This window comes from Gobio gobio (assembly GCF_949357685.1).
Source record: "Gobio gobio genome assembly, chromosome: 3".
NCBI lineage: Eukaryota > Metazoa > Chordata > Actinopteri > Cypriniformes > Gobionidae > Gobio > Gobio gobio.
Window position 1 is genome coordinate 22,457,314 of NC_137099.1, and position 144,179 is coordinate 22,601,492.

General features: G+C 37.5%; 4 protein-coding genes across 7 annotated transcripts; 2 read left to right on the forward strand and 2 right to left on the reverse strand.

The window, feature by feature from the left end:
- Positions 1–10,999: 10,999 nt before the first annotated feature.
- On the reverse strand, positions 11,000–22,348 carry lap3 (leucine aminopeptidase 3). 3 transcript variants are annotated; one of them, XM_079813380.1, is made up of 14 exons: positions 22,176–22,348; positions 21,424–21,524; positions 21,198–21,313; positions 21,039–21,093; positions 20,847–20,952; positions 18,478–18,637; positions 18,157–18,321; positions 17,355–17,513; positions 17,151–17,275; positions 16,980–17,068; positions 16,061–16,163; positions 15,168–15,247; positions 14,912–15,024; positions 11,000–11,798 (listed from the first exon to the last, which is right to left on the reverse strand). In XM_079813380.1, the coding sequence occupies exons 2-14, from the start codon at positions 21,517–21,519 to the stop codon at positions 11,612–11,614; spliced, it is 1,554 nt and encodes a 517-aa protein (XP_079669506.1). In that variant the 5' UTR covers positions 21,520–21,524; positions 22,176–22,348; the 3' UTR covers positions 11,000–11,611. The 3 variants fall into 3 exon arrangements, with proteins under 3 accessions (XP_079669506.1, XP_079669505.1, XP_079669507.1); XM_079813379.1 differs by lacking the exon at positions 22,176–22,348 and having other exon boundaries at positions 21,424–21,615; XM_079813381.1 differs by lacking the exon at positions 22,176–22,348 and having other exon boundaries at positions 11,116–11,798; positions 18,157–18,318; positions 21,424–21,599.
- Positions 22,296–71,875, forward strand: clockb (clock circadian regulator b). 2 transcript variants are annotated; one of them, XM_079813376.1, is made up of 21 exons: positions 22,296–22,736; positions 23,371–23,480; positions 26,716–26,775; positions 29,115–29,263; positions 30,588–30,679; positions 30,861–30,950; positions 31,057–31,174; positions 31,333–31,446; positions 31,743–31,861; positions 32,015–32,097; positions 32,195–32,301; positions 32,389–32,536; positions 36,327–36,402; positions 37,142–37,283; positions 38,864–38,955; positions 39,062–39,178; positions 42,475–42,621; positions 42,710–42,937; positions 46,567–46,676; positions 48,089–48,356; positions 71,462–71,875. In XM_079813376.1, exons 2-21 carry the CDS (start codon positions 23,464–23,466, stop codon positions 71,465–71,467), a joined length of 2,283 nt encoding a protein of 760 aa, XP_079669502.1. In that variant the 5' UTR covers positions 22,296–22,736; positions 23,371–23,463; the 3' UTR covers positions 71,468–71,875. The 2 variants fall into 2 exon arrangements, with proteins under 2 accessions (XP_079669502.1, XP_079669501.1); XM_079813375.1 differs by lacking the exon at positions 71,462–71,875 and adding an exon at positions 54,849–57,254.
- On the reverse strand, positions 57,416–74,217 carry kitb (KIT proto-oncogene, receptor tyrosine kinase b). Its single transcript, XM_079813367.1, has 21 exons — positions 74,072–74,217; positions 71,409–71,678; positions 70,679–70,963; positions 69,253–69,392; positions 68,996–69,164; positions 68,581–68,767; positions 66,470–66,585; positions 66,258–66,372; positions 65,511–65,695; positions 63,648–63,754; positions 63,414–63,540; positions 63,001–63,105; positions 62,602–62,712; positions 60,583–60,721; positions 60,411–60,472; positions 60,214–60,314; positions 59,916–60,038; positions 59,372–59,483; positions 59,161–59,260; positions 58,966–59,071; positions 57,416–58,875 (listed from the first exon to the last, which is right to left on the reverse strand). The coding sequence occupies exons 1-21, from the start codon at positions 74,124–74,126 to the stop codon at positions 58,717–58,719; spliced, it is 2,874 nt and encodes a 957-aa protein (XP_079669493.1). The 5' UTR covers positions 74,127–74,217; the 3' UTR covers positions 57,416–58,716.
- An 11,074-nt stretch (positions 74,218–85,291) lies between these two features.
- On the forward strand, positions 85,292–86,928 carry clrn2 (clarin 2; the record flags this gene model as incomplete). The annotated part of the gene is made up of 3 exons (XM_079811888.1): positions 85,292–85,544; positions 86,338–86,517; positions 86,660–86,928. The coding sequence occupies 3 exons, from the start codon at positions 85,292–85,294 to the stop codon at positions 86,926–86,928; spliced, it is 702 nt and encodes a 233-aa protein (XP_079668014.1).
- Between the last annotated feature and the right edge of the window lie 57,251 nt (positions 86,929–144,179).

Below are 144,179 nucleotides of genomic sequence, written 5' to 3' on the forward strand. Positions count from 1 at the left end.
AATTTATATGTGTCGGTCTGTGTCTACAACAGTTAGTACCGGGAAATGTTTCTCACCGGGCTGGTCCGAGCAACCTGTTCCTGTGTGTGTATGTGTGTGTGAGTCTCAGAAACTCACCAAACCAGAATCCTTCCAGGCTCTCGGATTGGAAACGCTATCCTCCCTCAACCTGGAGACAGGCCAGAACAGCATTCCACATACACACACACACACATACACACACCTTACAAATATCAGAGCTCACCATCCCATTAGGTTTCACTGATTTATGCAATACAGGCCTCAAAGTGTCACAAAGATGAACACGCACTCTCTGTTTCTCATAGACCTCTGGGAACGTTTGAAAAAAGAAAAAAAATGAATGACTCCATCTCCCAAATAACCATTTGACCCAGTTCACTGACCTCTAGCTTTTGTGCGTATTCCGAATCATGACTTCATGAAATGCGGTCATACAGACACATCATGTCACGTACACATATTAATCAATACATTTGTTATAAATACATTTAACTTAAATTGGTAGTTTATCCATCAACTGAAATTCTAATTTCTCGTTAAAAACTCGCAGGTAACACTTTTTTTGGTTACACTTTATTTTAAGATGTCTGTGTTACTTTGTAGTTATACATTTAAGTACTGAGTAATAATAATTTACGCATTTATTAGGTTTAGGGATATTTGCATGTAATTATACATAATTTACTGTTATTACTATAGTAACTACATGTAATATGCGTAACAAGGACACTAAAATAAAAGTGTTACCCTTTATTTTAATGTGATGTAGTACTTATTATAGTAATAACTATAAATTATGAATAATTAAAAGCAGCAACTAACCCTAAATCAAAACCCTTTCTTAACCCTTTATAGTTCAAGTAGTTAAGTTACATTAATAAATAACGAAAGATCAATGGTTTTGTACTCATGAAACATTCTTCAAAATATCTTCTTTTATATTCCACAGAAGACGGTCAGTGGTACAGGATTGGAACGACATGAGAATTTTCATTCATTCATTAAAGTGTGTTATTAATTGTCTTCCCAAATGGTTCATCTAGTCACTGATTGTAACGTTTCACCAAATCATTGATTCCTTGACAAATGAAAAATGAATGAACCAACCCCCATGTGTGAAATACAAGTCTCTGAGAAGAGTTCTATTTATTCTCACACACAGAAAAAAGCCTTTCATACAATCAATGCATTCAACACACCTTTTTCTTTCTCAATAGACAGACAATGCAGAGAGAAAACAAGAGAGAGAGAGAGAGAGAGATCGGAAACACTTCCTCAATGTTGGACATGACAAAGGCTTGCAGGTGAATTACACATAAGCAAAAGCAGTAGGAGTGGACAAAATTACATTCTTCATCTCTGGTTGCAGAGTCACTCTGCACTACAGTGACATAGCAAATTCAACATGAACTAAACCAGGGGAGTCATTTTTTTAAGGCATGTTTTTTTTTTTTTTTTTTTTTAGGGAACACTATAGTGACATAAATTGCTAAGCTTTTAATTAAAAGGTAAACGAAACCATGTGGTAGGGTCAGTATGTTTTAATGAGCAGTTTTTGTTCTGAGTTACTGGGTGGATTTGAGACTCTGACCGTTAGAATGTTAATCTGTTTAAAACCAATCACACTCCTGCCTGAAGAGGGGGGATACAATCACACTCTTTCTCCCACACATACATTCACCATGCAACTCAAAAACATACACACAATGGGTCATTTGCAGGCCCAAAACATACATAAACCACCCCCTCAACCCAAAACACATACACACAGCCAGAGGAAACATTTATTGCTCTGCTTTAGCCTATGAAGCTTTCGTTTAAGTTTGCAATTCAAGTTTGAGGTTGGTCAAATGTTTGAATGTTTCTATAAGAAGTTCTTACCAAGGCAGCATTCATTTGATTAAAAATACAGTACACACAGCATTATATATGCTGATTTGGTAGAAGCATATTTCTAATCACAGTTGAAAAAAGGTTTGTGATGCTTAATATTTTTGTGAAAACCAGGATAAAAAAATGTCAGGATTCTTTGATGAACAGAAGGTTCATATAGGAACTGAATCGATCAACAATATAAATGTATTTAAGGTCTGTTTGATCAACTTTAAAGGGTTAGTTCACCCAAAAATGAAAATTCTGTTATTAATTAATCACCCTCATGTCGTTCCAAACCTGTAAGTCATTCGTTCAACTTCAGAAAACAAATTAAAATATTTTTTATGAAATCTGAGAGCTGTCTGACCTGAGCTGTAGACAGCAATTTACCACTTTCAAGGCACAGAAAGGTAACGTTAAAACAGTCCATTTGACTACAGTGGTTCAACCTTAATTTTATGAAGCGACTTTAAAAAAAAGCGACTTTATTCAACAATTTCTTCTAGTCTAACATAGTGTAAACAATGCAAAACTTTTTACCACTTTGTGTGACTTTTGCTAAAGTGGGAAAGTTTGTGGTAAGCATAGAGCTGATATCCACATCACAAATCATTGGAAACATGTTAATTTGTGTTTTGATCATTTTTCAGCCGCTGTTCTGCTGTAGAACTTGGACACAACTGGAGTCACATGGACTATTTTAACATTCTCTGTACTACCTTTCTGGACCTTGAAAGTGTTAATTACATTGCTGTCTATGGAGGGGTCAGAAAGCTCTCGGATGTCATCAAAAATATCTTCATTTGTGTTCCAAAGATGAACAAAGGTCTTACAGGTTTGGAACGACATGAGGGTGAGTAATGACAGAATTTTCATTTTTGGGTGAACTACTCCTTCGATGCATCCTTGTTGAAGTATTCATTTCTTTAAAAATAACTTTTGAGCTTGTCAATTTGGTCGCTGATGTTTTCTCCTAAAATTCCTTAGGAGAAATTAAAATGATTATAATTTGGTTTTGGAAGAATTTGATGAGAAATGTTCATACTGAAATCAAGAGTTCATACTGAATTCTCTAACTTTTGATTGCAGAAATGTGTGTCTTGGTGTAACTGAGCAAGTTTATGACATTGCTGAGATCTTATGTGAGATTACTTGTTCTCAAATGACAAATCTAAAAAGCAGGAGACTTTAGCAAAAGTCTGAATTTTATTTCCATTTAATACCATTGCATGTTTAGAAAAAACAATTGTGATACTTAGATACATTTGAGATATTTTGGATAAATATTGTCTACTAAATGTATATATAAATAAACTTAATTATTCTCCAATTAAAATGATTAAAACCCAAATTAACATGTTGCCAATGATTTGTGATGTAGATATCAGCTCTATGCTTAGCACGAACTTTCCCACTTTAAAAAAAGTCACACAAAGTGGTAAAAAGTATATTTTGACTGTATGAGGGTGACCTTGTACTCTGGCTGCACTTCTGAACAATACTGTTATCAAAGCCGTTCCCTCTTTGTCTCAGCCTGACAAAGGTCTCATATAACTCTATACTCCAATTTTATACATTTATTCATCCGGGACAGGCGTATCAACAAAACAAAAAAAAACTCACACGATTCATCCCCATCTACAAACTAAGATTCACAGCTCTACAACAACATGAATATGGATTTTGTCCACCAGCCTAATGATTAAATTACACATTGTTAAATTTGTACGTCATTCACAGCTATTGGCTACATTAAACAAAATATTCAACAGTTCGTTTTAGAGTAGATGAATAATTCACACAAGTGATTCGAAACAGTGATTTAGTCAGGAATTAAACACAACTTGTTTGTTTCTCTGTGACACACGGTAGCTTTATTCAAAATCTAAGTATTGATTCATTTGGAACTATTTTCGTTAGAGTAAAATAAACCTAACATAATTAACTATACTATACCTACAAAGTATGGTTACTTTTTTAGACACAGACTTGCAGATTACGTTACGTCTATTTTACTACAAGTACTTTTTAGACAGTAAATACATTACATCTACAAGTTCACTCTTATGTTGACTTTTTAAACAAATATTGCCAATGACGGTATTTGTTTACCCGTATGCTCAAAATAATAAATTGGTTTGAGTAGGGTAAACTTAAATTGAAAAAATTAGTTCAATCAAATTAACTTTGAGTATTTAGAACTTTCTTCTGAGTTCACAAAACTGACACATTTTTACCATCTTAAAAATATCTAAATTAAGGCATATGCTTTCAATGCAAAACTCTGAAGAGTTAGTTCATGACCTCAAGGCTATTGTAATGCTCTACTGGGTGGTTGCCCTGCTCGCTTAATTAACAAACTTACTAGTTCTTACTAGAACCAGGAAGTATGATCATATTAGCTCGGTTCTGTCAACACTGCACTGCTCCCTATTAAACATTGCATACATTTTAAAATCTTGCTTATACTTATAAAGCACTAAATGGTTTGGCTCCCCAGTATTTGAGCGAGCTCTTAACACATTATACTCCATCACATCTATTGCGGTCTCAAAATTCTGGCCATGTTGATAATACCGAGAATATCTCTGCAGGCGGTCGATCCTTTTCCTATTTAGCATCTAAACTCTGGAACAGTCTTCCTAGCATTATTCGGGAAGCAGACACACTCAGTTTAAATCTAGACAAAAAACACATCTCTTTACTATGGCATACACATAAAACATTTTTAATTTATATAATTGAAATCAATTAAATGATTGTTAGGCTGCATTAACTAGGTCATCCGGAACCGGGAACTCTTCCCATAACACCTGATGTACTCGTTACATCATAAAAAGAATAACATCTAGTCTCTCTGTTTATCCCGAGGTTTACTGCAGTCAGCCGGATCCGGGCTGTATCCAGATCAGATGGTGGACCTGTTGACATTTTAAGTGATCTGAATTTTTATTAACTTTATTTTAACAAACTTAAATTTAACTGAAAATTGCTTTGCTTTGCCATGACATGCAAAAGGGAGATTAAATGCTGAAATTAAATGTAACAATGATTTTTGTGCAAAAAATGTTAAGTGGGAGATTTAGTGTTTAAAGTTTTGCTATGCTAATTTAGAAGTTTCTGTTATGTTGGGTTTTGGCGGTTACCATTATGGTGACGAGTGGAGTATGAGCTAAGTTTGAGAACAGGTGTTAAATGTCATATATTGCCACAGTCATTCAACAAATGCACTCAAAAAAATGAACTTTCACTGTTGTTAGTTGCACTCAAATCATCCTTGTTCACATTACTTAAAAAAACTTATGTAACTAAATTTACTTAGATTTACTGAGTTTTTTCTACTAAAAATGAGTATTGTCAGCTTTACTTAATAAGTGTTTGTTCGGTCAACTTAACATTGCTGAGTGAAACAAACAAACTGGGCAGTGGATCTGTAGTTCCCAGCATGCTTTGCAAGGGACTGCATCAAGAGAGTAAATTTAGGGATTCAAGTGTTATTTTATCTTTTTCAGTAAAGGGAAAGATGTTGTTAGTTTATGTTAGTGTTATGTGTTATGTTGGACATTTAGAGGAGTTTCTGTAATTTTGTGGTTACCATTATGCAGAAGAGTGGTGCCTGTGTTTAGGCTGTGGCCACTCATACACTCATTTATTGGAAGGACTACCTGTTCTCAATTAAGTTATTTTTGAATTTTGTTTCTAAAAATATGTTATTAGTAGTTAGTAGTAGTAGTTTTCCACTTACATTTGTAGAGCAAGTAGTTAATTTAATAAGGTAAATTAAATCAATAAATGTGTTCACCCAACATAATAAACTTTTATAAATTTAACATAACATTATTAAGTAGACTGCACAAATTAATATTATTTAGTGCTGTCAAACGATTAAAATATTTAATCGCGATTAATCGCATTAATGTCATAGTTAACTCACAATTAATCACAATTAATCGCACATTTTTATTTATTCTAAATGTCCCTTGATTTCTTTTTGTCCCATTATTTTTTCTTATTTTAATGCTCTTATCAACATAGAAAAGTGGATCGGCTTGCTTTGTTCAAATGTTTGTTTTATTGAAAACAACATTGGCATACTTTAGTGTTCGATTTCACACCAACATTCTCACTTGGAGCAAATAATCTCACACAATGTAACACTGCCCATCAATAAAAGGGTGAAACAAATACTTTGTTGCACAAACAGCCCCTTCAACAGCCCTTTCTAAGGGATCAAAACAGGGTGATACAAAATAAAATTACAAAGTGCACATGCAAGGTAAACTAGGACTCCGCCTAAAGTGCAGTTAAACCAGGGGTCGCCAACTAGTGAACTCCGGTCCGAATCCGGACCGCGAGATGCGTCCATCCGGACCGCGAAGCCTTTTGACATAATGAAACAGTTAACGTTGCAATGCTCTCTGTTACTACGTTCAGACCCAGACGCGCGGTCAAGCATGCAGTGAAGAAGAGACTGATGGTGCGCTCACACCGGACGCGAATGACGCGACATGCACGCCGCTTAATCCGCGCCGCAGAATGTCTATTTGCGTCTTTGCATTGACTTAAATCACTCGCGCAAAACGCTTCATTCGCGTCTGGTGTGTAGGCTACGCACCATCAGAGCAGAAAGCAGCGCTCAAGACAAGCACTTTTAGTTGAAGACCCCTGAGTTAAACCATGGCTTAATACGTTTCTCATTTCGGCGTCTCACGCTTGCCATCCACGTCTACTCTTTTAATGGCCCAAACGAGTGCGGGCAGCCGCAGCGTGCCTGATGTTTTGTTTCCGGTCTAGCTGCATCCGGAGTGGTGTTGTAGTTTTTCTAACGTTACTAGTTGTTGCAACAGCATGTGAAAAAACTACAAAGTTTGTTAGACCAAAAAGAACGTTAATCTCGCGATAAAAAAATTGACGCCGTTAAAATAGGTTTGCGTTAACGCCGTTAATAACGCGTTTAACTGACAGCACTAATATTATTATACAGTGACAAATTCAAATGGTTTGTATTTACTTAAAGAAATGTTGTCAGCTTTACTTGACTTGCTTTTGTTCATTTAACTAAATTGTTATTTGTAAAAAATACTCAATATAGTTGTGTGGAACCACTTGACGCAGCTTTTTTAAGTAAATTCAACAAATATTTTTTGAGTGTGTTATGCCATGCTAATGCTATGTTACCAATTAGCAAGTTAGCATTTACTGAATTGGCTAGTTAAAACTAGCCAAGTTTCCACTGCTCAAAATATTTAAGTTGAGATTACATGATCATTTTAATTTAAATGTATGAATTAGTTTACTCAAATTCTTAAAGTTAAGAGTACTTAAAATGTAAGAGAACAAAATGAAAATCTTCCAGTTCTGCTTACTTAAAGTTTGAATATCTTAGCTTAAACATTTTGATGTAATAGATTACCAATTTTCTTTGTTGAGTTTTGCCACCTTTTATGGGTTTACAGTGACAAGTTTACATTTTAGATATTACAGTATGAGCGATTAAGATAATGCCAATGAAAATATTTCCAAATGAAGCTAAATCAACAGTGAGCAACAAACAAGTTATTTAATTCCTGAATAAATCAGTTAACAAATCTTTTGCATTATCATTCAACAGTACTGTTTAAAAAGCAAACTTACAAGTAAATTTGTAGTAAACTAAATATAACAACTGGCAATACAGAGTCTAAAAAATAAATTAGTGTTTTACACAATATTGCTGATTATGTTACGTTCTATTTTAGTCTGCCAAAGAGCTCCAAATTAAGATAAAGCAACCATAGCATTTCACAGAGCAATAAAAATGTCATGTTTAATTCCTGAAACAATAAGTTTCCCTTGCGTGATCAATTCAATTACTCACAATGCACAAAAATACAATCACTTATCACTATACTGGCATGAAGATGGCTCTAGAATGCCCAAACACAGACTTGTGAACTATCAGCAATACTGAGTCTATAAAGTAATCTTACTTAATCAAAATTCTATCAGGATGGTTTGTGTGTGTAAAGTGGATATTTGGGTTGTGCGTGTGTAGGGGGATTGTGGGATGAAAGCAGGGCGTGTGTACTTAAACCTCTGTGCTGTTAGAACAATCGTTCTCCTCTCCATCTCGACCCGCTTTTCAGATTACCAGTTTATTGCACAAATTCCACATCAGCTTACAGCACAACATACGATTTAGCGTCTTCAAAACACACTCCTATTTAACCTAATAAATCTTACTTTTATTTATTTATAGGGCACAATTAAAACAATGGAACTTTGACCAATGTGCTGTACAATCATGCATGTAATAAAATGACAACAACGACAACAAGAGCCTCTTTGTTACGTCAATCTGTTGAGCCAAATGCTAATGATAGTAAGTGTAATTTCAATTTTCTTTTAAAAGAGCCCAACGAAGGTGATATCTAATATGTAAGCTTAGGAGCCAACCACAGTTTTAATCTAGTCTTCGTGACATCTAAAATCATCTGGTTAGATGACATTAGGTTCCTCTGAGGTTTGTGTATGTGTAAAAGATCAGTTAAATTAAGGATGCCAAATTGTGCAGTGCTTTATATACTAAGATCAGCCATTTAAAAATCAACCCTGTATTGAATTGGAAGCCAATTTAATGTAGCTAAAATAAGTGTTATATATGCTGGTGTTTATGAAAACACGTTAACAATCTAGCAGCAGCATTCTGTACTAATTGTAAGCAATTTAACAATGACTGGCTCACATTTGCATATATGTGTTACAGTAATAAAGGCATGACTAATCTTCCCCAAGTTACTAGACAACAGAAATGGGTTTACCTTTGCTATTGATCTCGGATAAAAGAAACAGGGTTTAACCAGAGAGTTGATCTGTTTATCAAAACTTCAGAGTCATCAAACTGTACCCCAAGATTCTTAACCATAGATTTGCAGAATGGAGCCAAGTTTCCCATTTCAGAAAGATTTTCGGAATCAGATTTCCCAAACCAGGTTATCTAAGCAGTTTAGTAGTACTCAATTGACCTCCGGTCCTGTTTTCGTAGAGGTATACACCTGAGTGTCGTCAGCATATTAGTGAAAAGATACTCCATGCCTTTGAAAAATAGAACCTAAAAGGTAACATATAAAGTAAAAAAATGAATTGGACCAAGAATAGTACCTTGCGGAACACCATAAATCAATGAAGCAGATTTGGAGTAAAGTTGACCAAAATTAACAGAGAAGGTCCTATTAAAAATGTATATTTACCCCGAATACACACAGTCTTTTCTTAGTGAGTAATAAGAATGCTGTGATCAATAGTAATGCTGCGCAGAGGTCTAGAAAGACTATAGAATCACAGTCATCAGAATCATTCGAAATAAAAATATAATTTAAAACTTTAAAAAGGGCAGTTTCTGTGCTGTGCTTTGAAGCCAGATGTAAATGTTTAACTAGAAAAGCCTGCACTTGGTTTAAAGCAACCTTTTCTAAGACTTTAGATAAAATGGTAATTTCGAGATAATTTGATAAAACACAAGAGGGACTAATAGCATGTTTAAAACTCCTTGGAACTACTTCTGATGTAAGACTTTTTTTAACTAACATTAGTAAAATCGGCCCAATAATATCGAAAGTCTGTTTAATGATTTTTGATGGAATAATATCCCAACAGCAATTTGAAGCTTTCAGCCGACCAGTTATCTCAGCTAAAGACTGAAGTGAAATATAGGAGTGAACTGACTGAATACCACAAAAGTGAAAGTAGCAACTGAAAGGTACAATCTGCACCCTGATATTCTTAATCTTCTGAGCAAAAAAAATTACAAATCATCACAAGCCGTAGCCGGAAGAGCACAACTAACAGAAGGATTAAGCACTGAATTGATCGATATTAAACAGCACTTTTGAATTCCCACTACACCTTGAAGTTAATGCAAAATGGTTTCTTTTAGCGGTCTTTACAGCATTACAACATCCGATTTAACTTCTTCAAAACACACCCGTTTAACCTAATAAATCAGAATTACTACTGGCAAATCCTAACCAAAGATCTAAAAACATTTTAATTTCAAGAAATAAAAACACCATTTTACATTTATTTGTGATGCACTTTTATCTTCGAGGATGTGATCAAATTAGTTTTCATAAGATTTTGCAAGAAGACATCTTTTAGCAATTATGTCCCCAGAGGATAGTTAGAATGTTCCTCAAGTTAGAAACACACACACACACAGGCATGGTGTGAGAGGGATTCATTCCAGTAAATTGTGACAAGTGTTTTGTGTGTAAACGAGTGAGCAGGCCCAGCTGACACAACACTCAACTTTCTGAGAAAACACAAGCCTTCTCTTCTTCCTCCATTCACTTTCACAAAGCCATCTAGTGGTGTAAAGAGCTACTCACTTTTCATAATTTACACACAAAGTTATTGAGTTCAAAAGTTTCACCATAATGACCCAAATCACATGAATAGTCTTTGTACAGATGTCTTTTTTCTCTCGCAGACATTACCTCTGCATATGGCACATACAGTCAATCTTTAAACATGGTTGGGAATATACTAATAAGCACCTTTTAAAGAGAACCCAAACATTTAAACTCTTTAAATCTGACTTATCTTCTTCTACAAGAAGTCATTTGAGAAATGTCTGTTTTTTACACTGATGAGAAAATAAATGACAGAATTTTCATTTTTTTTAAGTTCAACTTTAATATGTGACCCTGGACCACAAAACCAGTCATAAGTCGCACGGGTATATTTGTGGCAAAGCCAACAATACATTGTATGGGTCAAAATGATCCATTTTTCTTTTATGCCAAAAATCATTAAGATATTAAGTAAAGATCATATTCCATGAAGATATTTTGTAAAAACAATTATTATTAGTAGTAGTAATATCGTTGCTAATGACTTCATTTGGACAACTTTAAAGGCGATTTTCTCAATATTTCGATTTTTTTGCACCCTCAGATTCCAGATTTCCAGTTGTATCTCAGCCAAATATTGTCCTATCCTAACAAACCATACATCAATGGAAAGCTTATTTATCTTTCAGATGAAGTATTAATCTCAATTTCAAAAAAATTTACCCTTATGACTGGTTTTGTGGTCCAGGGTCACATATAGAAATATAAGGTGCCAAATTAATTTAAGTATAAATACATATGTTTCATTTCTTTAGATAATTCAACTGTTGTTTTTTAAGACAAAAATAATCTGGACAGCCCATCCTGACTCAATGCCAACACACTTTCTTTGCGCTGTGACATTTATCACACTTTTCATTGCCACAGGATTTTATTGAACTTGCATTTTGTGCATTTATACATGGCATAATACTGGTACTATGCAATCTTATTACACAAATATCTGAAAAGTTCCCTGAACCTTGTTCCACTTCTTAATACAATACCGTTTTAAAAGGCAGTCCACCAAACTGGACTTTCATTCTATAATTTCACTAGCTAGTTATAAAGTAACTAGACTTTAGCTACAACATAGCAGCTTCTCGCAGTGCTTGTCAGCAGTTTCCATTAAATATTATTTTCTGTTCTTGGCACTAAAGGTTCCTTCTGTGCCTTAAAATGCTTTGCAATTACTTTTTTGATTCTTTCTCCGTGTTGATCACTTGTTGGTAAGTGTTTACTAATATCAGCAGGAAAAGTATTTCTAACTGCAGACTATCGTTCTGAACACTGATCATCATGTATATACTTTTGAGGCAGTCCGGTCAAAGTTCACAAAGGTCACGCTACGGTTCAGAGGCCAAACCAGCAGCAAACTCCACCAAAGTACGTGTAGGTCTTCCAGACATTCCTTTTCTCAGGTATGGGACCTCATCCTTATTGGTCATGACCCCGGCAATGTCGAGATGAGCCCAATGATCAGCGGTCACAAACTCTCTCAGAAAGGCTGCAGCGGTGCAGGCGCCACCTGAACTGTGAGGTCACAGACCAGTTCAGTGTCATGGCAACCAAAAAACAAGCACTGTAAACACTACAGATTACAGATAACAAATAAACTGCTATTCATATGTTTGGGCTCAGTAAGATTTTATAATGTTTTGGAAAGAAGTCTCTCATGCTTACCAAGGGTGCATTTATTTGAACAAAATACAGTAAAAACGGTGATATTGTGAAATATTATTACAATTTCATTGTATATAGGGTAAATTCAGGTTGATTGGGGCACTTTTTCCAAGTCATCTCAATGGCAAAAAGTGTCCCACTCATCCTAAATTCACTCTATGTATTTTTATTTATTTCTGTGATGGCAAAGCAACATTTTTAGCATTTTTACTCCAGTCTTCAGTGTCATATGATCCTTTAGAAATCATGGTTCTTTACAAAATTGTTATGTTATTTTCACAGTTGAAAATTGTTGTGCTACATAATATATTTGTGGAACCTGTGATTTTCAAAAGAACAGCAATTATTTGAAATACACTGCCCGGCCAAAAAAAGAGTCGCTGTTTGGATTTAAATAGGCAAATGCTAAAGAATCAATGACTGGATCCTTATTGCAGTGATTATTATGTTTCTAGTATGTTATATGTTTGGCAACAGTTCTTCTAACTCTAATTAATGGAGTGTGTAGCTTTTCATTTCTTAAACAGCCATGTAGGAAGGCACATCATGGCCATATTCCAGGATGACAATATCAAGATTCACCAGGCTCAAACTGTGAAAGAATGGTTGGGAGGGAGCATGAAGGATCATTTTCACACATGAATTGGCACCAGACCTTAAATTCACTGAGTCTTTGGGATGTGCTGGAGTAGACTTTACAGAGTGCCTGACTCTTGCATTGTCAATACAAGATCTTGACCAAAACTGTATGGCCCTCTGGATGAAAATAAATGCTGTTTTTCCATCAAGAATACATCATAGTTGTTTAAGAAATGAAAAGCTACACAATCCATCAATTAGGGTTGGAAGAACTGTTCAATCATAACATAATAAATCACTGCAATAATAATGCAATCATTGACTCTTAAGCATTTGCCAATTTAAATCCAAACAGCAATTTTTTTTTCAGCAGGGCTGTGTATATATTTTTTAAGTCTTTAATGTCTTTTTTCATCAATTTAATGCATCCTTGCAGAATAAAACTATTCATTTCTTAATAACATAAGTAAAAGAGTGGTGCAGGTATGAAATCACTTTTGGGGCAGTCGTGGCCTAATGGTTAGAGAGTCGGACTTGTAACCGGAAACGTAGCTGGTTCGAGCCTCAGGCCCAGCAGGAATTGTCGTGGGGAGAGTGAATAACCAGCGCCCTCCTCCACCCTCAATACCACAACTGAGGTGAGACCCTTGAGCAAGGCACCGAACCCCCAACTGCTCCCCGGGCACCACAGTAATATGGCTGCCCACTACTCCGGGTGTGTGTTCACGGTGTGTGTGTGTGTGTGTGTTCACTACTGTGTGTGTGCACTTGGATGGGTTAAATGCAGAGCACAAATTCCAAGTATGGGTCACCATACTTGGCCACACGTCACTTCACTTTCACTTTATAGGCCAAAACGTGGAAGCGAGTTAGCATTTTAGCACTTCCGGTTCCATCGTCCCGAGGTCAATGTGTAAAGTGTGAGTGAGCCAAACGAAAGTCACGGGACAAACGCAGCAGGAGTCAGATTTCATTCATCACGAGAGAAGATCTGAGCAGAGCTGAGGTAAGTGTGGCTGTCATTCTCAGCGCGTGTCCAGTCTGGCGCGTTTTCAGATTGGATACAGAAACTAAACTTTCATTGAAATTTATTGAAAAGTTGAAACGCTCACTTTGCTCCGCACTGCTCCGTTATTAATGCCCGATCCGAGCGGCCGTGCGCATTTACATTCTGTGAGTGAGATCCCTATGGACGGGTTGAAAACATGCAGAACTAGCTCCTACTACTGGCTGTAGTCTTTAGGCTCTGGGCAAAAAATCCTCAGATGGTGCAAAATGACGATATTTGCGTCATCCGAGGATTTTTTCCAGAAACAAAATGCATAATTCTCTCGTCTCAGGGAGACATGAGGGGGAAAGTACCATACTTTGAATATACTACCGGGTTTCTACTGATACAAAGCGTAATGCTAAATCGCTGAAGTAACCCTTTAAATTACTAAAATAAGATTTGTGGTGAACACACAGTCAAGACACTTTCACTTTTTTATTCTACGACATAAACATTTGTTTTAAACCAACAACTGGCTAAATGGGAGGCTGTCGGGGATATTAAACGTCATCACGCCAAACAGGTAAGCTCAGTTCACTTTTACAGCCTCCTTATGCTATGAATGTGCTCTTATAAACTATTTTAACTCAAACTTTTTGGGAAAATGTTTTTAAAAACTGAAAGAGTTGTTGGAAGCTTAATGATGGTGACGTTAAAGTCGTGGGACCGTGGTGTAGTTCGTTTTAGCCTACCTTTAGCTTTTTACTTCTGGCAGCTGCATTTAGGCTTCAAAATGTATAAAAGTTGTGTTCATCTGTGAAAATTCTCTTGATGGATGTGCAAGTATCATACATTTTTATTGATCACAGAGCTTGTTTTTTTTTTTAACCTATAGAAATCCCACTGGGATTTTGTCGAGGGAACCAGTGTGATGCTAACTGCCGGTTGGCCTAGAACGTGACGTCATATCTGCACCACTCTATAACAGAGATCCTTTAATGGGTAAATGTAATGTAGAGATTTTCCTATTGAAACAGGAAGTTGGGTCGGGACATATTGAAGAACTTCAGTGCGTCCAAAAGTATGTACTGCATATGATCAGAATATCTCAAACATTATTATTATTATTATATGTGTTATAAAGTAAGTATTTGTAATATGGATACAATTTGGACACGCTTCATTTACCATGTTGGTAAACATTTGGATGTTTGGACGTTTTTTAAAATCAAAAACAGCCTTAAGTTCACATAACACCCCAGCAAAACCATGATCTGCTACTTGCAATTGCTAGTCAATAGCCATGGAATTAGAGGGAGAGAACATATGAAAAAGATTGAAACAGTGTGTGGATTAGCATAATCGAGTGTGCATGAGTGCATGAGATACTTACCGGCTGTATTTTCCAACGTTGTTCAGATCTGCCAGTGCGCTGTCTGTTATTTGTTTGGTGTAGTGCTGAAACAGTGGCATCCTCCACACCCTATCACCAGTAACAATGCTTGCCTGGGAGGAAACACAGATCACATAATAATATGAAGACATCAGCTCACCCAAAGCCTTACTAATTGAAATTATTATGGAAGAGATTATTGAAGTGTTAATTCAAGTCATTTTGACAATCACATGCGAGTGAAGTCACTTATTACCTTATGCAGCCTCTCCCACAGCCAATCAGAGTTGGTAAACACTGCTGTAGCAGCAGAACCTAAGGCCACATCCACAGCACCTGCCAGAGGAACAAAGATAGAAAGAAACCATTAAAGGACCACGTCGACTTTTTGGGATTTTAGCTTATTCACCGTATCCCCCAGAGTTAGATAAATCCATAAATACCATTCTCATCTCCGTGCGTGCCATAACTCTGTCTGATGCACCCACCGCTAGCCTAGCTTGGCACAAAGACTGGAGGTAAACGGCTCCATCTAGCCTACTGCTCAATAAGTGACAAAATAACGCCAACATTTTCATATTTACATATAGGAAATGTGATGTGTATAGTTACATTGTGTACTAAGACCGACGGAAAATGAAAAGTTGCGATTTTCTAGACCGATATGGCTAGGGACTATTATCTCATTCCTGTGTAATGATCAAGGAACTTTGCTGCCGTCCCATGGGTGCAGAGGCGCAATGATATTACGCAGCGCCTGAAAATAGTCCCCAGCATGCTCTCTGTGCAAGCAGGTTGTCACGTTGGTTATGTTGACGGAAGTTAGCCTATTTTCAGGCGCTGCTTAATATCATTGCGCCACTGCAGTGCACCCATAGTAACAACATGTAAATAGGAAAAAAATATATTTTGTCACTTATTGAGCAGTAGGCTAGCTGGAGCCATTTACCACCAGTCTTTGTGCTAAGCTAGGCTAGCAGTGGGTGGGTCAGAAAGAGTTATGGCATGCACGGAGATGAGTATGGTATGTATGGATTTATCTAACTCGGGGGGGATACGGTGAATAAGCTAAAGTCCCACAACGTGTTCCTTTAATACGATTACATGTATTTGAAAGCTCAAATGTGAGGACAGTGTGCACGTTTATACCTGTAAGTGTAGCCGCATTGATGATTGCTCTGGGCTTGAAACTATGAGCATAACACAGAGCATCTGCCAAAATCAGTCTGCCCTCTGCATCAGTGTTGTCAACCTACCAAAGAAAAACAAAGTTCCTTCTAATTTTTTTCTTGAGCAGAAACACCATCTAATGCAGGACAGTTGGGCTATTTATTGCAAATTTTCAATTACAATTTAGCAGAACTGCTCTTTGATGGCATTTCATTTTATAAAGTTAATAAACTAAACTAAAAAATAAGAAAAATATTACTGTAAATATTTAGGCTAACTATACCAAGATTATTGTTATTTAATGATAAACCTCTGTTTTCTACATAATAAATGCGCACTACTTCAACCTTTCGGGGTCCTTAATAATAAATAATTTAAATATCATCAAAAGTGACAGTAAACACTTTTACATTATTACAAGAAATATACATTTAAAATAAATACTGTTCTTTTGAACTTGCTATTTATATTTATATAAACTGTTTTCAACATTGATAAAAAAAACAAATCCAAAATCATCATATTAGATTACCTCAAAAATGTAGCTTTGCCCTTGCAGGAAAAAATTACATTTTAAAATAAATCTATTAAAATAAAAATTATTGTTTTAAACTGTAATGATATTTCAAAGTATTGATGTTTTTTGCTTTATTTTTGATCAAATAAATCAATTTGACTTCTTTCGAAAAAAATTTTTTTAAATCTTACCGACCCCAAACTTTTGAACGGTGGCATATGAAACGGTAGTGTACAGAGTCATACGTTTGTATATTCAATTTACTTTCTTAATTTTATCATAAACTAAATTTTGTTTAAAGCATATTATTGTTTTAATTTGATTGAAATAAACAATATTAGGCAGACACGCTGTTAAAGTGTATGTGTGAGTAAAGAATACCTGAATGGTTCTGCCATTTTTGGCCCGGACAACGTCACCTGGTTTGTTTGCTTTTCCACTAGGCATGTTTTCACAGAGTGGTGCCAAACCTGAAACAGTGAACATGAGATTAGTTTGAACAGTTATGAAAAAGAAGATGCTAAAGCACAGTGTTTGATGCATTGGACAGACCGATGATATTGATCGGGAGATTCAGAGCGGCTGCCGTCACAATAGCAGAACACACAGTGGCTGCTCCGCCCATATCTGCTCTCATGGCATCCATGCCTGACGAGGGCTTCAGAGAGATTCCACCACTGGAATGAAATGGATACACAAGTTGTGTGGGTATTAAGCTACTGATGTAGTTTTTAGGTTCTGTCAAGATGTAGTTACCTGTCAAAGGTGATTCCTTTTCCCACCAGCAAAAGAGGGGGCTGTGCAGAGTCTAAACTGCCTTTGTAATGCAGCTCGAGAAAGATGGGGGGCTCCTCTGAGCCTTTAGACACACTGAGAAAAGCCCCCATTTGCTCACTCTCAATCCAAGACTGAGGCCTTAAAGAATGAGAGGAAAATAAATGCAGAAAAGTGATGTGTTGAATCATTAGTGAATGACTTTAAAGAGGACCTATTATGGGCCTTTCTACCGTCGTTTTCAGCATATAGATTAACAATTTCCAAGACCATAGTTACAATGAACATTCGCAAACAGTGTCGCAAAGATGTGTGGTTGGATTTAAAGCGCTGTTTTTGAAGAGTGTGCATGTGCGTACGTGTTCTAGTATGCAAGAACGAGTCTGATTGAATTGGGAAATAAAGCAAAATTACTGAGAAAAATTCATTAAAAGAATTAGTCCTCAGTTGCCATGTCCGTCATTTATAGCAGAAAATCGGACATTAATTCGATCTCAAACGGATTCATTAAAAGAAGTTATTACTCCAGCACCTGCTTGACATCATTAACCAACAAGGTCGAACGACAAATTAGCAACAATACGGTTTCGTGACTAGCTAGTTGATTTCTTTCACGATGCATCATCGTTGTACAGGAAATGCACCCCAGCCCAGAACTGACAGACTGGGAAGAGAGGTGCTGCAAGAATATAAAACATGAACATGAAAACCTATTCTAGTAGACCCCAAAAACAAAAATAAATACTTTGTAAAAGGGTCCCCTTTAATGAACTTTGACATCTACCTCTTGTGGACAGTGACTCTATGAGCAAAAGGTGACAGTTTCTGCTCTATAGTGTTTGCAAACACTGTGGGAGTGATGTGATTGGCTGGAGCTTCCATCAGCCGTCTGGCCAGGTTCTGCCCGTCCCCATACAAAATGCCTTTCTTCCATGCTGAATCCACACTGCTAAGGAACAAGACAGAAATTAACTTACAAGAAAACAGATAAAGTGTCAGATTTCTTAGTATGAGTCTAGCGAGCGCTCTGTATTGCTTTATTTCAAATCATGCAATACATTTCCCAAGAAGCTGAAAACATGAATAGTTTATCTATTTTGTATACCTCCCATGTGGTTGGGTCGTGACACGGACCTTCTTCTTGGACTTCAGCTCATCATACTCAAAAAGCCCGAGCACAGCGCCCTCTGCTGCTGACTGCCCGTCTCCACAAGTGTCCACCTCGACATGAGCTACCTCCAGATCCTGAAGCTGCCTGCAGCCCACTGTACAAACACAGGCAGACATATTAGGAACATTTTAAATAGTGCATTAAAAAAAATGTTCACATGTATTGTGAAGATCTGAACACAAAAAAAGCTGTGGGCACAATATTAAGAAATTTTAATTTTGAAAGAAAATTAAGAATATTTTAGTACATGACAATTAGGCACACTGTGTCAAGACATTTTACATTCGATTGTTTCTAGTAATTCCAATTTTTCTAAAGTAGTCAAGTCAGCACAACATATACTATCATGAAGTATTATTTAATTTTAATGAAAGTATTTACACATTACAGTAAGAAAAAAAATCCTCCTAAGACCCAGGAAAACAAAGTATTTTGAATTATGTCATTACATTGTTTAGAGCATAAGAAACAAATGGAAAAAAAAGTTTTTACATTTTAAACATGTTTTATTCATATGCTATGTCCTTGTATGTGGACACCGGGACTTTTTATTTAAAAAATAAAATGACATGCATAGGCACAAACAATTGGATTTTCTAAGGTTTCAGAATTTTTTTTTTACCAAACTTTAAAGATGATTCTCAGCTATGTTATGAAAGATATAACTGAATGAATTGATATACCATTTTACTCTATGCAATATGTGGGTAAAATGGCCATACATAGGTTTTCCTATTCAATGCAATTTATCTAATTTGCATATTAATGTGTTCTTGGAGCAACATGTAATGAAAAAAGAAGTGTAATAATTGGCAGCATTTTCATAATAATATCTAATATTTAATAGGAACATTGATATGCAATTTCTTTCCCTATGTCTCCTAAAATGCCTGACAAACATGCTTTCCCGGTGTCCTCTATTGAGGATATGTATGAAATCAATGCCCTGTTTTGTAACAGAAAGTCATATTTTGATTAGAAACCCCATAACATTTTCAAACAATTTGAAAATGAATTAGATTTAAATGATAATTACTAAATATTATCATATTTCCATAAGAGTGCTAAATGTGATAATTCAGTCATTTTTAAAGGTCCCATGGCATGGCATTTTTCTATTATTTTATAATGTTTCCTGAGGTGTACTTATATTGTTAGTATGATTTTTACATCATAAAATGTCATAATTTAGAAATAAAAGGCATTTTTTCTATACTGATGTTTGCCCTGTGGCTGACTGCCCTGTTTCAAGAGGCGTGTCTGCGGTGAGACTTCAGTAAAAACGCCCACTGTTGTGATTGGCTGACATCTTTGGATTTGAAATGAGCGGAGGGGGCGTGGTTTGACGAGGTCTACGAGGCACGAGCAGGCACGAGCTGCTGCCAGAGAGTCGGTGTGCGTGAGGTTCATCTCTAAAGATGTTTCTCTGTTGATGTTGAGCAGAAACGACTGTATGCACATTTTAGAACCGATAGACGCGACGAGGACGTACAAAAACACTGACTCACAAGATAGAAAACACGAAAACACCGTTCTGTCGGGAGAGAGAAGCTGCAGCGTGTGCACGAATAATAAATAATTAGCTACACATCAGAAATCACTGATCACAGATCAGAAGGAACTGAAAAAAGACTTCTGTTTTCATTTGTACATCCAAACACTGAGAAACTGCCAGCGTTCACTCGTTCACAAGCCACAAATATAGCGCTTGCATGGGCGTGACAGATTCTCTGGGCGGAGGAAAGGGAGGGAACCGTTCCTGCTTGGACATCAAACCAGGAGACTTCAGGATTGGATCGTCTGGCCTGTCATTTTCTCAAAGGCAGAGAAAGACAGCCAGAACTCGGTTTTACACCGATCAACATTTCTATCCACTTGGGGACAATATTCAGGCTAGGGGAACTCATATTAATGTTGAAAAACCTCATAAAATGAAAATTTCATGCCATGGGACCTTTAAAGACCAAGTAGAAGTTGTTGTCCTCGAGAAACAAATGGTATCTCTGAAAAGCCCTGGATGTGCTCTTTACGGAATATCCAGACTTAAAACTGTGACATGTATATGTCAGAGAAATTCACTAAAATATAATGTCCTTGTAAGAGGACAGTAGCACCCAGAAGAAGTATGTCTTTTTTTTTTTGCAAAAATGGCGAGCAAAATGAGAAATCTTCAATACTCATTCATTCTTCATTTTAAGCAAAAATCAATTTTTTTTTCCTTTTCATTTTGGGAGGCAAATATTACTCTCACATGTTCTGAGACGGTGTGAGACCATTCACCCAAACACATAAATGGCACTTACCTGACACAGCTGCACGAATGCTTTCCTTACAATTGTCCCAGTTTTCTTTCCCACACACACCTGTGCCGCTTTTACCCAGGCCAACTACAACTACACTAGGGAAGTCCTTTAAAAGAAAAAGACTTGTGTAAGAATTAATCCTGATATTAAGCATCAAAAAAGGCAGCCAATATAATGTTAGTGAGTTCACACCTGATGTAAACCATAGAAAATCCGACTCTTCCCTTTCTTCAGAGGAGGTCCAGATCTACAGAGCAGAGAGGATGAAAGGACATGTGAAAAAAATGGATCGTGTAGAAAAGCGAATATGGACAGTCTATCAGGAATGCAAAAATCAAATGAGTGACTTACACCGACAACATATCTGACAGTTTTCCTGAGACGGTCCTGTCAAATGCCGCTGCAGCCTCCGTGAAATGTACTCCGTCATTTTCTGACTGTTTCTCATACACACCTAGAACTAAACCCTATAAACCCATTCACACACACAAATACCAATAAAAACAAAACAAATCGCTTGTCAGTGACCTCCATCCACAAAGAGACATTTAGCTGACAAGCCAGTTATGAAACTTACTTTTCTTGAACTGGAAGTGATTTTAGAGTCCGAAAACAGTCTACAATTGTGTCTTCGGATTGCAGTAAGCAACACTCTTCTGAATGGTATCAACATCGTCTCTAAATGGGTAAAAACGGACTCAACCGTGATTCAAGAGGTAATTCTTAGAAAGCGTTACACGTGACATAAGAAGGTGGTTGAGAATCGCGCATAGTCGCAGCTAATGACGTCAACAAAAGACGATATTTTATTACAAAATAAAAGTCTCGTTGTTGTTTTTTCATGGCCAAAGCCGAATTGAGAGTTTATATCTCGCAACTCTGAGGAAATAAAATTCAGATTTGTGAAATATAAACTCACAATTGTGAAAAAACATAAAGGTTGTAAATATGGTTGGGAAACAGCTGTATAATTCCAAAATATAATCAAGCCATAACAACTAAACTGTGACTATAAAATTGAAATGTGGGTATATAAACTGTTCATGGGAGTAAAAACCAACCTGTTTAATTACACATCGTCACCAAGTCATTTTAGGAAGGTGACGACATTTTAATAATACATTATGTATTATTATAAATAAAATGCTAAAACACGGATTAGTCTTATCAAACATTACATTATTTTCCACTTTATTGAACCTTTTTAAATATAGGTTTTAAATATAGGTCATGACCGACAATGACAATGCTGACTAAAGGTCTCAAAGGTACCACTGAAATAAAATGTAAATGTAAATATAATGCAAACAGTCCTTAAAGAATACGCACACACTGGTATCATGTAGCTTTTGCAAAGCCCCTGTACCGCGCGTATTCCTTGCACATTATTTTGCAAGTGATGTAAAGTGTCCTGTGCTGTCGATGGTCCTGTGCTGTGGCCCACGGCCCACTGCGCTTATGGCGTAGGCTACTGCGCATGCCTTTGACTGCGCGTGAAGTAGGCCTGGCTTAAATGTTTTCATCCTGTTGGCAACCGATATCGCGCGCTTGCTGCCGCAGGTCGAAGGTAAAAGGAAAAAGAAAATAGGTAAATAGTCTAAACTGCGAATGTATATAGCTTTAAGAGCTCGGACTTAACTTTTCCACATTTTAAAAGTGTGCTGATTTTGCGGGGAATCAGGAGGAGCTTCCGTTACGCGTCGCGTTTCACTAGTAGGCCCGCTGACCCACATTCGCGAGACCGCTCGAGGAAGTGCGCGCATGAAATTCAGCATTGCATTTCACATTAATGCACAGTGATTATTCATCGCAGCGCTGCATTGTGATCTTGGCACCGAAGGAGCTCAGATCTGACCAGGCACCCGTGTGGATGTGTGAGTGTGTTTATCGGTAGGTACCAAATATACTTGTGTTGATTTAAGGCGGTAGTTCTGTGGGACATACGCTGCTGTGCAGGAAACCCCAGAGATAGTATAGGAATTTGTTAATAAGTATTAAAAAAGTAATACCATCTCTTGAAGTTTAGATGTCACTGTTTATGCACTGACGTGCCATTTCATTTTTCAACATGCATGGTTTTGTTTGGATGTTTTCTCACAGCGTCAGTGTCCTTGTTATGAAGGCTTGACTGATGTAAATGAATGATTGGAATGTCTATTATAGCAGCTGTTGGGGTTGCAATTTACATGTAATTATTGGGTTGACCTGGAATGATGAGCAGAATGTTTAACCTTTCTAACTGCATGCTTTAAAATGCACTTCATTTGAGGCTTTTAAATTCTGTAATGTGACACTTGAGTTAGGAAGTGAAAATGTTTTAATGTTTTCTGTTTTTTTATTTGTCTAACTTGTATTTTTGTTGAGTAAGCGATCATGTGGCCTCCAGCTCTGTATCCATCAATTAACCTTAAGTTTCACCACTGACTGTATAAAAGAGTGACCAAACAGATTCACAGAAACTGTAGGCTTTTAAACTACACTGTTAATTTGTCATCCAGTTATCTTCTGTTTTGTTTGTCTGCAGACTTTCACATTGGCGGCAGACCCTCTTCTCCAATGTCTTCCCAATGCGTCAGGTTGTTTTTAATCCCAGACTGATCCATGAGACTGCGTTATCATGAGCTCCAGAGACAGGTAAAGCTGAAACTGTATTCACGTACACCACCTTTCAAAAGTTTGGACTTGATGAGATTATTTGATGCTTTGTAAGAAGTCTCTTATGTTCACCAAGGCTATATTTAAGTACGCAACAACACAGTAAAAACAATATTATTGTGAAATATTATTACAAACCCAAACTTTTGAACAGTAGAATAATTCGGAATCTTTAATATAGTAGTACAACAGAAATTATGTTTGGAATTATTAGGGATGTAACGATATCAAAATCGCATGGTGCGATAATACCTCGGTATAAAGTCCACGGTATGATATTTATTGCGATTTATAAAAAAAAAATACAAAAAAACAACAAATGAAGACTTGGAAAAAAGTGCCATAAGTATTAATTAAACAATAGATGTTGATCTGATCCGCATCACGATATTTTGAACAAGTTTTTTGAAACTGAAATTCAAATAACAGATTTTTTCCCAAAACATTAACAATTTTCAGGAACTTTGTTGTACATACAACTTAATAAAGAATTTACAATATTTCAAGATTTAAAGGTGTAATATTTTTTCAGTAAAATATCCAAAAACCACTAGACCAGTGTTATATATTTTGTTCAGTTGAGTACTACTTACAATATCCCAAATGTTTCCAACTATTTGTAAATCGTATTTTGCTATTTTAACCAAGGAACCGGGATGTGTGAGGGAATCGCCTGTCGATGGCGTCATATCTTCGTTACCCCCGGTTTCCGCTTTTATTTTGCAGAAACGCTTTACTCTTACTGCAGTGTGCAACAAGTGTCATAGCAGCCGCAGAGCGAACGCACAGAGTAACGTAATAACATCATTTTCAACACACTCAGATGTATCTAATATGATAAACAAGCTATGTTACCTCTTACTCATGACCGGAAAAGTGTCATCATAAAAGTCCCGCTGCTCGCGAGGCGTGTGTTGCCTTCATCTTATTAACTATCGTTCCAGCGTCCTTGCTCGACCTCTAGTAGATGGAAAAGTTACATAGTGCACCTTTAATTGAACCTTCTGTATGACTAAGCAATAAAACAGAATTTTTTACATGAAATTAGAATTAGGAAACCTAAGAGAGAACAGGTAAAGAAGTAAAACAATGGTGACAGAGAATAAAAATATTCAAGATTCTGAATCCAGAATTATACTATGCCTATAAATAATGTAAGACCTTTTTTTACTTGTAAAATCAGACATTTGGCATTATCAGGTCCCACAAATATTGCCCCTTTGCATTATATTTAACATAGTAGTTTAATGTAGTACTGTTACTGAAACTCTGTAAACTTTCTGTGAAATTTCTAACGCAGTACTTTCAATGCATGCATTCGTCAAATCTCTTTTACACAGACAAGCCACCCGCGCAGATAAATGCACTTACATAAGAATAAACTATCTAAAATGCTTTGAATCATCATTCTACAAAAACTAAAAACACAATAAAACACAACATGGTTAGTTCATGCAAAAATTGAAGTTCTCTCTTCATTTACTCCCTCTCATGTTGTTTCCGCACGTCTTGCAGTCGTTTGAACGCACGTGTTTACTACAGTATGCACGTTGTTGTAAATCTGTTCGTCATTTAAAGACATCATGTCTCTTCAGAAGATTTGGATTTGGATTATTAGACCACTTGATTGATTATTTTTACGATGCCATATGACTTTTTTTATATATTTTTTTTTTAGATCTTTTACATTTTAGGGGTATTGACTTTAAATGGAGGCGCAGAAATATCGGTAACACTTTACAATAAGGTTTCATTAGTTAACTACATTAGTTAACATGAACTAATAATGAACTGCATTTCTACAGTATTTAGCCTATTAATCTTTGTTAAAGTTAATTTCAACATTTACTAATACATTATTAAAATCAAAAGCTGTATTTGGTAACATAAGTTAATGCACTGTTAAATAACATGAACTAACTATAAACAGCTGTATTTTTATTAACTAATGTTAACAAAGATTAACAAATACAGTAACAAATGTATTACTCATGGTTTGTTCCTGTTAGTTAATACATTAACTAATGTTAACAAATTAAACCTTATTGTAAAGTGTTGTAAAAAATCTTTATTTGTATTTGATAGATGAACGAAAATCTCATCGGTTTCTCAATCTCAAATCTCAAACAACGAGGGAGAGTAGATGACAGAATTAACATTTTTGGGTGATTTATACTTTATAAATGCAGTAAGCTGAGTCTTGGATAAAACTAACTGTATCGCGAGTCATATCGTTTACATCAACGATATATTATCACATTTTTATATTGTGATATCTCGATATACAATGTATCGTTACACCCCTAGGAATTCATGTATACATACAATATGTTGAAATCCGGATTATTATTTAAAATGTAGTAAGTTAACACATTCACACTTGCATTTTCAGTGTCCCACGTTCTGTCCTATTTTGTATTTACATTAAATATGTAATGTTCTATTTATTAAAACTAAGTATAAATCTCATCAATTTAGTTTAAGCATTTTTAAATCTATTCCAAAATAATAACTAAAGGCAGTAATAATTAAAATAATATATTTTATTTGTGAACTGATGTTCAGCTTTTCTTTTTAATATTGAAATTATTTTCGTGTTATCAGTCATCAAACTCGGTAAACACCGGTCAAAACACGAAAACGTACCTTTAATTTCATCAGGCTGATTGCTCACTAAAAAACCTCAACAGCCATCATGTTTTCAGGCCATTTTATCTTTGATTTTGACGTGACATAAAGCAATGATATCTAATTGGTGGTGTTGTTGTTTACTTACTTTTTAACTAGTCTTCCCATTAGCGCCATAATGTTGTTCATACATACCGATTCGCATATGAGCACGAAAATAAGAGGCAGGATTTATCACAAGAACCAATCATATCCAGTTATAGTGCGATGAAGGCTTTGCATCCTCTTATGTGACTTTCCCCCATTCATTCTCGATCACCCCCCTCCAAACCCACCGCATGTTTTAAGGGGTCTGTTAAAACTCAATGGGCTCAGGGGAGGCAAGAGAGATAACTTTACCTGCTGCTGTAATATTTGTATTCTTTTATTTTATAATCATTATTTTCTAATCCAATTTTTTGTGGAGGCACTACCTCCCTTGCCTCCTTGGAGGAAACTCCCCTGATAGACATGTAATTGATTTAAAGAAAATGAAAATTATTTTCTTTCACACAGAGAATAGATTTGTTTATTTTCCCTGTTTTAGGGATGATGAAAGTATTTTTGATGGGCTGATGGAGGAAGATGAGAAAGATAAGGCAAAACGGTGAGTTAAATTGCAAATTTGAGTTGTTCTTCTGTTTTATAATATGAAATATTATCATAATAGAAATGGGTATAAACATCATACACATCACATAGTTGGCATGTTGATGGAATGGTCCGTAGTAGTAGAATACAACACTCCTTTTTACACGTACACTATGAGCATTTGTATGTAAAAACCACACAGGACGTATTCTTACATCGCAAAATATTGCATATAGACATAAGCCCAAGCATTTTTGTAAGCTTAATGCTGCGTTCACACCAAACGCGAATTGAGCGTCAAAATCGCGTCCACCGCGTCTAGTTTCACGCGCGAACACTTTGAATGCATTCGCGCGTCCGCAGAGAATTGGACGCGCGTAGAAATCGAGCGCTGGAAGCGAAATTGACGCACGTTCAAGGCACTCCAGGAGAAATATGTCATAAAACACCACTCTGCCTCTTTTCATTTTCATTAAAAATATATATTAAGCATTAATAGCCACACAAATGTGGTCCAGGCAACTCCTACATTATCTTCACTGCATGTATGTTTAAATATCCTTAAAATATAAAGTTATGAAACTTCTCTTTGCCCTCAGTCAAAACGATTTGGCGGACAACAAATTATAGATTCATCAGAGCAAAGCTCGGCCGTTAGATCTACACAAAACGAACCACTACAGGACATCAGAGCCAGCGGCAGACGCCAGAAGGACTGGCCGAGGAAAGGCTGCCTTCGCCGGGGTTATGAGCAGTGATTGCCCGGTGATCGCCTGGATCTCACAACTCCAAAAACACAAGATTTATAAGCGCTCTCTTTAGAAATAAACCACATATTTGAGCTATAAACAACTACATTCCCACCTTAAAAAGTCTTAAAACTACATTTTGTGACACAATAGTACTATTTTTAATTTATGCAGGGTTTCTCATACACGTCACTTTACCACGTGACAGCAGCAAGCAGGCTCCTGATTGGTTAACGCGGCGCGAATTGACGGCAAAGTTCAAATTTTTCAACTCGGGCGTCAGACGCGAATTCGCTTCAAACGCGTGAATGCACAAAAGCACCATTCGCGTGTAACGCGCGTGTCGCGCAAGACGCTCAATTCGCGTCCAATTCGCGCCATTCGCGCGAACTGGACGTGCGAATGAGGCGGATTCGCGTCCTTTGCGCCGCGCGAAACGCGCCTTCCGCGCCGCGAGACCGCCAGACGCGCGTCAACGCGCCTTTCAATTGACTTAACATTGAAATCACTCGCGCCAGACGCTCTATTCGCGTTTGGTGTGAACGCAGCATAAGAATTTGTTTTATCTTGACACAGCATCTTAATGTCATGCTTATGGTGTTCACTTATTTCATGAACCGTAAAAAGAAAATGGAAAATGGCATAACAGACTGGAATGAGTCTGAATGCATCATAAAACTTGCTAACTTGATTAAAAACTCAAGGGTGGGTGGGTGTTAGGATACTACTAGGTTGTTAACAACCACTTGCTTAACCAACACAAAATAGGTGCCAAGAAGCTTGGCTTTACAATGAATATAGGGAATATGACCACCACTAAACAAGTGCTTTTAAATTTGCTGACATTAGAAGACATTTTCATAGCCTGAAAATCATAGTAGCCTACATAACAGATAGACTTATCATCGTTGAAAAGGTCCCAACTAGCAGAATACAACAAGCTGTTTCAGTCAGAGACCAAACTATGCCAAGTATTCGTGTGAAAAATTGCCACCGACGCACGTGTACACATTATGATGCTTTTGCGCCACATTTTGGTTTGTAACATTGTGAAACATTAGTTAGCCATAGTAGATTCTTGCATATCTTTATTTTGAGCAGGTGGTCTCGAACAAGCCCAAACACAACATAAGACAATGCGTAGATCACGGAGTAACATGACATGTTGCTCTGCTAAAGCTATAGGACTTCCGGGATCCGATCACGTCTGGATCATGAGTGTTTTCATTACTTGTTACTTGTTCAGTAAAATCACTTGTTTTGAGGGTTTTTTGGGTCCCTTGGTTAATTATGTTTCGAAATAAACATTGGTTGGGTTGAAGACATTAATATGTTTCATGCTTAATTTTTTTTTCCTCGTGTGTGTGTGTTTTCACGTGTTTTTCGCATGAGCCGCAGGCACCTCAAAACTGCACACACTAATGACCTTGCTTAATCGATTCTTATCATTGATAAGTTTAATAGATTCAGTTATTATTGACAATTAATTGATCGCCGATTAATCGTCAGCATCCCTACTCTAAAGTGAAAAATTAAGAATGAATAATTTTGCAGCCTTGTCTTCTGCTTTGTTGTTTTATCTTATATTATATCTCTATTATTACAGAGTTTCGAGAAATAAGTCAGAGAAGAAAAGGCGAGACCAGTTTAATGTCCTCATTAAAGAACTTGGCACCATGTTGCCCGGAGTCACACGCAAGATGGACAAATCTACAGTATTGCAGAAAAGCATAGACTATCTGCACAAGCACAAAGGTGAGGCAAGTTCTGGACAGAACAACCGAGGGATCTGTTGTTTGCAGTGCACTGGAATAATTACAGATCTGCATTATTGTTTTTCCATGCGTACAACAGATGTATGTGATTGGTTATAGTTTTCAACTGTTGCAAATAAAACCTAGAAAATAGACAAATGCATAATGCCATGTGATTTACTTCTAAGTGGAATGCTGTAATCATCACTTTTCACTATTAACTTATCACAGCCATAATTGTAATCTTCATTAATCATGCAATTCTACTACCGTACTACTATTATTTTTGAAGAATGTGTGTTGTGAGCTTTATGCTAGTTTTCTGTATGTATGGAATACCTGGATGACCTACAAAAATGTGCAGGCAAAAGTGTGCAGTATAAACCAGATCATACCACACAGAATCCCATAATGCAATATACTTAACCTTCCATTCCAGATTCACAATTATATCACCACTGATTTGTAACCTCTTCCACACATAAGTTAAATATCCTTTTTAATTTCTGTCATAACGGGACTTTACTCGTGAATAAAAAATGCTGTGTAATGAGGTGCGGTGACAACAAAGCTGCATACTACTGCAGTGCTTTTTCAATCTACAGTGAAAAAACAAAGGAAATTATATTTAATGTAATTTTGAAGAAGAAAAAAAGGAATACTGTAGGAAGGAAGCACTGTACTTTTTTATTATTTAGTTGTATTAGTACATATTTAGTTAGCTAGAGATATTTTGCTATAGTAGTATTCCATTCAGAACTGTAATGTCAAACACTGTAATACACTACCTTTTAAAATATTTTTTTTTTTAAAGAAAATACTTTTATTCAGCAAGGGTGCATTAAAGTGATCAAAATGATAGTAAATACATTTATAATTTTACAAAAAAATTCTTTTTTTTAAAAATGTGCTGTTCTTTTGAAACAAATCATCCTGAAAGAAAGCATCACCGTTTCCACAAAAACATAGATGATAATGAGAAATGTTTCTTAAGCAGCAAATTAGCATATTAGAATGATTTCTGAAGCATCATGTGACACTGAAGACTGGAGTAATGATGCTGAAAATTCAGCTTTGACGTCCCAGGAATAAATTAAATTAAGTATATTAAAATAGAAAATGGTTATTTTAAATTGTAGTAATATTTAGTTTGACTGTATTTTCATCGAATAAATGCAACCTTGGTGAGAAGAAACAATTTTTTACCATTTAAAAAATCTTTCAGACCCAAATTTTTAAAGATAGCGTAGTCTCTAATCTACTGAGACATACAGATCAGATCCTAGGTAAACTATTTACAAGGAAGTGTTTGTGTTCACAAACAGAAAATGCTGCACAATCTGAGTCGAGTGAGATCAAGCAGGATTGGAAACCACCATTTCTTAGCAATGAGGAGTTTACACAGCTGATGCTAGAGGTGAGACCCCGGTTTGGGCAAAATGTGTCTTTCTCTTTTGTTTCTTCCTGTTGTGAAAGATGTTTCCACTAATAGAATATGAGTGCATCCTCATTCATGTTTAATGTTTATGATTTTTCATACATCACATTAAATTTGTTGTTTAGAATTTGAGCTGTTTAAGTATTGTGTGTTTTTTCAGGCGCTGGATGGGTTTTTCCTTGTGATGCTGACAGACGGAAACATCATTTACGTCTCGGAAAGCGTAACCTCTCTGCTTGAGCATCTGCCTGTAAGTGAAGAGAGTATGTGTGTGTTTAGTTGTGTGAAGTCCATTCAAATAGTGTCCTGGCATTGTTACATTTTTGTATGTTCATATGTAATCATATTTGTTTCAGTCAGACCTGGTGGATCAGAACCTTTTGAGCTTTCTTCCATTGGGGGAGCACGGAGAAGTGTATAAAGCGCTGGCCTCACACCCAGACATTGAAAAACTCAACTCTGATTACCCCAAGTGTGAGTGTCCAGCCTCAATCTCTTCCAGATATCTTTTTTGCTGTGGTATTTTAAAATCTCTGTGCGAATGTGTGGGCATATTTTCACTCTAACAGTCATCTCAGTTTATATTGTCATGCGCCTAATGTGTTTTTTCGGTTTGTTTGTGTTTTTCTTAGCCAAGAACAAGATGGAATTTTGTTGTCACGTGCTCAGAGGTTCTGTGGATCCCAAGAAACCGCCCGTGTATGAAAATGTCAAGTTTATTGGCAACTTTAAGTCACTTGCCAACAGTGAGTGTTTGTTTTTCCTCTTGATCTAGACCAGGGTTCCTCAAACTCGGTCCTGGAGGATTACTGTCCTGCAGAGTTTAGCTCCAACCCTAATCAAACACACCTTCCTGTGATTTTCTAGTGATCCTGATTAGCTTGCTCAGGTGTGTTTGATCAGGGTTGGAGCTAAACTCTGCAGGACAGTGGCCCTCCAGGACAGAGTTTGAGGAACCCTGATCTAGACTGACTGAATACGAAACCATATGTTGACTGCATTCGTTACACAAATCTCCTTTTTTTCCCCCCTCTTCTCTCAGTGCCTAATGCAACCCGGAATGGCCTTGAGGGAATTTTGCAGCGCTCGTTGCAGCCGGCCTTCGATGATCAAGTCTGTTTTATTGCGACTGTGAGGCTTGCCAAACCCCAATTTATCAAAGTAAGCTGATGATCAATCAGAAAATCCAGAGCAAAAGTAGATCTGCGTTAGAAAAAAATACTCTCTCTGAAAGCAGGCTACTATAGGCACGCATCATAATAAGCTATCACTGGTGTAAACACACTAATATTGACACAATTGATTTGTGTACAGGAGATGTGCATGGTGGAGGAGCCCTATGAGGAATTCACATCTCGACACAGTCTGGAGTGGAAATTCCTCCTATTAGATCACAGGTTTTCATACTTATTCACTATATCACTTTCTCCATGTTTGTAACTCATCGTCCTGTTTTTTTCTTCAATGAGGTGTCTGTGTGTTGTTGTGTTACAGAGCACCACCTATCATTGGCTATATGCCGTTTGAGGTGTTGGGAACGTCAGGCTATGACTATTATCATGTAGACGACCTGCATTCACTGGCCAAATGCCATGAGCATTGTGAGTATAACACACACAATTATATTTGAGACTTTCATCAGGTACCGCATTCTTCATATCTCTTTCCCTGTATATGTCTGCTTGCAGTAATGCAGTTTGGAAAAGGGAAATCGTGTTATTATCGCTTTTTAACTAAAGGGCAGCAATGGATTTGGCTCCAGACTAACTACTACATCACCTATCACCAGTGGAATTCACGACCAGAGTTCATTGTGTGCACGCACACTGTTGTGAGGTACGCAGAGGCACACAAATGTCTACATCAACCAACCAAAGATACCCCTGCATTCATTACCCATGCTGTTCAGGAGCCAGAGCCTGTGCTCGGCCAGGCGAACTGGAGACTGTCGCAACCCTAGACTGTAAAAAAGATGGATGATGGCGCTTTACTACCTTCCACTGAAGAAAAGCGAAGCCGCAAATGTCCGAATATGGCGCAGATTTGGGACCTGGGTCTGCGCAGTAGTGACCTCGGGACATGAGTCTGCACAGTAGAGAGCAGGAAGTAGAGCCGCGATATCAAAACCCTGCCCACACTCCCGCAGTATCTGTTAGTACAGTATGCTGCAGAGCAACTCATTATGTCAGTGTGAAATAAACAGCTGTGGAAATGTAGAAATAAAAGTTAAAGCTCCAATCTCCTTCTGAAAATCATGAAAAAAGTCAGTTGGTGCCTCAGTGACAACTTCGCTCAGAGAAGCTGTCAATCATGACGTCACAATCTCGTTTTTATAGCATCAAATAACTAACTAAGCCCAAACTTATTTTAAAAAACGAACACTTAGCGTCATAAAAGCTACCTAAAATGACAGAGTCCATCTTTGGAAAAAAATTGTTTAAAGTGTAATTTGATTGTTTAGTTTGTTTATGTCCCATCAGAATACATGAAGGGGGCGGGGTTTATGAGCTATACTGGGACCAACCACCTGGGAGCGATCAAGATGCTTTGGCTTCACTTTTCAGGACGTGTGCGGCACGTTTGGTCACGTTGTTTACCTGAATATAACCAGTCTAAAATCAAACAGTGGTTTATCCAGATGTTTGTGCAGGTAATGCAGCATTTCTGTTTTGCTGTTCACAATACCGGGAGTGATTCTAGCACACTGGTAGCTTGCGTAAACTCCCTGTTAGACATGTGCCGGTAAACGGTAATACAATATATAGCAATAATGAACATGCACAATATTGTTATTGAGGGCACTTCAAAAAACCGTGAATAATTATTTCTTACGAATTATTCCGATTTTTAGAATGCATTTTAAGAATACTTTACCCATCAACCGTTTAAAATGAACAATATGTCAAAGAGGAACGCACACCGATGTAAACAAAACCCAATGTGCCGAGCACATGGCGGAACGAGAGAAGGACATGCCCTGAATGAAACGCACATTCACTCTCTGACAGCAGAGGGCGCTGACGGAACAGCAGAAATGCAGCCGTTTCCCCGGTAATCCTCGTAAACAAATCTCATCACATAACCAAAAACCTAATACTTAAAGACTTAAGGCTATTCATTTTCAAACTTAAACATTTTATATTTTAATCTGGACTAAATTACATGCCCTAGATATTGTTTGAATATGTTCTGATTGTTATTCAGTCGTACACTTTACAATAAGGCTCTATTATTTAACATTAGTTCATTCATTAACAAACTGACAATGAAAAATACTTCTAAAACGTGTATTAATCTTAGTTAAAGGGTTAGTTCACCCAAAAATGAAAATTCTGTCATTAATTACTTACCCTCATGTCGTTCGACACCCGTCAGACCTCCGTTCATCTTCGGAACAGAAATTAAGATATTTTAGTTGAAATCTGATGTCTCTGAAAGTCCTCCATTGGCTCAATGGTACTCTACACTGTCAAGACCCTTAAAAGGTACTAAAGACGTCGTTACAAAGTCCATCTCACTACAGTGGTTCTAAAATAACTATGAATCGGCGACAATAGTTTTTGTGCGCAAAAAAACCCTAAATAACGACTTACATAGTGATGACGATTTCAAAACAAAGCATCATGAAGCTTCGAAGCGTTATGAATCACTGAGTCGATTCAGCGGTTTGAATCGCCAAATTTCAGCAGTTTGATCTGAATCATCATTCTGCTCAGTGATTCATAACGCTTCGAACCTTCATGATGCTTTGTTTTGAAATCGTCATCACTATGTAAGTCGTTATTTAGGGATTTTTTTGCGCACAAAAACTATTGTCGCCGATTCATAAAGTTATTTTATAACCACTGTAGTGAGATGGACTTTGTAACGACGTCTTTAGTACCTTTTAAGGGTCTTGACAGTGTAGAATACCATTGAGCCAATGGAGGACTTTCAGAGACATCAGATTTCAACTAAAATATCTTAATTTCTGTTCCGAAGATGAACGGAGGTCTTACGGGTGTCGAACGACATGAGGGTAAGTAATTAATGACAGAATTTTCATTTTTGGGTGAACTAACCCTTTAAATGTAAATTTCAGCATTTAATAACACATTATTAAAATCAAAAGTTGTAACTGTATTATTTAATGGACCTGAGCGAACACTAACAGTTGCTTTTTTTAAACTAACATTATCAAAAAATAATAACTGTAAAAATGTAGCTATTTGTTGATGTTAAAGGGTTAGTTCACCCAAAAATGAAAATGATGTCATTAATTACTCACCCTCATGTCGTTCGACACCCGTAAGACCTCCGTTCATATTCGGAACACAAATGAAGATATTTTTGTTGAAAGCTGATGGCTGAGAAAGGCCTCAGATAGGCCTCCATTGGCATTCAGTACATGTACACTCCCAAGACCCATAAAAGGCACTAAAAATGTCGTTACAAAGTCCATCTCACCACAGTGGCTCTACAATAATTTTACGATGCGACGACAATAGTTTTTGTGCGCACAAAAAAAATCTAAATAACGCCTTTATCCAACTTGTTCTTGTCTTCCGTGTATGCCTGCACGACGCATGCGCAAGAATATGACGTAGCGCCGGCGTTCGGACACATGACCCAGAAGCGATTTGTTTACAAGCAGAGGAAGACGCGAGTATCTAAGCTGTTGAATTCTACATTGATCGTGCTTTAGGTCTCGGCGTAGTTCTCAAAATGGGGCGAAAGTGTGCATTTCATGGATTCCCGAACGCCGGCGCTACGTCATATTCTCGCGTCATGGTGTTTCGTGAGTTCACGGCAGAGGCCAAAACGGAGGACAAGAAGAGGTTGAATAAAGTTATTTTGATTTTTTTTTTTGTGCACAAAAACTATTGTCGTCGCTTCGTAAAATTATTATAGAGCCACTGTGGTGAGATGTAACAACGTTTCAAGTGCCTTTTATGGGTCTTGTGAGTGTAAATGTACTGAATGCCAATGGAGGCCTATCTGAAGCCTTTCTCAGCCATCAGCTTTCAACAAAAATATCTTAATTTGTGTTCCGAAGATGAATGGAGGTCTTACGGGTGTCGAACGACATGAGGGTGAGTAATTAATGACATAATTTTCATTTTTGGGTGAACTAACCCTTTAATGCATTAACTAGCGAGACCTTATTGTAAAGTGTTACCTATTGTTCTTTATAATTCTTTTGCACTTAATCTGTTTTACATATTTGTTTACTTTATACATTTTTGTGTATTGATTTAATGCATTTAAATGTTTGGTTTTTTTTGTTATAAGAAAGTTATTAAACCCTGTGTATATGATAACACTTTTTTTGCAACGAATTTCAATATCGTGATAATACCGTATACCGTGATAAAAGCTTCGGCAATTAATCGCAACACGAAAATTTTATACCGGCACATGCCTACTCCCTGTACTCTCATCTGTCGTTTTTGACAATATATTGAAAATTGAGCCTTTCTCTCTATATTTAGATAAACATTCAACATTATTGCATTGCACAGCAACAGCATTTTTCTGCTCCCCAGCTCTGTTCAAGATCAGCAAGTTTTTAGGGCCTGAGTTGAACCTATATTTCTGCACTCTTTTCTGCAGTTCTGATCTTATTTTCAATTCTTTTTGTTTGTAGTTATGCTGAGGTTCGAGCGGAGCGGAGGAGAGAGATGGGTATAGAGGAGTCTCCCCCTGAGCTTACTGGAGACAAGGTGGGAAGCTTGAGACCGAAACTTCTCAGAAATAGTCAACTAATGTGGTATAATGAATATGCTGTTAAAAAGCTTATCTAAGGCAGATTGTGATTAAGTATTTTACATGACGTTAGTAAAAAATGGCCAGATCATTAATCATTTTGAGGTTAACTGTGGCTGCCTCTAGAATGATTAACAGATTCATGTCTCATTTGCCAAAAAAAAAGTATTTTAAATATACACTATTTTTCAAAAGTTGAAATGAATACTTTTATTCAACAAGCATGCATTAAATTGATCAAAAGTCAGCTGTTTTCAACATTTGATAATAATAAAAGTTTCTTGAGTGCCAAATCAGCATATTAGAATGATTTCTGAAGGATTATGTGACACTGAAAACTGATGCTGAAAATTCAGCTTTGACATCACAGGAATAAATTGCATTTTAAATACAAATAGAAAACAGTCATTTTAAATGAATAATATTTCACAGTATTACTGTTTTACGGTATTTTGATTAAAAAAATGCAGCCTGGGTGAGCATAAGAGACTTTTAAAAACATAAACCAATCACGAAGTGTGTGTGTGTGTGTGTGTGTGTGTACGCACGCACACACACACTCACTCTCACACACACACTCTCACACTCACTCACTCACATTTGCTTTCTATATATCAGTCATTGCAAATAAACATTGATCAACTCCAATACAGATATTTTAGTCTTAATTTTCCTCTCTCTCTGCATCCGTCTCAGATTTCTGGCCGTGAATCGCAGTTGAACACCTCCAGTCTGAAGGAGGTGCTGGATCGTTTCAGTAACAGTCGCACACCCTCCACCTCCTCAAGGAGCTCCCGCAAGTCCTCACACACCGCAGTCTCTGACAACACCTGCACATGTAAGCATTAAAACAAGGGCTTGCCACGTTTTCATTGGCCACAATTTTGTTGTTGGGAAATTATATTCTATATGATTAAAGTTGACTATGGCGTGCTAAAATTTACTTGAGCTAGATTTACAGTCCTTTTAAATGTAAATGACCACTGTACACACCCCAAGAATCCTGTAGACTGGCTGCCATACTAATGTTGTCCTATAGAGGGAGGCACAGGATAAGTTAAAATGACAAAAAAAATGCATACTCAGAGAGCGCTCCACAAGAAAGGTTTGTTTATACCATCTGGGTAGCCTACTCAATATTGATCGGGTGAATGCATGTTTTAAACAGTTTATTATACAGCTATTATAATCGTTGTTCTAAACTAATGCACAGCTTCATTGTTGTAGCACATACACACACATATACAGACAGTAGCTCGCTCCTCATATACAGATTGAAGCCTCTACGGACACACTGAAGCTCGAGTCGCCATTGGCTAATACATATTTTATACATAAGTATAATATAAAATATACATTTAAAAAAACTATTAAAGACAAGTAAACAGACTATAATAAAATAAGAACCAAAAATCTAACTACAACTAATAACACAAAAAAACACAATAGAATGCAAATTAAACAGTGCTTTTCATGTTTTTCAGGTAAATCTAACAGTAAAGTAATCAAATGTAAAATAGCACTGCATAGTAGCACATAAGTACTGCATAACAGCACATAATAGCACTGTATGAATTAAATAAAATATAGATGAATCATAATTAAAGGTAAAAAAGTTAAGTTGATACCATTCAGGTTTTATTGTGAGTTTGATTAACATTAAAAACAGACAGCAGCAGGAATTTAAGGGCTACTGTCACTTTAAGACAATGCACGGATCCAATATATTGATACTGTTACAAATGAGTTTTCTTTCTCGACTGTTTACAGACATAACTGACTATGTTTACTTGGATACTCGCTAAGATGAGCGTTTTGACATTTTGTGTGAAATTGTCCGGTCAAGCGCAAGAAGACGTGAAAGAGAGCTCAATTCAGTATTCACATGCCGCCAGACGCTGCTTTCTGGGCACACCCTTCCAACATGTGATTTATTCAACGCATTGTCAATGCTATCCTGTGCTCTATCAATAAAATAGATGAGAACCTGAAAAGTTATAGCATTTCTTTCTGTTTTTGAAGTAAGGAAAACCCACAGCTTTACTGTGGTAGAGAGACAGACAGGTAGGATTGATTCACACACGTTGTTGCTCTCTCACTAGTGCATTCAAATAAATTTAATCTTACTGTGCTACTTAATCTGATTTAGAACAAGCAAAAAATATATAAGAAATATAACAAACCTTAGACACATGTATCAAAATTAGCTGTTATTTCAGAGCAATAGCGCTCTGACAAATGTCACAGCTGTGCTTCAGGCGATGTGAGTTCAAGTCCTAACACAAGGTTCAGGTTTCTCAAGCCAACATCAAAGTTTGTCGGGTGTTAATGTCAAGCCCTGATTAAAACCAAAAGTGTTTTTTTCTTTTGGGTTTTCCTGATTTTGCGCCTGTTTGAAAACATGTTTGATTTCCTCAGCAACTCCCTCCAAGCTACAGACTGATGTGAGCACTCCAACCCGGCCCTCTGTTGATATGACACCCCAACGTCGTTCCTCTGTCAGCACACAGGTGAGACTTGCCTCTTCATCAACAAAAAGTATTTAATAATCTTACAAAACACTTCTAACTTAACCTTAATTACTCAGCTGCTATGAGTATGTCTTTGTTTTGATAGTCCATGAGTTCTCAGAACACCAATCAAACTGGCTCTCCGATCCAAATCAGCCAACATCAACATCAACCACAACAACAACATCCTCAACCACAGCAGCAGGTTCAACCTAATGCTCTGGTGAGAATTCAGTTTTGTTTTTTTGTTCAGCAGGTTCAACTTAAGGCCTGTTGCATGAAGCTAGCTTAACAAGCTCTGAGTTTGAGTAGGTTTAGAGTTGACCAATCTAGATAAATCTAACCTCGTTTAGATCTGGTTCAGCAGTATCACCTGAAAAGTGTGACGTGCGGCAAACAGCCAATCACATGGAACATGGAGAGCATCAGTTTGATTTTACTTCTCGCAAGAGAGATGGCGCAATTCACTTTTAAGATTAAAGGTCCCATGGCATGACATTTTTCTATTATTTTATAATGTTTCCTGAGGTGTACTTATATTGTTAGTATGACTTTTACATCATAAAATGTCATAATTTAGAAATAAAAGGCATTTTTTCTATACTGCTGTTTGCCCTGTGGCTGAATGCCCTGCTTCAAGAGGCGTGTCTGCTGTGAGACTTCAGTAAAAACGCCCACTGTTGCGATTGGCTGACATCTTTGCATTTTAAATGAGCGGAGGGGGCGTGGTTTAACTTGGTCTACGAGGCACGAGCAGGCACGAGCTGCTGCCAGAGAGACGGATGGACCTGAGTTCACTTCACATCAGTTCTCAGCATGTCTGAACTGTTGTAGTTACAGCATATACTTCAGGTTATTAGTCTATTTCTAGTCGGAGGGGCTGTCACTCATGTCAGAAAGTTAGTAACTTTAGTAAATTATAGATCAGCGCTGACTGGAGACGCGAACCGTTTAGAACGATTCAGTCCGATTTGGTGAACTGATTCGGTTCACTAAAAAGAACTGGTTCAAAAGAATGATTCGTTCGCGAACCGGACATCACGGAGACGGAGCTCAGCGATTGCTAACAAAGTTATTTATAGTAACTACTGAGTTATGAGAGCGCTGTCAGTCAGCGCGAGTTTATTGTGTTTGTATCTGAGAGTTCTGAATAAACACGTCCCAGTCACACCGAGTCCGTCTTCATCATTATTCTACCAACTTTGTAACACATGCAAAGTACCATTACAGCTGTCGAGATGAACGAGTTAAAAGTAAGTGTTGATAATAGCATTATTTCTAAAATAAAATAAAAGCGTCAGTGACGCGCGTTGAGTACACAGCGCAAACAAAGACACAACAGCAGTAATTGAATGTAATCCAGTTTATTGTGGGGCTAGGCTGGCTACAGATACCCTCACGCTTACCCCCCTTCTGCTTAATCTCGCGCCGCGTTTGGTGCCTCCGCTGTGGGCCAGATGCAGTACTGGGGGTCGGGGATGATGAAGGCCAAGCTTCGGCGTGCGTGAGGTTTATCTCTAAGGATGTGTCTCTGCCGATGTTGAGCAGAAACTCATGACTGTATGCACATTTTAGAACCGATAGACGCGACGAGGACGTACAAAAACACTGACTCACAAGATAGAAAACACGAAAACACCGTTCTGTCGGGAGAGAGAGAAGCCGCTGCGTGTGCACGAATAATAAATAATTAGCCTACACATCAGAAATCACTGATCACAGATCAGAAGGAACTGAAAAAAGACTTCTGTTTTCATTTGTACATCCAAACACTGAGAAACTGCCAGCGTTCACTCGTTCACAACCCATGATCTCTCTAGCGTTTGCATGGGCGTGCCAGATTCTCTGGGTGGAGGAAAGGGAGGAAACCGTTCCTGCTTGGACGTCAAACCAGGAGACTTCAGGATTGGCTCGTCTGGCCTGTCATTTTCTCAAAGGCAGAGAAAGACAGCCAGAACTCGGGTTTACACCGATCAACATTTCTATCCACTTGGGGACAATATTCAGGCTAGGGGAACTCATATTAATGTTGAAAAACCTCATAAAATGAAAATTTCATGCCATGGGACCTTTAAGAGATCATTCTGAAAAAATATCATGAAATTGAATGCATTTACAAGGCTGGAATAAACACTGCTGCTGCAGCGAAAGTTTGAGAAGGCACTTGTCTCGCAGCTGATTGGTCCAGTTTGGGTTTGCGATCTCTAACCCAGAATAAAACCTGCTCCAAAGCAGGTTAGCCATGTAGTGTAAGTTTAAAATGTTTAAAAAAATATCACTTCATAGTCTTCTCTATATTAATATAGATTAACCCTTATTAAAGTTATTCAGTCAAGAGCAGTGAGTGATATTTTTTTCTGGCTTTTGTTATCTCGTCTTTTATGAGAAAAGGCTTCATTTTCTGGCTTTACATGTTTTCACTATTACACGGTAGGGGGTGCTATTATTCATCTCCTGAATGAGTACAGAATCTCCAGATCAAAACAGAGGCGAAGAAGAAGCAGAAACGAGCGATCTCACACCAAGAAGCCAATAAGGAAGTGACTTAAACTGCAATTCATCGACTGGCCGCTAGAGACAGGGCTCAATGAGATTCTGCTCCTTTTTGGAGCCTATGTTAAAATGCCAAACTTTAAAGCAGAAAAAAACATGTTTACAGTCTGGTACAAATTATGGTTTTGTTCTATACAGCTAATTTTGCCCTTCATGACAACTGTGAATTTTTCTTTATAACTCATTCTTTTCAATTATATTAAGCCTTAAAGTTCTGCATAATTAAAGGCATGGACACTTTGAGTGACAGGTGGATTGCCATTTGTCTGTTAGCCATCACTATCATACAAGCAGATGCATATGAAAAATAAAGCGATCATCAACATTAAACAGCATATAAATCAAAACTGCCTAATGTTAAATAAAATAATATAAATAAAATGTCGACCCAGGAAGTGGTTAGGACTGTGAAGCTTTTGGGGGTGTTGATGGACTTGATTTACTTTCTGTATTTGTATCATCGTTCTGAATCCCATCTGTATACAACTTAGTCTTTGACAAAAACATGATTTTCTCAAAAGGTTGCTTTTTTTATGAAACCTCAAGTGTTGATAAAAAAAGAATGCATGAAGCTAGAATAAAACAGAGGCTCTGTTCTTTTGCGTTGTTATTGCATGTTCAGATATTCATACTACAAGATATTCTGTGGGCCATAAAACTTGTGAAAAAGACCAAACACGCTGGCGGTGTCATGTTTACGTTCACTTAAGACATGCCCGACTTTGTTCACGATAATACTCAACAAGACAGGCTTTTTGACATAATTTGGTGTGAATATTCACACTCTGTGAGACGCGTTGGCGCACGTTCATATCGGTGGCATATAATGTTACATCTGTGATATAATATGAAACATATTTATTTATATATATATATATATATATATAAGCCGCAATTTAAATGTCTTTAATTTAATTTGTTTACCCCCAAGGACACAATTTTTATCTTTGTGCTTTCTGAATGTAGTTCTCTGCGCAGTTGAATGCGATGCAGCACCTAAAGGAGCAACTGGAGCAGAGGACACGCATGATAGAGGTGAACATTCAGAAACAGCAGGAGGAACTGAGACAGATTCATGAGCAGCTGCAGAGAGTGCAGGGACCGGGAACTCAGGTACACGCGCATAATTGTGTGAATGTTCTTATTGACCGTTTTGTTTTCATGGTAACAGAAGCATGTGATTTAAAATGGTGTCTTTCAGATGATATTGCAGCAGTCGGGAGGTGGACTCGGCTTACAGTTGCCTCAAGTTGGAGGAGCACAGAATAACATTCTAGGGGTAGGGGCACAGACTGGGGTAATAGCTATACAGGGCCAAAATGTGACAAGTACTGCACACAGTGGGACTGTTCCACAGCACCAAGCACTTCCACAGCAACAGGCTCCTCATTCCCTTCAGCAGAATCTACAGGGTTCTTCTGTGACACAGGTGAGTTTGTTTTTTGTTTTGATTATGATTGTTTATTAAAAGTAGGGATGGGTATTTTTCAAAAATATTGTATGCGAATATTTGGGCTCATAAAAAAACAAATATTTATTTAAATGAAGTTTAACGAGAAAGCTGAAGTTTTTTTTTGTCATTTATATTTTTGTCACCGTTTCTGAACAAGCTTATCAGCAAATATAGGCTACACAACAAACTTACATTATATCGTGAGATTTTCTTAGTTGAAAATTAAACTATGTGTGTAAGCAAACGATGAGAAACGCAGAAAACGCTAATAAAGCAGACTTCGGCAGTTATCATGCAGAACATGCATATACACTCGAGTCAGAATATGATTATCGTTTTTATTTTGTTTCACATGTTCATGTTGAGGGGAAAAAAAGATCAAATGTGCTCCGCAGACAGACTTTGCAGGGACACAGATAACAGTTTGCGAAGCGAAGATTATTCCAGCGCTTTTTCTGTTCTTCGTGAATGCAGTGATGCACAGCTGCTGTCTTTCCTCATTCGACCGGTGTTTGGATTTCATGTGATTTCATGGTGGTGATATTTATGATAACTGAATTTCACCCGACAATTTTTCCACATGACATGTTGATCCATTTGATCAAAGTAATTCCAAACTGCGCCTAGAGGCAGACGACATTCTGTGATTTAATATACATCCAACTTGTTCACACGCTCCACAGCGCCACCCTGTGCATTTAGTTATAAGTGAGTTTTAGTTTGAGTACTTTTGATTGCACTGCATTTATGGCAAGCAAAGCAACATATGTAGCAAAATTTTTAATAGTGTTTTTATTTTTCGAATAATTGCAGATTGAATATTCGACACTTCGTACACACCCCTATTTAAAAAAATTTAATGTATGATGAAATCTGAATTTTGGTCACAATTCAGTATTTCAGATTCAGTCAATTTATATAGTTTTATATATATTATGCATGTACACTATCACTTTAAAAGTTTGGGGTCGGTTATATTTTTAAAGTCTCTTATGCTCGCCAAAGTTGCACTTATTTAATAAAAAAAATAGGAAAAAGTTGATGTTGTGAAATTATTATTAAAATTTAATAGAACTGTTTTCTGTTTTAATATATTTTAAAATATAATTCATTCCTGTGATGGCAAAGCTGAACTTTCAGCATCATTACTCCAGTGTCACATGATCCTTCAGAAATCATTCTAGTATGCTGATCAGGGCTCCAGACTGCGACCAAATGGTCGCATTTTGCGACTAAAATTTGAGAGTGTGCGACTGAATTTTACATCCAGTCGCACATGTGCGACCAGTAAATTTGCCTGCTGTCGGTACTGGAGAAATGAAGAAAATACACATACTATTTATAATTGATAGACGTTATATCTGTCAAATTCTATCTTTCCCAGCCGTTTCTATATGAGATAATATTAAACCATTTGTCCGTGATGAATTTTTGCTATTCGCAATCCAGAAGAGAGAGAAAGCGAGCGAGCTCTCTCACGTGGAGCTACAGCGAACCCAACACGTCAGTCAGCTCAATGAGTAACGATGGCCAAGAGAACTACACAAAAGTTTAGTCTGCTTAAACTTTAGGGATGTGCTGTGATATTAAAATAATTTTATTTTCGATTTCGGCTTCCAATAATTATAAAAAGAAGATATGAGGTAAAACTATTCCTATAGCCGTGTTCCGTCGAGCGCGACATCCTTCCCTTCACAGCGCTGGCATTTCTCCCTAAACCTAAACTTAACGTCAGAATCAGTGATTGTTGTAAACTGCAGTCTCCGCTGTTGCCAAACTGTGGGATGTGTTTGATAATAAAGAGCTATTAAATGCACAATAAGCCGCGCAAAGAGACGCTGTTTCCAACTTCAAGGCGGCTTATGCGTGTGTGCTGTGAAATGGACCGACTGGACTTGCACTTAATATTTTAGGCTTTGTGTGCGCGTCTAAACCATCAAATGCACAACAAATAGCCTGTGTCAAAATGACCGGATTGGAGAGTAGTTACTTTGACAGTTTATATCTTAAATGGGCGTAAATAGTTCGGAGAAATAGGAGAATATGATATTATTAGTTTTGCATTCGGTCTTAAACGGGCAGCATCTAATAAACCTGCTGACGATTGAGCCATTAATTCGAAATGAACAAAAGACAAAGTGCAAATATTCACATCTCTTGAATGAATATCTTTAGCTTTTATAAGCATTATTCCATCAATACAGTGAAAACTATGCAGTGTTATTTTACATTTCATTACTTTATTAGATTTCTTTGTAGGTTTATTAGATTTCTTTGTAGGTTTATTAGATGTCTTTGTAGGTTTGTTCTTTCTAAGTAATATTAATGTTAGCAGACCTTCCGAATGCCTGCACACTGGTCCATTTACAAATATATGTTTTATATTTTTGTTCAAACATTGCTGTTTCTTTTGCTATAGATATTTTACTTTTCAGATTATAAAGCCATGTTAATTATGGTTTCAATTATGTTTTTTTTTTTTGTTTTTTTTTTCATTAAAAACTGTAACTGTATAATTAAAAGAACCGATAAGAATACCGTTAAAGTACCGGATCGATAAGCAGTATCGGTAAGAGTAGTAATACCGTTAAAACCTTAACGATACCCATCCCTATTAGTAATACAGTGCAAATTAGTAGATTTGGTTAGCATGTTGATTTACGGTGTGCGCCCCTAAATTTTCTGGTTGTGCCCCTAAAATTTTCAGTTGGGGGCCACTGTGCTCCTAGTGGAAAAAGTTAGTCTGGAGCCCTGCTGATTTCTCAATGATTTATCAGTTTATCAATGTTAAAAATAGTTCTGCTGCTTTTTATCGGGATTCTTTTAATAGAAAGTTCAAAAGAACAGCATTTATTTGAATTAAAAATCTTTTAAAGTATTTACTGTCACTTTAAATCAGCTTAATGCATCTTTTATGAACAAAAAAGAATCTTACTGACCCCCATACATCAATGTATACACAGATTAATTATGCTTTTTAATATAGCTATAAATACTTAAAGGTGCAGTGTGTGAATTTTAGCAGCATCTAGCAGTGAGATTGTGAATTGCAATCAGCCACCGCTTACCCCTCCCTTTCGAAGCGCATAGAAAAGCAACGGGTGCCGACACAGGACAAAAATGTAGTTGTCGGAGAGAGCAAAGAGTGACTAGCGCTCTGTAGAGAAGTTTGTCCATTAAGGGCTACTGTATAAACATGATGCCACAAAATGGCGACCTCACTGTAAGGGGACCTGCGGTGTATGTAGATAGAAATGGCTCATTCTAAGGTAATAAAAACATAACGGTTCATTATGTAAGGTCTTTATACACCACTGAAAACATAGTTAAGTATATTGTATTGCATTTCTGTCAATAGATCCTCATAAATTTATCAAAGGTGCAGTGTTTAGTATTAAAGGTATATGACGCCAATCACAACATAAAAAAGATTGATTTACAGTTGTTAACTTATGGTATAAGCAGTATCTTTAGCTGTGTATTGCCTACAAGTTGCTTTTAAAAAAGCTCATTAACAATGACATAATCTCTTATCTTCCACTTCATGTGGCGACATCATCTAAATGGATGACGTAGTTTTTCCTTGTCTCATTTTTTTTTCTCAGCGTGGTCCTGTGTATAATACCATGATGATCAGCCAGCCTGCCAATACCAATGTTGTGCAGATACCCAGCAGTCTGGCTCCAAAAATCAATCAGGGCAATGCAATAAACAGGTAGAGTACATGTCTTTTTTCTTCCTCTCTCTTTTCCAAGACACCGTCTAATATTATATGCTTCAAATTATTATTATATTAAACTATTATTCTTAATATTAATACTACTACAGTTTTTTTTTTTTTATTCGCTTTGGTACTATTTCACAAGTAAGGTGTACATTTTTGTACATGTTTCAAATCACCCTCTTTGCAGAAATCTACAGTGACACAGGCTACATATGCCTCATTAGAAAATATTCTTACATTAACTAACTTATGTAATTGAATCCATAATGTTTGTAATAGTATCTATTCAGTGTGTGATCAAAAGGTGTGATAAAGTTATGACACCGCCATGTGGTTCTGGCCTACAGAACAGAGTTTGCTGCCAAAAAATGTTCTCACTGGACCATATGACTGAATATATACTGTAGTTGACCTTTTATAAGGGTGAGTTACAGTAATGCGGCAGTCTCTACCATGGCAATCTGTTTACAGTATCACATGGCATACATACTGTAATATAAAATGCTGTATTTGATGCTGTCCGTCTCCCTTCTTCTTATCAGTCTGATGTTACACCGTCATTGACTATTTCCTCTTCCTTGTCCTCTATTCTGCTCTATTCACAAATTGCAAATCTTTCTGTCCCACCTACACACACACACACACACATACACGTCTAGTTCACTATCTTTGTGTGGGCACTCCATATACGTAATGGTTTTTATACTGTACTAACTCTATATTCTCTCCCCTTACACTAACCCTACCCATCACACAAAACTTTCAGCAATTTTGCATTTTCAAAAAAAAAAACTAATTCTGTATGATTTATAAGATTGTTTACTCATGGGGACAAAAAATGTCCCCGCAAGGACAAGGATTTAGGATATTGCCATCTTTTATAGGGACATTATGTAGAGTTTACCTGGCCACACACATAGCTTATAATGTAAAAATAATTAATTGAATATGGTTAACCATATCGGAAATTGCAAACAAAGGAGAAACTATGTCTATATAATCAATATCTATAGAAATCTATTGATGTACCAAATGATTAATTGATTAACCATTAAGATCAGTTGGATTAAATCATAAACAAATGTATTAAACTGAACGAGAAGAGATGCAAATCAAAAATTTGATAGTAAGAGCTTTATGAAAGGCAGTTACTGTGAATGAAACATTTATAAAGATGAAACACTTTTGTGTAGTGAAAAGGATACTTTGTGGTTTTGTGTATTGTACTAACATAAAAATAAAAATATGCTGAAATGTTTGAAAAAGTGCTTTTGATGATCTGTTGTGATACTAGCACTGAGTTTTGAAAATGTACACCTTACTTGTGAAAATGGTACCAAAGCGAATTTAAAAAAAAACTGTAATATTAATTATTTCTTTCTTTGCCTTACCCTGTCACTCAGGTTTCCTGCTGGGCAGCAGTTGGTCACTAAGATTGTGACGGCTCCAATGGCGTGTAGTGCTGTCATGGTGCCCACAACAATGTTTATGGGTCAGGTGGTGACCGCTTACAGCCCGTTTCCACAGCAACAAGGTCAGACACAGACCATAGCATTGCAGACTCAGTCAGCTGCACCTGCAGAACAACAGGCTCAAGCTACCACATTACAAACAAATCAACAGCAGGGGGCGACGCAGCAGCCAACAAAACAGCACCAACCGTTTTTACAGGTAACAAAGCATGCACAGAGTTTCATTCTGAATCTCTTCAGGACTTGATTCAGTTATTTGTATGCATCCCCACTTAAATGTTAATATTACCCTTGTGACATGTCTCATTCTTAACCAACTATAGAAAAAGTTGTTTACAAGTCCTAACCAAGTTGACCAAGATGCTAATCCATCTAAACCAGTGGTTCTTAAACTTTTTGACTCTAAGGTGTATACATAAACACACATACACAGTGCTGGGTAGGAACTGATTACATGTAATCTGGATTATGTAATCAGATTCCAAAAATTCGATTATTTTACATTTTAAGATACAAACTAGTTACTTTCTATTGATTCCGCAGCATTTGATCACTGCATTTACAGAAATCATTTCACTTTTAAGACGCTATCTCAGCATTGCAACATTGCATATCTAATCAGCTCCTGATGAACACATTAGTTATTATTTGAATTATCGCTCCGCAAGTCATTTACCCTCTTTGGAAGGCTTTTGTTTTTCAAAAACATTCAAATTTACAAATCCACATAATTTCATATTTACATAAAAATGCAGGGATGCCCCAACTCTTTGGTCAGCTAAACTCCTTTGACGTTTTCAAAGAAAGCCCTTAGATTTTAAGTTAACAAGTTAGGTCAATAATAAACTACACTCACCTAAAGGATTATTAGGAACACCTGTTCAATTTCTCATTAATGCAATTATCTAATCAACCAATCACATGGCAGTTGCTTCAGTGCATTTAGGGGTGTGGTCCTGGTCAAGACAATCTCCTGAACTCCAAACTGAATGTCAGAATGGGAAAGAAAGGTGATTTCAGAAATTTTGAGCATGACATAGTTGGTTACAGACGGGCCGGTCTGAGTATTTCACAATCTGCTCAATTTCTGTGATTTTCACGCACAACCATTTCTAGGGTTTACAAAGAATGGTGTGAAAAGGGAAAAACATCCAGTATGCGCCAGTCCTGTGGGTGAAAATGCCTTGTTGATGCTAGAGGTCAGAGGAGAATGGGCCGACTGATTCAAGCTGATAGAAGAGCAACTTTGACTGAAATAACCACTCGTTACAACCGAGGTATGCAGCAAAGCATCTGTGAAGCCACAACACGCACAACCTTGAGGCGGATGGGCTACAACAGCAGAAGACCCCACCGGGTACCAATGCCACGTAGAATTTAGGCAGTTCTGAAGGCGAAAGGGGGTCAAACACAGAATTAGTATGGTGTTCCTAATAATCCTTTAGGTGAGTGTATAATAATAAAAGTTCATGGTTCTCTGATGTTGGTTAATGGTCTCATGACATTGTCATGGAAATAAGAAACTTTAATTATCATGGTGAAGCTGGAATTTAAAAAAAACACAAGCTAAGTGCCTTTTAAAAGCTTTTCTTCTTGCCAAGAAGGTCAATTTCATACAGGTTATCTGCAGTCAGGAAAGACAAAAACCAAAGCCCCTCGCTCATTCTTTTATACTCTCATTGCAATTGGTGAGGGCTAATAACATAACACAATACCAAACTCATTAGTTGGTGTTATCTGCAGCTGTCCCACCTTGAAGTTTCCGAGAGCTTGTTCAAGGCTACAGACAACGAACACTAGTTCAATAGAGAAGAGTATCTAAGTTTTATTATATTAAGAATGTGTTTACTACAGAGAACTAGAATTCCCTTTATATTTAACATAAACATTTACATTTAGTCATTTAGCAGACGCTTTTATCCTAAGCGACAACAAAATGCAAGTGCTGTAACAAGTCTCAGTTAATCTAGAACAGAACGCATAGGAATTTTTACATAAATAGACAAACAGAAAATGAATAGAGTGATAAGTGCTATTCTTGATTGGTCAGGTGCTGCTGGAAAAGATGTGTCTTTAGATGTTTCTTGAAAATGGCTACAGACTCGGCTGCTCGAATTGAGATAGGCAGGTCATTCCACCAGGTGGGTCCAGGAGACAGGTCCGTGAGAGTGATTTCATACCTCTTTGGGATGGCACCACAAGGCGTTGTTCATTTACAGAACGTAAGCTCCTGGAGGGTGTGTAAGTCTGAACAAGCGAGTTTAGGTATATTGGTGCAGAGCCAGTGGTTGCTTTGTAGGTGAGCACCAGTGCCTTGAATTTGATACAAGCGGGTATTGGCAGCCAGTGCAGACTGATGAAGAGAGGTGTGACGTGCATAGGCCTGTCGCGATAGTCAATAAATCAATTAATCGCACGATTTAAAAAAATGAGCTCGATAGTTTTTCCGGCTGCGATTCAATTCCAGCGTCCGTTTTTATATCCATTTTTGCCGAGCGTTACATTATATGATCACGCTCTTATACATGTAAATGCTTCTAAGCGCGACAAGACACGAGAATGTGCTGTATGCCAATGTCATGAACAAACAATAACAACAGCACAGAGAATTTTGAGTACTCTCATATTAGGAGTCTTAAATTAGTTAAATAACGTCTTAAATTAACTTAAAGAGTTGTGAGGAAATGAGATGCGCGGGACAGCGTGTGAGATCCAGCGGCTGTTCTTATAGTAACAGGAGCACTGGTGCCTGTCATTTAATGTTCATAAAAGAACAACGGGAACAGAGAAAATTGTAGCTTTAATGATGATTAATCTATATTTAATTTATTATTTATGCAGTTAAGAAAGGTGTTTGATAACTATTACATTTCTGTATCTGTCTAACAGGGAAGGCACAGGTAAAAATAACATTTATTATTATGGGTTTATGTAAAGATTGTTTTAAGTTCACTTAAATTATTATTTTTTTAAAGACTAATAAATGTTGAAATTGGTAGCTTTCAGTTATACTGTAATGTAACGTCATTGATGTTTCATAGAGACATCAGTGACACTGGCCTTCATTCATAAAAACATGACAATACAACACCTATTTAAAATATGCTGTCAATAAATTGTTTTATTGTTTTACAATATCAAAACATTAAAAACGTATTAATCGTGATTAATTACAGGAAAAAAAAAAGATTTTTTTTAATCGATTCCCAGCACTACCTAAAACACAATCATCCGTTGCAGTTTTCCCAGCTGTTCAAGTGCATTTTTTTGTTAACAGACAGAGTCCATTGCTTTTTTTGTTTTGGTTGTTTTGTTCATTTATTGTGGATATTTAAAATGCTTTCCGTTTTCAGTGTTAAATAGTCTTTAGAAATAAAAGTTTATTGATCTTTGAAAAGGTGTACCTGCATTATGCCATTATCATTATTTTAGATGAAAATGGTCTCAGAACGACAATATTATCGTTTATCGCAATAATTTCTTGGCCAATTTATAGTCCGGCAAAATTTATCGTGACAGGCCTAGACGTGCGTATAAAAACGTCTTATAAGCTTAAAATACTTTTTTTTCAGTAAATGTTTTGATGCATTTTTATTTTTAAATTATTTAAAAAATTTTATGATTTAATTGTTTAATAGCTTTCATTCATGAAGCCCTGCAGTTTCATCGTGAACCCCAGTCTGGAAAACCCTGACATAATGTAATATTTAATGCACTTCATGGTTTTGATAACAAAGAATGGAATGTATATCAATATGGTACAAAAATATCCTATTTAAATCAAAGTGATAAACGAGTTGGGTCAAAAGTAATCTAAAAGTAATCAAAAGGTAGTCTGAATACATTACCTAAAATGAAAAATCTAGATTTAAATTACTAACTACAATTTTTGTTGTGTAATTTGGAATCTGTCTGTCTGTCTGTCTGTCTGTCTGTCTTATATTATGAGAACCACTGATCTGAACAAGCTGTCCATCTAGAAACCATGTAAAGCCACTTCCATCCTTTTTTTTTCTCAGTCCAATGTGAAACATTTCAGTCGACTTTAATTTTTAAATAAAAAGTGTTAGACTAGGGTTGGGAACCGAGAACCGGTTCTTATGCAGAACCGAAACTGATTTTTGAAAAATACCAGAACCGCGCGAAATTCCTAAGTTTCGGTTCCGAAAACGGTTCTGGTGCAATGTGTGTGCGAAGCGCTGGAAGCGTATCCTTTCATAGCGAGTGACAGCCAGTGTTGCCAACTCCGTGATTTTCCCGCTTTCCCGTTTTCCACTGTTGCCGCGGGCTGTGTTTCATGTCCGCGGGTTGAAACGATTGTACAATTGTGCGGGTTTTGTTGTGAAAACCTGGCAACCCTGGCTCACCTCATCATGAATATTAATTACGTTGCCTGCCGCTTCCAGGAGGGCAACGCAGCATAGTTGCCAAGTCCGCGTATAACACGCGACTTTGGGCTTCTTTTTTTGGCAAGTCGCGTTAAAAAATCACGAGTCGCGGGTTGCGGTTTTTTGGGCTTATTTTAAAAAATGTGGTTGCTTGTTAGGAAAATATAATAAGCAACTTCGTTTCTTTACATTTATGGTCGCTTTTTTGTCCAATACATTGACTGACACTGTCTTCTCACAACAGGCATTCAGTGCAACGATACAAGTGCTGTAGTAATCTGTCCTTTTATATCCCGCCTCCTTCTCCCCTTCATTGAAGAAAAATCGCGTTCAACGTGCAGGCATGTGACGTTATAAATGCACGTAATGAAAGTTAGTAGACTTAAATAGACATTTTTACAAACAATAGCACAAGCAGAGATGGAGAGGAAAGAGGGAGGAGAGGCACCTAATTTAATTAAAAAAATATTTTTGTAATGTATTTAAAATTACAGGCTATTATAAAAAAACAAGTCTACTAATAATAACAGTAGGTATGGTTCGAATTTATTTTATTTTAAATATGTGGCTATATTGCAGCGCTGTAGTGCTTGTGTCCCAATGTGCACACTATCCATCCTAAATAGTGTGACATTAGTAATTTTCAGTACTATCTAGGGCAGATAGTGTGCACAATGAGATGCAGGGCTTGTCTTTTTCACGGTTTGCAGTGTGTGTTGTTCACTACTTACTGCCCCTAATATGTGTGCACTAACTCCGACTATGGGTTACCATAATTGGCCTCCATGTCACTCTTTACTCTTCAAACCTCTTCTGTTCACAGCTGATCGGAGGATATTGTGTGTCCTTTATTGCAATTTGATGATTTTTGGAAAATCACATCTGTTTTTGCTTTTCAAACTCTGAGAGGTTTCAGTTTAATATGTTGCAGGCTCATTTATTGATAAAAAAATTATTTATTATAAATAATATTGATGATAATAAATTATATAATAATATTGGGCTTGTTTTGGGCTTGTTTTTGAAGCTGCGGTTGCTTATTTGTCTCGCGAGAGTTGGCAACACTGCAACGCAGTTCAGCACTGAAAGCCCTCGCGCTACACATTTACGGTTTTGCGTCAGATATTTTCTCGTTGACCACCAGCATAGCGAAGAGAAAGTCACAAGTATGGATTCATTTCCAAAGAATGAATGATAATGAAGCAAAATGTAACACGTGAAAAGTTAATAACATGCAAAGGAGGCTGCACTAGCAATTTGACAAAACATTTGCTACAGCACAGAGTGCCACAGGGCTTATACCAGATTTATAGTGAAAGGCCTATATATATATATTTATATATATATATATATATATATATATATATATATATATATATATATATATATATATATATATATATATATATATATATATATATATATATATATATATATATATATATATATATATATATATATATATATATATATATATATATATATATATATATATATATATATATATATATATTTATATATATATATATTTATATATATATATATATATATTTATATATATATATATTTATATATATATATATTTATATATATATATATTTATATATATATATATTTATATATATATATATTTATATATATATATATTTATATATATATATATTTATATATATATATATTTATATATATATATATATATATATATATATATATATATATATATATATATATATATATATAACGGTGTATATATATATATATATATATATATTTGTCAACCGTTGAGTCACCATGGTTTAGGTAAGCGTTTAGGCACAATTAGGCTACCTTTGTAATGCTGAATTGCAATTTATTATTTACAAGTTCACTGAATAACTGAATTACTATTAAATTAATATATAACTAATTAATAAATATAACTAATAAATATAATTTATAACTTGGTTTTATTCAGAGACAGAGAGATAAAATATAATAAGACAATTTCAGAGGTGTTCATTTGAAAAAAAATGTGTTGCAAGAATGGCTTAATTAATACTGTAATATATGTACAGTACAGGACTTTTTTGACATTGCCAACCTGTAAATAAATTTTAGAGCAAGTAATAAACACAAAATGGATTGTTTGAGTTGCGTATTGTGCCTTTTTCCTTTACCACTATTTGTTTAATAATTTTAATGGAACCGGAATCGGAACCGGAATCGTTAGGCGGAACCGGAACCGGAACCGGAACCGGAAAATTTCTCACGATTCCCAACCCTATGTTAGACACATTTCTAATTTTCTGCTGTGTATTTGTCAGAGCACACGCCTTCTCCATGGCAACCAGTCCACACAACTGATCCTGCAGGCATTCCCTATTCAGCAGCAAGGCACATTTACTGCATCACAACAACCGCAGCAGCAGCAACTGAAACCGCAGACTCTAAAACAGCAGAAAACAACCCCCTCTCACCAGACTGACAGCACTAGTACCCAGTCTCAATAACATGGATAAACACAATGGCCAATCAGATGGAGGTGCGTGCTCACATCATCTCTTCTGGATTTTTATTGGTGCTCTACTCATTTGAACAAAACGGCCCTTCCTGGCAGCATCTTAAATGCTTTTCAGATAAGGAACTCCCTCAACATGGCAGCTGCATGGAATACAACACCACCAGATGGACGCTGTGGCAACCATGCAGAATGTTTCACCAGACCAACAGGTGGTTGCCAAACTCATTATTTATTTCAACAACAGAAAGTATAGGATTGCTAGCCTTTGCATCACCTTTGCCAAACAGCAAGCCCTTTTGTCTTTCATTGTAAACAGCCCAAAGAACTGAGTCTATCTGTACATTCTTGTGTACCATACATGTAAATACACAGCAGTCAAGGAACAATGCAAGATATTGAATATTTTATATGCTGCATGAAGTTTAAACTTTCATTTGTACTTCCATTTTTTTTGTTTTTAAAGTATTATTTTTAATTGTAACGTTTTTATATTATACATATAGTGATGCCTTCTACTTTTAACCCTTCCCTGACAATAGTCCCTTCACGGATAGTTAGGGTTCGTAATAGTTTGTCCTTGAGGTTTTTAGTGGCACTAGATTTTTGTTTTAGTTTCTAATTTTTGGGGTGGAAATTGTTATACTCCATGTTTCTGATAAAAAAAATTGTCCAGTTTCAGTTTATTTCTAATTATCAAATACATTTGAATCAAATATGACTTTTTTTTTTTTTTTTAAGTGCCAAAATTTTGTAAAAAAAAAAAAAAACTACTTCCAGTTTTTGAATGTTAATTTGCTTTTTAGTTGAGTCATAGTAGTCCACTAAAAAGTTTTTGTGCACCTTTTCCCCTTTACATATAGCACTTATTGTGTTTATACACACTAAAATAGTCCATCCTTATAGTAATTGTGACCCAATGGTTTAGTTTTTGTGTGCATGGATGGACGGTACTTGTATTTTTCAGAGAATAATTATACGCCATAAATAAGCTTTCAAATCCACTTTCATAAATGCTTTGTTCTCCCTCATGGTTTTGGGAGCTATGCAAGAAGCCACATCTTAGGCAGAGCGTTTCTATATGTTGACCGACTGAGGACGGTCCGGAATACTGTGGACCTTTTAAATCCCGTTTTCAGGAAAATGATTATATTGTCCTATTCCTAGGTTTATTTCCAAAGTTGTCATTTAAACTGAAGCAGGGTTATCGTGCAGCTGTAGAGTCTTAAAGTTAAGAGTGATCTTCCTTTTAAGTGCTTGTATGTGAGTGTGTGTGTGTGTGTGTGTGTGTGTGTGTGTGTGTGAGAGAGAGAGAGAACTTAAAGTGCAGGCTATTATATCAATAACAGTTTGTGACTCTTCCAGTATCGCTGTGTGGGTTTCTACAGTGTGTATTAACCCCAGCGATGACCAATCAGTTCTTGCGTTGCAGTATCTCCGTATTCTAGATGTTTCCCCATTGGCTTGTTAGCTATATACCTCAGAAATGAATTTATATAAGAAGTGTATTCAAAGCTATTTTATTTTCATATGGCAAAAGACGTTAGTGTTCAACAGTATTGCTGTCTATAGACCGGTAACACTGTTAAAAGACAAGTTAGAGCTGTAAGGTATATGGAAACCGAACATATTTTGATATTGTTGACTTCTGGAATTCCAAAAGTGGAGATGTGCACCTTCCCCATTGTCTGATTCTATTTCATAGTTATGTCGTGCGTTTCATTTTGTTGTGCACTGAAACCCCCAAGTGTGTTAGCTGTTCCTGTTGAAACCAATGTTTCATTGTGTGTACAATCATACATTCTTAAAATGTACCCCCAAAAAAGCTACTGACAGGTAGAAGAGATAATTGATTTGGACTATAGATGCCCTTTTTTTTCTTCTTCTTTCTTTCTTTTCTTTGTATTTCTGTATGCAACCAAAAGAATGTGTGTTTTCAGAATATGATGGTTATTGGTTGTAGTCCCAGAATTTTCTGAGTGAGCTGAGTGAATTATAAAATACATCATCAAAGTAAATTTAAGTCTTAAGGTGTTACAATAAAAAAAGTTCTCATTTTGTTGAATTGCTGTGCACCAAAACCATGTTACCAGGTCATATCACCTTCAATGTGGCTGAATTTGTAGGAATTGTCCTCTGTTGGTTTACCTAAAAAAAAAGATAATTTTCCCTCCACAATATTCAATCTTGAAATAAAGCAAACAATGTTTCACATTGTCTACGGAGATCTCTTCAAGACTTGTTTTTTTTTTTTAAGTGACATTAATACTGCTAACTGCGGTACCAAATGGAATCAGAAGCTGGATATTAAAACAAACACTGTTATGCATTAACATGCATAATTACATAAATGAAGGAATTACGCACCTTTTTTCTGTCATTTTAAAAATACACAATTCATGCAATAGCTCTTTTACACTTTTCATTTATTCTGTATAAAAACAGTTACATCATTCCTTACTGCTTTCATTTCTGACATAACACTCTACAAGTTGAAAAAATAGCTTGATACATCAGATATTTACAATGTCAAATCTCATAGCGGTTCAAGTTGTCACAGTCAACATTCAAAAAAACATTTGATTCTTTTTGAAACCAACATCCCATCCTTCAAATGTGGTTTAGTTGGCTGAATAATTTAGCAGAAACCTTGGATCTGCTGGAATAATTAGCTTGTTAATTCGCAACGAGCAGATGTCTGATATGTTTCTTATCTTTTAAGCATGCTTCAAGAAAAAAACGTATGGTTTAATCCAGCTACTGGAGCCAAGTTAGCCACCTTTGAAGAATAGAACCCAGTCAATTACAACAAACAATGTACAATCCAAATATGATTATCTCAGTTTTACACTGCAACACATTTTATTTATATATATATATACACATATTCAACAGTTCAAATGTTCAATTCCAAACTCAAAAGCCCCCCAAAAAAGAATGTAAACATCCTAGTTGTCTTTAGTTTTAAGTACAACTTAAGTTAGGAGAAGGATCTCATATAGATACAATATAGCATTACAAATTGATAATGCATTATTATAATACTAACCTGAGAGTAATGACATGCTAAAATCAGTACAAATGCATGAACGAGAACCTCCATTCGTTGGAATTAAGTGCTTCAGATAGAGACACATTAAACAAGACTCGCTTTAGGTTTAACATCTTTACCACTGACCTACCTTACTGTTACTTGCACTATGATGCCCTTGCAGTACAGTACAGTACTTGTTCACCCAGTCAAACACGAAGACATAAGAATACACAACACGACATCATCACAGAGACACTCACTACATGATGTCGTCATTAGTAGAGCTGGTAATTTATCTGGTGAGGTAACATTAGGTTCTATATCTAAATGCTTGCCTGGCCATGGTAGCTGCTCATGCACTCAAAATACTATGATCAATACAGTACAATGGAGCCCAGCTGCATTTAGACAAAATATGTTAGAGTTATATGGCTGGACATGCTGTGTCTTGAGCGATTTGAAATATAATGGAAGACAAGGCTAATGGAGTTGCATTGAGCCAAACAGAGAGCAGGGAATCTGAGGAGATGCCCTTAAATGCCACAATTAAAGTCAGTATTTAAATGGAGGATAAGGCTTTTTAGGTCAAACCCATTGAGAAAATGATGATTTTGAGGCAAAACGAACTATGTGATGTCATTTATATGCTCTGATGTTCCAGAAAAACTTCATTTGTTGCCTGCAGCAAGGGTTGAGTTGAGGCTGTCGAGCTGCCCACGGAACTCAGCCGTTGTGCCCTCTGCAGGTCTGGAGGAACAAATGCTTCACAGCTGCCACTAGTGCTGAGATTCAAGTAATCCTGCAAGACACAATTACAAACCTAACTGAAGAAACTGGTCAGCAGTTTTTGAGTCGAAACGTACATGTTTTAAGCTGAGTCAAAACGTACATGTTTAGTGGTTTCCGACAGCAGGAGTTCAGTCCTTTCCACTAGTTTTTTGAAGGTTGGTCTCTTCAGAGGGTCAACACTCCAACACCATCTCATTACCTCGTAACTGATAACACACACACCCATAAGATTACATTTTAGATTAAAAAATATATATTACTAACCCTTTTGAATGGAATTGTAAAATGATCTTACATTTCAATTGGGGCAAACTCAGGCTCAGTCATTCTGTATCCATCTTGTATCATCTTATAGAATGTGGATCCAACTGGAATCCCTGGATAAGGTGTGTTACCTGCAGGCAAATTTACACCTCCATAATGAGTCATTTAAAGGCCCTGGTTTAGGTGAGGTGTATTCTGGGTATGTGTGATATTTAATAGGCCTGATACTAGCTCATACAGACCCAGAGAGAAGATCTCCCATAGTAAGATGCCATAGGACCAGACGTCACTCTCAAAAGTGTACACACAAGCAAACAAGCTCTCTGGGGACATCCATTTCACCGGTAGACGTGCCTAAACAGGAAACACAGCATACATGATACTGAACAATGCTTTAGTATTAAAAAAAGGGATAGTTCATTAAAGAAAATGAACATTTGGTCATTATTTATTCACCCTCATGTTGTTCCAAACCTGTGTGGATTCCTGCAGGATACAGTTTTTGTCATTATAATTAAAGTCAATGGGGTCCAATGTTGTTTTGAACTCCACTGACTTTCATTATATGGACAAATAGAGTTGAAACATTCTCCAAAATATCTTCTCTTGTGTTCCGCAGAAGGTTTGAAACAACATTAGGGTGAGTAAATCATTTTGTATGAACTATCCCTTTAAATCAACGGTGCATTTACTACTTAAAATCTCAAATAAAATTCTGAATATGATATTAATATAGAGCCTGACAGTAGGTGTGAGTGTGGTAACGGATATACAAAACTCCCTTACATTTCCTCTCAGGACGTAGCTGGAATCTCTAGTGATGTCACGTGCCAGACCGAAATCACAAATCTTTGCTACCCGACCCTGAGTCAGTAAAACATTCCTAGCGGCCAGATCTCTGTGGATACACTTAAAATACATGGCAACACGCATAAAAAGACATTTGTTAGTCAAAAATGTATGTATTTGCTATTAAAACTATAACCTCTGTCAATTCCGAATGAAAATGTGATAACATTACACGGTCTGTAATGTTCAAACCACTCTGAAACTTGAGAGGTGAATAAATTTAATACACACTCACATTTTTGGATGTGAGGAAGTCCATGCCTTTGGCCACTTGATATGAGAAGCTGAGTAAATCCTCAGTATCCAAAGAGAGATCATCTTTATCATCACACCATTCTGAGAGAGATGATACAGATTGAAAACTGTAAAATAATGAAGATTGGTGGTAAAAGTGGCTGTATTTTGCTTGTATTTTCTTGGGATGGGCCTTACCTGTCTGATTCGACCTCTTCTGATACGACCTCATGGGCATGTAACCATTATCGGTGCCCTCTCTGTGTGTGCACACATGCATATAATAGATGGTGTATTACATTTCAAAAACCTAACAAAGGACATCTATACTCTTATAAATGTTGCACCACATTTCTCAGACACATTTTACCTTGAAGGCTCTATTTGGCTGAGCAGATTTTTGTAATATCCATCGCCCGTTTTGGAACTGAAAAAAGCATCCCGTTTTCTTCTAAGGAAGTTCAACATGTCGCCATAGCAACAGTATTCTGTGATCACTAAAGTAGGGCCTGTTGAAAACAATTGTCACTTTAACAATTATCAAGGAAAAATTCTCCCAAAAATTAACACTTCACCAAAATCCACTATATTGCCAAAAGTTTTGGGACGCCTGCCTTTACATGCACATGAACTTAAATGACATCCCATTCTTAATCCATAGGGTGTATTATGGAGTTGGCCCACTCTTTGCAGCTATAACAGCTTCAACTCTTCTGGGAAGGCTTTCCACAAGGTTTAGGAGTGTGTTTATGGGAATTTTTGACCATTCTTCTAGAAGCGCATTTGTGAGGTCAGGCACTGACGTTGGATGAGAAGGCCTGGCTCATAGTCTCTGCTCTAATTCATCCTAAAGGTGTTCTATCAGGTTGAGGTCAGGACAGTCAAGTTCCTCCACTCCAAACTCGCTCATCCATGTCTTTATGGACCTTGCTTTGTGCACTGCTGCGCAGTCATGTTGGAACAGGAAGGGGCCATCCCCGAACAGTTCAAAATGTCTTGGTATGCTGAAGCATTAAGAGTTCCTTTCACTGGAACTAAGGGGTCAAGCTCAACCCCTGAAAAACAACTCCACATCATAATCCCCCCTCCACTGAACTTTACACTTGCAGAATGTAACAATGCAGTCAGACAAGTGCCATTCTCCTGGCAACCGCCAAACCCAGACTCATACATCAGATTGCCAGACAGAGAAGTGTGATTCGTCACGCCAGAGAACATCTCCACTGCTCTAAAGTCCATTGGCGGTGTGCTTTACACTAATGCATCTGACGCTTTGCATTGCACTTGGTGATGTCAGGCTTGGATGCAGCTGATTGGCCATTCCATGAAGCTCTCTACACACTGTTCTTGAGCTAATCTGAAGGCCGCACAAAGTTTGGAGGTCTGTAGCTATTGACTCTGCGCACTGTGCGCCTCAGCATGCACTGACCCCGCTCTGTGATTTTAGTTGGCCTACCACTTTGTGGCTGAGTTGCTGTTGTTCCCAATTGCTTCCACTTTGTTATAATATCACTAACAGTTGACCGTGGAATATTTAGTAGTGAGGAAATTTCACGATTGGACTTAATGCACACAAATGTTTTTAGAAGCAGTCTGCATGCCTAGGTGCTTGATTTTATACACCTGTGGCCATAGAAGTGATTCGAACATCTGATTTCAATGATTTCAAGGGGTGTCCCAATACTTTTGGAAATATAGAAATATATCTCATTCTCATATCATTATGTGTAACATAAAAGTATAGTTTAGGCAGAATGTCCAAACTGCTCCTTTCCATAATATAATTTGGTAAGCTCCAAGTATGACTAAAAGCACCATATATACATGTTATATTCCAAGTCTATTCAATAAGATGTATACAACGCTATACAGTATAACCCTATAAAAAAAACTATACAAAAGATTTGTGTGAAGAACCGACCATAATTTCGAGAGACAAATACTACTATTTTCTACACTCAAAAAAATGCTGTTAAAAATAACCCAAGTTGGGTTGAAAATGGACTAACCCAGCAATTGGGTTGTTTTAACCCAGCGGTTGGGTTAAATGTTTGCTTAAAACAACCCAATTGCTGGGTTAAAACAACCCAATCGCTGGGTCAAAACAACCCAATTGCTGGGTTAGTCCATTTTCAACCCAACTTGGGTTATTTTTAACACAGCATTTTTTAGAGTGTACTTTTGTGGTGCATTATAAATCCGCTTTCCTTATTTGGAAAAGTGAAGCATTTTCCTAACATCTCCTGTTGTTTCAACCAAAAGAAAGAAAACAATATAGAAATTGGAATGACATGAGAAACATGCAATATATCTATAATAAACTCATAGGTATCTTTCTTTAATCTGTGACCACTGTTTTAAAGTGATTGAATCAATATTTACCACTTACCTCCTATTGTACAAGCACCAAGCAAGTTGACAATGTTTATATGGTTGCCAATGTAGCTCAGAACTTTCAACTCTGACATTAGAGCCTCTTTCTCAGTGGAGTGAGCGCTCGCTTAGGGAAAAATCCACAGATATACACACACACACACACACAAACATACACAGATACATTAGATAGACATTAAAAGTTTGGAAAACTATATATATATATGTCTATATAAACATACACTGCCTGGCCAAAAAAAAAGTTGCGTTTGGATTTAAATAGGCAAATGCTTAAAAAAGCAATGACTGGATCCTTATTGCAGTGATTATTATGTTGTGAATCTAAACAGCAACTTTTTTTTGGGCCGGGCAGTGTACTTTACACGTTGCGTCATACATCCAGACATATACTCACGTTTTAGCATTTTTACAGCAACAGTGGTCACTGTGTCAGCTGATATGAGTCCATATGCAGTAGCTGCCACCACTTTACCAAACGCTCCAGAGCCAAGGATTTTACCTTCATCATAACAAACAACAACGTTTAGCTCTTACTTACCATTATTATCCGTTTAAATTCATACCATTTTAATAAGTATTCTACTAGATGATTATAATAGTTTTATAGTATAATAAGATTTCTAATCATTACTGTTTAAATGTGTGTGTGTGTGTGTGTGTGTGTGTGTGCGCGTGTGTTTCTATTCTTCGAAGAATCCTATATATGCATAGAGTGTACACACTATGTGTACACTTTTAGTCAGATGAAATAATGAGCTATTGTGTAATCATAACGTTTGGATTTATGTGTAATGTGATTGCCATTACCAAAGCGCAGTCTTTCCCGTGGAAACTCCCATTTGGGGTCATAAGGCAGCTGCGTCGGGTCTATGTAAGTATAATTGTTGCCATCAAAACTGTCGATCACCTTCCAATGGACCTCATATTTGGGTTTCTATGGCAGTGTACAAAATGGCAAGCAGAAAATACAAGTGAAATAAATAAAGCAGAACTTATTGCTAACAATTTAAGATATGCCATAGTGTGTGTGTTGTGTTGTACCTGCATGTATTTGAAGAGCAGAACCACCACAATAAAACTAAGCAGAACAGCAGTGGACACGACACCAGACAACAGAGGTGTGAAGAGTTTATGGGACACAGTTCTTTCTGGGGAGAGAAACACATGCCCACACACACATAAATATGCACACACTCACCACATCTGCATTTAAAACCGTAATACTTCTTAATTCACAGTACCATTTTAATAAGGTGAGTGTTTTAAATCTGTTGTTCAGAGGATTTTAAGAGCTTAGCGTCAGTATCAAATCCTAATGTGCACACACTGCACAAAATAATAATCCCTCATATCTGTCAACAAGATCAGTGTGTGTCTGAGAACATTCAGGGATTATCTGCTAACAGCCATGTGTGTGTTTGGGCGTGAACAGGCTTGCCTCTCTACTGATCTCAATAACACTGGCATGAATGGCCCACCTCAACAAAACAGAATGTTTGTTTTGGTGTGTGGGGAAATTAGTTAATAATTATAGCTATGAGCCATGGGAGCTAAATTAAATTAGCCTAATCTGTCAAAGCCTCCATTTGATGTCCTTGAAGGAAAAAAAAAAAAAGATTAATAAATTAGGTAAGTAAAGTTTAATTGTAATGAATAGCCCACTTCAACAAAATTACGTTTGTTTTGGTGTGTCTAGCGAAATTTGCTAATAATTAGCTATGAGCCATGAGAGCTAAATTAAGTTAGCTTAATCTGACAAAGCCTCAATTTGATGTCCATGAAGGTAAAACATAATTAATAAATTAGGTAGATAAAGTTTAATTGAAGCTTAATTGTAATGAATGGCCCACTTCAACAAAAATAGACTGTTTGTTTTGGTGTGTCGAGGGAAATTAGCTAATAATTAGCTAAGAGCTAATAAACTAAATTAAGGTAGTTTGATATGTTCACAGAAATTGTATTTCTGTGTATACTCTTCAATCTCACATGATCCTTCGGAAATCATTCTAATATGCTGATTTGGTGCTTAAAAGTATGTTCTATTATTTTCAGGATTCATTGATGAATAGAAAGTGAAAAAAACAACATCTAATTGAAACTAAATGATTATTAATGTCACTTTTGATTAATTCAATGCATCCCTGCTGAATAAAATTATCGATTTATTTATTTTTTAGGTCACAGGCTTGTGTGATCAAACTGCATTTTCCATCACTTTCTATGCCATGGTAAAATACAGAGACAAAGCATCTATTACAGACCTAATGCGCATCCTTTGCTTTTCATTTAGTTGCATTAGAGTGAAAAAAGCTTCCTGTCTTATCAGTAAGTGAAAAAAAAAGAAACATAAACATAAAATTGCCTGCATTTTTTCCCTACTAAAATCACTTGAACACACATCACATAGTAATTATGATTTCTGAACTTGTAAACAGCAGCTTCCCGGGAGGAGCTGAAAGCAGCATTAGGGTTTGAGTAAAGGATAGTCTGTAGAAAGCTTCTTCTTTCTGGCCTTGATATTGAATGACTAGGCCGCACTGACACTGCTGTAACAACTGTATTGTATTATACAACATGCGTTATCTTTTTGGACCCTGATAATTGGTGTTCACTGCTATATTTGTGATTAGTTTTAGAAAAACAATAGTCTAGGGCAGTGGTTCCCAACCACGTTCCTGGAGGCCCACCAACAGTGCACATTTTGCATGTCTCCTCAATCAAACACACCTGATTCAGGTCATCCACTCTTTAGTAGTGACTCCAAAACCTGATGTGGGTGTGTCAGACAAAGGAGACATGCAAAATGTACACTGTTGGTGGGCCTCCAGGAACGTGGATGGGAACCACTGGTCAAGGCTAAGTGTAAGGTATGTCCTTATTTAGATAAACATGAATGAATCTCACCGCTGATGGAAAAGAGGGTGTAGGCATGCTCGCCCTGGGTTTTTGCCACACACTCAAGAGTGTGAAATTTTCCTTTGCTGATATTAAGTCGGCTCTCCACCTCGCTTCGTCCAAACTCTGACCCTGACACCGTTACCATGGCAACCTCCTCATCGGCTTGCGTCGCATTCAACAAAAGGGAGCACCTGTCAGAGAATATAAAGAGCCAAAAGAATATGACAAACAGCTATTATATCCATAGAACATATTTTATCATCTAAGAAACACTTTTCTATTCTAAATAGCTTTGTGACACTGCAAACTCAATAATTTGTTTACTACTACTAGAGATGTGTGTGCTTACACTTTATTTCAGTGGTCCACTTTAGACATTCTACTAACTATAAGTAATTTTGCAACTACATGTCAGCTAACATTCTCATTAGAGTATTAGTAGACTTTAAGGTTAGGGTTAGGTGTTAGTAGAATAAAGGCCCGTTCACACCAAGAGCGATAAATATAAAGATAACTACATGTAGTTGCAAAGTTACTATAGTCAGTAGAATGTCTGTTGGGAGACCATCAAAATAAAGCGTTAGCTGAAATTAAACCGACAGTCTACTAATAATCTAATGAGAGTTAGTTAACATGTAGTTGCAAAGTTGGTAGAATGTCTACAGTGGACCATCAAAATAAAGTGTTAGCATGCGTGCTAATGTATGGTTGTTGAGTGTGAGTGGATTATATTAGTCTGTGTGTGAGTCATACCGTGTATGTGGCGGCTCGCAGTAATACCAAGATATTTTGGGGACAGGATATCCTGAAGCAACACACCGCACCTGTCCATCAACTGGCCCCTCCTGGGAAACTATCACTGGTTTACCTGAATGAGAGATTTAGTGTTTTTATATAAGACTGTATTATAAATGTATTAAAACATTAATTTGAAAGCTAAAATCCTTTCAGTCCTCTGAACTCACACATAACATGGACGGTGAATGACTTATTGACAGATGCATATGTGTGATTGGCTGAGAACGTGTAGATCCCACCCTCTGATCCATGAATTCGAACCAGCCTCAGTTCACTGATGTACCTGCAAAATTCCAAACAACACTCAATGTCCGTGAAAGATGTATAAATGTTAAATTAAATTTTTTTGTAAATTAGGTCACTAATGCTAATTGTAAAACGTATGACATGCGTAGTTAACAAATGGACATTAACTTTTTTAACACTGTGGTTAGTTGAATAAGTGAAAGTGTATAATTTAGATGCTAAATAAATTGAGAATTAAAAAAAAAAAAATTTAAAATGTATTTAATAGTTAATACAAATAACACAAATTGTATTAATATTTGGAGGTAAAATTCTCCTATTTCCTAACTTACCAGAGTAAAAGTTCTTATTTACTTTTTGTACAATTTTTTTTTTACTAATTTACTTCACAAGTTTTAAAAAAAAATAAAAGTATACCCCAAATAGATAATGGCAATAATATTTAAAAAAAAATTATACAATGGTTTCAGCGATACATTTTTTTAATCAATCATTTTACAGTTCATGATGAGGTAGGACAATTAGTACAATTTCTACATTTTACTTGAATTTGACAAATTTAATACCACAATATAATTATAATGAATAGATAATTTTATGTTTATTGACCAAATCTGTGCTCTATGCACATCTATCCAAATTATCAAAATATAATAGAAAAAATGTCTTGTGAGCTGCTCATATATGTCACATGTCTGTCTGTTTGTTTCAGTTGTGTTTTGATTCTGTCCCCGTCCACACGAAGCCAGAACTTTCCTTATCCGATCTTTTTTTTCTTTCTCGTTTCAAGAAATATCTGCGTACACACGGAACCTCTGAAACCGTCTCAAAAGGATGTAGTATACATGCCAGGCCAATATGTGGCGCTGTAATTCTGCCACTGAAATACACTAAAAACGGAGAAGAAGAGACGTGGCTCGAAGGGGTACAGCAACCTACACCTACCCCAAGCCAAAACCTACCCTTACAATAATTTTAATTACAAATACAGTAATTAAATTACACAATATTGATGTGCGTATGCCCAGTGCCCATAGTTGTATCCCTTTCTAGTCTTTCCAACGTGGGATGTGTTTAGCTGTATACGTAAAAGATTTGTACCGTATCAGCGTTTCGTCCACAAGGATCCGGCGTTTTGGGAGTATGAATCCGATATTTTTTGAAACCGGGTCCCAGAGTGGATAAATCTGAAAACGACACTCTTGCGTTTTCATGTGTACAGCCAATCCATATATTTTGTGAAACAGTGATGTCATCACACCACGTCCCGCACGGTAAAGACTAGAAAGGAATACAACTACGGGCACTGGGCATACGCACATCAATTTTGCGTCATTTAATTACTGTATTTGCATTATTGTAAGGGTAGGTTTAGGGTGTAGGTGTTAATAAAACACATTTGGTAAGTAGCACATTTATTTGTTATTTTATTGTGAGATTTTGCCTCACTTCCTACCATTGCTGTACCCCTTCTAGCCACAACTCTTCTTCGTTTTTAGTTTATTTCTGTGGCAGAATTACAGCGCCACATACTGGCCTGGCATGTATACTACATCGTTTTGAGTCGGTTTCAGTGCTCTCGTGTGTACGCGGATATTTCTTGAAACGAGGGGAATAAAAGATCGGATAGGGAAAGCTCTGGCTTGGTGTGGAAGGGGCCTTAGTTTCCCGCCACTTGTTTGTTTCCTCGTAAGTTAAGTTCTGTTCAGCTGTGTTTAGTTAATTATCTCCTTTCTGTTTGCTATTTAAGTTCTTCCCTGTCCATTCATTCTTTGTCCGGTAACCGTTATGGTTGAGTGTGTTTTCCTTGTCGTTCTTCCTTGTTCCTGAGAGTTTACATTAAAGTTTATGATCAATTGAGATCTGATTCTTCAGTTTGTTCCTGTGCTATAGACCGTGACAATATACTGGTTTTGGTTTTTAACCAGCTTTAAAGAAACAGTAGCAAATAAGATCAAAGTTGTGTATATAATAACACTGGTGGTGGAGTTACCACAGAATTGACTGTGTGTATATGTGCAGGTGTGTGTACCTGTACTGCTGGTTGTGTAGTGTAATGACGTGCTCGGATGTGTTTTTGAGCTGTTGGTTGTTATAGGTCCAGTAGATTTCGGAGGGTCTGGGGTATGAAGTCATCTCCACTCTGAGGGTCAGACTCTCTCCCTCTCGCACCTCCACCACACTGTCCTCTCCCTCCGTAAGGTTAATGAAACCATGCTCTGCCACAAACACACACACAAAAAAAACAGACGTCCTGTTGTTTAGCCAGGGACATGTTTTTTGCTGAAAATGCCAAGGTTTAAAGATGTACGGTTAAAGTAAAACCCTATTTCAACAATTGTTGTATTGATTGTTACATTTTAGCCCATTCATTTTCCCACAAGTCTTGCTCTCTGCTTTAAAGTCAATAATATTTAGAAGATGCAGCTTAATCTCACATTCCTTACCGTAAACCTCCAGATTGACAGTTGCCATGGAGATACCCTTCTCATTCTTCGCATTACATTGATAGACTCCTGAATCATTCATCTTCACAGAATTGAACTTCAGTGTTGCTGAGCGCTGATATCCTCGAGAACCAGGCAGGATCATAGAGTTAGGGGTTTTCGTAGCTGTCTAAATCGTTATTGACAACATTAATCCAGGTTAGGTACTGTGCTTACAGGAAGCAATCTTATATATGCAACAGGTGTGTGGATCTAACCGTTTCCGAAGGGATACTCCAGCTCAGTTTGAACTCATGGTTGATGTTGATGGCGCTGCAGGTGAGCTCAAACGCCTGATCCTGGATCAGAATCACATTTTCCGTCCTGGATAGGCTGATCATTGGCACTGTCTCCGGGACTGTATCACAAAAACAATAAACATGTAATAAAGCTTTATATAATATGTAAAGTAAAGATTATATAATATGACAATGATACACTACTGTCAGAAGTTTATGTTTTTGAAAAGCATCTTTTATGCTCACCAAGAATCAAAAATACAGTAAAAACAGCAATATTGTGAAATATTATTACAATTTAAAAATTTTAATTTTAGTCTTTTTAATTATATTTTAATATTTTTTTCAGGATTCTTTGATGAATAGAAAGTTCAATGAACAGTATTTGAAATAGAAATATTTTGTAACATTATAAACGTCTTTACTGTCATTTTTGATCAATTTTACGTGTTCTTGCTGAATAAAAGTATTTATTTCTTTTTTTCAAAAATCTTTAAAAATCATTGATCTTTTTGAGCTCCAAATACTCATATTATAATGATTTCTGAAAGAACATGAGACACTGAAAACTGGAGTAATGGCTGCTGAAAATTCAGCTTTGCCATCACAGGAATAAATTACATATTAAAATATATTTTAAAGGAAAACAGTTATTTTAAATTGTAATATTACTCTGTATTTTCTATCAAACAAATGTAGCCTTGATGAGCATTTAAGACTTCTTTTATAAACATTAAAAAGTCTTAAGTATTCCGAACTTTCACATTCATGTGTGTCCACTGCTTATGGTATAATTCTCTTTATCAAACTCTTTCCATCTAACAAAGTGGTTCTCAAACAGTGAGTTGTGATGCAAAGGAAAAAAGGCTCATAATCATATAATCATGCCTAATTAGATTAGCATAATATAGAAGAGAGAAAACATTTCCCATATTTCCCATAATTTTGTTTACTTTTGTACAATAGACAGCTTTAGTACTTTGATGGTTTTTTTTTATGTCCAATGTAAAATCAAGCGGATAGTTCACCCAAAAACAAAATTTATATTATAATTTCCCCATCCTCACACCATTTCAAACATGTATGACTTTCCTTCTTCTGTGAAACACAAAAGAACATATTTTTGTCCATACAGAGACAGTCAATGGGGTCTACAATAACACTGGGCTCCATTCCCTTTCATTGTATGGACTAAAAAAAGATAAACTTTTTCATACTTTATTCTTTAGTGTCCCACATAAAGAAATAAATGCATACAGATTTAGATATGATTTGGGTGATTAAAATGCATACAGATTTAGATATGATTTGGGTGATTAAAATGATGAACTATCCCTTTAAGAACCACTGCTCTAACACACACATACACACACACACACACACACACACACACACACACACACACCTGGCCGCACATCCAAGTTATACAGGCTTGATTTCACAGTTTTTTCATCCATCTGCCCTGCACAAACGTAGCAGCCATCAAAGGCTTTGGAGACATTTCTGATGGTGATCCCTCTCTGAGGGTGCGTGATGTAGGTGAGGCCAGCTGGTAAGGCTGTGCCAGTACAGGTCAACAGGGACAGGTGATTGACAGCTGGATCTGTTACTAAACAAGGAATAGTGCAATCCTCTCCTTCCCTCACCAGAAGGCCGGTCACCATGGATCGCACAAAAGCATTCTCCAAATCTGCCAGAAAAAGCGAGACATTTTAGGTAGAAAACATAGAGAGTGCTGAGAAAGGGAACGAAAGACATGCAAATCAACAGAGATCATAAGGAAGGGGGGAATGTGAATGCAAAACAAAGGGCGTTACTTTAAACACTGGAAGGACTTGTCTATGAGGAAGTAGTACAAAAAAAACCTCTGTGTGCAAGAGGTTTATCACACAATTCGGCTCTTCAAATTCTACATCATTCAATGACAGTTAACAATAATAAAAATTAATAGAAATTAAACCACATCCACACTAAGGTGTGGTTTGAGTACACAGCTTAAGGGAATGCATTTGTGCTTTAACAAAAGACCTATTCAAGTTTTAATACTTCTTCAGGAGTGAAGTGTGGGAATTGAGGCCAAAAGAACAAATAAACCCCTCAGAATAAAAAAACTGCATAAATATGCATATTCAGACCTTTCACGTAGACATAGATAGAGCTGTTCTCTCCTGTTTGTGTGTTCTCACAGGTGTAACGGCCCATGTGCTGCATCTGTGTGGAGTTGAGGAGGATGACACTGGCTCCAGCTTCCTTTAGCTCTCCATCGATTTTCCGACCTTTTTCCCTTAGCCATTGCACACTGCCTGTGCTTGCCTCTGCATCGTCATGACAACGGAGTTCCAGTTGTCCACCTTTAAGTATCACCGGATCAGGGGCATCGGGGGTGATAACTGGTTTAAACCATCCTGGAACACAAACACACATCAATCTGTTCACTGTGCATACCAAATCAGGTCTAATCAACGGTTAATGCATCGCTTTGTTGACAGTCAACAAACGTTAGGAAGGTGAGAAGGTCTTTATGGACTGTGATAATTCTTTAAAAGCTTAAACCTGCAACTGATGTTATTAAAGTATTTGCTCTGACTATTTGAATTATGACAAACAGAATAAAAAATAAAAAAAACTCCTGGATCTCACATTTCATCCAAAACTCGAAACCAGAGAGAGAATCTATTATATATTTTGAATCATTAATATTTAAACATATATTTTAATAGATGTTTTTAAGTCAATTATGAACATGCGTTACTATGCTATAATTTCATTACATTAAAAGAATGTAACTCAATGTTTTTTTTTTTTTCTAATTTACAATACCGTTGAAAAGTCTGGGTCACCAAATTTTTAATAAAGACCGTTTTCTAAATATATTCTAAATATATTTTAATGTATTCCTTTATTCCAAAACTAAGTTTGCACAAAGTTGCCAAAAGAGTGCAAAGTTCTGAAGGACAGCATTTATTTGGAATAAAAATATTTTGTAATATTAGAAATGTCTTTACTGGCGCTTTTGAACAATTTATTGCATCCTTGCTGAATAAAAGGTGTTTTTTTGTTTGTTTTTTATACTGACCCCAAACTATAAATGGTAATATATGTCAACATTGATTTAAAAGAAAACGAATATAAATACTTAGACCAACATTGTGAAAATATTTTGAATTTCAGTGAGTAGCTATAATTTTTGCATTTTATGGGCTTCAAAATAGGCGTTATATCTTTTAGGCAAAGCAATACATAAAGTATAAGTTAAATGAGTAAAGTTAAAATACATTTTTAACTTTGGGGGGGGGGGGGGGGGGGTTGTGATATAGCCAAGGCATATTCATCCAAACATTATTTCTTAGTTTTTTGATGACCTCACATTTAAACAATTAAGCGCTGCCTTCTCCCCATTATCCGCACTATGATGACTAATCTGTTACTTCACCATGAATATCCATGGTCAAGACGAATCAAACGTTACGAAACAAGCATGGTGCATTAGTGACTAAGGCAGGCAATTTTCTCAGGATAGCTGAAGATTGGATCCAATTTGCCAAACCGTCCCCGTACGGAGCTTTCCCGGTAGTTAGAACATTCAATCACTCGCGCGCCCACACACACACACACACACACACACACACACACATAGGCGCGACTATGACAACAAACCAGCAAAGGCTAAAAAGCGCAGAATTTATCAAAGCAACGTAACATCCAAGGAATTTTGAGGATTCTTGAATTGTTTGTGGCATGTTTTCAGTCCCATAACACTTTAAAACACGTTTACAAAGTGTCCTGGCAATTTATTGTTGATACGGGTTATTGGGTTGTCAGCCTGAAAAAAATAGGCTACTGAAATTAAGCTATTAGCCTACTATTAGGCTAATTAAAAAAATATATGCAATAGAAATATGCACACATGACTACAGGAGACAATAAAAGTTGTAGGCCTACGTCTTTGTGTAGCTACAAATGCCTATAAAGAACTGTAACTGAATAACACGTAATAGCCTGTGTGATGTTTTTTCGTTTTGAAAATATTCGCCATGTTTACTATTTTCAATTAAAATTATTAAAATGAAAAATACAGTTACACTTGTGAAACAACTCGCGGTCTCACCTAAAACACGAGACAGTACGTGAACCTTCTTCTCGGACGGCACCTGTTGCTTGCAGTTATACAATCTATCCGATAATCTCGACCAGGAAACTGCAAACCGACCGTTAGTTGAGCACAGTTTGTGACCAGGCCTGTAACTTATTAGCTAATGTATCTCAGTAGGCTAGTTGTTGTGGTCAGTATAGTTTTTTTTTTTATATTAGTAGCCTAGCCGATTGCTTTATATTTGACGTATGTCTATAGCCTAAGCGACTCTAATTACACGCTACTTAATTATTGACACTGTGCACAACACACGAGATTCGCCCGGTGTGCGAGTTAACTTGCCATAATTGAAATTAATCAATAGCTATCCAGCTCAGTAAGTGTAGACATCATAATAAATCAATTATTCGATTGATAGCGCGCAACTATCGAGAGTATAGGCTACACTAACAGATGGACAAAAACATAACTCTTAACGGTCATCATCTGCATCTGTCGTCAAAACAATTGGATAATTCCCTGGATATCAGCCTATAATCATCTGCTCATAATTAACTCATTCAATTAGGCATTGTGGAGCCAATCTTTTTGGGAAAGAATGCAACTTATCATGGAAAGAAATAATAGGCTAATAATACAACTAATAATAATAGGCTAATACAACGCCATTTTTTTTAAATCTTAACTGAAAATGTAAGTTCTTACCTCCAGGTAAGGCGAATAAAAGTAGAAATGTGCGTAGAAACCAAGCGTCACACATTCTGTCTGTGAGTGTGCGTGTGTCCGTACATTAGTATTACTGATCCACAACTGACTGTGCGTCTTCAAGTGCCTCTCTCTCTCTCTCTCTCTGTCTCTCTCTCTCGCGCTCTCTCTCACTATGTATGGCAAGCCATTTGAACATTTAATCCTTTAAACTACTAGTAGGCTATCTATGTTTGTTACTAGTAGCTACTTATTTTTAGGGTGTGTTCATAGTATGGTTCACTTGGTTCGTTTGGACAGTACCAGAAAAAAAAAAAACATTTAGTCCTGGTCCGCTTAGTGTCCGTCCGGTTAGCCATTTTTAACACTGAACCTGAAGATACTTAACCTAAAGGCATGGATATGTTCACAACCTGATTGGTCGGCTTTTATGATGCATTGCCTATTTTGAGACGGAACTCACTGAACATCCAAAATAATGGAAAAATGTGTGCTGTGTGCTGGGATAAATGCACTCGTTGTATGTAGCCTATATATGATGGTATTTTGATCAGCTTATAAAATGTGTGAAGGAGTCAAAACATGTTCCTTAATTACATGTACTTTATCCAATAGGTATTAGGTTATTATTTAGTTTCACTATTAACTATTCCCAGCTGTCAATGGGACAATCAGTTATGTTTCAACTTCATCTAGGCCATGCACACGGTAAAGATTCAGGATTGACAACCGCATTTAAATACGGGAGTGAATCCCCTAAATTATTGTTCCGTGTGTGTACAGGACTCACTCCCGAAATTGCAAGATCTGGCAACACGAATGAGTCAAAGCTAGTACCACTTTCCCTGGTTTTCTTGCACTTAAATACATCATTAACAACTAGTTGTTCACTCTACTTCCATACACACTGCGTAGAGGTTTTGTAAATGCGATTGCCGCTACCTGAATTTTTCGGGAATTAATTTGTTTTGTTGAATGCGGTTGTCACTCCTGTAATTTACTGCACTGTGTGTACAGAATGGGATTAAGCACTAAAAAATGACAACCGAATTTAACTGCAGTGTGTACGTGGCCTTAAAACTTTATTCAAATTCTTGTTGTTATCTTGTTCCAGTTTTACTCTTAACTACATTTGGTACTAATACAGTTTTCCATTCCTTATTATTAATTTATCATTATTGCTAGTAGTACTTATATCACCATTTGCAAAGACTTTTTATTTGTCATATGTAATGTGTCTTTGTGATGTGATTTGCTACTTCGTAGTTGAATTAAAATCTTCATAATAATAATAATACCTAATGAATAGTTGGAAACCTGGAATAGGTGCCAGTAACAGTTGTAACAAATACTTGTAATACATATGTGAATAAGTGATATCTGAGCTACAGAAACGAATATAAATACTTAGACCAACATTGTGAAAATATTTTGAATTTCAGTGAGTAGCTATAATTTTTGCATTTTATGGGCTTCAAAATAGGCGTTATATCTTTTAGGCAAAGCAATAAATAAAGTATAAGTTAAATAAGTAAAGTTAAAATATATTTCAAGTATTTAATTATGTTTTTTTTTTTTGTGATATAGCCAAGGCATATTCATCCAAACATTATTTCTTAGTTTTTTGATGACCTCACATTTAAACAATTAAGCGCTGCCTTCTCACTTATTCTAGGAATAAGTGATATCTGAGCTACAGAAGTCGGTGGCAATTTTTTTGTTGTTGATAATGTTAAAGTGGATTGCCATACTGTCTCTCTCTCTCTCTCTCTGTCTATGTTTCCCAGCTGCCAATATGAAGATTGTTTTGATCAAATGTTTTTGGTATACCGGTGCTCGACATCACCCAGTCCAGCTGACGTGTGCTTACAGGAAATGCAAACAGATTTTGAATTAGAACTGCCCTTGTTAAGAGGACAAATTGCAATTTTCATTATCTTAAGTGGAGGATTTTGGACGGTGTCACGTCTCTGCAGTTCAGAAGCTCAGTCATCTCTGTGTTGCCAAAGACCACTGACATGAATTTAAAACTTATTGCTCTGCCTGCCCTCTCATGCACATGTTAATCAATAGAGTTTAAAATGTTGCAGCTCTTCAATGATGACGTGCTGTCTGCTGCATCAGAAATCTTTACAGGACAGGAATCTGTGTGCGCATGTGTGTTTATCGTAAACAAACACATACATACTCTGTTTCGGATATTGTTTTTCTTCTAACACAATTATGGCAACCTGGTGGATATGTTGGCTTTTCAAACCTTTAAGTACTTTTGCTTTCTCATTTTTTCTAGTGAGAAACGTCCATACGACACCTGCAGGCCAATGCTTGTTATGCTGTTATGCATGTATGTTGTGTGAGTGAAGCTACTTTGTGTTTGATTAATTATTCATGGATCAGAGCAGGTTTTTGATACCGATAGGTCCTTACTCATCATCTGCGGGCTGTTTGAGAGATAGAGATGCTGACTCACTGGTCTTTCTTTTCAGAAGTGACTCATTTGTTCTTTTATGGACATATGATCACTTTGCCATTTTAAAGAGAAACAGTGTCCTCTTATATTCTGTTTGTCCTAGACAGACAGACAGACAGACAGATAGATAGATAGATAGATAGATAGATAGATAGATAGATAGATAGATAGATAGATAGATAGATAGATAGATAGATAGATAGATAGATAGATAGATAGATAGATAGATAGATAGATAGATAGATAGATAGATAGATAGATAGATAGATAGATAGATAGATAGATAGATAGATAGATAGATAGAGATTAAGCTGAAATGCTTTACTGCACCATTCTAAAATAAGATTTATCAGTATTAAAAAGGCCTTTCAGAACAACGCAGACTGAAATCGAGAGTAGTCTAATGGACTAAGATGCCAACCTAATGAAGTTTGTCCACTGGATTTTTGCTGACCGTACATACAACCTCATCTACTCAACCAAGTGACCATTAGGGTCTTCAATCCATAATAGTATGATTGGTGTGTGGTGGGGTGGGTTTTGTGGTGCTTTTTAAGTATTGCTGTATGTCTACACATTGAGAGTACTTTGCTTTTGTGGACCATTTTAACTTTGTCCATTTTAATATTGTATAAGTGCATGCCCTAAACTGACATGAGCCTGACATAAAGGATTATAAGTAGGTCAGTCCATATGGACATAAAGCCATAGGTTATATGACTTTATTTTGTGTATGAAACTGAACTAAGCAAATAAGGAAGTTTTATCTGTTTTTTGTTTGTTTTGTTTTGTTTACAGAGTAAAGTGATTTTTTTTTTGTCCACAAAGTGAGGTGGATTTGTTGTGTTTTGTCCAGAGTGCAGTGGGTTTGTTTTGTTCACAGAGTGCAGTGGATTTGTTTTGTTGTTGTTTTTGTCCACAGAGTAGAGTGGATTTGTTTTGTTTTGTTGTTGTTTTTGTCCACAGAGTGCAGTGGATTTGTTTTGTTTTGTTGTTGTTTTTGTCCACAGAGTGCAGTGGATTTGTTTTGTTTTGTCCACAGAGTGCAGTGGATTTGTTTTGTTTTGTTGTTGTTTTTGTTCAGAGTGCAGTGGATTTGTTTTGTTTTGTTGTTGTTTTTGTCCACAGAGTGCAGTGGATATGTTTAGTTTTGTCCACAGAGTGCAGTGGATTTGTTTAGTTTTGTCCACAGAATGCAGTGGATTTGTTTTGTTTTGTCCACAGAGTGCAGTGGATTTGTTTTGTTTTGTTGTTGTTTTATCCACAGAGTGCAGTGGATTTGGTTTGTTTTGTTGTTGTTTTTGTTCACAGAGTGCAGTAGATTTGTTTTGTTTTGTTGTTGTTTTGTCCACAGAGTGCAGTGGATTTGTTTTGTTTTGTCCACAGAGTGCAGTGGATTTGTTTTGTTTTGTCCACAGAGTGCAGTGGATTTGTTTTGTTTTGTTGTTGTCCATAGAGTGCAGTGGATTTGTTTTGTCGTTGTTTTTGTTCACATAGTGCAGTGGATTTGTTTTGTTGTTGTTTTTGTCCACAGAGTGCAGTGGATTTGTTTAGTTTTGTCCACAGAGTGCAGTAGATTTGTGTTGTTTTGTCCACAGAGTGCAGTAGATTTGTTTTGTTTTGTTGTTGTTTTGTCCACAGAGTGCAGTGGATTTGTTTTGTTGTTGTCCACAGAGTGCAGTGGATTTGTTTTGTTTTGTTGTTGTTTTTGTTCACAGAGTGCAGTAGATTTGTTTTGTTTTGTTGTTGTTTTGTCCACAGAGTGCAGTGGATTTGTTTTGTTTTGTCCACAGAGTGCAGTGGATTTGTTTTGTTTTGTTGTTGTCCACAGAGTGCAGTGGATTTGTTTTGTCGTTGTTTTTGTTCACAGAGTGCAGTAGATTTGTTTTGTTTTGTTGTTGTTTTGTCCACAGAGTGCAGTGGATTTGTTTTGTTTTGTCCACAGAGTGCAGTGGATTTGTTTTGTTTTGTCCACAGAGTGCAGTGGATTTGTTTTGTCGTTGTTTTTGTTCACAGAGTGCAGTGGGTTTGTTTTGTTGTTGTTTTTGTCCACAGAGTGCAGGGGATTTGTTTTGTTTTGTTGTTGTTTTTGTTCACAGAGTGCAGTGGATTTGTTTTGTTTTGTTGTTGTCCACAGAGTGCAGTGGATTTGTTTTGTTGTTGTTCTCCACAGAGTGCAGTGGATTTGTTTTGTTGTTGTTGTTGTAGTCCACAGATTGCAGTGGATTTGTTTTGTTTTGTTGTTGTTTTTGTTCACAGAGTGCAGTTGATTTGTTTTGTTTTGTTGTTGTTTTTGTTCACAGAGTGCAGTTGATTTGTTTTGTTTTGTTTTGTTGTTGTTTTTGTTCACAGAGTGCAGTGGATTTGTTTTGTTTTGTTGTTGTTGTTTTTGTTCACAGAGTGCAGTGGATTTGTTTTGTTTTGTTGTTGTTTTTGTCCACATAGTGCAGTGGATTTGTTTTGTTTTGTTGTTGTTTTTGTTCACAGAGTGCAGTGGATTTGTTTTGTTTTGTCCACAGAGTGCAGTGGATTTGTGTTGTTTTGTCCACAGAGTGCAGTGGATTTGTTTTGTTTTGTTGTTGTTTTTGTCCACAGAGTGCAGTGGATTTGTTTTGTTTTGTTGTTGTTTTTGTCCACAGAGTGCAGTGGATTTGTTTTGTTTTGTTGTTGTTTTTGTCCACAGAGTGCAGTGGATTTGTTTTGTTGTTGTCCACAGAGTGCAGTGGATTTGTTTTGTTTTGTTGTTGTTTTTGTTCACAGAGTGCAGTTGATTTGTTTTGTTTTGTTTTGTTGTTGTTTTTGTTCACAGAGTGCAGTGGATTTGTTTTGTTTTGTTGTTGTTGTTTTTGTTCACAGAGTGCAGTGGATTTGTTTTGTTTTGTTGTTGTTTTTGTCCACATAGTGCAGTGGATTTGTTTTGTTTTGTTGTTGTTTTTGTTCACAGAGTGCAGTGGATTTGTTTTGTTTTGTCCACAGAGTGCAGTGGATTTGTGTTGTTTTGTCCACAGAGTGCAGTGGATTTGTTTTGTTTTGTTGTTGTTTTTGTCCACAGAGTGCAGTGGATTTGGTTTGTTTTGTTGTTGTTTTTGTTCACAGAGTGCAGTAGATTTGTTTTGTTTTGTTGTTGTTTTGTCCACAGAGTGCAGTGGATTTGTTTTGTTTTGTACACAGAGTGCAGTGGATTTGTTTTGTTTTGTCCACAGAGTGCAGTGGATTTGTTTTGTTGTTGTCCACAGAGTGCAGTGGATTTGTTTTGTCGTTGTTTTTGTTCACATAGTGCAGTGGATTTGTTTTGTTGTTGTTTTTGTCCACAGAGTGCAGTGGATTTGTGTTGTTTTGTTCACAGAGTGCAGTGGATTTGTTTAGTTTTGTCCACAGAGTGCAGTAGATTTGTGTTGTTTTGTCCACAGAGTGCAGTGGATTTGTTTTGTTGTTGTTTTGTCCACAGAGTGCAGTGGATTTGTTTTGTTTTGATGTTGTTTTGTCCACAGAGTGCAGTGGATTTGTTTTGTTTTGTCCACAGAGTGCAGTGGATTTGTTTTGTTTTGTTGTTGTCCACAGAGTGCAGTGGATTTGTTTTGTCGTTGTTTTTGTTCACAGAGTGCAGTAGATTTGTTTTGTTTTGTTGTTGTTTTGTCCACAGAGTGCAGTGGATTTGTTTTGTCCACAGAGTGCAGTGGATTTGTTTTGTTTTGTTTTGTCCACAGAGTGCAGTGGATTTGTTTTGTTTTGTTTTGTCCACAGAGTGCAGTGGATTTGTTTTGTCGTTGTTTTTGTTCACAGAGTGCAGTGGGTTTGTTTTGTTTTGTTGTTGTTTTTGTCCACAGAGTGCAGGGGATTTGTTTTGTTTTGTTGTTGTTTTTGTTCACAGAGTGCAGTGGATTTGTTTTGTTTTGTTGTTGTCCACAGAGTGCAGTGGATTTGTTTTGTTGTTGTAGTCCACAGATTGCAGTGGATTTGTTTTGTTTTGTTGTTGTTTTTGTTCACAGAGTGCAGTTGATTTGTTTTGTTTTGTTGTTTTTTTTGTTCACAGAGTGCAGTTGATTTGTTTTGTTTTGTTTTGTTGTTGTTTTTGTTCACAGAGTGCAGTGGATTTGTTTTGTTTTGTTGTTGTTGTTTTTGTTCACAGAGTGCAGTGGATTTGTTTTGTTTTGTTGTTGTTTTTGTCCACATAGTGCAGTGGATTTGTTTTGTTTTGTTGTTGTTTTTGTTCACAGAGTGCAGTGGATTTGTTTTGTTTCGTCCACAGAGTGCAGTGGATTTGTGTTGTTTTGTCCACAGAGTGCAGTGGATTTGTTTTGTTTTGTTGTTGTTTTTGTCCACAGAGTGCAGTGGATTTGTTTTGTTGTTGTTTTTGTCCACAGAGTGCAGTGGATTTGTTTTGTTGTTGTCCACAGAGTGCAGTGGATTTGTTTTGTTTTGTCCACAGAGTGCAGTGGATTTGTTTTGTTTTGTCCACAGAGTGCAGTGGATTTTTTTTGTTGTTGTCCACAGAGTGCAGTGGATTTGTTTTGTTTTGTCCACAGAGTGCAGTGGATTTGTTTTGTTTTGTTGTTGTTTTTGTTCACATAGTGCAGTGGATTTGTTTTGTTTTGTTGTTGTTTTTGTTCACATAGTGCAGTGGATTTGTTTTGTTTTGTTGTTGTTTTTGTCCACAGAGTGCAGTGGATTTGTTTTGTTTTGTTCACAGAGTGCATTGGATTTGTGTTGAATTGTTTTGTTCATAGAGTGCAGTGGATTTGTTTTGTTTTGTGCTTTTTGTTTTGGCCACATAAGAGTACAGCAGAGCAAAACCATTATGCTACAGTGTAAGTTACGGAATATACTGTCAATTTACACCAGGGATGGGCAACTGGAGGAACACTGTCATTAGAATTTAGCTCCATCCTTAAAATGTCACCTAAATACTCAAATTAAAAGAAGAAGATAAATTCGCCAGGACAGTAGCTCTCCAGGACTGGAGTTGCCCCTCCCTGATCTGTTCACAAATTCATAGCATCTCTTCCAAAACACCATGTTCACAATCTGTTAATCAGTTGAACATCTTAATGTCTTGTGATGCATAAACTCTCATGGTATCTTTTAGAGGGCCATTTCTATAGTCAGACATGACAGGAAATGCATTTTAACTGATCTGTGAGAATTCTGCCAGCAACAGAGTCAATCTGAAATCTATGCAATAAGCCTGACTGTTTTCTCAGAAAAACAAAGAGATTAAGAAATGTTAAGATGCTAAACTGAGTGTGTAATCAAAACGATGAATCTGATTAACTGGGTTAGAGAGCACTTTGAATCTCATTATTAAGCGTATTGGTGTTGGGAAGAAGGCAAAAAAGGATAAAGAAGAAAGAGCATAATGTGAAGCTGAGAACTGAAGAGAAAGAGTAGATTAATATTAATGAAGTTAGATTGAGCAGAAAATGGTAAATAAAAAATATACAAAAATATGAGTGGAGCATTATATATTAATAGCAGAAAGAGTGATCAAGATAACATAGAAAAAGATGTTTACATTAATAAAGGCACCTGTCATAACTCATGTCCAATCATAACTGCATTATAAACATTTAAAACATTCCAGAATGCATTAAGTCTATAAGCCTGTCCAAAACCACAACAGTAGTCATTTGATATTCACAGTTGCCTCAATGAGCATCGCTGCAATTTAGCTGGTCAATATGCCTCCATTCTTCAATCAATATGACAAGACTCTTTGACCACAGGGAACATATATTGTATATGCGCCTGACACTAAAGCTAACATTTTGTTTATACAGCCACTTGGTGTTCTTCACAAGCAGTTTTCATCAATACATTTCGATATATATTGAAGACATGTTTCGAGACATGCCTCAAGAACCCTTTAACCTTTCTTTCTCTCAATATCTGTCATATTGAATAGAAAAACTAGCAATAACATCAGATGAATGTTAACATCTTTAGAATTTGAGAGATTGACCAACAAAACAAATCAAATGTTCATGTGAGTATTTTTATCATATAAAAGATAAAAATGAGGGATGAGCATACAAAATTGAATGAAAAATTGAAACCAATAGTCACATAAGATTTAATGGGAAGATAGATATGCATACTAATCAAAGTATTGTGTCTTTTGCAAATTTGCAACTTTATTTATCATATGTGACCCTGGACCACAAAACCAGTCATAAGTCGCAGGGGTATATTTGTGGCAATAGCCAACAATACATCGTATGGGTCAATATTATCCATTTTTTCTTTTATGCCAAAAATCATTAGGATATTAAATAAATATCATGTTCCATGAAGATATTTTGTAAATGTCCTACCGCAAATATATACATTTTTATTAGTAGCAGTAATATGCCTAGCAAAGGAGTTCATTTGGACAACTTTAAAAGAGATTTTCTCAATATTTAGATTTTTTTGCACCCTCAGATTTCCAGTTGTATCTCGGCCAAATATTGTCCTATCCTAACAAACCAAACAAACCATACACAAATGAAAATCGTATTTATTCAGATTTCAAATGATGTATAACTCTCAATTAAAAAAAAAAAAAAATTGACCCTTATGACTGGTTTTGTGGTCCAGGGTCACATATTTGGGATTACTTGGATGTAATATTACCTTGAGATGAACAAGTGGACTGACAAGTGGAGTGATCCAGACAGTGAAACATCCCTGAGGACCAGAACTAATTGGTGTATAATCAACTACATACTAGTTGTAAATATTGTGTTTTAAAGTAATAGTTACATTTATGTCAAATTTTAAGAAGTGCTGTTTTAGTTTTATTTATATTTTGTGTAAGTTGAATGACACAGCTCAATGAAACGGTAAGGTATCTCCCTCTAGTGGCGGAGATCAGCAATGTTTACAGGGCACCATAGAACTCTTGAACGAGTTGAGCTGTCCATGGTTCTGAACCATAGAAGGCTGGCCAGACTGCTGTCCGTGGTGCTGACATCTGTTTAAAGGGATAGTTCACCCAAACATGATTGTCATCATTTACTCACCCTCAAATTGCTCCTGTATGAGTTTCTTTCTTCAGCTGAACACAAGAAGATATTTTGAAGAATGTCGGTACAGTTAAAGGGATAGTTCACCCAAAAATGAAAATTAGCCCATGATTTACTCACCTTCAAGTCATCCTAGGTGTGTATGACATTCTTCTTTCAGACGAATAAAATCTGAGTAATATTTAAAAGGTCCAGGCTAATCCAAGCATTTTAATAGCAGTAATAGTTGCTCTGTTTTTTCATTCCATAAAAAATGCATCTGTCCGTCGAATAGCCATTTGTGAAAGAAAAATATCCATGTTTAAAACTTTATCAAGTAAAGTTCCAGCCGATCGCCTTCTGTGGAAGAGTGTAGAAAGTGCCATCTCAACAATTCAAGATGCGTACATGAAGTCATGACAAGCGTACTTGGTCGCGTTTGTCTTTCGATCGGCAGAGGCACTTTGAACACTTTTTCAATAAATTGAATACGGAAGGTGGTAGGCCGAAACTTTACTTTATAAAGTTTTAAATATGGATCTTTTTCTTACACAAACACATCGATTCGCTTCAGAAGGCCGTTATTAACACATCAGAGCCGCGTGGAGCACATTATTTGATGGACAGGTGCATTTTTTAAGGACTTCAAAAACAGAGCAATTATTACTATTATTATAATGCTTGGATTAGCCAGGACTTTTTAAATATAACTCAGATTTTATTTGTCTGAAAGAAGAATGTCATATACACCTAGGATGACTTGAGGGTGAGTAAATCATGGGCTAATTTTCATTTTTGGGTGAACTATACCTTTAATGGACCCCATTGACTTCCATAGTAGGAAAACAATACTATGGAAGTCAGTCAACTTCATCAAAACCAAACATCAACATTTGGTTTCCAACATTCTTCAAATATCTTATTTTGTGTTCAGCTGCATGAGAAAGAAACTCATACAGGTCAATTTTGGGGTGAACTTTTTCTTTAAGACTGTTCCAACTGACAAAGTAAAGGCTTGGTTCTGATTCGGGATCACAAATTAAGCACCAAATAAAACAAATATCTAGGCAGGTTAATATTTCAAGTCATTAGCCCATTTATTGCTATCCAATTGCAGTGCAGTGACTTTCCTATCAAACCCTCCCCTTTCTTTCTTTATTTCAATGCTCAGTGACCCAGTGACCTGACATTTAATGTTTTGAATAGCCCGTTTTTATGACCTGTAGACTTTAATGTAAAGAAGCCATCGCTATTTGATTAATTGTTATAGCAAAGGACGTCCAATAAAAATCTTGTTATAGCAGGTTGATTAACGTGTGTGAGCACAAGACTTGACAGCTCGCTTGCGCTAGATGAACCACCAAATCTCGGCGCAAAAATGTAACCCGGAATAATTCCGACACTCTGTGTGTGTGCGCGCGCGCGCTCTGGCAACCAAACCAAGCGAGGGCAAGTAAACTGTATAAGGTTTCATTAGGTGGTAAAGGAGATCCATCTGACCGCTTTATATCTGGTTTCCTGCTCTTTCTCTATCGACGTCTATCTCGCGTTCTTTCGGTTTAGTAGCCTACCATGGTGATTTAGTTTTGACTGTTGCAAACTTACCGCAAACATGCTGCAAATCGGTAGGCTATTTGCGTGAAGCTTTTAACTCCGTAGCCCACGGTACAGCAGAGTTGGCTCGCGCAGTAGCGGAGAGAGGCGGACGCCTCGCGGAGTCGTGTTACTTTGCGTCTTGCATTTTATAGGAGGAATGGGGTTAGTGAAATGCCAACTCTCTGGAAACAGATCGTGTTTTCCTTCGCTTCTATACTCAGCATCGGTTCTGTGGTACTTCTGGTTGTGGCACTGTCCACCGAGCGCTGGGTCACCGGAACCACATTGTGTCAAACAGGAGTAGATCTGGTGAACGCGTCTAGTCCGGAGCTCGAGCAGTTCACGGGACACATTTACTACGGCCTCTTTCAGGGCGGGAAAACACGGAGGTGCGGGCTCGGAATCCGCCGCTCCAAAATATACAGTAAGAGCACTTACGTGTTGAATGATCAGATAGACTCCCTTCTGATTAAACATTCAAACTCTGTACCGATATTATAACGAATCACATTTATTTGATGTATAACTTCTTATTAGAATAGATATTTGAATTTTATTTTTATCTCTTGTTGTTTTGTTGATGCTGTCTTAAAAAAAATGAATAGGCCTACTTTTATTAGAAGTTATTTGGGTATTTTTTTTAGAAGGACGCATTAAATTGATAAAACATTTTTTTAATTATAATATAAATATTATTATAAATAATATTTTTTAACAATTATAATTGTTAAATAATAATACAAAAAACTTTATATTTCAAATAAATGCTGTTCTTTTGAACTTTCTAAGAATCTTGAAAAAAATGTATCACAGTTTCCATAAAAATATTACATTTCAACATTGATAATAATAGGAAATCAGCATATTTTAATGATTTCTGAAGGATCGTGTGATACTAAAGACTGGAGTAAGGAAAACTGAAAAACAATATTTCACAATATTACAGTTTTTACTTTTGATTGAATAACTGCAGTCTGGGCAAGCAACAACCAACCCCAAACCATCTAGATAGATAGATAGATAGATAGATAGATAGATAGATAGATAGATAGATAGATAGATAGATAGATAGATAGATAGATAGATAGATAGATAGATAGATAGATAGATAGATAGATAGATAGATAGATAGATAGATAGATAGATAGTACAAATCCAATTTTGTGAATCCTAATCTTTGTCTCTCCCTCTCTCTCTCTTCCTCACAAATTCTGCAGTTTTCCCAAAACTCATCAAAACAATCAACAGTGGTCTTCACATGATCATTATCTTCTTCCTTTTCATTGCTATTGGCTTTGCAGTGGTCAGTTTAGCTTTCTCTATATATAATGCCAGAAAAGTTCCTTATCAATCAATCAAAGGACCTTTTGGCCTCTACATCTGGAATGTCATTGCCGGTAAGTCAACAATCAACATACCACTAAATCTAAGATGACAATGTTCTACACCTCATGGATAATCAACCCTAAATCAACAATATCAACGATAATAAATGACTAATAATATACTTGTCCATTCTCTTTTGATCTCTTCCCTCAGCTCTGTTCAGTGCAATGGGCTTTGCGTGTTTCCTTGCAGCAATTCAGTGCCATCATCTCACGGAACATGTGGCTAACTACCGCGAGAGCCTTTTTACCCTTGTGATCGTTGAGGAGAATCTTGGCTTCTCCTTCTGGTTGTGTGTTGCCAGCGCAGTAACACACGGAGCTAACATTCTTGTAGTAGCCTCCAGTAGGATACATCTGCCTAAAATACAGACTAAGAAACCAGAGGAACCTTCAGCCACTGGAGAAGACTTCCTCTACTAAAGAGCAAGAATGAGCTGAAAGGTTTGACTGCAGGGTCAGAGAGGAAGCTGTGCAGATGAGCCAAAGACTGTTCAGATTTATTCAGACTGTTCAGAAGACTGAGGTGATTTATCACTACGGGTTTATAAAAGACTGGGGTTTTATTGTGGAGGACAGAAAAATGTTGCTTGACTGACAGGTTATGGAAAACTGCAGGGCTTCCAGACTGAAATGTGACATTGTGTATGTCTCAAGCAAGTTAAATATTAATGTTATTTCATGTTTTTTCTATTTTAGAGCTACTGAGAAATATACATATTTTTCTGTTCAAACTGCAGTAACGACACTAACGTGCAGTGGTTCCGTACTAGATAGCACAGATATGAGTGTACAGTATCAAAATCTAAACTAATTGATTGTACATTTATTTTCCAGTTTATTTTCTATATACATCTAGTGCAGTGGTTGAGTGGCCCTCGACCCCCAGCACTCCATGTCAAAATCTCTATTTCATATATTTAGAATGTATTAAACACACAGTAAATGGACAAAGCTTATAATAAAATAAGAAATAATACAATTTCTTCTAGAATACAACATATTGTTTTTTCACTTTCAGTGCCAATTATTTTTTCAATAAAACTTAAACATGCTTAATTAAAACACTTCAATTAGTCCAAGCAAGGATGATTCTAAGTAAATAAAATTAAACGAAACAATATCACATGTTGATGCCTTTGTTACTCGTGTTGATATGATTATTTAAAATATTTAATATAAGATGTTGACACATAACTGACTAGATTTTATTTCCACATGTGAAAGTAACACGTGCATGCGGAGCTCGAAAGAGAATTAGGTCCGGACCTCAGGAATCTCAATGCTGGGTACGGCCTTGTGAGGGATGATGTATAGTTAATCCTTAAATGCATTAATGTTTGGCCAATCATTATTACATATTCGGGTCTTTAGCAACCCAGATCTATAACACGGATAGATCTGTCACAATAATATAAAACTTTTAATATAAAGTAGCAATTACGGAAGAATAAAAGTGTATTTTGTTCCCTTTTGTAGCTTGGAATGGTTCAGTTTGAGCAGATGTTTTATACCATCATCACTGTCCTCAAGCTCATGTCCCAGTAGTTTCAGCATCTGGCTTATATTCGCCATCTCAAGCATATTCTCAAAACTACAATTTTCAACATCTTCAAAATTAATATTTTGATCACAGACAGCTTCTTCAGCAGATCCAACATCAAGTGACAGTGACACTAATATTTGATTGCGTTCGGTACTTGCTGGTAATCGCTGAGCCATTTCAAGTTCAATGATACTTCCTGTTATTTTATTTTCTGCTGACGGAAACTATGGCTGTGTCCGAAAACCTAGGCAGCTGACTCGTTGCCTCGCTGCCTTATCAGGCAATGACTTGTAAGCGTTTGTGCATGAAGGCACCTCACAAAACTAATTACTTCTTAGGCAGTGTAACCGTTTAATGATCAACAGCAAAATAGAGAGAGCTTTGGTGAGAACTAAACAAATATTTAATTACTACATTAGCAATCTCTCACTAGAAATGACATCAGAAGTAGAAAATCTTGGTAAAAATCGTACATCTACACAAACTGACCAGCAAACGCAACTTTCGGACGCCATCTTTTTTCCCCCAGCTCAACTGTCACAAGAATGGAAAGCACAGGATTATGGGATATCAAAGGCAAAGATACAAATATGCTGCCTTCAAAAATCGATCAGATGAAGGCATCTCAGGAGACAAGAAGTGAAGCCAACATTAGATTCGGGACGTGCCTTGGTGCCTTCCTGCCTTGAAATGTGTCCTCCGAAGGCAGCATTTTCCAGGTTTCAGACGCAGCCTATGCGTGAAACGTCACTTCATCATTGTGTATCAGACATTGGCACCTTGTGGAATAAAGGTGAATTTCTCTTAATTTAGTAATCAAAGATTCAATTATTGTTGTGCAGAAAAAAATATACTTACACTGTTACACACCTCAGGTCTTCTTTAGTTTCCGCTGCTAGAGGTCGCTTATTCAAAACAAAGGCGTTCCTTGATGACGCCTTGATTTCACAGAATCATTGGAGTTGCTCTCTTCACCTCTTCAGCTGGTGGAAAAGAAACCGACGGGACTCAGGGCAGAAATCATATTCATGGATGAGCTAATGTATTAAAGATTTTTTAACATTACTGTAGTATGAAGCAGGGTGGGGCTAAAGCCGCTGGAGCGATTACTAATGAGTGACGCACGTGTCGAGAGCAGCGGAGCTTTTATTATGCCACAGACGACCGCTTCCGCATCTTCCGGTCATGCGTATGTGGGATAATGCAGTGCTGTTTTATCATATTAGATACAGTTATTTGAGTGTGTTCAAACTAAAGTTGTTTTAATGCTACTGTGTGCGTTTGCTCGGTGGCTACTATGAGACACTTGTTGCACACTGCAGTAAGCCAGATCGGTATTAGGCATGGCAAATGTGTCCAAACAGTTGCTCACCTGTCTATTAAAACAAATAATATAATAAAGCTGCTTTGGTGTTTCCATGGTTTCTACAAAATAAAATACAAAATCGTGGGGGAGGCAGGTATGATGTCATTGATGTGACGCACGGACATGGTTTTTGTTTCCAAGAATTTAAACATTCTTGGAAACATTTGGGATAATGTAAGTACACAAGTCAACAAAATATATTGCATTAAAAAATATATATTGCAACAAAAAAAACATTGTTCTAGTGTTTTTTGGATTTTTATTCCAAAAATCTTACATATTGTGCCTTTAAGAGGTGAGAGGATTCCACCACTTAGGACTGCAGCTGACGTCCTCAATATTTAGAACGCTTGTCACAAATTATGTCACTGGATTAGCTAAAAATATGGAGCGTCTCTCCGTCTTTCCGTGCACACCCTGGGGTTAAAGTGGGACCATACACTTTAGTTTAGATTAGTACTGAGCTCTTATAAAGATGGACAGATCTAAAGCATTAATATGAACGTTTTATTAGGAAACAAGACATGAAGAATAAAACTTGTAATAGAAATGTAATAGTCATACTTTCTTTTAGCAATAGCTTCTAAATGAATCAAGGCAGTGCATTTCTACAATGCATCAGTAGATAAAAACTGTAAAATGACAGCCTCTTCGCTTAGTGCTTTGAAAATCAACAATTACTGAACATTTAAAGGTGAATACAGTTTTAAGAGAAAGGGAAGCATGCATTCTCAAAATCACAACAATGTGGATAATAATGCATTTAGAATATATAATAATATTCACTCATCCATTTTCTTAAACAATGTTTTAAAGGGTTGAAATGTGATGTTTACAATTTTATAATTTTTGTTTGTTTGCTTTGAGGACTACTGATTCTATTTTTTTGTTTAATGATATGAGATTATGGTGCTATTTTTACTCAATGAGCTGCACAATTCTGAGAAAACTGAGAATTACACGTTTTTGTTTATTTAAAACAGAGATCACAATTCGTCCGTAATTCTGACGACGCACCTTCACTCTCTTCCATTGAAGTATGTGAAGCCACCAGGCACTGACATCTTGGGTCTAGAGTCCGAGCAGTAGTGAGCGCGAAGTGAAGCCCTTATATCAAGGTCCTAATCAAGGCGCCTAATCAATCGCACACCCCAGAACTTTTTTTGTGAAATAAACAGTTATGGAAATGAAGAAATTAAAGTTAAAGCTCCAATCTCAGTTCCCGAAAAAGTCTGTTGGTGCCTCCGTGACTACTTCACTCAGGGAAGCTGTCAATCTCAGCTGTCAATCATAACGTCACACACACCCCTGTTTTTATAGCATCAAATAAAACCAAACTTAGGGTGCTTTCACATCTCTAGTTCGGTTCATTTGGTCCGAACAAAGGGCAAACAATTATACATTGTAGCATTTTTCAGCTTTTTTGGTTCCTTTTCACACCACACTGGTTGCTTTGGTCCGAACCAGTTGAAACTAACCAAAATGCAGTCACATGACAACATCCACATCACTCATTGGCCATGGCGTATTTCCTAAACTGCAACTGCGCAGGCTGGTTTTGTCCCTGGCCATAATCTATTACATTGTTTGTATACACCACAATATGCAAACAATACATTTCTATAATGAAGCACCGAATGCGGCTTGAAAACAACGTTCTTAATGCACTGCAAACGGCGAGCGTGCATCGCTCGTCACTTCAAGCGAAGACCGCGCTGTTCTTGTGAGTTTTCCAAAGTTGGGACCTAATATGGTCATCAGACCAAATATCTATGAGGCTCCGCACCTCCTCACTACTCTAAGTTTGTCCGCGAGCTGCCATGCTAAAGTGCAAACTGTCAACAGACACTTCCTCATCACATAATGCACAGCGCAGCTGACTACTGCAGCTAGTTTAGTCCAAAAATGATCAGTACTTTTTGCATTTGGGTCTGTTCTTAGTCGGATTACGTTCTCACCACAAACGAACCGCTCCAGAGTTCGATACGATACGCGTGTTTGGTCCTCTTTTGGTGCCCACCCGAGTGCGATTGCTGCTTTCACACCTGACCAAACGAACCGCACCAAAGGGGAAAACGAACTCTAGGAGGCTACGATTCAACCGAACTAAATGAGGCAGGTGTGAAAGCACCCTTATTTAAAGAACGAACACTTGAACTAACATCAGCGTGATAAAAACTGCCTTAAAAAAAACATCTTTGGATTTTTTTTATTTGAGGTGTAATTTGTTTAATTTGTCTATGTCCCATTACATTACATGGTGGGGGCGGGGTTTATGACCTTTACTGCATCCAACCACCTGGGGGCGATCGACTTTGCCTTCACTTTTTAGGACTCCACACTTGAAAGGTCACCAACCACCAATACCCACCTCTGCAGTGAATATTTTACACCGGATAGTTTTACAAACTTTCATCAGAGACAACTGGGATTCACTGATAATCCGCTGTTACAAGTGAATGGGGTCAAACCAACTACCTCCCGCCCCGGCCTTCATCCTCCAGTCCCGCCGACATATGGTGCTAACGTCGGCAGTACGTGCCCACCAATGAGTGTAAGTTGCCTTGTGTGCAATAATTATGCTATAATTATAGTAGGTAGTCCACTGTAACTACTACATTTTGCAACCCTCTAACGTGATTCTTTTGTTTATATGCATCAGGATGTTTGACTCATTAGACAAGTAATTTCGACTCGCAGCTTTCCCGCGAGTGGGCGTGGTTTCAGCGCCAACTGTGTGAGAATACTACTTAGTTTTTCAAGATTTTGATTACTTGTTTTATTTACTTGCCGTTTTTTATCACTCAAATGTGACTCGCTGGTTGATAACACATTTTTCTGTGGTGTTACAAACTCAGAGCACATATTTAATATTGCTTTACACGGACTTTAATGAATGATTCAATGACAAATAACAGTCACTTGTCGCCACCTAACGGTCGTTGCGATGTAACTTAATTGATACAATCTTTATTTACTTTCAAAAGGCGATTTATTAGTGTTTATATCCAAACTAATTTATAAGCAGTGCTTTAAGTGGAAAAAATAAAGTGCCGGTACTCACCAAAGGGGGCGGGGCTTTGTTGGGGGCGTGGTTATGGGGGGATTGTTTAGTCAATAATTCAAGAAGGTCCGTATTTTAAAGCTCTTTCTAACTTGTTCTCAGCCTTAGAACTAACATATAGTTCTTGTAATTGTGTAAATATATAATTTGTTACAATAAGGGTTTATTTACAAAGCAAGACCATTGACGGCACCTCATTAGGCTACCATACAGGCCAATGTTCACTTTTGTCTTTCTTTTTTCTAATCAAATAGCAACACAGTTAGAAACTATAGCTGGGTCATTCCTGGTATGCGGTAACATTTTGGCTTCATAAATGTTTGAAAAAAAAGTACATGATTTTCATGTTGTTAGCATTTTACCAAAATGGTGACATGTTTAACTAGTCGGAATACATATTGGTCAAGCTCAGGGACTAAAAAAATAATAATTATGGGTAGATTCATTGTTCGGACACGGGCCGTGAAGGTGTTCCACCCTGTTAGGGACATATACATAGTTATCACAAAATGTTAATAATGTAAATGTTAAACAATAACAAGTTTTTCTTGGATAGTATATGTCCCTTATGCCATCATGGTATTTTTTTTAAATTCTTGAAACAATAACAAAACTATTATTGATGAATAGAATGTCTTGATTATTAAGAACAGGTACTTTTTGTACCCATTTTTGCCAACAGGATGGTAAATAATAATAAAAATGTGTTTAAAAACATATATTGTATATGCTGTTAATGATCCTCACCTCCCAAAATGAAACATAAGTATGCAAAACATTTAACGTTGCTGTCAAATTATTATTTAAAAATGACTCGCCTAACAGGGTGGAAGACCATAACAGTGGATGAGTTTTCCGTCATTGTCCTGCATGATTTGCCATCAGTAATGTGTGGCACTGCACCTATATAACATGGTTTTATATATAATATTTATATATGCATATATGTGTTTATATAATTTGCAATATACACAAAATATGATTTATTCTATTAGAATTTCCACCCTATTAGGTTTATAGATCTAACAGGGCGGAATCAACAGGGTGGAAAATTTTAAGATAAGTTAGCCGTAGCTCTTTGAGGGATCAACGTTTAGCTAACTAACCTTTTACAGATAAACTTTTATAACTATGTCAGATATGTTTTAACATTTTTTTGACCGGACAAACATTCTTCATAACAGAGCCTAACAGGGTGGAACTTTAAGATTGGGACAAGCAGGATAACATTTCAAAAACTAAAAAAAAGGTAGAGGTGAGTTGAAGCTTACTTAATTTTGTACGGTTGAATTCCAGCAGGAAAAACTAATTATGTAATTTCCTGAAAATTGTCTCAATGAAATTGTGGTATTTTTTGGAAGTCGAGAAATACATACTAACAGGGTGGAAGATGACTTCAGGGACACAGTAAATGAAGACAATTGTAAAAAAAAAAAAAAAAAAATAACTATAGTTTCACATGATTTATATGTATAACTAGAGGTAGTTTAGCCTATTCTATAACATCATCTAAAAATATTTTGAGATTTTCATCATTTCATGGTTTATAGTTCTTGTGGAAGTTGATTACTTTGCACTGAGGACATTATAAAATTGAATGCATATATCAATAAAAAGGTGTGCAAAATACGAAATAGTATTTTTAATACCTATTATATCTGTTTAAGTGATAAAGAAGACATACATTTATAATTTAAGCCATTTCTTATGTGACTCATTTTATAGGAAATATGAGTAAGTAAATCATAAAGACAGAAAAGTCACTGTATAACAGGAACGACCCAGCTACAACATGCGGCTGTTGTCATCGGTAGAAGTGGTGCCACTCTTGTCCTCGTCACCGCGGAACAAGTGCTTTGTATTTTAACCATAGATTTTAAACGAGCAGCTATGGTTGCGCGTTTCCAACCCAGTCTCACGTGGCGTTTCACACACCCTCTCCGGACCACTTTAAGTTGTTGACACTGACAGGGGCAAAAGCGACGCATGTGCTTTTCACTTGTAAAACTCAAGGGTGTATGGGTAATGTAGTCTCTGCTCGCAAATGAGCGTACCGGTACGCTAAAAGCACGTTCTGGGCGCACGGAGAGGTGGCGGTACGCTCAAGAGCTATATTTGGAAGTGGCGGTACCGGCGCGTACCGGCCCACTTAAAGCACTGAGTTATAAGCTTTTATTGCAGTACTTCTGTGATAATTTGAATTATTGTAAAACAGTTATCAATTATTGTTTCATACGGTCTAACTTTACATGACTCTGGATCAGCCAAGCACAAACGCAGATTTGAATGTTTGCTGCCTGTGACCGTTAGGCTATATAGTTAGTAGGCCTATACAAAATATATTAGGCTAACTTACTTGTCAAATGTTTAATAGACACATATGAATCGTTGTAATTTAAAAGCGAGGTCGCGTGGGTGTTTGAATAGAGATCAAGATCTTTTAGTGATTAATGAGAAAGTTTTACATTCCGAGTTTACAGAGTTTAATCAGATAGGCTATGTAAACAGTTTTTTCCACATCAATTTATTTGTTATCACATCTATTAAAGTAACGGTTTCTGTTGAGAGTTCGGCCAAAATCTAATTTTATCCCATTTAATTTACCCGAAGTGGTTTGTTTGCTCGGATGATGATCGGTGTGCGGAGAATAAGTTGAGTTGAGCCTGCGCAGAAGCCCCGCCCACACCAAGCCATCATTGGAATGCAATTTAGAACGTGATGTCACAGTGCAGAATGTGCAAGTGTGTGCTTCAATAAATCCATTCTCATTCCTACTTTGCTTACTGACACTTTTCTACTTGTATTTCTCGCGGCATATTTAGCATTTTAAAATGGGTTCATACTTTTCCTGTATTAAAAGTGTAGATGTTTCTGACAGTGTGTACAGTTTACACGAAGAGGAGAAAGGCAAGAGAAAGGGAAAAAACGATAAGACCAGCTCAAGTCAAGGTGAGAAAAAGGACCAGACATGTCCATGTTATTGGAATTTTGAAATAGGGCTGCGCAATATATCGAAATTATCGAAATATCGCAAATGTACATATCGCAATATGCATATCGCAAGGGTACGCAATATCTGAATTAATTTAATAGCCTATGCTACTTCAACATTGTGAAAAGTGTACGTTTTAGGATGACGCATATAGCAGAGAATAGACTGGGCACACGACTGTTACTTATGTGACTTGCTTGACGTTAAAAAGTGTTATTAAAGAAATAACTTGCAAAAAACAACTCCTTGCAGTCTCGTGTTGTCTGCTGTCTGACACACAGACCGAAACGTGCGCACAAGCCGTTCTTTTTTCGTGTCTTGTTTCACACTCGAACTGTCAAATACATACACAGTTGTGTCTTGATGAGTATTCATGTAACGTTAAACACAGTCGGTTATGCTTTAAGTGAAAGATATCAGTTGGGAAAGAAATAGATTTTACGTTACACACTTAAAGCAATATCGTATCGCATATCGAATATCGCATTATTTAACAAGGATATCATATCGCATTTTTCTTCAATATCGCACCGCCCTATTTTGAAATATTTTTTATCTTAAGTTTTCTGGTGGAAACCGTCAAAGTTCCGTTTTTTAAAGTCCAATAAATAAAAAATAATGCACAACTATGAATTGAAAAACTTTACTACAGAATTCGGAAACATACACTTGACAACATTTGACATATAATGAAGATGTTGTTAATTGTGCTAAGCAAATTAATGAATTCTACATTTGAGCAAAAAACCTGAGACTGTGTAATGCTGAACAACCAAACGTTTTATTAACAAATTATTATGTAAGTTACAGTAGTATTTACGCTTACACAAAATACTGTTTTTGCCCCATTGACTTACATTATAACAACATTTTTCGATTGCAAAGCCATGACACCATATAATCATGCATTCTGATTGTTTTACCTTTTGGGAAGAGGTAAAATTTGTAGCTTAGTTTCTGGCTTTATAACAGCATATAAAAGATGAGGGAGAAAAAATTAAAATCTGATGCTGCACAAAAACTAACAATGCATCAAAGCCAATGTTGTTAATCTTTCACATGTCCAAGACTGTGATAAAAGGTAAAAAAAATCACTTTATATTGAAAATAAGTCATTTTGTGTGTTTTTTCCCCAAATCAGTAATATCATTTATGAACTTGGCAATCAAAGAGTAAAAATCCTGTATTTTAGTAGTTTTGATCAGGACTGAGGTTGATTAACAAATTTATGCAAAAAATATTGCAAAAAAATATTTATCTGATAAATCTTTACAGCAGTTTAATTTAGTGGATGTTTTCATCCCGAATATAACGAAAGGGTTGTGAATTTGAACAATACACAAGGTAGGCTAATTAATATTCAGTGACTTGGTAACGTTGTATTCTATCACGATAGCGCGACTTCTATGCTGCTCACCCCTAATCAAAACTCCTAACCTTGGTTGAAAGATTACAGAAGCTAGGTTTAGCTGTAACAATATCCTGGGTAACATATACTATCAACAGTTAATACTATTTTCCACTGTAGAATATGCACTACCGCTGCTAGTTTGTGTGGCTGACGTTAGTTATTTTGCCCCTACTTAAGTTACACTCTGCTTTATGAAAAAGCTTCGTATGTCCCCTTTCTTCTTCTTGGGTGGCATAGCTGATCTACAAAGCAGAAAAAGTGGCAAACATGTGGGCAAAGGGAATATTAAAATGTTTTACTCTGGCCTTTTATGGGGTATGCAGACAGCCCTGGTAACTTATCGTTGTCGTCGACACACCAGCTCGCTTGTCTGCCAGTGTAAGCTTTGACACTCTCCCGTGGGCGTAGCCTGTCCGATACACGCTCCCTCACCCCCTCGGGTTTTCAGCCAATCAAATGACGGCGTTTCTTGTACTGTCGTCCTGGCCGTCGGAATTGATCCCTATAGCAGCACAAATGAGTTCGCTAAAATATTGGTGGGGACAATCTTGTCATCTTAAAATATTGATTGGGACTAGTACCTAGCGTCAACCCCTAAACCTACGCCCATGAACAGAGAACAGAGCATTCCTGCATGTGCACACTGAACGACAACTGAGAAAGCGGAATGCACAAATTAGAATGCACCAAAAACTTACTTCATAATTTACAGCAAGCTTAGTTGTAATATGAGTATCCAGTAATAAAAATGGTTATGCAATCTTTTATTAATAGTATTTAATTAAAACCATATTTTTCTTGATATGATTTCCCTCTTTAGATCAGACTTCTCAGCATGTCACCAGTACCAGTGAGCCTGAAGTCCTCCCCATTGCAGAGGAACCTGGTGATGCTGAAGTCAATGACGAGTGGAGTGATGACGTCTTCCAGGATTTAGTCGGAGATTTGTCCGAATGGAGTGCCGATGTCCTTTACTCTTTCAGCTGTGTCTTATCGGACTTTAATGACAATACCCTCCAAACTCGTGTTGCGACTGACTTGAGTGTTGACATCCCCCAAGCTACAGTCTGTGCCACATCCGACTACCGAGTTCCAATCCGTGATGTGGCCGACTATAGAGCCAATGTCCCTCGAGTTCCAATCCGTGATGTGGCCGACTATAGAGCCAATGTCCCTCGAGTTCCAGTCTGTGTAGTGGCTGACTGCAGCGTGGACTTCCCCCAAGTCCCAGTCCGTGCCATTTCAGACTGTAGAGTCGATGCCTCCCATGCATCAGTCGGACCAACAGAGGACACTGTATCACCTCAGTTGAGTCAACCAGAGGATTATGAGATTTTTGGTAAGTTGACTGTCATGACTCAAAACCCAATACAGATAAACTTTTGATATAATATCTGTCTTTACTCATGTCAACTCCTATTTTTCTTTTAACAGACGTCAATTCATCCAGCTATGAAATCGTCAGGAAGCTCAGTGAAGGACGCTTTGGATGTGTTTATGCAGGGATTCGCTTGACAGATGGCCTTAAGGTATCACTTTTTTGACTTGCAATATCTTTTTAACAAATTTTTTCTCACTCTCCTTAGTGTATCTTATGTTCATTACTTGAACTCTCAGACCTGTTTAAATTGTTAGACATGCTTTACATGCTTAGAGTTTAAATTCATGAAACTGATCATGTCTGTTCAAGGTTAATGACTGAAATAATATGAACTCTGCTCACTTATTAATTGTAAATAATTCTAACAGAATTCCATTTTTTGTTTTGTTGATCAGGTGGCACTGAAATTCGTTGAAAACATGGATATAGAATGGATCGACATTGTAAGTACTCTGTTTCTCTCAGTCAATTTTTCAATAGACAAACTGATAATTGTCAGTAGTTGAGGACTGGTCTACATCCGTTCTCCATATAAGCTCATAAGAATTGTCTTTCTTCTAGGAGGGTTATCCTGAACCAGTTCCACAAGAGATCGGTCTGCTAATTCTTGCCAACAAAGGCCCCAGGGTGCCCCAGATCATTCAGCTTGTGGACTGGGATGAGCAGCCTGAACAATACATTGTGGTTCTAGAGAGGCCTGCACCTTGTGAGGATTTGATTGAATTTCTAGAACGCCACGGAGGCACCATCGAAGAGGACATGGCATCATTTATCATGAATCAGGCAGTACTTGCTGCCCAGACTTGCTGCCAACGTGGTGTGCTGCACCGCAGTATAACACTGGAAAACTTGCTGATTATCCCGGACACCCTGGAAGTCAAACTAATTGACTTTGGGTGCGGCGAAATCCTGACCGACGCGGGATACACGTCCTTTGCTGGTATGTATTATCCCTTAGAGCTGTCTTAATCTTTGGTGGAGAGTTAGAGGCTGTTTGACTTGAATGATTCAAGGTCTTAAAAAAGCACCATGTAATGGGATCCACCATTGTGAATCAATAGCATCAAATAATCTCTTGCATGCTAATGACTACCTAGTCAAAATGTTGCTTTAATACAAACTTACACATCAGACATAATCTCTTTCTTTCAGGCTCAAAACAATACTGCCCCCCAGAGTATGATATAAACGGCGAGTATCACGGGGAACCGGCGACAGTTTGGTCGCTTGGGATACTTCTGTTTGGACTGCTGTGTGGGAAATTTCCGGAGTCAGACGACTTGGAGGAGCTCAATGATACGATATGGTCCAAAGATGGTTTCTCACAAGGTAAGATCTTCATTCAGGACACTTGTAATTCTAATTCATACAAAATAGAACAAAGTAATAAAAAAATAGTCGTGTGAGTAATGCAGTAACATTTGGATCTTTCAGCTTAGACTCTTAATCAAAGAGAGCAGATGCGAAGTTTAGGGCAATAATAGGACTTCTCTTATCTTTCTTCACAGAATGCTGCGAATTACTTTGCTCACTCCTGCAAAGAAACCCAGAGAAACGGCTTGAATTGGTCGATGTCTGTCTCCACGACTGGTTTAAGTATTTTTATTGTCAGCCTCAGGATAAGGAGATTATTGGTAAGTTTACTGTCAAAACTCCAACATGATACAAGACAAACAAAAGTTTGATACAATATCTGCCTCAACTCAGGCACAAAGCAGTTTTCATTTCAATCATCTTGTTTTTCTTTAAACAGACATCAATTTGTGCAGCTATGAGATCGTCAGGAAGCTCGGCGAAGGAGGCTTTGGAAGGGTTTATGCGGGCATTCGCTTGACAGATGGCCTTGAGGTATGACTTATTTTACTTGCATTACTTATCTATCAATGTGCTCTTGCCCTGTCTTATACTCAAATCACTGTCTTCTTTTCAAGCATTCTTAGTGTATCTTATGTTTACTACTTAGAGCACTTGACCTCTCAGACCTGTTTAAATTGTTAGACATGCTCTACATGCTTAGAATTTAAATTCATGAAACTGATCATGTCTGTTCAAGGTTAATGACTGAAATTATGTGAACTCTGCACACATATTGTAATTAATATTAACACAAATCTATTTTTTGTTTTGTTGATCAGGTGGCACTGAAATTCGTTGACAAGGTGGATATAGAATGGATCGACATTGTAAGTTCTCTGTTTCTCTCAGTTAATTTTTCAATAGACAAACTGATAATTGTCAGTAGTTGAGGACTGGTCTACATCCGTTCTCCATATAAGCTCATAAGAATTGTCTTTCTTCTAGGAGGGTTATCCTGAACCAGTTCCACAGGAGATCGGTCTGCTAATTCTTGCCAACAAAGGCCCCAGGGTGCCCCAGATCATCCAGCTTCTGGACTGGGATGAGCAGCCTGAACAATGCATTATGGTTCTAGAGAAGCCTGCACCCTGTGAGGACTTGTTTGAATTTCTAGAACGCCACGGAGGCACCATCGAAGAGGACATGGCATCAGTTATCATGTATCAGGCAGTACTTGCTGCCCAGACTTGCTGTCAACGTGGTGTGCTGCACCGCGATATAAAACTGGAAAACTTGTTGATTAACCCAAACACCCAGGAAGTCAAACTGATAGACTTTGGGTGCGGCGAAATCCTGACCAAGGCGGGATACACATCCTTTTCTGGTATGTATTATCCCTCAAATCTATAAGGTTTGTCTGAAACTTTGATGACGAGTTAGGGGCCATTAACAGGACAAAATCTCTTTCTTCCAGGCACAAAACAGTACTGTCCCCCAGAGTATGATAGAAACGGCGAGTATCACGGGGAACCGGCGACAGTTTGGTCACTTGGGGTACTCCTGTTTGGACTGCTGTGTCAGGAATTTCCAGAGTCAGAAGATTTGGAGGAGCTCAATGATATGATATGGTCCAAACATGGCTTATCACAAGGTGAGATCTTCATTTCAGCAATGGACACTTGTAATTCTAAATCATACAAAATATTTTAATAATAAGACAATAATAATCTTCTTCTTATTATTATTATATTTAATAATCATAAATCTCTCCTGTCTTTCTGCACAGAATGCTGTGAACTTCTTTGCTCTTGTCTGCAAATTGACCCAGAGAAGCGGATTGAATTGAAAAATGTCAGTCTCCACAACTGGTTTAAGTACTATATTTATTAATTTCATTAAGCAAAAATCAGCACCAAAGGACCGGACAGGCCGCCCCAGCTCCAGAACTTCCTGTCCCCACACACCAATGCGTAACCCGCATTGATGTACGGGTACTATCCAGGCAGACACGACCTGTTCATGCCAAAGAAGAACCTCAAAGAGGAACAAAGATGGCTTGTCACAAGGTGCGATCTACATTTCTACAAAGATTACTTGTAATTATGTATCTGACAAAATAGAGAAAAGAAGAAAAAAAAGACAGTCATGTGGAAAATGCAGTAATTTGACTCTCGAGAGCAGGTATAAAGTTTAAGGTGGTAATCAGACGTCTCTCCCATCTGTCTCCACAGAATGCTGCCAGTTCATTAGCTTCTGTCCCCATACACCAATGCACACCCTGCATTGATGTACGGGTACTATCCAGGCAGACACGACCTGTTCATGCCAAAGAAGAACCTCAAAGAGGAACAAAGATGGCTTCTCACAAGGTGAGATCTACATTTCTACAAAGATTACTTGTAATTATGTATCTGACAAAATAGAGAGAAGAAAAAAAAAAGACAGTCATGTGGAAAATGCAGTAATTTGACTCTCGAGTGCAGGTATAGACCTGTTTAGACCAAGTTTAAGGTGGTAATCAGACGTCTCTCCCATCTGTCTCCACAGAATGCTGCCAGTTCATTAGCTTCTGTCCCCATATTCCAGGGGTGTCCAAACTTTTTTCTTTTTTAAAGAGGGCCAGATTCGATGTTGTGGACACACCCGGGGGCCGGTTCTTTTTCATATATATATATCTGTCTCTGATGCAGAAAAGTTAGTTCATGCATTTATGACCTCTAGACTAGAATACAGTAATGCACTACTAGCTGGCTGTCCTGCCTCCTCAATAAACAAGCTACAATCAGTCCAAAATGCAGCTGCTAGAGTTCTTACTAGGTCAAGAAAATATGATCACATAACACCAATTCTAACATCTCTGGTTACCTGTTAAGTTTCGTATCAATTATAAAGTATTGCTACTGACCTATAAGGCCCTAAATGGTTTAGCTCCTGTGTATTTAACTGATCTTCCTTCCTAAAGGAGGAAGAACATTTTCATATTTGGCACCTAAACTATGGAATAGCCTTCCTAATAATGTTTGGGGCTCAGACTCACTCCTCCAGTTTAAATCTAGATTAAAGACGCATCTCTTTAGCCAGGCATTCACATGATGCATCTCCTAACCTTGTACTCTATAGTTATATCAATGCACATGATCGTCTTTGCTTAATGCCTTGAACAGCAGCTACGCTAATTATTTTTCTGTTCTGTTTTATCTCGTGACGCCCATCTCGAGGTAACTAGAGAGTCCGTGAGCTCCAGTCTGAATCCAGCTTCTCGTAAAGACTTCAGATGACCAACATCTGTGAAGAGACGACTCAACTCCTGCAAGGACTGCAGATGACGCAGCTCTGCATCAACACGCACTCATGCTCATCTCTATATACCCTATTCATTAAAAACATGTATTCTTATTTCTGTGCCATAGTTATTATATTGATTAATAATAGATAGTTAGCTAATCTGTGTCCTTTGTATATGTGCATTTCTAAAATTGCATAACATGTACAAATCAATTTAAATTGTAATGTAGATGCATTTTCTGTGAAGCTGCTTTGAAACGATATGTATCGTGAAAAGCGCTATACAAATAAATTTGAATTGAATTGAATAATAATCAAGCAGTGAAATCACCATTTCCATAACAGCCTCATTTGTAAAACAAAAAAATAATATACTCATGGCAAAGTTCTTTTCTGTTCTTCACATAGGGGTAAAAAGACGTTCAAAATACAAAAATCCTTGCACATTTACATGAATATAAATATGTGCTGCGTGCTTTTCTCTCAATTACAAAAACACAACAAAAATTACAGTGGTGTGAAAACAACAGTTAAGAAAGCATCTGATCACAGCGACGAGGATATGTTTGCACCAGTTCTGCAATTCAGCACTCCAGTCAAATCATGTCACGTTTAATATAGCATTTTATTCAAAAAAAGTTCATGTTTTAACTCAACGGACTGAACAGAAGAACCGGAGAAGATTCCACGTAAAAAAAAAGGCAGAGCCACAGATCACACCTACCTATTATGTAATTGCCAGGGACTATTAGTTCAAAGGTGTGAGCTGGAGTGAATCTTCCCTAAAAGTTAGCTTTGGCAAGCTATTTCAAATTCCCAAAACGAACTCCAAACAAACTTGTTTTAGCCTGATTTTGTTCTAAATGACGTCAATCGCTTTTTTCACAGTTTTCAAGAAAAGTTTAACTCGATGAAGTTTAAAAGCTCCAAGGTAAAACTTTTAAAGCCAGAGCGGCAGTGGTTCATGTGGTTCATGTAGGTTGTCTACAAACCGGAAGGTTTCACCGCACGTTTACATGTTACCACTGTTCCACAGAAGACACTACTAAAGTGTCTTAAATCATCTGTATATCACTCAAGCTGATGGTTCCATGGGGGTTAATGCAAAGCTCTTGTATGTTCTATTAATCATGAATTAATCAACCCCGCCAAAGATAAACTAAAGTTTTTTGCCAAAGTGGTCCTGTCTGAACTAGGAATTTGTGCTCTTCATTTAACCCATCCAAGTGCACACACACAGTAGTGAACACACACCCAGAGCAGTGGGCGGCCATATTGCTGCGGTGCCCGGGGAGCAGTTGAGGGTTCGGTGCCTTGCTCAAGAGTCTCACCTCAGTCATGGTATTGAGGGTAGAGGAGAGCACTGGTTATTCACTCTCCCCACGACAATTCCTGCCGGACCTGAGACTCAACCTTTGGGTTACAAGGCCGACTCTCTAACCATTAGGCCACGACTGCCCCATGTTATATATAAAGGAAAAATGATCAGATATTTGACAAACAGAGATGAGGATTATAAAGGGGATATAATATAATTTCCTGTTTTTGTTATGTTCTCTTCATGAATTTCAGTTGACTGAAATTTTACTTCCTGGAAGTAGCTACACCAATGCAGCTTAGACATCAGCACAATAATAGGATATAGATACAGTATTTTAACATTGAACATGTTGACACTAAATCATGTAATAGGAGGAAATGTATTTATTTTCATGTTAGATATAGCCTAAAGGGTTTGTGAAAAGAATAGTTAATAAAATGTATTCAGACAACTTCAGCTTTGATCCTGCTCTGTAGACATCAGACTCTTGAATATTACACATGGTTTCACAGACAGGGCTCAGATTAAGCCAGGATTAGGCCTTAGTTAAATTAGGACATTTAAGTAGTTTTTTTTAAACGTGCCTTAGAAAAAAAAAAACATTCCTGATGTGCATCTTGAGACAAAACAATGACACTGGCATATTTTAAGATATGTCTGTGCAAGTTGTTTTCAGTGAAGAGAGCTCAAACATACATTTTATTCTGTGACTAGCCTTTAAACCTTGTCTGTGAAACCAGTAATTTTAAGCATCATCAATAATATGTAAAGCATAAAAAGCACGACGGTCCACACCAGTTTTAAGACAAAATTATGCCAATGCTTACTAGACGGAGTGTCCAATCCTGCTCCTCGAGGGGCACAGTAATACAGATGTATTTTATGTCGTAGAATAAAGCGTGAAAGTCTCTTGAGCTCGTGTTCACCACAGACTTCATTTCAGCCATTTAACCAAAACCCCATTCAAAAAACCCATTGACTTAGAAAATGCTAACTCATTTCCACATTTTGGCCTAGAAAGTGATGTCATACCTGTCCCACTCCTCGGCAGATAGCAAATATTCTTTCAAAAGCTACACTCAATGCTGCGCTGCTTAGCGCTCTTGGGAACGTCTTTTAACGTGACCAGCAGTGAATATAGTGTGTAAACACGTCAATGGAATTGACCCGGAGGTATTATAGCCTCGGTTGGTGACGTCAGCCGAGCGCACCTGCTACACAAGGCTATACATAGATGAGCCCCAGCTGCTTCACTTCAGGTCTTTTGTTTTCAGACCACTCTGTGTATGTGTGCGTCAAAAAATCTCTCTCTCTTTATCTGACTACAGATCTTTGTTTGGAGTTAGATTTCAACTGGCAGTGTGCAGATTTTCTCTTTCTCATCTCACAAGTGAAAGGAGTTCAAATCTAAGAAAAATGAGTCAACAACAAAGTAAACGATGTGTCCCTCCATGTTCTTTTCCTATGCAGAAATGGATACACACACTTACTGCTTTGTTTGTTTGGGAGAAGAGCACACGGCTGCTGCATTGGAGCAGGCCGAGTGCGAGCACTGCTAGTTATTCACAGTTAAAATGCTTTGTGCTTGTCTGCTTTGGCTGACGAACAAGATACGGTCCGTCCCTTTCGCTTGCTCATTCACCAGATCTATATGTTCTTTCGTGTGATTCCGAAGCGCGCCCCGGTGCTTCTTCGGGTCATGCAGGGGATGATGAGGAATCTCTTGTAGTCAAGACCACCTGATCCGAGATCAAGTCGAGACCAAGACCAATGTGTGTTGAGACCTAGACAAGACCAAGGCAGGATGAGACCGAGTCAAGACCAGACCAGCACATTACCACCTGAGAAATGACTTATAACTTATAGTAAATTACTTAGAATAAATATAATTAGAATAATACACTGTCCCAGCAGTTGTGGTCTTGACCGGTCTTGAAACAAAATCCTGAGTCCACTTAGTCTGAGACCAAGACAAGACAGAGAACAAATGTGGTTGAGACCGAGACAAGACCAAGACCGGTCTCGAGTACTACAACACTATCTCTTGGGTCTGTGGACTTCGAGCAGCCAACCCCTGAGCGTTCCTTGCACGACAATGAATCCGTCGAGGAATTAATCGAGGTGGTTACTCGCATGGTGGCTAGATTACAGCTTGACTGGCCTTGCGAAAAAGAGACCCCCAAACGTAGTAAGCTAGAGGATAGGTTTCTATCAAAGTCATGGAGAAAACTTTGGGTTACTTACGTAACCCCGGTTCTCTGATAACATGAGTGAAGTATCTCACTATGGGAACGCCTCTGGGCGTGACAGATCTGGAAGCACCAATTACACCACGTCTGTCAGCTGACAGACCAATCACGACAGTGATGTGGGAGTCCCTCCTCCCTATATATAGCACTGTCATTGGTCCCTACTTCATTCTTAGCAAATCTCTTCTCCGTGCACTGCAAGGAGGGAAGTGCGGTGAGATACTTCACTCATGTTATCAGAGAACCGGGGTTACGTAAGTAACCTAAAGTTCTCTTTCAAACATTCGCTGGGATATGGACAACTCCCATATTGCAGATATGCTGTCCGAAGCAGGCATGTCTACCAACTCAGTGATGTAGGCTTTAACATAACACAACACCCGTACTTTTCACGAATAGAACAGGAATGTATGTGTACAAAATCAAACACCTCAAAGAGTGTTATACACTTAGGACGGAATGAGCCAACGATGGCTCAGAGACATCCAGTCTATAAAATCGGACAAATGTGTGAGGCGATGCCCAACTCGCAGCTGCGCAAACGTCCTGAACTGAAACGCCCTTAAACAGTGCCCATGAGGTGGCCAAACCTCTGGTAGAATGAGCCTTCAGCCCCTCTGGAGGACAAAGACCCTTGCTATTATAACTTGTTATAATAGCTTCCACTACCCAGTGGGACAGGCGCTGTCATGAAATAGGTTTACCCTTATGAGAATCAGCCCAAGAAACAAATAACTGATCACTGTTCCTTAGTGCTTTCGTTCTGTTCACATAGTGACGCAATGCACGGACAGGGCACAGGCAATGAAGCCTTTCATCCTCTAACGAGGAAAAAGGCTGTGGATGGAAAGCCAGTAAATCCACCTGTTTACAAGCGAGAGCTGATTCGCTCACCTTAGGCACGGACGCTGGATTCGTTTTCAAAGTTACCCTTGAGTAATCCATAGCGAACTGCATACAGGAGTTATGAACCGATAAAGCGTGAAGTTCACTAATCCGCTTCACAGTCGAAAGAGCCAATAATAAAGCAGGCTTTGAAACCTTGTGCAGACGCCGCGCACCCCTCATAAACCTGCACACAAGCGGGTGTTGACCTATAGTATTTTTGTCAATTCCCACATGACATGCAGAAATTGCAGCAAGATAAACCTTAACGGTTGAAAATGCTCTGTCCTTATCCAAAAGTTCCTGCAGAAAACATATGTCCATGACAGAACAGAGAAAAGGGACGATGTGTCTGCTAGTGCACCATTGTTCAAACACTCTCCACTTCTTATCATATACAGAGCGCGTTGAAGCTGCACGAGCATTCTGAATAGTTTCAATCACCCTCGCAGGCAAACCCGTAACACTTAAGTTTAACCTCTCACGGGCTAGGCCCAGAGTGTCACGGCGTGAAAGTTCTAGATAGCACAGATATGAGTGTACAGTATCAAAATCTAAACTAATTGATTGTACATTTATTTTCCAGTTTATTTTCTATATACATCTAGTGCAGTGGTTGAGTGGCCCTCGACCCCCATCACTCCATGTCAAAATCTCTATTTCATATATTTAGAATGTATTAAACACACAGTAAATGGACAAAGCTTATAATAAAATAAGAAATAATACAATTTCTTCTAGAATACAACATATTGTTTTTTCACTTTCAGTGCCAATTATTTTTTCAATAAAACTTAAACATGCTTAATTAAAACACTTCAATTAGTCCAAGCAAGGATGATTCTAAGTAAATAAAATTAAACGAAACAATATCACATGTTGATGCCTTTGTTACTCGTGTTGATATGATTATTTAAAATATTTAATATAAGATGTTGACACATAACTGACTAGATTTTATTTCCACATGTGAAAGTAACACGTGCATGCGGAGCTCGAAAGAGAATTAGGTCCGGACCTCAGGAATCTCAATGCTGGGTACGGCCTTGTGAGGGATGATGTATAGTTAATCCTTAAATGCATTAATGTTTGGCCAATCATTATTACATATTCGGGTCTTTAGCAACCCAGATCTATAACACGGATAGATCTGTCACAATAATATAAAACTTTTAATATAAAAGCAATTACGGAAGAATAAAAGTGTATTTTGTTCCCTTTTGTAGCTTGGAATGGTTCAGTTTGAGCAGATGTTTTATACCATCATCACTGTCCTCAAGCTCATGTCCCAGTAGTTTCAGCATCTGGCTTATATTCGCCATCTCAAGCATATTCTCAAAACTACAATTTTCAACATCTTCAAAATTAATATTTTGATCACTGACAGCTTCTTCAGCAGATCCAACATCAAGTGACAGTGACACTAATATTTGATTGCGTTCGGTACTTGCTGGTAATCGCTGAGCCATTTCAAGTTCAATGATACTTCCTGTTATTTTATTTTCTGCTGACGGAAACTATGGCTGTGTCCGAAAACCTAGGCAGCTGACTCGTTGCCTCGCTGCCTTATCAGGCAATGACTTGTAAGCGTTTGTGCATGAAGGCACCTCACAAAACTAATTACTTCTTAGGCAGTGTAACCGTTTAATGATCAACAGCAAAATAGAGAGAGCTTTGGTGAGAACTAAACAAATATTTAATTACTACATTAGCAATCTCTCACTAGAAATGACATCAGAAGTAGAAAATCTTGGTAAAAATCGTACATCTACACACAAACTGACCAGCAAACGCAACTTTCGGACGCCATCTTTTTTCCCACAGCTCAACTGTCACAAGAATGGAAAGCACAGGATTATGGGATATCAAAGGTAAAGATACAAATATGCTGCCTTCAAAAATCGATCAGATGAAGCAGGGCCGGCTCTAGCTCTTTGGTTGCCCTAGGCGAGATTGAGTTTTGTGCCCCCCCCCCCCCCCCCCTTAATTGTTAAGCCCACCGGCAACTATAGTTGCCAGTGTATAGTTGTCATTTTCCTTCTGTAAGTATTTTTCTAGATATTATCCATGTTTTATATCTTAATGACACACAAGCAGACAACCAAATAAAGGATTTCAAGAAAAAATATATTAACTTCCTTCCTGTCACATGAGACTGCCAACTTCCTACCCCTACTTCCAGGGAGCACAACGAAGGCAAACCCTCCCAAAGAAAGGTCATTTTCATGTAATAGTATTTTTTGTTGACATATATATATCAACATAATCATGAAGGTCTCGAGAATCATCCAAACAAAACACATCTTACAACAGATCTATAGTTTTTAGTATACTTAGTCAAACATAATAAATTTGATTATGAATAAAGATTGATCTGTTGAAAGCAGTTATTTTGAGTTAGATGCTAAATGTTCTCCTCTTATTCATATTTGACATTGAAGGGGTGCATACAACATATTTGCCCACCGGCAACTATAGTTGCCACAGATTCAAATACGATTTTCAAGAAAAAATACAAAAACCTGGGGAAAATAAATGCAGAACATGCCATTCAGAAAAAATTGGGCACAAATGGGTTAAGTATTTATAAAAACTATATAAACAAAAATGCTCCTATTGTTACTCCAAGACTTAAAAAGCTAATTATGACTTAAATGATACACTCTAATAAATAGCACATACAAAAATGCTACAAAGAAAGTTGGAGGATATTTAACAAATTATGACTCAAACTATGGATGAACAAACAAAAATGCTTTTATAGTCACTCCAACACTTAATCAAGAAAGTTAAGACTTGAAGGATCAACTACAATAAATTGGTCATACACAAATGCTAGAAAGAATGTTCAAGGATATTTACCAAATATTAACTCCATAAACTGTGCAAAAACTCTTAAGCACCTGTAAAGACACTTAAGCAAATTATGACCCATAAACTGGATTAACTATACCCTCTACAAACAAAAGTGCTATTATGGATACACTGTACTTACCACTACAAAATTAAAATATATAAGTTCTTGTAGCTCTATCCCTATCTTAAATAATAAAAGATGAACAGTTGTTTCTGGCATTTCTATTCACCTTCAAAATTGACGCAGCATTAAAATTTGGCTCGTCTGGATTTCCTTATTGTCAGTGAAATGCGTAGTAATATGTAGATAACTAGCTAGCTATGATAGCTTAGTGACAGCAATAAAACGTCCAATGCCGTCCAATATTAGTTGATAATATCGATAATACGAAGTAAATTTATTTCGTTTGACACCTTTATGGCTGAGATGAGAAGACTTACCTCTATACTGGGCTTTCTTGTGATCGTCTGCCTTTCTCTTTTTCCGTCCCTGTGTACTCGAGGGTTTAGACCGCTTCATTTTTGAAGAACGCGCCAGTGCTGAGCACTTGCCTGACATAACGCCTGACAATATTCACTTTCAATTCAATCTAATAATCAGGTTAAGTAATTAAACGTGCGGCTGAGGGGGCGCCCAAGGATGATCATGTTTAATAAACAGTATGTTTTATTTCGCTTGTTTTAATTCTATGCTTAATGGGAAGTAAGTTTAAGGGCGCCACTAGAGGGCGCCTGGCTGCGCCCCCAACACATTTGTCGCCCTAGGCAACCGCCTAGCTCGCCTATAGCAAACGCCGGCCCTGAGATGAAGGCATCTCAGGAGACAAGAAGTGAAGCCAACATTAGATTCGGGACGTGCCTTGGTGCCTTCCTGCCTTGAAATGTGTCCTCCGAAGGCAGCATTTTCCAGGTTTCAGACGCAGCCTATGCGTGAAACGTCACTTCATCATTGTGTATCAGACATTGGCACCTTGTGGAATAAAGGTGAATTTCTCTTAATTTAGTAATCAAAGATTCAATTATTGTTGTGCAGAAAAAAATATACTTACACTGTTACACACCTCAGGTCTTCTTTAGTTTCCGCTGCTAGAGGTCGCTTATTCAAAACAAAGGCGTTCCTTGATGACGCCTTGATTTCACAGAATCATTGGAGTTGCTCTCTTCACCTCTTCAGCTGGTGGAAAAGAAACCGACGGGACTCAGGGCAGAAATCATATTCATGGATGAGCTAATGTATTAAAGATTTTTTAACATTACTGTAGTATGAAGCAGGGTGGGGCTAAAGCCGCTGGAGCGATTACTAATGAGTGACGCACGTGTCGAGAGCAGCGGAGCTTTTATTATGCCACAGACGACCGCTTCCGCATCTTCCGGTCATGCGTATGTGGGATAATGCAGTGCTGTTTTATCATATTAGATACAGTTATTTGAGTGTGTTCAAACTAAAGTTGTTTTAATGCTACTGTGTGCGTTTGCTCGGTGGCTACTATGAGACACTTGTTGCACACTGCAGTAAGCCAGATCGGTATTAGGCATGGCAAATGTGTCCAAACAGTTGCTCACCTGTCTATTAAAACAAATAATATAATAAAGCTGCTTTGGTGTTTCCATGGTTTCTACAAAATAAAATACAAAATCGTGGGGGAGGCAGGTATGATGTCATTGATGTGACGCACGGACATGGTTTTTGTTTCCAAGAATTTAAACATTCTTGGAAACATTTGGGATAATGTAAGTACACAAGTCAACAAAATATATTGCATTAAAAAATATATATTGCAACAAAAAAAACATTGTTCTAGTGTTTTTTGGATTTTTATTCCAAAAATCTTACATATTGTGCCTTTAACAGGTGAGAGGATTCCACCACTTAGGACTGCAGCTGACGTCCTCAATATTTAGAACGCTTGTCACAAATTATGTCACTGGATTAGCTAAAAATATGGAGCGTCTCTCCGTCTTTCCGTGCACACCCTGGGGTTAAAGTGGGACCATACACTTTAGTTTAGATTAGTACTGAGCTCTTATAAAGATGGACAGATCTAAAGCATTAATATGAACGTTTTATTAGGAAACAAGACATGAAGAATAAAACTTGTAATAGAAATGTAATAGTCATACTTTCTTTTAGCAATAGCTTCTAAATGAATCAAGGCAGTGCATTTCTACAATGCATCAGTAGATAAAAACTGTAAAATGACAGCCTCTTCGCTTAGTGCTTTGAAAATCAACAATTACTGAACATTTAAAGGTGAATACAGTTTTAAGAGAAAGGGAAGCATGCATTCTCAAAATCACAACAATGTGGATAATAATGCATTTAGAATATATAATAATATTCACTCATCCATTTTCTTAAACAATGTTTTAAAGGGTTGAAATGTGATGTTTACAATTTTATAATTTTTGTTTGTTTGCTTTGAGGACTACTGATTCTATTTTTTTGTTTAATGATATGAGATTATGGTGCTATTTTTACTCAATGAGCTGCACAATTCTGAGAAAACTGAGAATTACACGTTTTTGTTTATTTAAAACAGAGATCACAATTCGTCCGTAATTCTGACGACGCACCTTCACTCTCTTCCATTGAAGTATGTGAAGCCACCAGGCACTGACATCTTGGGTCTAGAGTCCGAGCAGTAGTGAGCGCGAAGTGAAGCCCTTATATCAAGGTCCTAATCAAGGCGCCTAATCAATCGCACACCCCAGAACTTTTTTTGTGAAATAAACAGTTATGGAAATGTAGAAATTAAAGTTAAAGCTCCAATCTCAGTTCCCGAAAAAGTCTGTTGGTGCCTCCGTGACTACTTCACTCAGGGAAGCTGTCAATCTCAGCTGTCAATCATAACGTCACACACACCCCTGTTTTTATAGCATAAAACAAAACCAAACTTAGGGTGCTTTCACATCTCTAGTTCGGTTCATTTGGTCCGAACAAAGGGCAAACAATTATACATTGTAGCATTTTTCAGCTTTTTTGGTTCCTTTTCACACCACACTGGTTGCTTTGGTCCGAACCAGTTGAAACTAACCAAAATGCAGTCACATGACAACATCCACATCACTCATTGGCCATGGCGTATTTCCTAAACTGCAACTGCGCAGGCTGGTTTTGTCCCTGGCCATAATCTATTATATTGTTTGTATACACCACAATATGCAAACAATACATTTCTATAATGAAGCACCGAATGCGGCTTGAAAACAACGTTCTTAATGCACTGCAAACGGCGAGCGTGCATCGCTCGTCACTTCAAGCGAAGACCGCGCTGTTCTTGTGAGTTTTCCAAAGTTGGGACCTAATATGGTCATCAGACCAAATATCTATGAGGCTCCGCACCTCCTCACTACTCTAAGTTTGTCCGCGAGCTGCCATGCTAAAGTGCAAACTGTCAACAGACACTTCCTCATCACATAATGCACAGCGCAGCTGACTACTGCAGCTAGTTTAGTCCAAAAATGATCAGTACTTTTTGCAGTTGGGTCTGTTCTTAGTCGGATTACGTTCTCACCACAAACGAACCGCTCCAGAGTTCGATACGATACGCGTGTTTGGTCCTCTTTTGGTGCCCACCCGAGTGCGATTGCTGCTTTCACACCTGACCAAACGAACCGCACCAAAGGGGAAAACGAACTCTAGGAGGCTACGATTCAACCGAACTAAATGAGGCAGGTGTGAAAGCACCCTTATTTAAAGAACGAACACTTGAACTAACATCAGCGTGATAAAAACTGCCTTAAAAAAAACATCTTTGGATTTTTTTTATTTGAGGTGTAATTTGTTTAATTTGTCTATGTCCCATTACATTACATGGCGGGGGCGGGGTTTATGTCCTTTACTGCATCCAACCACCTGGGGGTGATCGACTTTGCCTTCACTTTTTAGGACTCCACACTTGAAAGGTCACCAACCACCAATACCCACCTCTGCAGTGAATATTTTACACCGGATAGTTTTACAAACTTTCATCAGAGACAACTGGGATTCACTGATAATCCGCTGTTACAAGTGAATGGGGTCGAACCAACTACCTCCCGCCCCGGCCTTCATCCTCCAGTCCCGCCGACATATGGTGCTAACGTCGGCAGTACGTGCCCACCAATGAGTGTAAGTTGCCTTGTGTGCAATAATTATGTTATAATTATAGTAGGTAGTCCACTGTAACTACTACATTTTGCAACCCTCTAACGTGATTCTTTTGTTTATATGCATCAGGATGTTTGACTCATTAGACAAGTAATTTCGACTCGCAGCTTTCCCGCGAGTGGGCGTGGTTTCAGCGCCAACTGTGTGAGAATACTACTTAGTTTTTCAAGATTTTGATTACTTGTTTTATTTACTTGCCGTTTTTTATCACTCAAATGTGACTCGCTGGTTGATAACACATTTTTCTGTGGTGTTACAAACTCAGAGCACATATTTAATATTGCTTTACACGGACTTTAATGAACGATTCAATGACAAATAACAGTCACTTGTCGCCACCTAACGGTCGTTGCGATGTAACTTAATTGATACAATCTTTATTTACTTTCAAAAGGCGATTTATTAGTGTTTATATCCGAACTAAGTTATAAGCAGTGCTTTAAGTGGAAAAAATAAAGTGCTTTGTTGGGGGCGTGGTTATGGGGGGATTGTTTAGTAAATAATTCAAGAAGGTCCGTATTTTAAAGCTCTTTCTAACTTGTTCTCAGCCTTAGAACTAACATATAGTTCTTGTAATTGTGTAAATATATAATTTGTTACAATAAGGGTTTATTTACAAAGCAAGACCATTGACGGCACCTCATTAGGCTACCATACAGGCCAATGTTAACTTTTTTCTTTCTTTTTTCTAATCAAATAGCAACACAGTTAGAAACTATAGCTGGGTCATTCCTGGTATGCGGTAACATTTTGGCTTCATAAATGTTTGAAAAAAAAGTACATGATTTTCATGTTGTTAGCATTTTACCAAAATGGTGACATGTTTAACTAGTCGGAATACATATTGGTCAAGCTCAGGGACTAAAAAAATAATAATTATGGGTAGATTCATTGTTCGGACACGGGCCGTGAAGGTGTTCCACCCTGTTAGGGACATATACATAGTTATCACAAAATGTTAATAATGTAAATGTTAAACAATAACAAGTTTTTCTTGGATAGTATATGTCCCTTATGCCATCATGGTATTTTTTTTAAATTCTTGAAACAATAACAAAACTATTATTGATGAATAGAATGTCTTGATTATTAAGAACAGGTACTTTTTGTACCCATTTTTGCCAACAGGATGGTAAATAATAAAAAAAATGTGTTTAAAAACATATATTGTATATGCTTTTAATGATCCTCACCTCCCAAAATGAAACATAACTATGCAAAACATTTAACGTTGCTGTCAAATTATTATTTAAAAATGACTCGCCTAACAGGGTGGAAGACCATACCAGTGGATGAGTTTTCCGTCATTGTCCTGCATGATTTGCCATCAGTAATGTGTGGCACTGCACCTATATAACATGGTTTTATATATAATATTTATATATGCATATATGTGTTTATATAATTTGCAATATACACAAAATACGATTTATTCTATTAGAATTTCCACCCTATTAGGTTTATAGATCTAACAGGGCGGAATCAACAGGGTGGAAAATTTTAAGATAAGTTAGCCGTAGCTCTTTGAGGGATCAACGTTTAGCTAACTAACCTTTTACAGATAAACTTTTATAACTATGTCAGATATGTTTTAACATTTTTTTGACCGGACAAACATTCTTCATAACAGAGCCTAACAGGGTGGAACTTTAAGATTGGGACAAGCAGGATAACATTTCAAAAACTAAAAAAAAGGTAGAGGTGAGTTTGAAGCTTACTTAATTTTGTACGGTTGAATTCCAGCAGGAAAAACTTATTATGTAATTTCCTGAAAATTGTCTCAATGAAATTGTGGTATTTTTTGGAAGTCGAGAAATACATACTAACAGGGTGGAAGATGACTTCAGGGACACAGTAAATGAAGACAATTGTAAAAAAAATAAAAAATAAAAATAACTATAGTTTCACATGATTTATATGTATAACTAGAGGTAGTTTAGCCTATTCTATAACATCATCTAAAAATATTTTGAGATTTTCATCATTTCATGGTTTATAGTTCTTGTGGAAGTTGATTACTTTGCACTGAGGACATGATAAAATTGAATGCATATATCAATAAAAAGGTGTGCAAAATACGAAATAGTATTTTTAATACCTATTATATCTGTTTAAGTGATAAAGAAGACCTACATTTATAATTTAAGCCATTTCTTATGTGACTCATTTTATAGAAAATATGAGTAAGTAAATCATAAAGACAGAAAAGTCACTGTATACAGGAACGACCCAGCTACAACATGCGGCTGTTGTCATCGGTAGAAGTGGTGCCACTCTTGTCCTCGTCACCGCGGAACAAGTGCTTTGTATTTTAACCATTGATTTTAAACGAGCAGCTATGGTTGCGCGTTTCCAACCCAGTCTCACGTGGCGTTTCACACACCCTCTCCGGACCACTTTAAGTTGTTGACACTGACAGGGGCAAAAGCGACGCATGTGCTTTTCACTTGTAAAACTCAAGGGTGTATGGGTAATGTAGTCTCTGCTCGCAAATGAGCGTACCGGTACGATAAAAGCACGTTCTGGGCGCACGGAGAGGTGGCGGTACGCTCAAGAGCTATATTTGGAAGTGGCGGTACTGAGTACCGGCGCGTACCGGCCCACTTAAAGCACTGAGTTATAAGCTTTTATTACAGTACTTCTGTGATAATTTGAATTATTGTAAAACAGTTATCAATTATTGTTTCATACGGTCTAACTTTACATGACTCTGGATCAGCCAAGCACAAACGCAGATTTGAATGTTTGCTGCCTGTGACCGTTAGGCTATAGTTAGTAGGCCTATACAAAATATATTAGGCTAACTTACTTGTCAAATGTTTAATAGACACATATGAATCGTTGTAATTTAAAAGCGAGGTCGCGTGGGTGTTTGAATAGAGATCAAGATCTTTTAGTGATTAATGAGAAAGTTTTACATTCCGAGTTTACAGAGTTTAATCAGATAGGCTATGTAAACAGTTTTTTCCACATCAATTTATTTGTTATCACATCTATTAAAGTAACGGTTTCTGTTGAGAGTTCGGCCAAAATCTAATTTTATCCCATTTAATTTACCCGAAGTGGTTTGTTTGCTCGGATGATGATCGGTGTGCGGAGAATAAGTTGAGTTGAGCCTGCGCAGAAGCCCCGCCCACACCAATCATTGGAATGCAATTTAGAACGTGATGTCACAGTGCAGAATGTGCAAGTGTGTGCTTCAATAAATCCATTCTCATTCCTACTTTGCTTACTGACACTTTTCTACTTGTATTTCTCGCGGCATATTTAGCATTTTAAAATGGGTTCATACTTTTCCTGTATTAAAAGTGTAGATGTTTCTGACAGTGTGTACAGTTTACACGAAGAGGAGAAAGGCAAGAGAAAGGGAAAAAACGATAAGACCAGCTCAAGTCAAGGTGAGAAAAAGGACCAGACATGTCCATGTTATTGGAATTTTGAAATAGGGCTGCGCAATATATCGAAATTATCGAAATATCGCAAATGTACATATCGCAATATGCATATCGCAAGGGTACGCAATATCTGAATTAATTTAATAGCCTATGCTACTTCAACATTGTGAAAAGTGTACGTTTTAGGATGACGCATATAGCAGAGAATAGACTGGGCACACGACTGTTACTTATGTGACTTGCTTGACGTTAAAAAGTGTTATTAAAGAAATAACTTGCAAAAAACAACTCCTTGCAGTCTCGTGTTGTCTGCTGTCTGACACACAGACCGAAACGTGCGCACAAGCCGTTCTTTTTTCGTGTCTTGTTTCACACTCGAACTGTCAAATACATACACAGTTGTGTCTTGAGTAACTCATGTAACGTTAAACACAGTCGGTTATGCTTTAAGTGAAAGATATCAGTTGGGAAAGAAATAGATTTTACACACTTAAAGCAATATCGTATCGCATATCGAATATCGCATTATTTAACAAGGATATCATATCGCATTTTTCTTCAATATCGCACCGCCCTATTTTGAAATATTTTTTATCTTAAGTTTTCTGGTGGAAACCGTCAAAGTTCCGTTTTTTAAAGTCCAATAAATAAAAAATAATGCTCAACTATGAATTGAAAAACTTTACTACAGAATTCGGAAACATACACTTGACAACATTTGACATATAATGAAGATGTTGTTAATTGTGCTAAGCAAATTAATGAATTCTACATTTGAGCAAAAAACCTGAGACTGTGTAATGCTGAACAACCAAACGTTTTATTAACAAATTATTATGTAAGTTACAGTAGTATTTACGCTAACACAAAATACTGTTTTTGCCCCATTGACTTACATTATAACAACATTTTTCGATTGCAAAGCCATGACACCATATAATCATGCATTCTGATTGTTTTACCTTTTGGGAAGAGGTAAAATTTGTAGCTTAGTTTCTGGCTTTATAACAGCATATAAAAAATGAGGGAGAAAAAATTAAAATCTGATGCTGCACAAAAACTAACAATGCATCAAAGCCAATGTTGTTAATCTTTCACATGTCCAAGACTGTGATAAAAGGTAAAAAAAATCACTATATATTGAAAATAAGTCATTTTGTGTGTTTTTTCCCCAAATCAGTGATATCATTTATGAACTTGGCAATCAAAGAGTAAAAATCCTGTATTTTAGTAGTTTTGATCAGGACTGAGGTTGATTAACAAATTTATGCAAAAAATATTGCAAAAAAATATTTATCTGATAAATCTTTATAGCAGTTTAATTTAGTGGATGTTTTCATCCCGAATATAACGAAAGGGTTGTGAATTTGAACAATACACAAGGTAGGCTAATTAATATTCAGTGACTTGGTAACGTTGCATTCTATCACGATAGCGCGACTTCTATACTGCTCACCCCTAATCAAAACTCCTAACCTTGGTTGAAAGATTACAGAAGCTAGGTTTAGCTGTAACAATATCCTGGGTAACATATACTATCAACAGTTAATACTATTTTCCACTGTAGAATATGCACTACGCTGCTAGTTTGTGTGGCTGACGTTAGTTATTTTGCCCCTACTTAAGTTACACTCTGCTTTATGAAAAAGCTTCGTATGTCCCCTTTCTTCTTCTTGGGTGGCATAGCTGATCTACAAAGCAGAAAAAGTGGCAAACATGTGGGCAAAGGGAATATTAAAATGTTTTACTCTGGCCTTTTATGGGGTATGCAGACAGCCCTGGTAACTTATCGTTGTCGTCGACACACCAGCTCGCTTGTCTGCCAGTGTAAGCTTTGACACTCTCCCGTGGGCGTAGCCTGTCCGATACACGCTCCCTCACCCCTCGGGTTTTCAGCCAATCAAATGACGGCGTTTCTTGTACTGTCGTCCTGGCCGTCGGAATTGATCCCTATAGCAGCACAAATGAGTTCGCTAAAATATTGGTGGGGACAATCTTGTCATCTTAAAATATTGATTGGGACTAGTACCTAGCGTCAACCCCTAAACCTACGCCCATGAACAGAGAACAGAGCATTCCTGCATGTGCACACTGAACGACAACTGAGAAAGCGGAATGCACAAATTAGAATGCACCAAAAACTTACTTCATAATTTACAGCAAGCTTAGTTGTAATATGAGTATCCAGTAATAAAAATGGTTATGCAATCTTTTATTAATAGTATTTAATTAAAACCATATTTTTTCTTGATATGATTTCCCTCTTTAGATCAGACTTCTCAGCATGTCACCAGTACCAGTGAGCCTGAAGTCCTCCCCATTGCAGAGGAACCTGGTGATGCTGAAGTCAATGACGAGTGGAGTGATGACGTCTTCCAGGATTTAGTCGGAGATTTGTCCGAATGGAGTGCCGATGTCCTTTACTCTTTCAGCTGTGTCTTATCGGACTTTAATGACAATACCCTCCAAACTCGTGTTGCGACTGACTTGAGTGTTGACATCCCCCAAGCTACAGTCTGTGCCACATCCGACTACCGAGTTCCAATCCGTGATGTGGCCGACTATAGAGCCAATGTCCCTCGAGTTCCAATCCGTGATGTGGCCGACTATAGAGCCAATGTCCCTCGAGTTCCAGTCTGTGTAGTGGCTGACTGCAGCGTGGACTTCCCCCAAGTCCCAGTCCGTGCCATTTCAGACTGTAGAGTCGATGCCTCCCATGCATCAGTCGGACCAACAGAGGACACTGTATCACCTCAGTTGAGTCAACCAGAGGATTTTGAGATTTTTGGTAAGTTGACTGTCATGACTCAAAACCCAATACAGATAAACTTTTGATATAATATCTGTCTTTACTCATGTCAACTCCTATTTTTCTTTTAACAGACGTCAATTCATCCAGCTATGAAATCGTCAGGAAGCTCAGTGAAGGACGCTTTGGATGTGTTTATGCAGGGATTCGCTTGACAGATGGCCTTAAGGTATCACTTTTTTGACTTGCAATATCTTTTTAACAAATTTTTTCTCACTCTCCTTAGTGTATCTTATGTTCATTACTTTGTAATACTTATGTTCATACTTACTTTTTTAAATTGTTAGACATGCTTTACATGCTTAGAGTTTAAATTCATGAAACTGATCATGTCTGTTCAAGGTTAATGACTGAAATAATATGAACTCTGCTCACTTATTAATTGTAAATAATTCTAACAGAATTCCATTTTTTGTTTTGTTGATCAGGTGGCACTGAAATTCGTTGAAAACATGGATATAGAATGGATCGACATTGTAAGTACTCTGTTTCTCTCAGTCAATTTTTCAATAGACAAACTGATAATTGTCAGTAGTTGAGGACTGGTCTACATCCGTTCTCCATATAAGCTCATAAGAATTGTCTTTCTTCTAGGAGGGTTATCCTGAACCAGTTCCACAAGAGATCGGTCTGCTAATTCTTGCCAACAAAGGCCCCAGGGTGCCCCAGATCATCCAGCTTGTGGACTGGGATGAGCAGCCTGAACAATACATTGTGGTTCTAGAGAGGCCTGCACCTTGTGAGGATTTGATTGAATTTCTAGAACGCCACGGAGGCACCATCGAAGAGGACATGGCATCATTTATCATGAATCAGGCAGTACTTGCTGCCCAGACTTGCTGCCAACGTGGTGTGCTGCACCGCAGTATAACACTGGAAAACTTGCTGATTATCCCGGACACCCTGGAAGTCAAACTAATTGACTTTGGGTGCGGCGAAATCCTGACCGACGCGGGATACACGTCCTTTGCTGGTATGTATTATCCCTTAGAGCTGTCTTAATCTTTGGTGGAGAGTTAGAGGCTGTTTGACTTGAATGATTCAAGGTCTTAAAAAAGCACCATGTAATGGGATCCACCATTGTGAATCAATAGCATCAAATAATCTCTTGCATGCTAATGACTACCTAGTCAAAATGTTGCTTTAATACAAACTTACACATCAGACATAATCTCTTTCTTTCAGGCTCAAAACAATACTGCCCCCCAGAGTATGATATAAACGGCGAGTATCACGGGGAACCGGCGACAGTTTGGTCGCTTGGGATACTTCTGTTTGGACTGCTGTGTGGGAAATTTCCGGAGTCAGACGACTTGGAGGAGCTCAATGATACGATATGGTCCAAAGATGGTTTCTCACAAGGTAAGATCTTCATTCAGGACACTTGTAATTCTAATTCATACAAAATAGAACAAAGTAATAAAAAAATAGTCGTGTGAGTAATGCAGTAACATTTGGATCTTTCAGCTTAGACTCTTAATCAAAGAGAGCAGATGCGAAGTTTAAGGCAATAATAGGACTTCTCTTATCTTTCTTCACAGAATGCTGCGAATTACTTTGCTCACTCCTGCAAAGAAACCCAGAGAAACGGCTTGAATTGGTCGATGTCTGTCTCCACGACTGGTTTAAGTATTTTTATTGTCAGCCTCAGGATAAGGAGATTATTGGTAAGTTTACTGTCAAAACTCCAACATGATACAAGACAAACAAAAGTTTGATACAATATCTGCCTCAACTCAGGCACAAAGCAGTTTTCATTTCAATCATCTTGTTTTTCTTTAAACAGACATCAATTTGTGCAGCTATGAGATCGTCAGGAAGCTCGGCGAAGGAGGCTTTGGAAGGGTTTATGCGGGCATTCGCTTGACAGATGGCCTTGAGGTATGACTTATTTTACTTGCATTACTTATCTATCAATGTGCTCTTGCCCTGTCTTATACTCAAATCACTGTCTTCTTTTCAAGCATTCTTAGTGTATCTTATGTTTACTACTTAGAGCACTTGACCTCTCAGACCTGTTTAAATTGTTAGACATGCTCTACATGCTTAGAATTTAAATTCATGAAACTGATCATGTCTGTTCAAGGTTAATGACTGAAATTATGTGAACTCTGCACACATATTGTAATTAATATTAACACAAATCTATTTTTTGTTTTGTTGATCAGGTGGCACTGAAATTCGTTGACAAGGTGGATATAGAATGGATCGACATTGTAAGTTCTCTGTTTCTCTCAGTTAATTTTTCAATAGACAAACTGATAATTGTCAGTAGTTGAGGACTGGTCTACATCCGTTCTCCATATAAGCTCATAAGAATTGTCTTTCTTCTAGGAGGGTTATCCTGAACCAGTTCCACAGGAGATCGGTCTGCTAATTCTTGCCAACAAAGGCCCCAGGGTGCCCCAGATCATCCAGCTTCTGGACTGGGATGAGCAGCCTGAACAATGCATTATGGTTCTAGAGAAGCCTGCACCCTGTGAGGACTTGTTTGAATTTCTAGAACGCCACGGAGGCACCATCGAAGAGGACATGGCATCAGTTATCATGTATCAGGCAGTACTTGCTGCCCAGACTTGCTGTCAACGTGGTGTGCTGCACCGCGATATAAAACTGGAAAACTTGTTGATTAACCCAAACACCCAGGAAGTCAAACTGATAGACTTTGGGTGCGGCGAAATCCTGACCAAGGCGGGATACACATCCTTTTCTGGTATGTATTATCCCTCAAATCTATAAGGTTTGTCTGAAACTTTGATGACGAGTTAGGGGCCATTAACAGGACAAAATCTCTTTCTTCCAGGCACAAAACAGTACTGTCCCCCAGAGTATGATAGAAACGGCGAGTATCACGGGGAACCGGCGACAGTTTGGTCACTTGGGGTACTCCTGTTTGGACTGCTGTGTCAGGAATTTCCAGAGTCAGAAGATTTGGAGGAGCTCAATGATATGATATGGTCCAAACATGGCTTATCACAAGGTGAGATCTTCATTTCAGCAATGGACACTTGTAATTCTAAATCATACAAAATATTTTAATAATAAGACAATAATAATCTTCTTATTATTATTATTATATTTAATAATCATAAATCTCTCCTGTCTTTCTGCACAGAATGCTGTGAACTTCTTTGCTCTTGTCTGCAAATTGACCCAGAGAAGCGGATTGAATTGAAAAATGTCAGTCTCCACAACTGGTTTAAGTACTATATTTATTAATTTCATTAAGCAAAAATCAGCACCAAAGGACCGGACAGGCCGCCCCAGCTCCAGAACTTCCTGTCCCCACACACCAATGCGTAACCCGCATTGATGTACGGGTACTATCCAGGCAGACACAACATGTTCATGCCAAAGAAGAACCTCAAAGAGGAACAAAGATGGCTTGTCACAAGGTGCGATCTACATTTCTACAAAGATTACTTGTAATTATGTATCTGACAAAATAGAGAAAAGAAGAAAAAAAAGACAGTCATGTGGAAAATGCAGTAATTTGACTCTCGAGAGCAGGTATAAAGTTTAAGGTGGTAATCAGACGTCTCTCCCATCTGTCTCCACAGAATGCTGCCAGTTCATTAGCTTCTGTCCCCATACACCAATGCACACCCTGCATTGATGTACGGGTACTATCCAGGCAGACACGACCTGTTCATGCCAAAGAAGAACCTCAAAGAGGAACAAAGATGGCTTGTCACAAGGTGCGATCTACATTTCTACAAAGATTACTTGTAATTATGTATCTGACAAAATAGAGAAAAGAAGAAAAAAAAGACAGTCATGTGGAAAATGCAGTAATTTGACTCTCGAGAGCAGGTATAAAGTTTAAGGTGGTAATCAGACGTCTCTCCCATCTGTCTCCACAGAATGCTGCCAGTTCATTAGCTTCTGTCCCCATACACCAATGCACACCCTGCATTGATGTACGGGTACTATCCAGGCAGACACGACCTGTTCATGCCAAAGAAGAACCTCAAAGAGGAACAAAGATGGCTTCTCACAAGGTGAGATCTACATTTCTACAAAGATTACTTGTAATTATGTATCTGACAAAATAGAGAGAAGAAAAAAAAAAGACAGTCATGTGGAAAATGCAGTAATTTGACTCTCGAGTGCAGGTATAGACCTGTTTAGACCAAGTTTAAGGTGGTAATCAGACGTCTCTCCCATCTGTCTCCACAGAATGCTGCCAGTTCATTAGCTTCTGTCCCCATATTCCAGGGGTGTCCAAACTTTTTTCTTTTTTAAAGAGGGCCAGATTCGATGTTGTGGACACACCCGGGGGCCGGTTCTTTTTCATATATATATATCTGTCTCTGATGCAGAAAAGTTAGTTCATGCATTTATGACCTCTAGACTAGAATACAGTAATGCACTACTAGCTGGCTGTCCTGCCTCCTCAATAAACAAGCTACAATCAGTCCAAAATGCAGCTGCTAGAGTTCTTACTAGGTCAAGAAAATATGATCACATAACACCAATTCTAACATCTCTGGTTACCTGTTAAGTTTCGTATCAATTATAAAGTATTGCTACTGACCTATAAGGCCCTAAATGGTTTAGCTCCTGTGTATTTAACTGATCTTCCTTCCTAAAGGAGGAAGAACATTTTCATATTTGGCACCTAAACTATGGAATAGCCTTCCTAATAATGTTTGGGGCTCAGACTCACTCCTCCAGTTTAAATCTAGATTAAAGACGCATCTCTTTAGCCAGGCATTCACATGATGCATCTCCTAACCTTGTACTCTATAGTTATATCAATGCACATGATCGTCTTTGCTTAATGCCTTGAACAGCAGCTACGCTAATTATTTTTCTGTTCTGTTTTATCTCGTGACGCCCATCTCGAGGTAACTAGAGAGTCCGTGAGCTCCAGTCTGAATCCAGCTTCTCGTAAAGACTTCAGATGACCAACATCTGTGAAGAGACGACTCAACTCCTGCAAGGACTGCAGATGACGCAGCTCTGCATCAACACGCACTCATGCTCATCTCTATATACCCTATTCATTAAAAACATGTATTCTTATTTCTGTGCCATAGTTATTATATTGATTAATAAGAGCTAATCTGTGTCCTTTGTATATGTGCATTTCTAAAATTGCATAACATGTACAAATCAATTTAAATTGTAATGTAGATGCATTTTCTGTGAAGCTGCTTTGAAACGATATGTATCGTGAAAAGCGCTATACAAATAAATTTGAATTGAATTGAATAATAATCAAGCAGTGAAATCACCATTTCCATAACAGCCTCATTTGTAAAACCAAAAAATAATATACTCATGGCAAAGTTCTTTTCTGTTCTTCACATAGGGGTAAAAAGACGTTCAAAATACAAAAATCCTTGCACATTTACATGAATATAAATATGTGCTGCGTGCTTTTCTCTCAATTACAAAAACACAACAAAAATTACAGTGGTGTGAAAACAACAGTTAAGAAAGCATCTGATCACAGCGACGAGGATATGTTTGCACCAGTTCTGCAATTCAGCACTCCAGTCAAATCATGTCACGTTTAATATAGCATTTTATTCAAAAAAAGTTCATGTTTTAACTCAACAGACTGAACAGAAGAACCGGAGAAGATTCCACGTAAAAAAAAAGGCAGAGCCACAGATCACACCTACCTATTATGTAATTGCCAGGGACTATTAGTTCAAAGGTGTGAGCTGGAGTGAATCTTCCCTAAAAGTTAGCTTTGGCAAGCTATTTCAAATTCCCAAAACGAACTCCAAACAAACTTGTTTTAGCCTGATTTTGTTCTAAATGACGTCAATCGCTTTTTTCACAGTTTTCAAGAAAAGTTTAACTCGATGAAGTTTAAAAGCTCCAAGGTAAAACTTTTAAAGCCAGAGCGGCAGTGGTTCATGTGGTTCATGTAGGTTGTCTACAAACCGGAAGGTTTCACCGCACGTTTACATGTTACCACTGTTCCACAGAAGACACTACTAAAGTGTCTTAAATCATCTGTATATCACTCAAGCTGATGGTTCCATGGGGGTTAATGCAAAGCTCTTGTATGTTCTATTAATCATGAATTAATCAACCCCGCCAAAGATAAACTAAAGTTTTTTGCCAAAGTGGTCCTGTCTGAACTAGGAATTTGTGCTCTTCATTTAACCCATCCAAGTGCACACACACAGTAGTGAACACACACCCAGAGCAGTGGGCGGCCATATTGCTGCGGTGCCCGGGGAGCAGTTGAGGGTTCGGTGCCTTGCTCAAGAGTCTCACCTCAGTCATGGTATTGAGGGTAGAGGAGAGCACTGGTTATTCACTCTCCCCACGACAATTCCTGCCGGACCTGAGACTCAACCTTTGGGTTACAAGGCCGACTCTCTAACCATTAGGCCACGACTGCCCCATGTTATATATAAAGGAAAAATGATCAGATATTTGACAAACAGAGATGAGGATTATAAAGGGGATATAATATAATTTCCTGTTTTTGTTATGTTCTCTTCATGAATTTCAGTTGACTGAAATTTTACTTCCTGGAAGTAGCTACACCAATGCAGCTTAGACATCAGCACAATAATAGATTATAGATACAGTATTTTAACATTGAACATGTTGACACTAAATCATGTAATAGGAGGAAATGTATTTATTTTCATGTTAGATATAGCCTAAAGGGTTTGTGAAAAGAATAGTTAATAAAATGTATTCAGACAACTTCAGCTTTGATCCTGCTCTGTAGACATCAGACTCTTGAATATTACACATGGTTTCACAGACAGGGCTCAGATTAAGCCAGGATTAGGCCTTAGTTAAATTAGGACATTTAAGTAGTTTTTTTTAAACGTGCCTTAGAAAAAAAAAACATTCCTGATGTGCATCTTGAGACAAAACAATGACACTGGCATATTTTAAGATATGTCTGTGCAAGTTGTTTTCAGTGAAGAGAGCTCAAACATACATTTTATTCTGTGACTAGCCTTTAAACCTTGTCTGTGAAACCAGTAATTTTAAGCATCATCAATAATATGTAAAGCATAAAAAGCACGACGGTCCACACCAGTTTTAAGACAAAATTATGCCAATGCTTACTAGACGGAGTGTCCAATCCTGCTCCTCGAGGGGCACAGTAATACAGATGTATTTTATGTCGTAGAATAAAGCGTGAAAGTCTCTTGAGCTCGTGTTCACCACAGACTTCATTTCAGCCATTTAACCAAAACCCCATTCAAAAAACCCATTGACTTAGAAAATGCTAACTCATTTCCACATTTTGGCCTAGAAAGTGATGTCATACCTGTCCCACTCCTCGGCAGATAGCAAATATTCTTTCAAAAGCTACACTCAATGCTGCGCTGCTTAGCGCTCTTGGGAACGTCTTTTAACGTGACCAGCAGTGAATATAGTGTGTAAACACGTCAATGGAATTGACCCGGAGGTATTATAGCCTCGGTTGGTGACGTCAGCCGAGCGCACCTGCTACACAAGGCTATACATAGATGAGCCCCAGCTGCTTCACTTCAGGTCTTTTGTTTTCAGACCACTCTGTGTATGTGTGCGTCAAAAAATCTCTCTCTCTTTATCTGACTACAGATCTTTGTTTGGAGTTAGATTTCAACTGGCAGTGTGCAGATTTTCTCTTTCTCATCTCACAAGTGAAAGGAGTTCAAATCTAAGAAAAATGAGTCAACAACAAAGTAAACGATGTGTCCCTCCATGTTCTTTTCCTATGCAGAAATGGATACACACACTTACTGCTTTGTTTGTTTGGGAGAAGAGCACACGGCTGCTGCATTGGAGCAGGCCGAGTGCGAGCACTGCTAGTTATTCACAGTTAAAATGCTTTGTGCTTGTCTGCTTTGGCTGACGAACAAGATACGGTCCGTCCCTTTCGCTTGCTCATTCACCAGATCTATATGTTCTTTCGTGTGATTCCGAAGCGCGCCCCGGTGCTTCTTCGGGTCATGCAGGGGATGATGAGGAATCTCTTGTAGTCAAGACCACCTGATCCGAGATCAAGTCGAGACCAAGACCAATGTGTGTTGAGACCTAGACAAGACCAAGGCAGGATGAGACAGAGTCAAGACCAGACCAGCACATTACCACCTGAGAAATGACTTATAACTTATAGTAAATTACTTATAATAAATATAATTAGAATAATACACTGTCCCAGCAGTTGTGGTCTTGACCGGTCTTGAAACAAAATCCTGAGTCCACTTAGTCTGAGACCAAGACAAGACAGAGAACAAATGTGGTTGAGACCGAGACAAGACCAAGACCGGTCTCGAGTACTACAACACTATCTCTTGGGTCTGTGGACTTCGAGCAGCCAACCCCTGAGCGTTCCTTGCACGACAATGAATCCGTCGAGGAATTAATCGAGGTGGTTACTCGCATGGTGGCTAGATTACAGCTTGACTGGCCTTGCGAAAAAGAGACCCCCAAACGTAGTAAGCTAGAGGATAGGTTTCTATCAAAGTCATGGAGAAAACTTTAGGTTACTTACGTAACCCCGGTTCTCTGATAACATGAGTGAAGTATCTCACTATGGGAACGCCTCTGGGCGTGACAGATCTGGAAGCACCAATTACACCACATCTGTCAGCTGACAGACCAATCACGACAGTGATGTGGGAGTCCCTCCTCCCTATATATAGCACTGTCATTGGTCCCTACTTCATTCTTAGCAAATCTCTTCTCCGTGCACTGCAAGGAGGGAAGTGCGGTGAGATACTTCACTCATGTTATCAGAGAACCGGGGTTACGTAAGTAACCTAAAGTTCTCTTTCAAACATTCGCTGGGATATGGACAACTCCCATATTGCAGATATGCTGTCCGAAGCAGGCATGTCTACCAACTCAGTGATGTAGGCTTTAACATAACACAACACCTGTACTTTTCACGAATAGAACAGGAATGTATGTGTACAAAATCAAACACCTCAAAGAGTGTTATACACTTAGGACGGAATGAGCCAACGATGGCTCAGAGACATCCAGTCTATAAAATCGGACAAATGTGTGAGGCGATGCCCAACTCGCAGCTGCGCAAACGTCCTGAACTGAAACGCCCTTAAACAGTGCCCATGAGGTGGCCAAACCTCTGGTAGAATGAGCCTTCAGCCCCTCTGGAGGACAAAGACCCTTGCTATTATAACTTGTTATAATAGCTTCCACTACCCAGTGGGACAGGCGCTGTCATGAAATAGGTTTACCCTTATGAGAATCAGCCCAAGAAACAAATAACTGATCACTGTTCCTTAGTGCTTTCGTTCTGTTCACATAGTGACGCAATGCACGGACAGGGCACAGGCAATGAAGCCTTTCATCCTCTAACGAGGAAAAAGGCTGTGGATGGAAAGCCAGTAAATCCACCTGTTTACAAGCGAGAGCTGATTCGCTCACCTTAGGCACGGACGCTGGATTCGTTTTCAAAGTTACCCTTGAGTAATCCATAGCGAACTGCATACAGGAGTTATGAACCGATAAAGCGTGAAGTTCACTAATCCGCTTCACAGTCGAAAGAGCCAATAATAAAGCAGGCTTTGAAACCTTGTGCAGACGCCGCGCACCCCTCATAAACCTGCACACAAGCGGGTGTTGACCTATAGTATTTTTGTCAATTCCCACATGACATGCAGAAATTGCAGCAAGATAAACCTTAACGGTTGAAAATGCTCTGTCCTTATCCAAAAGTTCCTGCAGAAAACATATGTCCATGACAGAACAGAGAAAAGGGACGATGTGTCTGCTAGTGCACCATTGTTCAAACACTCTCCACTTCTTATCATATACAGAGCGCGTTGAAGCTGCACGAGCATTCTGAATAGTCCCAATCACCCTCGCAGGCAAACCCGTAACACTTAAGTTTAACCTCTCACGGGCTAGGCCCAGAGTGTCACGGCGTGAAAGTTCTAGATAGCACAGATATGAGTGTACAGTATCAAAATCTAAACTAATTGATTGTACATTTATTTTCCAGTTTATTTTCTATATACATCTAGTGCAGTGGTTGAGTGGCCCTCGACCCCCATCACTCCATGTCAAAATCTCTATTTCATATATTTAGAATGTATTAAACACACAGTAAATGGACAAAGCTTATAATAAAATAAGAAATAATACAATTTCTTCTAGAATACAACATATTGTTTTTTCACTTTCAGTGCCAATTATTTTTTCAATAAAACTTAAACATGCTTAATTAAAACACTTCAATTAGTCCAAGCAAGGATGATTCTAAGTAAATAAAATTAAACGAAACAATATCACATGTTGATGCCTTTGTTACTCGTGTTGATATGATTATTTAAAATATTTAATATAAGATGTTGACACATAACTGACTAGATTTTATTTCCACATGTGAAAGTAACACGTGCATGCGGAGCTCGAAAGAGAATTAGGTCCGGACCTCAGGAATCTCAATGCTGGGTACGGCCTTGTGAGGGATGATGTATAGTTAATCCTTAAATGCATTAATGTTTGGCCAATCATTATTACATATTCGGGTCTTTAGCAACCCAGATCTATAACACGGATAGATCTGTCACAATAATATAAAACTTTTAATATAAAAGCAATTACGGAAGAATAAAAGTGTATTTTGTTCCCTTTTGTAGCTTGGAATGGTTCAGTTTGAGCAGATGTTTTATACCATCATCACTGTCCTCAAGCTCATGTCCCAGTAGTTTCAGCATCTGGCTTATATTCGCCATCTCAAGCATATTCTCAAAACTACAATTTTCAACATCTTCAAAATTAATATTTTGATCACTGACAGCTTCTTCAGCAGATCCAACATCAAGTGACAGTGACACTAATATTTGATTGCGTTCGGTACTTGCTGGTAATCGCTGAGCCATTTCAAGTTCAATGATACTTCCTGTTATTTTATTTTCTGCTGACGGAAACTATGGCTGTGTCCGAAAACCTAGGCAGCTGACTCGTTGCCTCGCTGCCTTATCAGGCAATGACTTGTAAGCGTTTGTGCATGAAGGCACCTCACAAAACTAATTACTTCTTAGGCAGTATAACCGTTTAATGATCAACAGCAAAATAGAGAGAGCTTTGGTGAGAACTAAACAAATATTTAATTACTACATTAGCAATCTCTCACTAGAAATGACATCAGAAGTAGAAAATCTTGGTAAAAATCGTACATCTACACACAAACTGACCAGCAAACGCAACTTTCGGACGCCATCTTTTTTCCCCCAGCTCAACTGTCACAAGAATGGAAAGCACAGGATTATGGGATATCAAAGGCAAAGATACAAATATGCTGCCTTCAAAAATCGATCAGATGAAGCAGGGCCGGCTCTAGCTCTTTGGTTGCCCTAGGCGAGATTGAGTTTTGTGCCCCCCTCCCCTTAATTGTTAAGCCCACCGGCAACTATAGTTGCCAGTGTATAGTTGTCATTTTCCTTCTGTAAGTATTTTTCTAGATATTATCCATGTTTTATATCTTAATGACACACAAGCAGACAACCAAATAAAGGATTTCAAGAAAAAATATATTAACTTCCTTCCTGTCACATGAGACTGCCAACTTCCTACCCCTACTTCCAGGGAGCACAACGAAGGCAAACCCTCCCAAAGAAAGGTCATTTTCATGTAATAGTATTTTTTGTTGACATATATATATCAACATAATCATGAAGGTCTCGAGAATCATCCAAACAAAACACATCTTACAACAGATCTATAGTTTTTAGTATACTTAGTCAAACATAATAAATTTGATTATGAATAAAGATTGATCTGTTGAAAGCAGTTATTTTGAGTTAGATGCTAAATGTTCTCCTCTTATTCATATTTGACATTGAAGGGGTGCATACGACATATTTGCCCACCGGCAACTATAGTTGCCACAGATTCAAATACGATTTTCAAGAAAAAATACAAAAACCTGGGGAAAATAAATGCAGAACATGCCATTCAGAAAAAATTGGGCACAAATGGGTTAAGTATTTATAAAAACTATATAAACAAAAATGCTCCTATTGTTACTCCAAGACTTAAAAAGCTAATTATGACTTAAATGATACACTCTAATAAATTGCACATACAAAAATGCTACAAAGAAAGTTGGAGGATATTTAACAAATTATGACTCAAACTATGGATGAACAAACAAAAATGCTTTTATAGTCACTCCAACACTTAATCAAGAAAGTTAAGACTTGAAGGATCAACTGCAATAAATTGGTCATACACAAATGCTAGAAAGAATGTTCAAGGATATTTACCAAATATTAACTCCATAAACTGTGCAAAAACTCTTAAGCACCTGTAAAGACACTTAAGCAAATTATGACCCATAAACTGGATTAACTATACCCTCTACAAACAAAAGTGCTATTATGGATACACTGTACTTACCACTACAAAATTAAAATATATAAGTTCTTGTAGCTCTATCCCTATCTTAAATAATAAAAGATGAACAGTTGTTTCTGGCATTTCTATTCACCTTCAAAATTGACGCAGCATTAAAATTTGGCTCGTCTGGATTTCCTTATTGTCAGTGAAATGCGTAGTAATATGTAGATAACTAGCTAGCTATGATAGCTTAGTGACAGCAATAAAACGTCCAATGCCGTCCAATATTAGTTGATAATATCGATAATACGAAGTAAATTTATTTCGTTTGACACCTTTATGGCTGAGATGAGAAGACTTACCTCTATACTGGGCTTTCTTGTGATCGTCTGCCTTTCTCTTTTTCCGTCCCTGTGTACTCGAGGGTTTAGACCGCTTCATTTTTGAAGAACGCGCCAGTGCTGAGCACTTGCCTGACATAACGCCTGACAATATTCACTTTCAATTCAATCTAATAATCAGGTTAAGTAATTAAACGTGCGGCTGAGGGGGCGCCCAAGGATGATCATGTTTAATAAACAGTATGTTTTATTTCGCTTGTTTTAATTCTATGCTTAATGGGAAGTAAGTTTAAGGGCGCCACTAGAGGGCGCCTGGCTGCGCCCCCAACACATTTGTCGCCCTAGGCAACCGCCTAGCTCGCCTATAGCAAACGCCGGCCCTGAGATGAAGGCATCTCAGGAGACAAGAAGTGAAGCCAACATTAGATTCGGGACGTGCCTTGGTGCCTTCCTGCCTTGAAATGTGTCCTCCGAAGGCAGCATTTTCCAGGTTTCAGACGCAGCCTATGCGTGAAACGTCACTTCATCATTGTGTATCAGACATTGGCACCTTGTGGAATAAAGGTGAATTTCTCTTAATTTAGTAATCAAAGATTCAATTATTGTTGTGCAGAAAAAAATATACTTACACTGTTACACACCTCAGGTCTTCTTTAGTTTCCGCTGCTAGAGGTCGCTTATTCAAAACAAAGGCGTTCCTTGATGACGCCTTGATTTCACAGAATCATTGGAGTTGCTCTCTTCACCTCTTTAGCTGGTGGAAAAGAAACCGACGGGACTCAGGGCAGAAATCATATTCATGGATGAGCTAATGTATTAAAGATTTTTTAACATTACTGTAGTATGAAGCAGGGTGGGGCTAAAGCCGCTGGAGCGATTACTAATGAGTGACGCACGTGTCGAGAGCAGCGGAGCTTTTATTATGCCACAGACGACCGCTTCCGCATCTTCCGGTCATGCGTATGTGGGATAATGCAGTGCTGTTTTATCATATTAGATACAGTTATTTGAGTGTGTTCAAACTAAAGTTGTTTTAATGCTACTGTGTGCGTTTGCTCGGTGGCTACTATGAGACACTTGTTGCACACTGCAGTAAGCCAGATCGGTATTAGGCATGGCAAATGTGTCCAAACAGTTGCTCACCTGTCTATTAAAACAAATAATATAATAAAGCTGCTTTGGTGTTTCCATGGTTTCTACAAAATAAAATACAAAATCGTGGGGGAGGCAGGTATGATGTCATTGATGTGACGCACGGACATGGTTTTTGTTTCCAAGAATTTAAACATTCTTGGAAACATTTGGGATAATGTAAGTACACAAGTCAACAAAATATATTGCATTAAAAAATATATATATTGCAACAAAAAAACATTGTTCTAGTGTTTTTTGGATTTTTATTCCAAAAATCTTACATATTGTGCCTTTAACAGGTGAGAGGATTCCACCACTTAGGACTGCAGCTGACGTCCTCAATATTTAGAACGCTTGTCACAAATTATGTCACTGGATTAGCTAAAAATATGGAGCGTCTCTCCGTCTTTCCGTGCACACCCTGGGGTTAAAGTGGGACCATACACTTTAGTTTAGATTAGTACTGAGCTCTTATAAAGATGGACAGATCTAAAGCATTAATATGAACGTTTTATTAGGAAACAAGACATGAAGAATAAAACTTGTAATAGAAATGTAATAGTCATACTTTCTTTTAGCAATAGCTTCTAAATGAATCAAGGCAGTGCATTTCTACAATGCATCAGTAGATAAAAACTGTAAAATGACAGCCTCTTCGCTTAGTGCTTTGAAAATCAACAATTACTGAACATTTAAAGGTGAATACAGTTTTAAGAGAAAGGGAAGCATGCATTCTCAAAATCACAACAATGTGGATAATAATGCATTTAGAATATATAATAATATTCACTCATCCATTTTCTTAAACAATGTTTTAAAGGGTTGAAATGTGATGTTTACAATTTTATAATTTTTGTTTGTTTGCTTTGAGGACTACTGATTCTATTTTTTTGTTTAATGATATGAGATTATGGTGCTATTTTTACTCAATGAGCTGCACAATTCTGAGAAAACTGAGAATTACACGTTTTTGTTTATTTAAAACAGAGATCACAATTCGTCCGTAATTCTGACGACGCACCTTCACTCTCTTCCATTGAAGTATGTGAAGCCACCAGGCACTGACATCTTGGGTCTAGAGTCCGAGCAGTAGTGAGCGCGAAGTGAAGCCCTTATATCAAGGTCCTAATCAAGGCGCCTAATCAATCGCACACCCCAGAACTTTTTTTGTGAAATAAACAGTTATGGAAATGTAGAAATTAAAGTTAAAGCTCCAATCTCAGTTCCCGAAAAAGTCTGTTGGTGCCTCCGTGACTACTTCACTCAGGGAAGCTGTCAATCTCAGCTGTCAATCATAACGTCACACACACCCCTGTTTTTATAGCATAAAACAAAACCAAACTTAGGGTGCTTTCACATCTCTAGTTCGGTTCATTTGGTCCGAACAAAGGGCAAACAATTATACATTGTAGCATTTTTCAGCTTTTTTGGTTCCTTTTCACACCACACTGGTTGCTTTGGTCCGAACCAGTTGAAACTAACCAAAATGCAGTCACATGACAACATCCACATCACTCATTGGCCATGGCGTATTTCCTAAACTGCAACTGCGCAGGCTGGTTTTGTCCCTGGCCATAATCTATTACATTGTTTGTATACACCACAATATGCAAACAATACATTTCTATAATGAAGCACCGAATGCGGCTTGAAAACAACGTTCTTAATGCACTGCAAACGGCGAGCGTGCATCGCTCGTCACTTCAAGCGAAGACCGCGCTGTTCTTGTGAGTTTTCCAAAGTTGGGACCTAATATGGTCATCAGACCAAATATCTATGAGGCTCCGCACCTCCTCACTACTCTAAGTTTGTCCGCGAGCTGCCATGCTAAAGTGCAAACTGTCAACAGACACTTCCTCATCACATAATGCACAGCGCAGCTGACTACTGCAGCTGGTTTAGTCCAAAAATGATCAGTACTTTTTGCAGTTGGGTCTGTTCTTAGTCGGATTACGTTCTCACCACAAACGAACCGCTCCAGAGTTCGATACGATACGCGTGTTTGGTCCTCTTTTGGTGCCCACCCGAGTGCGATTGCTGCTTTCACACCTGACCAAACGAACCGCACCAAAGGGGAAAACGAACTCTAGGAGGCTACGATTCAACCGAACTAAATGAGGCAGGTGTGAAAGCACCCTTATTTAAAGAACGAACACTTGAACTAACATCAGCGTGATAAAAACTGCCTTAAAAAAAACATCTTTGGATTTTTTTTATTTGAGGTGTAATTTGTTTAATTTGTCTATGTCCCATTACATTACATGGTGGGGGCGGGGTTTATGACCTTTACTGCATCCAACCACCTGGGGGCGATCGACTTTGCCTTCACTTTTTAGGACTCCACACTTGAAAGGTCACCAACCACCAATACCCACCTCTGCAGTGAATATTTTACACCGGATAGTTTTACAAACTTTCATCAGAGACAACTGGGATTCACTGATAATCCGCTGTTACAAGTGAATGGGGTCGAACCAACTACCTCCCGCCCCGGCCTTCATCCTCCAGTCCCGCCGACATATGGTGCTAACGTCGGCAGTACGTGCCCACCAATGAGTGTAAGTTGCCTTGTGTGCAATAATTATGTTATAATTATAGTAGGTAGTCCACTGTAACTACTACATTTTGCAACCCTCTAACGTGATTCTTTTGTTTATATGCATCAGGATGTTTGACTCATTAGACAAGTAATTTCGATTTGCAGCTTTCCCGCGAGTGGGCGTGGTTTCAGCGCCAACTGTGTGAGAATACTACTTAGTTTTTCAAGATTTTGATTACTTGTTTTATTTACTTGGCGTTTTTTATCACTCAAATGTGACTCGCTGGTTGATAACACATTTTTCTGTGGTGTTACAAACTCAGAGCACATATTTAATATTGCTTTACACGGACTTTAATGAACGATTCAATGATAACAGTCACTTGTCGCCACCTAACGGTCGTTGCGATGTAACTTAATTGATACAATCTTTATTTACTTTCAAAAGGCGATTTATTAGTGTTTATATCCGAACTAAGTTATAAGTAGTGCTTTAAGTGGAAAAAATAAAGTGCCGGTACTCACCAAAGGGGGCGGGGCTTTGTTGGGGGCGTGGTTATGGGGGGATTGTTTAGTCAATAATTCAAGAAGGTCCGTATTTTAAAGCTCTTTCTAACTTGTTCTCAGCCTTAGAACTAACATATAGTTCTTGTAATTGTGTAAATATATAATTTGTTACAATAAGGGTTTATTTACAAAGCAAGACCATTGACGGCACCTCATTAGGCTACCATACAGGCCAATGTTCACTTTTGTCTTTCTTTTTTCTAATCAAATAGCAACACAGTTAGAAACTATAGCTGGGTCATTCCTGGTATACGGTAACATTTTGGCTTCATAAATGTTTGAAAAAAAAGTACATGATTTTCATGTTTTTAGCATTTTACCAAAATGGTGACATGTTTAACTAGTCGGAATACATATTGGTCAAGCTCAGGGACTAAAAAAATAATAATTATGGGTAGATTCATTGTTCGGACACGGGCCGTGAAGGTGTTCCACCCTGTTAGGGACATATACATAGTTATCACAAAATGTTAATAATGTAAATGTTAAACAATAACAAGTTTTTCTTGGATAGTATATGTCCCTTATGCCATCATGGTATTTTTTTTTAATTCTTGAAACAATAACAAAACTATTATTGATGAATAGAATGTCTTGATTATTAAGAACAGGTACTTTTTGTACCCATTTTTGCCAACAGGATGGTAAATAATAAAAAAAATGTGTTTAAAAACATATATTGTATATGCTTTTAATGATCCTCACCTCCCAAAATGAAACATAAGTATGCAAAACATTTAACGTTGCTGTCAAATTATTATTTAAAAATGACTCGCCTAACAGGGTGGAAGACCATAACAGTGGATGAGTTTTCCGTCATTGTCCTGCATGATTTGCCATCAGTAATGTGTGGCACTGCACCTATATAACATGGTTTTATATATAATATTTATATATGCATATATGTGTTTATATAATTTGCAATATACACAAAATACGATTTATTCTATTAGAATTTCCACCCTATTAGGTTTATAGATCTAACAGGGCGGAATCAACAGGGTGGAAAATTTTAAGATAAGTTAGCCGTAGCTCTTTGAGGGATCAACGTTTAGCTAACTAACCTTTTACAGATAAACTTTTATAACTATGTCAGATATGTTTTAACATTTTTTTGACCGGACAAACATTCTTCATAACAGAGCCTAACAGGGTGGAACTTTAAGATTGGGACAAGCAGGATAACATTTCAAAAACTAAAAAAAAGGTAGAGGTGAGTTGAAGCTTACTTAATTTTGTACGGTTGAATTCCAGCAGGAAAAACTAATTATGTAATTTCCTGAAAATTGTCTCAATGAAATTGTGGTATTTTTTGGAAGTCGAGAAATACATACTAACAGGGTGGAAGATGACTTCAGGGACACAGTAAATGAAGACAATTGTAAAATAAATAAATAAATAAATAACTATAGTTTCACATGATTTATATGTATAACTAGAGGTAGTTTAGCCTATTCTATAACATCATCTAAAAATATTTTGAGATTTTCATCATTTCATGGTTTATAGTTCTTGTGGAAGTTGATTACTTTGCACTGAGGACATGATAAAATTGAATGCATATATCAATAAAAAGGTGTGCAAAATACGAAATAGTATTTTAATACCTATTATATCTGTTTAAGTGATAAAGAAGACCTACATTTATAATTTAAGCCATTTCTTATGTGACTCATTTTATAGAAAATATGAGTAAGTAAATCATAAAGACAGAAAAGTCACTGTATAACAGGAACGACCCAGCTACAACATGCGGCTGTTGTCATCGGTAGAAGTGGTGCCACTCTCGTCCTCGTCCGCGGCACAAGTGCTTTGTATTTTAACCATTGATTTTAAACGAGCAGCTATGGTTGCGCGTTTCCAACCCAGTCTCACGTGGCGTTTCAAACACACTCTCCGGACCACTTTAAGTTGTTGACACTGACAGGGGCAAAAGCGACGCATGTGCTTTTCACTTGTAAAACTCAAGGGTGTATGGGTAATGTAGTCTCTGCTCGCAAATGAGCGTACCGGTACGCTAAAAGCACGTTCTGGGCGCACGGAGAGGTGGCGGTACGCTCAAGAGCTATATTTGGAAGTGGCGGTACCGGCGCGTACCGGCCCACTTAAAGCACTGAGTTATAAGCTTTTATTACAGTACTTCTGTGATAATTTGAATTATTGTAAAACAGTTATCAATTATTGTTTCATACGGTAACTTTACATGACTCTGGATCAGCCAAGCACAAACGCAGATTTGAATGTTTGCTGCCTGTGACCGTTAGGCTATATAGTTAGTAGGCCTATATAAAATATATTAGGCTAACTTACTTGTCAAATGTTTAATAGACACATATGAATCGTTGTAATTTAAAAGCGAGGTCGCGTGGGTGTTTGAATAGAGATCAAGATCTTTTAGTGATTAATGAGAAAGTTTTACATTCCGAGTTTACAGAGTTTAATCAGATAGGCTATGTAAACAGTTTTTTCCACATCAATTTTTTTGTTATCACATCTATTAAAGTAACGGTTTCTGTTGAGAGTTCGGCCAAAATCTAATTTTATCCCATTTAATTTACCCGAAGTGGTTTGTTTGCTCGGATGATGATCGGTGTGCGGAGAATAAGTTGAGTTGAGCCTGCGCAGAAGCCCCGCCCACACCAATCATTGGAATGCAATTTAGAACGTGATGTCACAGTGCAGAATGTGCAAGTGTGTGCTTCAATAAATCCATTCTCATTCCTACTTTGCTTACTGACACTTTTCTACTTGTATTTCTCGCGGCATATTTAGCATTTTAAAATGGGTTCATACTTTTCCTGTATTAAAAGTGTAGATGTTTCTGACAGTGTGTACAGTTTACACGAAGAGGAGAAAGGCAAGAGAAAGGGAAAAAACGATAAGACCAGCTCAAGTCAAGGTGAGAAAAAGGACCAGACATGTCCATGTTATTGGAATTTTGAAATAGGGCTGCGCAATATATCGAAATTATCGAAATATCGCAAATGTACATATCGCAATATGCATATCGCAAGGGTACGCAATATCTGAATTAATTTAATAGCCTATGCTACTTCAACATTGTGAAAAGTGTACGTTTTAGGATGACGCATATAGCAGAGAATAGACTGGGCACACGACTGTTACTTATGTGACTTGCTTGACGTTAAAAAGTGTTATTAAAGAAATAACTTGCAAAAAACAACTCCTTGCAGTCTCGTGTTGTCTGCTGTCTGACACACAGACCGAAACGTGCGCACAAGCCGTTCTTTTTTCGTGTCTTGTTTCACACTCGAACTGTCAAATACATACACAGTTGTGTCTTGATGAGTATTCATGTAACGTTAAACACAGTCGGTTATGCTTTAAGTGAAAGATATCAGTTGGGAAAGAAATAGATTTTACACACTTAAAGCAATATCGTATCGCATATCGAATATCGCATTATTTAACAAGGATATCATATCGCATTTTTCTTCAATATCGCACCGCCCTATTTTGAAATATTTTTTATCTTAAGTTTTCTGGTGGAAACCGTCAAAGTTCCGTTTTTTAAAGTCCAATAAATAAAAAATAATGCACAACTATGAATTGAAAAACTTTACTACAGAATTCGGAAACATACACTTGACAACATTTGACATATAATGAAGATGTTGTTAATTGTGCTAAGCAAATTAATGAATTCTACATTTGAGCAAAAAACCTGAGACTGTGTAATGCTGAACAACCAAACGTTTTATTAACAAATTATTATGTAAGTTACAGTAGTATTTACGCTTACACAAAATACTGTTTTTGCCCCATTGACTTACATTATAACAACATTTTTCGATTGCAAAGCCATGACACCATATAATCATGCATTCTGATTGTTTTACCTTTTGGGAAGAGGTAAAATTTGTAGCTTAGTTTCTGGCTTTATAACAGCATATAAAAAATGAGGGAGAAAAAATTAAAATCTGATGCTGCACAAAAACTAACAATGCATCAAAGCCAATGTTGTTAATCTTTCACATGTCCAAGACTGTGATAAAAGGTAAAAAAAAATCACTATATATTGAAAATAAGTCATTTTGTGTGTTTTTTCCCCAAATCAGTGATATCATTTATGAACTTGGCAATCAAAGAGTAAAAATCCTGTATTTTAGTAGTTTTGATCAGGACTGAGGTTGATTAACAAATTTATGCAAAAAATATTGCAAAAAAATATTTATCTGATAAATCTTTACAGCAGTTTAATTTAGTGGATGTTTTCATCCCGAATATAACGAAAGGGTTGTGAATTTGAACAATACACAAGGTAGGCTAATTAATATTCAGTGACTTGGTAACGTTGCATTCTATCACGATAGCGCGACTTCTATGCTGCTCACCCCTAATCAAAACTCCTAACCTTGGTTGAAAGATTACAGAAGCTAGGTTTAGCTGTAACAATATCCTGGGTAACATATACTATCAACAGTTAATACTATTTTCCACTGTAGAATATGCACTACGCTGCTAGTTTGTGTGGCTGACGTTAGTTATTTTGCCCCTACTTAAGTTACACTCTGCTTTATGAAAAAGCTTCGTATGTCCCCTTTCTTCTTCTTGGGTGGCATAGCTGATCTACAAAGCAGAAAAAGTGGCAAACATGTGGGCAAAGGGAATATTAAAATGTTTTACTCTGGCCTTTTATGGGGTATGCAGACAGCCCTGGTAACTTATCGTTGTCGTCGACACACCAGCTCGCTTGTCTGCCAGTGTAAGCTTTGACACTCTCCCGTGGGCGTAGCCTGTCCGATACACGTTCCCTCACCCCTCGGGTTTTCAGCCAATCAAATGACGGCGTTTCTTGTACTGTCGTCCTGGCCGTCGGAATTGATCCCTATAGCAGCACAAATGAGTTCGCTAAAATATTGGTGGGGACAATCTTGTCATCTTAAAATATTGATTGGGACTAGTACCTAGCGTCAACCCCTAAACCTACGCCCATGAACAGAGAACAGAGCATTCCTGCATGTGCACACTGAACGACAACTGAGAAAGCGGAATGCACAAATTAGAATGCACCAAAAACTTACTTCATAATTTACAGCAAGCTTAGTTGTAATATGAGTATCCAGTAATAAAAATGGTTATGCAATCTTTTATTAATAGTATTTAATTAAAACCATATTTTTTCTTGATATGATTTCCCTCTTTAGATCAGACTTCTCAGCATGTCACCAGTACCAGTGAGCCTGAAGTCCTCCCCATTGCAGAGGAACCTGGTGATGCTGAAGTCAATGACGAGTGGAGTGATGACGTCTTCCAGGATTTAGTCGGAGATTTGTCCGAATGGAGTGCCGATGTCCTTTACTCTTTCAGCTGTGTCTTATCGGACTTTAATGACAATACCCTCCAAACTCGTGTTGCGACTGACTTGAGTGTTGACATCCCCCAAGCTACAGTCTGTGCCACATCCGACTACCGAGTTCCAATCCGTGATGTGGCCGACTATAGAGCCAATGTCCCTCGAGTTCCAATCCGTGATGTGGCCGACTATAGAGCCAATGTCCCTCGAGTTCCAGTCTGTGTAGTGGCTGACTGCAGCGTGGACTTCCCCCAAGTCCCAGTCCGTGCCATTTCAGACTGTAGAGTCGATGCCTCCCATGCATCAGTCGGACCAACAGAGGACACTGTATCACCTCAGTTGAGTCAACCAGAGGATTTTGAGATTTTTGGTAAGTTGACTGTCATGACTCAAAACCCAATACAGATAAACTTTTGATATAATATCTGTCTTTACTCATGTCAACTCCTATTTTTCTTTTAACAGACGTCAATTCATCCAGCTATGAAATCGTCAGGAAGCTCAGTGAAGGACGCTTTGGATGTGTTTATGCAGGGATTCGCTTGACAGATGGCCTTAAGGTATCACTTTTTTGACTTGCAATATCTTTTTAACAAATTTTTTCTCACTCTCCTTAGTGTATCTTATGTTCATTACTTTGTAATACTTATGTTCATACTTACTTTTTTAAATTGTTAGACATGCTTTACATGCTTAGAGTTTAAATTCATGAAACTGATCATGTCTGTTCAAGGTTAATGACTGAAATAATATGAACTCTGCTCACTTATTAATTGTAAATAATTCTAACAGAATTCCATTTTTTGTTTTGTTGATCAGGTGGCACTGAAATTCGTTGAAAACATGGATATAGAATGGATCGACATTGTAAGTACTCTGTTTCTCTCAGTCAATTTTTCAATAGACAAACTGATAATTGTCAGTAGTTGAGGACTGGTCTACATCCGTTCTCCATATAAGCTCATAAGAATTGTCTTTCTTCTAGGAGGGTTATCCTGAACCAGTTCCACAAGAGATCGGTCTGCTAATTCTTGCCAACAAAGGCCCCAGGGTGCCCCAGATCATCCAGCTTGTGGACTGGGATGAGCAGCCTGAACAATACATTGTGGTTCTAGAGAGGCCTGCACCTTGTGAGGATTTGATTGAATTTCTAGAACGCCACGGAGGCACCATCGAAGAGGACATGGCATCATTTATCATGAATCAGGCAGTACTTGCTGCCCAGACTTGCTGCCAACGTGGTGTGCTGCACCGCAGTATAACACTGGAAAACTTGCTGATTATCCCGGACACCCTGGAAGTCAAACTAATTGACTTTGGGTGCGGCGAAATCCTGACCGACGCGGGATACACGTCCTTTGCTGGTATGTATTATCCCTTAGAGCTGTCTTAATCTTTGGTGGAGAGTTAGAGGCTGTTTGACTTGAATGATTCAAGGTCTTAAAAAAGCACCATGTAACGGGATCCACCATTGTGAAT

Excerpts from the sequence above, each read along its gene's own strand:
- lap3 (XM_079813380.1), bottom strand. The coding sequence starts at position 21,519 with ATGTTGATACCATTCAGAAGAGTGTTGCTTACTGCAATCCGAAGACAC. Across the intron at positions 17,276-17,354 it reads AAAGGAATCACCTTTGACAG|TGGTGGAATCTCTCTGAAGC; the intron begins GTAACTACATCT and ends ATTTCATTCCAG. Across the intron at positions 16,164-16,979 it reads AAAATGGCAGAACCATTCAG|GTTGACAACACTGATGCAGA; the intron begins GTATTCTTTACT and ends TTTCTTTGGTAG.
- kitb (XM_079813367.1), bottom strand. The coding sequence starts at position 74,126 with ATGTGTGACGCTTGGTTTCTACGCACATTTCTACTTTTATTCGCCTTA. Across the intron at positions 65,696-66,257 it reads TGCGAGCCGCCACATACACG|GTGCTCCCTTTTGTTGAATG; the intron begins GTATGACTCACA and ends ATTCTCTGACAG. Across the intron at positions 63,541-63,647 it reads TGCTCTTCAAATACATGCAG|AAACCCAAATATGAGGTCCA; the intron begins GTACAACACAAC and ends ACACTGCCATAG.
- clockb (XM_079813375.1), top strand. Across the intron at positions 30,680-30,860 it reads TTACACAGCTGATGCTAGAG|GCGCTGGATGGGTTTTTCCT; the intron begins GTGAGACCCCGG and ends GTGTTTTTTCAG. Across the intron at positions 48,357-54,848 it reads AGCACCAACCGTTTTTACAG|AGCACACGCCTTCTCCATGG; the intron begins GTAACAAAGCAT and ends TGTATTTGTCAG.